General features: G+C 38.8%; 1 protein-coding gene across 5 annotated transcripts; it reads left to right on the forward strand.

Moving 5' to 3' along the window:
* Positions 1 to 6,311: 6,311 nt before the first annotated feature.
* On the forward strand, positions 6,312 to 117,694 carry LOC149828411 (K(+) efflux antiporter 5-like). Of its 5 annotated transcripts, none has more exons than XM_090017561.1 (20): positions 6,312 to 6,626; positions 7,495 to 7,538; positions 53,764 to 53,831; positions 53,936 to 54,020; positions 54,103 to 54,164; positions 54,925 to 55,000; positions 55,132 to 55,206; positions 83,482 to 83,553; positions 83,683 to 83,766; positions 83,897 to 83,965; positions 94,139 to 94,216; positions 94,341 to 94,429; positions 94,604 to 94,700; positions 96,326 to 96,379; positions 100,413 to 100,508; positions 115,309 to 115,497; positions 115,576 to 115,653; positions 116,202 to 116,246; positions 116,329 to 116,421; positions 117,444 to 117,694. In XM_090017561.1, exons 1-20 carry the CDS (start codon positions 6,410 to 6,412, stop codon positions 117,489 to 117,491), a joined length of 1,719 nt encoding a protein of 572 aa, XP_089873687.1. In that variant the 5' UTR covers positions 6,312 to 6,409; the 3' UTR covers positions 117,492 to 117,694. The 5 variants fall into 5 exon arrangements, with proteins under 5 accessions (XP_089873687.1, XP_089873690.1, XP_089873688.1 ...); XM_090017564.1 differs by lacking the exon at positions 117,444 to 117,694 and adding an exon at positions 117,002 to 117,420; XM_090017562.1 differs by lacking the exon at positions 117,444 to 117,694 and adding an exon at positions 117,005 to 117,420.
* Positions 117,695 to 144,179: the final 26,485 nt, after the last annotated feature.

Here is a 144,179-nt window from a genome sequence, read left to right on the forward strand (position 1 = left end):
TGGTCCCCCAAAACTGAATCTCTAAGATGCTCATTCTTTTGATGTGAGATCTCAGATCATATATTATAGTGTTCTTATTCATTATCTTTTTATGAAAAGCCAATTATTAAGTTTTGCAATTTAGCATGCAAAAACAAGACAAAAGTTGCATCTATCCCTGCAAAAGTATTCACGGGACTCCAACCCGTGAAAACACATGGAACAATGCAATATAGTGCAATAAAAATAAATATGATTTTTGTGATGCATTTAAAAGTAAATAAAAAAAGAGCAAATCATAGCTCTAGTCCCACCGAGCCCATGATGATTTATTTCGATCATCGATGTACCCTATGCAAAAATCCTAATGATATGTAATATATACAATAATGTTAACATGTTTCCAAATACACAACCATTTATACTAATTTGATAATGTGCATGAGCCACCATAATTATATGCATATGTTCACCCTTAAGAGTGAAAATCCAAAGCAAGAGATAAGTTAGGCACCTATAAATGACACTATAAGAGAAACATGCAGTGACATTGTCAGAAGTTTGAACACACTTGTTTGATGTGATAAAAAAACTTGCAACAAGGGCGAATAGAACAAAGTCGAGAAAATGCATTCATAACTAAAAATAGAAACTCACAACAGATGATGGTGCATAATGGAAGTTTCAAAATGTTGATGCATTTCAAGAACTGGGTCTGTCTTCTAAATGGACCAAATAATTATATTTCATTAACAAAAACAAAACTATTGAGATTAAGTTATTCTCCTTTCCATCACAAAGTTAAATTGCTTTTCTTTTGTGGGATTGGCAAGTTGAGGATAACCCCTGTGGTATTCAACCAAGACCCTTTGGTAATGACAGTGAGACCTTAACCATCTAGTCATCTCATTCGACCCAAAGTTAAATCCATTGCTTACATGACCAATTTTCCAACCACAAACCTATCATGGCATGAACTCAAGAATTCATCAATGATGGTTTTAAGACACTAGACCATTAACAAAATTTACAAAGGAACTAATTCACCCATCTAAAGTGTTTTATTCAGGTTGGCACAATTTTCTTTAGAAAATCCAAATGACTTACTAGAATGACAAGCTATGGAGAACTAAACTGAAGTCTGCAACTTGAATGTGCATTCAAATCAAGTGCTTATATCACACCAACGAAATCAACAGAGTCAAGGACCGTATGACTGAACCAGCAACTTACCGAAAAAATGCTTCAACACTAGTTGTTTTCCCTACTGTGTCAGTACCTTACCTAAGGCACCTATGAACCTCAAGTCTAATTTCATTTATTAGATGCTTGTGCAAAGCTCTACTCAATTGTTAAGCAATATCGAAAAAAATGCTTCAACACTAGTTGTTTTCCCTACTATGTCAGTACCTTACCTAAGGCACCTATGAACCTCAAGTCTGATTTCATTTAGTAGATGCTTGTGCAAAGCTCAACTCAACTGTTAAGCAATACTTAATCAAGTAGATATAAAAGGTCTACTCAAGAGATAATCCACTACATTGACATCAAACCATGAGATGTTTGGATAACATACTAATAACACATACACAAAACGCTTAGATGAAGATAATTACACCAACATGGACCTGGTTTTTTTTTTATGACATGACCCAGCCGACCCAGTCGGCTGAGTTTGACATATAACTGAATCACCCAGCCGACCCAGTTAGCTGGGTCAAACACACAGCCAAGTCGACCCAATCGGTTGGGCTGACTGCCCAACAGGCTCAGCTGATCGTGGGTCGACTAGAGCCCAACAACATCAAAAACAATAAATTTTTTGTTTTTTCTGTTACCGTGACCCAACCGAACCAGTCGGTTGGGGCTGATTGCTCTAGGGACACAGCCGATTGCAGGTCGGCTGGCCCAACAGTAACCCCAAAATAGTATTTAAAAATATATATATGTGTTTTTTTTCTTTCCTTGTAGATTTTCCCTAAACATGTTCATAAGTATGGACAACATCCATCTATGCATGTGTTTACAGATTTAAAACAACATTATGCATTCTTACACAAATTTTTCCTATTCATAACACTTGGACATGCATCTAATATCATATGCATATATGAAATCACGTAAGCATCAAATTCACTATAAAACAAGTGTTAAAAAACTCACTTAACATGAAATAAAATTCTATTTTTGTTTAGAAAACCCATACACATAAAAAAATTTATATGAAAGGGACCGAAAATACCCATATAAAAGAGGATCTATGGATCCTCACTCATTTATACTTGAGTGAATACATAGATTCACTCCTTAACCATGGATTTAGGTCATGGTAAGCATGAGAATTGAATCGGTATTTGATTTCTCACTTAAGTCAAAAGAAGAGACCCATACCTTTGATAAAAATTGAAAAATAGAGAAGAATAATGGTGGAACAAAGGCTGTTGGAGAAGAGGAACCCTCTTCCTCTCTTTTCTTTTTTTCCTCTTTCTCTTTTTCTTTCTTTCTCTCTCTCTCTCTCTCTCTCTTTAAGTAATGGTTGGGAGAGGGAGTGATGCCCCCCTTTTTCTCCAGCTCTCTCTAAGATCTCTCTCTTGGTTTCCAAATTTTTTGAAACTTTACCAAATGTTAACTTTTTTCACATTTGTTATTTTTTTTAACTCTCCCAACCCTTTTAAAACTCTCTTTAAATAAGTGTAAGGACTCTTTTAAGGAGTTCCACTCAGCCCTAAACCAAAATTCTGAATTAATATTATTTAATTATTTAATTATTTAATTTTTAAATATTAATTAATAAAAATTATCTAAAAACTTCCAAAAATAACCAAATTAACCCTAAAGGCTTCTTAACTATAATAAAACTTAAATTAAGGTTTTATACTGAATTTAAAGCTAGAAAAATGTTGGGATTGGATTTGGATTCAGATCCGAATCTAAGATCCAAACCCATACCAAAAACGAAAATGGATCAAGACTTGGATCCAATCTAGATTTAAGTAGGACCTAAATAGAACCCAATTTCATAAAAATTTGGATCCTAGGCTTTGGATCCAATCTGATCCAACTCTGGATCTATTTCGATAAATTGCTTAATTTTTTGAAAAATATGTTTTTTGGGCAAATCAGGACTTGAATTTAAAAAAACAAAATATTGTTACGCTTAGAATTCTGAGACGCATCCAATGATATATTACACAAATACCAAACTCTGAATTTTGCCTGAAAAAACCTGAATTTTGCTTGAATTTAAAGGTCAAAATTAAAATTCTTTACCATGTTTCGATTGGCTTGCCTCGACCTTGTCGATGAGACCTGGGTCAAGCCCAGACTCAAAGACATTAGTCTAAAAATCGAGCCTCAAATGATTTTTCTCCCAGACTTAGCCAATTTTTTGACAAAAATAAAATTTAACTAAGTATGAAAATATGTGATGTTACACATTTGACATTCAAATAAATGCTCTATGAATAAACTTTGAATTCTAAAAACAACAAGATTTTGTACCAAATGTAACCGTAAAACTATGAATAAACTATATATAACTAAAATAACTAGAATTAAAACTTAAATTATCTACACACGCTCAGGTTGCCCGAGTGGCAGTGGTCTGGGGATAAGGAGAAGGTGATCACCCCTTTGACCTAAGTTCGACTACCATCAGGTATGTAGGTGTCCTTAACTAGCGGGCTTCATAAGGGCTTGAACGTTTGTGGCGCTAAGTGGGGTTTACCTCACAAGGAGGCAGGTCATTAAGTAATCGGGTTCTTGGTGAAGGTTCCTAATAATAAAGAAAAACTTAAATTATATAAGAAAAAAATAATAAATAGAAAAATATAAAATCACCCCTACAACTATGTATGTCTCTCTCTCAAAATGAGGAGGTGATATGGTTTTTCCTTATATTTGTGCTCAAATTTAGAATTGATAACTACCACACCTCCTAGAAGTGGCAGCAACCAATTACTTGAATTGATAGATGCCTTTTTTTCAAATCCATAAATTTTAACTCCCAACTTCCCAATAAACCTTAAATTCTTTGGCCACTTTTCAGAAACAAGAGATATTTAAGTTATGCTAGAAACTTTGCATTCAGACTAAAACACTATTTTCATATGTTGACAAAATGTGGCTTTGAAGATGAAGTTGCCAAAAATATTTTCTTGTGAATGGCCTTGAAAATGAAGTTGCCAAAAACATTTTCTTGTGAATGGTGTTGAAATGTGGTGTTAGGGCTAACCACTTGGCACTATCAATGCTTCCAAACAACAAAGCTTGAGAACACTAGGGTAAACTGTAGCATACCTCTGACTCAAGTCTCTAAAATAGATCTTTGAAGTGCATTTGGATTTGTAGTTGACTATGGGCCTGCTTGGAATCTCAGGGCTGGGATGGGCGTTTATGCAATTGGTGGTCCTGAGGTAAAATCTTGGTCAAACTTCCTTGGGGTCATGTTTGGAATCTCGGCACTGAGATAGGCGTTTATGCATTTGAGATGGGAAGTGGGGCCCTTTCTCGTTTGTATTTACACTAAATCATGAATTTGGCAGCTGCCACTTCTTCAAATGCATAAACTCCATAAAGGTCCATCCCAGCCACAGATTCCAAGCAGCCCTACAGTAAATGTGAATTCATGTGCCACATAGGAAAAGTGGAAGGCATGGTCTCCATCGGTCCAAGATTTCAAATCGAGATTCTTAAATGGTAATTAGAATTACAATGGGGGAAGCCTAGTTTCGTCATTTCCTTGAGAAATTCAAGAGAAAAGTTGAAAGCCAAATTCTCTCATGGAACGAACCTCAAACAAAAAATAAGTCATCTTGAGAATTCTTTCCACCACGTCCAAACACTCACTAGAATTATTTACTCAAAACCCAAGGTGACGTTAGGGTAAGCCCTCCACTGCCTTCGACAGGTGTAAATGTTTGCTTTCTGTTTTTTTTTACACAACTACCACACACCAACTTTCCATAGAAAAGCATCACTAGAGCGACCTGCCAAACAATCATCTCCGTCGCGAGAAATGTTAATCAGCGGTAGAGCATGCAACGATGTACGTAAAAACGACCTCATAAACTTGCTCCTTGTTGTTTGGCTCATCACGCGTGAAAAGAGATCACGCCCCTTGTTTTCAGTTTTGTCCACCCTGATCGTCAGTATAAAAACTAGGAATCATTTTTCATGCAGCCTCCACTACTGCTAACCGTCCATCTCAACATAACATTTTCCGGGATAGGATAGTGCACCGGACTTGAGAAATAGATAGATGGATGTCATGTAGGTTGGCTGCATACCCGGAGAGTTCTACTTGTCTGGCATTAGGAGTTAGTGCATGTCACATTGCTTAGGGATGACAGTGAATCCAGGTGGGGAACAAGGTCTTCACGGATGGCAGTGGACCTAGGCAAAGCGGGCCCCGTCCCACCTCACCCCGTTTGGACCGGGGATGAAGGGTATGGAACGGGGATGGAGGTGAGAACGAAGGTTAAAATCCATCCCCGTTCGAGGATAGAGGCGAGGATCGACATACCCTTTTCCCCGCCCCGCCCAGCCCCGTCCCGTCCCTGCCACTTTTTCCCACCTCATCCCCGCCCCGCCTCATCCCCGTTTGAACCGGGGATGGAGGACATGAAACAGGGATGAAGGCCGGGTGTGTGGAGGTTAAAATCCATCTCCGCTGGGGATGGAGGTTCTAATCTTGAGGCAGGGTGAGGGTGGAGACCTTGTCCCCGGCCTCGCCAGGCTGCCATCCCTATTCACCTATGCTCAATACTCTACATCCCCATATTCAAACAGAGCGTGGCGCGGCGAGACCTCATTTCTCTCTGATCCACTGCCATCTCTAAATCAAGAGGTCGAACCATCGAAAGATATTTTAATTATTTTATTAACGGGAATCGGGAACGGAGCAGGAGAAGGCATAAGTCTATTCCGGCATTGGTTTTGATTTTAACCATAATTCTCGCCTCCATCTCAGTTTCATGTCCTTCATTCTCGTGATTCAAACGGAGCGAGGCAGGGTGGGGTCCCGTTTCCCCGGGTCCAGTAGGTTGGGTGCATATAATTTGAAGCCTAAAAAAAAAAGATAATTTTTGTTTTTTTTTATTTAAGCAGCGGCTCGTTGAACTCCACTACGGTTGACCATCCATCTGACAAGGCACGCCTCTGGAGCAATGCCTGGGACAAACACCGAAGTCTGAAAATTAATCAAAATAACTGAGACAAACACCAAACCATTCTTTCACACATCCAACGGCCCAGAAGAAGACGCCGCACACAGCCACGATACGAACGAAAGCAATCTGCAGGCAAATTCTCCCGTGCAGTTGTGGGGGAGCCCCGGCCCTGCAATCTGACTCGTCCTCCCCTCCCCCCCCCCCCACTGTGGGATCCGCACGTACGTACTTGACTCCCCACCTCGAAGAGAAAGAGGAGAATGGCGGATCGCCGCCTCTTCTTGCTGCTGGCGCTTGCCTGCGGCCACCTGCTGCTTCCTGGCGACGGCAGGAGGGACGACAAGGAGATCCGTGAGAAGTTCTACGGCAGCAATCTCTCTTTGGACGCGAAGCCGCCGGATCCCGGCGAGGGGAGCATCGCCAAGATGTTCGATCGCGTGCTGGAGAAGGAATTCGCCGACAAGGATCAGCCCGAAGGTTCGATGCACACACCTTTCTCCTTCTCGCCTTTCTTCTTCTTTTCGATGGATTAAGTTTGTGCGATCTCGAGTTTGTTCAGTTTCTCCTCTTCTGTTGTTTTTTTCCTGTTCATTTCATCTTCGCCTGTTCGTTTGGCTAATGAGAGTGGAATTTCTCAAGGCAAAGTAGTTCCGCTACGCATTAAAGAAACGGTCTTGATGCGTGCTTTTGACAGACTGATTGTTAGAACTTGTAGATATTGATCTTCGATCCGTGATTTGTGGAGGATTTGCGAGGAATTCTGAAGGAGTGACTTGATCTGCTCAATTGCGAGGAATTGTGTTGGTTTGATTGTATGTTAGGTTCTTCGATCTGGCGTTGCTGGCATTCTTTGTGTTTGTGATGCTCGAATTTTCTTAAAACTTTAGAGGGGACGGTTTTAAATTAGCGATGATGGTTTCTTTTGCAAAAAATTGGCTATGAGCATAAATTAGGATAACATGAAAATGGGCAAGTAGCCAAAGGATACCTTATAAGATGAAACTAATGGTTGATGATTGCCAAAAACATTTCAATCTATTAAACTTTCAGGTCGAGTGTTGTTGTCAGGAACTGTATCATCTTATTCTTTAATCTTATATTGGTAATTGTCGTTTGGGAAAGTCGGTGCAATTTATCTTGTGCTCAATGCGTGTTTCGAGAAGTGATATTAGGATTGCTCCATCTTATGGATTTATTTTGAAATATCTATCCTCGTGATTTTAGCAATCTCAACAGTGGACATAATGAATACAACTTCTGGTTGGAGCTTAGCTAATGCTTACTTTGGCAAATGCTAAGCTGCTGCTTAGAAATTTCTAATGGGTGATGGCTTACATGTGGGCAGGACCCGATGGAACCAGCTTCAACAATACTGTGGCAGATCAACAAGTAGGTGTGACTTTTGTTCTTGATCCCTCTTGACATTGCATAGTTCAATATAATGCAATTGCAAACTTGTTACCGATTTAGATTATTCACTTTGAGCATGTATTCATCTATTGGGTGGGTTCTTGGTGTCCCTCTCAAGTATGGTATTTGCCTACAATTTGAAAAAACAAGGTTCTTCACTATCACCTGTTTGAGAGAAGGCTGAGAGCTTTTGTTGGGCTAATTTATATTATAGCTCATTGTTACTGTTAAGTATTTCAACAAAAAGCCATATGTGGGCAGTTATTATATTCATTATTCAGCCAACATGCATTTTAATAGCCTTGTCTTGGTCGTAATTTGATCTTATTATTTCTTTCTGCATCACTTTATGCTTTTTAGGAAGTAATGCATTATGAGCTGTTTGTTTGTAGTAGTCTTACGTGTGATGTTTGGTTGATTGGGTCAGGGCATCTTAACCAATATCTCTTGCTTCGAATCCCTTGCTTTCCATCTTTGAGAAACAAAAAGAATATAATATATTGTTTCATTATCGGAATTTATTGATGGTCTTCTTCATTTCTTAAATATCTTGTGCAATTAGCTATTTCTTATTTATCAGATATGTGCTTGGCTGTTATTTTTATGCACTTTAAGACTTCAACAGTATATCACATGGTTACCGCTATGGACATGGGGATACTGCCATTTATATGAAATTTTCAATTCGAATAATAGATAAGGGGACATGATATGGAAACCAAAATTTAGTATCCATGTGATATAGTCCAGTTCAATGTCCTTAGCTCTTTCATGCCTATATAGTGGAAATATGTGGATTGTTACTCTCACAGCTCAATTTCTTTCTTGTATCGCTTCTTGGATATGATTCAACACTATTTGATTCTGTGATGGATTAGGAGTTGTCTACCTACTCTGGTACGTGCATCCTTGGATGTGCTAGTTAAAATTTTCATATTTTCCTTGTTCTTTATCAACGCTTGACTTGGACTTGGTTTGGAATCTGAAATAAGAGGTGTCATGAGCAAATGCTGTCTAACAAAGAGGGCTTCTATTTATGCACATGCTAATTCTAATGTTCCATCCATATGCTCTTAATTGCTTGGAAGGGATTGTACGAGGTCACAATTCACCCAACACAATCATCCAGGGTGAACAAGAATTGGGGATTGGATGCGAGTGAAATTCCCGCCAGTGTCTTAATTACTTCGGCATAGTTCTTCCTTGAAGCAAAGATGGCATTAAATACTCCAAGGGACATGAGAAGCAGTACCATTGAATTAGATCATTTGTTTGTTTGCTGAAAATATGTGGTGTCATGCTTATTGTAGGAGCTTTGAAGGGTATTTTGCATATTTCGAACATGTTACAGACAAACTGGAGTTCTCGTAATTCATTCATCTAGTAATTCTGTTCCAACCGAAATGCATGTGAGGTGGCATGTTTGTTGAGGGTTATGGGGTCATGTATGTCATAAAATAAAAATAGTATCTTGCATGTGTTTTATCTATGCAAGAAACTGGGGCTCTTTTGTGAACTTGCCTCAGGATACATGCCTTGCATGATCAAACCAAGGAAAGCTAAAGGAGAAGGTTGAGATTGTCACTGTATATACATAGGGGTATTTTTGTCTTTTGGTATAAGGGTATTATGTTCATTGTATACATTTTTTTTCTATTTTATTTTTATTCTTGTAAATTCTAGAATAGGGAAGGGCTTATAGGTCTTTTGACCATAGAGCTGTTGGGATCTCCCCAACGGCTACATTTCTAGCCGTTGGGGAGGTCCCAACTGTTAAGATATAGTTAATACCAAGGTTACCAAACTAGGAAGCGGAAGCGGGAAACGATACGGGAAGCAGAAGCGAGGCATTTTAAAATTTATAGGAAGCGGGAAGCGAAGTATCAATTTAAAAGCGAAATATTAAAAAAAATGAAGCAATATGATAATTGAATAGGAATCGAACAAGAAACAAATAAAAACTAAAATAAAATTGCTCATTCTTATATTTCATGATTTTTCAGTAAAAGAGCTAAATTTTTGTTAAAATCTAACAATGATGGTTACTAATTTAAAGAAAGTACATGGAAAGTGGGTGAAAGCGTGAGAGAAAATACATGAAAAGGAATGTGAGAAAAGCATATAGGAAGCATAGACCATGTGTGTGGGAAGCATAGAAGAAGCGTGGGGGAATCGAGATTCCCATAAAGTTTTCGAAGCGAGGAGTATCGCGCTTCCGAAGTGAGTTTTCGGGAAGCGAGCTTCCTTCCTACCTAAGAAGCTTCCGGTAACTCTGGTTAATACACACATATATATATATATAACTATGTAAACCGAAATACCTATTAGGGGTATTTTGGTCTTTTCACCAAATAGGCGTCAGCCCCTAATGGGCTGATATTTTATCTTTTTATCTTTTGTATTTTTTGTTTTTTTACTTTTGTTTCTTTCTATGCAAAAGGGGGAGCTCATATGACTGTTGGGTGCAGCCCCAACAATCACATGTTCAGCCCCTTATTCCTCCCATTGTATTATAAATAGCCCTAATGGGCCATGTATTTTTTACAACTCTTTGAGTGCCTTTTATGCAATAACAATTTGTTAAGACCGTTGTGTGGGTGGTTTACTTGATTCAATCAAGTATTCTACTTTATTGAAAGTGTGTTCTTGCATGTGTATCGGATTCAATCCACTTCATTACATGGTATCAGAGCTTTGGTGATCCAAAAGACATTTTTCTAAAAGAAAGATCGTGACGATATCAAGAGGAGGATTGTGGGCTTAGCGGATACAACAAATCAATGATTGTTGCATCGAGAAACATGCTATTTCTCAAACAAGTCTTGTATCTCTACCTTACTTCCATTCTTCCAACTATCTCTTTCTCTACCCTTTCTCTTAGCATTGTAAAGAAATGGAGAATGAGAGATAAATTATAATCTCCATTCCCGTACGCCTAAACGATACCAACTATGTGATGTGAGCATCCATAGTAAAACACAAGATATGGGAAAAAAGGTTATGGGGTTTGGTGGATGGTACCGAAAAAGAGCCCAAGCTCATTCTTACGAAAATTAAAAATGGGAAGGAGGTTGCTCTTCAAGGTGAGGAAATGGGTAAAGCCGTTTCTGACTATGATAAAAAATGAAAAGAGTAGAGGATGGGCCATTCCAAAATAATTGGATGACTCATCAATAGTGTAGATATTCATAAATGCTCTAGCTTAGCAAAATTTGATTTTGCTAGCGATGCTTGGAAATATCTTAAGGACATGTATAGCCTTAAAGATATTGCCCACATATGCAATGTCCAAAATAAAGTAAGAACCATGACTCAAGGAGAGATGAATATCCGAGAATATTACAATGCTCTCTCTCTCTCCTATGGGATGAATTGGCTCTTCTTGAGCCAAAATGACAATGTCCTCAAGATGTAGAACACCGTGAAAACTAAATTAAAACAAAACATTTCTACCCATTTGTGAATGAGCTTAGGCCCGAATTTGAGGGAACAAAATCGACTCTCCTTCATAGATGAGGTGTGCCATCTATAGTCGAAACTCTTGAAGAATTGACTATGGAAGAGAATAGATTAAAGAAGCTATCCGCTTCAAAAGATGAAGAAACCGTACTTGCTATCTCCAAGCCCGGTAATCAGACTAGGAGTTACAAGCCTCCTCACATTGTGAAGAATGAGAATGAGAGAAATCCCAACAACTATGAAAGAAGTGATAAAAGAGGAGATCATGAGTACCAAAAAGGTGGTAAAATCATATGCTATCATTGCTATGAATCAGGACATATCAAGCCTTTTTGTCCCAAAAGAAAGAAGATCACCGTGATGATAAGAAAGTTGCTTCGGTGGAAAGAAATGACGTAGACGACTCCAAATGCATTGGCTCACTGTCTTTAGCTTAATTAATGGAGGCGCTACAACCAATGTTCAAATGTCAAACTTCTTCCTTCTCGGGGGTGACCGTATCCACAAGTGGTGACCCTAGTAAGACTTCTTGGATCTTAGATTCCAGTGCCTAGTTTCATATGACTCCAAATGAGTCAATATTATCCGAATGTCATTCTAACTCAAATAATTCTTATATTTCAACCGCTGACGGAACATCTTTAAAAATCAAAAGTTTTGGAACTTTTAAAAAACAACCAAACTTACACGTACCAAGTATTAAAGTTGTGCCAAAACTAAATTTAAACCTTTTATCAGTTTCACAAATTACGGATTATGGTTGCAAAGTTTTATTTTTTTCTAATGATTGTTTAATATAGGATCTCCAGTCCGGGAAACTGATTGGGCAAGGCTATAGAAGAGGAGATCTTTATGTAATGGACAATCTTGAGTTATCAAAATAATCTTTTTGTAATTTTGTGGAAAAGAAAGATATAAAAAATTGGCACAAAAGACTAGGACATCCTAGTGTGACCAAATTACATTTGTTTCCATTTCTTACTAGTTATAAAGAAAAAAATTTGGTTTGTAAAGATTGCATTCTTGGCAAAATGAAAGCTTTGCCCTTTGAACAAAGACATTTTATACCAAAAAATCCTTTTGAGTTAATACACTCGAATGTGTGGAGACCGTCTCCTGTTTGTAGATGACTATAGTAGACATTCTTGGATCTTTTTTCTTAAGCAAAAATCAAAAGTATTTGAATGCTTTAAAAAATTTTATTTCTACGTAAAGACTCAATTCAAAACCAACATTCAAATTTTTAGATCTGATTCTGGGGGGAATTTGTATCAAAAGAATTCAAAAAATTTCTTGACCTAAATGAGATTATTCATCAAAAATCTTGCCCATACACTCCTCAACAAAGTGGTCTAGCTGAAAGAAAGCATAGACATATTGTTGAAACCACTAGAACACTTCTTATATCAAGAAATGTTCAAAAAATGTTTTAGGCCGAAGCCGCTCTTACGACAGTTTATTTGATAAATAGAATGCCTTAAAAAACTATTGAAAATATATCTCCCATTGAAAAATTGTTTAAAATCTCCCCCGATTATAAAAGGTTGAGAGTCTTTGGATGTAAATGTTTTGTTCTTACCCATAGAATTGACAAACTTTCCCCAAAAGTAATCTCTTGTGTTTTTCTAGGCTATGTTGAAAATCAAAAGGGATATAAATGCTGTGACATGGAAATGAGCAAGTTATATGTTTCACGAAATGTTATATTTTTGGAAAATGAAGATGGTTTTAGCAAAGAAAAAATCCAAGAGAACTATGATTATTCGTTTCTTTTTTATCTTATCAATGAACATGATAGGTGTGAAAACATTAGTAATGAGCATGAGAGTGAAAATGAAGACACTCATGATGTAAGTGAAAATGTAGACAATGGTCTTGATAATATCGACCCACTTCATACTACCATACAAACATACACTCGACAGACCGAAGATCACCCACCATATGCCTTAGAAAGATACTCACAAAATCAAGATGTAGACTCTGCTAGTATTAGAAAATCAATAAGAATTTTCAAGGCCCCTAGTAGATTTGTATCTTATGATTCCTTTGAACCAAGATACCAAGCATGTTTAATGACTATACATTTATATACTGAACCATCATCCTATTATGAAGCCAAAAATCATCAAGAATGTATTAAAGCGATGAATGATGAATTAGAAGCTTTAGAAAAAGCAAAAACTTGAGAAATTCAAACATTACCCAAAGGACGGAAAACTATAGGGTGTAGATGAGTTTACAAAATTAAAACTAAATGAGATGAGATATTGGAAAGATATAAAGCTCGATTAGTAGCTAAAGGATATAGTCAAAAATATGAAATTGACTATGATAAGACCTTTGCCCTAGTTGCTCGAATGACGATTGTCAGAACCCTTATATCTATAGCATCAATTCAAACATGGCCTATCTTTCAAATGGATGTAAAAAATGCCTTTTTGAATGGTAATTTAGATGAAGAGGTTTACACGGATCCTCCACCAGGTTTGAATTTGGCACATGAAAAACTCTTAGGTTACGAAAAGCCTTGTATGGATTAAAACAAGCTCCTAAAGCTTGGTATGATAGATTTAGTAATCTAATGACTCAACTTCATTTTAAGTCTTGTTTTACTGACACTGCATTGTTTGTTAAGTCTTTCAATGTAGGGATGATCATACTACTACTCTACGTGGATGATATGATAATCACAGGAGGTGATAAACTGAGAATAAATCATATCAAAGATGTGCTTAAAGACAACTTTGATATGACAGATCTTGGTTTTTTAAGATATGTTCTTGGTATTGAAGTGACTTACTCACCTCGTGGTTATTTTTTGTCATAGACTAAGTATGCATAAGAGATTATTGAGAGATCAAGACTCTCATATGAGGAACGGGTTGACACTACAGAGGTCATAAATGCAAAAATAAAGAAGGATGATGGAGAACCTCTACAAGAACCAACCCTATTCAGACAAATGATTAGAGCTTTGTCTTACCTTTCTATTACTCATTCTGATATTTCTCATGCTATTCATTCATTCAGTCAATTTCAGCATGCTCCCGCTACAGTACATATGAGTGTTGTAATGAGAATTATTAGATATATTAAGAACTTTGTAAGTCATGGACTGTTTTTGTCATCATCTTCTTCATTAAAAGTCATTGCGTACTCAGATTCTGACTGGGGAGGGGATGTGAATGATAAACGCTCAACTACTGGTTTATGCATTTTTGTAGGTGACTCTCTAATCTCATGGCTATGCAACATGCAATAGAAAGTCTCTCTCCTCAATTGAAGCTGAGTATCGCGCCATGGCAACAACCACGCCAGAGTTAGTGTGGTTCCGACAAATACTGGAGGACTTGGGAATCCACATTAAAGAACCCTCCAAATTATATTGTGATAACAAGAGTGTTGTGTACATTGCAAGCAACCATACGTTCCATGAGAGGACAAAACACATTGAAATAGATTATCACTATGTCGGTGAAGAATTTATGCGAAAGACTATCACATTGCAACTAACAGATTTCTTCACTAAAGCACTTTCGTTACCCATATTTCACTTCCTACTTGGCAAACTCTCGGTTGTTCCACCATGAGTTTGAGGGGGGGTGTTAAGATATAGTTAATGCATATAATAAGCGTCAGCCCCTAATGGGCTGACATTTTATCTTTTTGTCTTTTGTACTTTTGTCTTTTTTTGTTTTTTTACTTTTGCTTCTTTCTATGCAAAAGGGGCAGCTCATATGACTCTTGGAGCTGCCCCAACAGTCACAAATGTGACCGTTGGGTGCAGCCCCAATAGTCACATGTTCAGCCCCTTATTTCTCCCATTGTATTATAAATAGCCCCAATGGGCCATGTATTTTTTACAACTCTTTGTGTGCCTTTTATGCGATAACAATTTGTTAAGACCCTTGTGTGGGTGGTTTCGTTGATTCAATCAAGTATTCTACTTGATTGAAAGTGTGTTCTTGCATATGTATCGGATTCAATCCACTTGATTACACCAACGGCTATCCCTTGTCTTCTTTGTATTATATAAAGGGGTTGAAACCCCACACTATGTATGCTTTTGCTCAAGAGCATTGTCTCAGTACTATTCCACATTTATATGTGAGTTGTGTGCCCTTTAAGTGACTGATTTATGTGGTTTTTGTGTTTATGTAATTGACCCATAAGTGGTCATTGTTATTGTGTATGTCTATAAGTGACATTTGAATCTCTTTTGTATTTTATTACATGATATCAGAGCAAAGGTGCTCTATTGATGTTATTGAGGCATTCAAGAGACTCGGGGGAGATTAAGAAGATTGGGTAGAGCCTCGAGAAGTGTGCCCATAGAAGTGTGGAGCATTGCCAAACTAGGTACCTTATACTCTTTTTGTTATCACCACCTCTTTATCGGCTATTGAAGAAAGAAAAGAAAGAAAATGCTCTATTGAACTATAAGAAAGCTATGAAAGAATGGGAATTAGGACATGCCAATGTACTTTCCTTGTTTATGGGAAGTTCGAGTGAAGACACATGTGAGAACATATTGAAGTTTGAAAGAGCTGATGGAGCTTGGCTCTTTATTAAACAAATTTATACTTAAAATGATGCGGCGTATAAATGGGAGTTGCAAGACAAAATACACACTTGCAAGCAAGGAGAGAAGAGTGTACGAGAGTACTATGAGACTCTAAAAAGGTTGTGGGTTCAAATGGCGAAAATGAAACCTATTTGGAAAACCCCAAATGATGCCCAACAAAGAAAGAAACAAATTGTGAATGAACAATTTTTTCAATTTATGAGCGGTCTACGACCCGAATTTGAGCAAATGAGGAGTAACATCATCCATAGAAAGCAAGAAGAACTTCTACCTATTCTTGAAGTTTTGGCTCAAGTTTGCATGTAAGAAACAAAGTTAAAATCACAAATCGAATAAAAAGAGTTCAAGGATAATATTCTAGTCGTTTCAAGACCGGGTGCTAATTCTCATACATATAAGCCTCCACATTTCTACAAAAATAACTTTGGAAAACTTTGGCCTTTTGAGGGAAAAGGAGATGTAAAGAAGAAAATTGTTTGTTATAATTGTGGAGAACTAAGACATATCAAACCATATTGTTTGAAATTTAAAGCCAAAGAGGAAAGGAAGATCGCTTCGGTTGGAACTTCTCTAGTCAACAAAGAAAACTCAAGCAAATCCATAGGTACATGTCTGTATCTCAATTGATGGAAGCCTTGCAACTTCTCCTTAAAGGTTCCTCCATAACTGGTATTGTCGTTTTCACATCTTCCCCTCTGGTATGACTCCGACTCCTTGGCTCCTAGATTCTAGTGCTTTATTTCATATGACCTATAATGGTTTTATGCTTACCAATCATAATATTTATTTAAGCAGGAAAAATGTTTTCACTGTGGATGAAACCTCTCTTGATGTTAAAGGAATTTGAAATTTTAAAAAATCTTCAAATTTTTGTATTTCAAAAATCAGAATTATTCTAAAACTCAATTTAAACTTACTTTCCGTTTCTCAAATCACCAATCAAGGTTGTAGTGTCTCCTTCACATCTGACCAATGCTCAATACAGGATCTCCAATCAAGAAAGTAGATTGGTTCAAAAGAAACCCTTTTGTCTCAATATACAAAAATTGGATTTGATTTTATGGCATCAAAGACTAGGTCATCCTACTATTGCTAAACTATATATCATTTGGAAAATTTTTGCAATGAAAAAATCCAATGTATTGATTGTACACTTGCAAAGATGAAATCCATTCCTTATCAAGAGAGGACCTTTTTTGCTTCAAAACTTCTTATCTTGAATTAATACATTCTGATATTTGGGGCTTGGACCCAGTAAAGTCTAAAGGTGGATAAGTATATTATGTCATTTTTGTAGATGACTATACTCGTTATACATGGATTTACTTTCCTAGGCACAAAACTAAAGTCTTTGAAAGCTTTAAATGGTTACAAATTTGTTCAAGATAAACATATCCATCCTTCGTTCTGAAGGGGGAGAATACATGTCAAATGATTTCAAAAGTTATTTAGAATCCAATGGAATCTTATACCAAAGGTCTTGTGCAAACACATTCCAACAAAATAGATTAGCTGAACGAAAACATAGACATATAGTAGAAACTTCAAAGACTTTGCTCATCTCCAAAAGTGTTCCAAAACATTTTTGGGTTGAGGCCGCTCTTACTGCAGTTTACCTTATAAATCGACTTTCATCATCAAAACTTCAAAATTTATCTCCATATGAAAAACTTTTTGAAATTTCTCTTGATTATTTTAGACTGAGAACCTTTGGATGTAAGTGTTTTGTGTTAACCAACGAAAATGACAAGTTATCTCCAAGAGCCATCCCTTGTGTATTTCTTGGGTATGGTGAGAGCTTAGTTGTCAAAAGTTGCGCCTAGGCTACCTAGGCGTAGGGCCACCCCCTAGGCTTATGAGTCTAGGCGGTAGGGATCTGTTTTTTACTTAAACTGCCTAGGCTATCCATGCCTAAGCCACATGGACATAGTTGTCATGTTTTTTTTCTCTTTTTTTTCTTTTTTTTTTCTTCTTCCTCCCACCCCAAAAGTTTTCTTTTTTTATTCTTTCATTTTTTTCTTTTTTACCTTATTTTTTTCTTCTTCCTCCTCCTTTCACCCTTCCGCTTAGTTGTCAAAGGCAGAGCGTAGGCGCCGCCTAGGCGACCTAGCCGAGGTAGTCTCTCGGTCTGATGCGCAGTTGCACATATATATATGTTTTATGGGTAATTGTATATAATTATATATATTAACATATCATAAACATATATTATAAATTTACAATATTATGTGTTATATATAATTATATATATATATACATATCTGTGTACTTAATTCATATATAATCTATAAGCATATGAGTTATCTATTTGACTGTTTTTATGTAATATTATAAAATCCAATATTTTTCTTGATAATTAATAAATAAATGATGAATTATCGATGCATTTAGGACTATAATTGTGAATTCTTGATTTCGATTAATTATGAATTTTTGTCTCAAGTTATGAAAAATATTTTAAGAATAACTATAAAATTTAAAATATGTGGATTAAACAATAAAGTAAATTATTTATATATTTTTAGATTATGGATATTGGATTTAGATCTAATTTGGGATGGATTGAATTGGGTATAATTCAGGATATTTGGATCTAATCTCATTGTATTGGACCAATAGTCAGATGCTTTGAACAATGTCATTATTGTTTCGACAAAAATTTTGGCCGATTAGTGGCTTACCTATTAAATCGGATTCAACCTTGACGTTCCTCATTTCGAGGGCATCAAAATCAACTATCTACGTATAATAAACAATGCGGAAACACAAACTACAAAAATAACTCTTAGAAGAGTTTAACAAAGAGCCAAGAATCACATGCACACAATGTGCACAATACACAAACCTACTAAGGGGAAATGCCAAAAAGGCAAATAGAATATTATTAAGAAGCAAAGGAATGAGAAAAAATACATTACAAGAGGGGAGAGCCCCTCAATTAATAGAGGAAAGAAAAGCACTCAAGAGGGAGGCCATTGGGGCTCCCATTGTAGTCGTTGGGGAGCCCCAACGACCATATTAATGATCGTTGGGGACCCCAACGACTAGAATGGTGGGGCCCCCAATGATCCCCAATTACAAAAAATAAAAAAGAGAAAAAAGAATAAAAAAAACAAAAAGACAAAAAACCTAAAAATTAAAAAGTATAGTGAAATTACCAAAATACCCCTATTGGGTATTTTGATATAAATACATAAAGAAGAATATATATATATATATATATATATATATATATATATATATATATATATATATATATATATATATATATATTTAACACCCCTCCTCAAACTTTACGGAGAGAAAACCAACAGTTTGCTAAGGAGAAACAAGAAGAGAGGAGTCGGAAGCGCCTTGGTGAAGAAGTCATCTAACTGATGTTCTGATGTAACAAAAGTCCATGTAATAGTTTACCTGAGGAATTCATCTTGAACATAATGATAGTCCATTTCAATATGCTTGGTGCGGTCATAGAAAGTATGATTGCTTGCAATGTAAATCGCACTCTTGTTGTCACAACGCATCTACGAAGGGGTTGAGATGAGAATCCCCATATCACCAAGAAGACTTCTACAATCTCCATTGTTGTAGACGCCATGTCACGATATTCGGCTTCAGTTCATGACAAAGAAACTTTTTGCTGCTTCTTACACCTCCAAGACATAAGCGAATCTCCTAAGAAAATACAAAAACCAATAATTCAGATTCGATCATTGGGATTACCTTCCCAATCTGCATCAGTATAAGCAGTCAAATCAAAAGAGGAAGAGGAGGATAAGAAAAGTCCCTTTGAGATAGTATTCTTAACATAAACATATTGCACAATTCTCATGACAACAACTATATGAACTGTAGTAGGGGCATGCTGAAACTGGCTTACAGAATGGACAACATGAGCAATATTCGATCGGGTGATAGACAAGTAAGTGATCCAATTAATTGTCGATAAGGAGTAGAATTATCAAGTAAAACACCATCTTCAAGTCTTAATTTGACATTTATAACTTCAGGAGTTTCTACTTTCTTATCATCAGAAATCCCCGACTTAGCACAAATGTACTTTACCGGCTTCATTTGGGATAAAATATATCCTCACGGTGAATAGGCCACCTCAATACTTAGAAAATATCTCAAAAAACCTAAGTCAGACATATCAAAATTTTTCTTTAACATAGATTTAATGTCATTTACTTCCTCTTTGTCACTTCCTGTGATGATCATATCATCAACATAAAGGAGAAGAATTACAATAGAATCACCTGTTTTCTTAACAAAGAAAGCAGTGTCACTATAACATGAAACAAAACCCAAGTTAATTAATATATTACTAAACTTATCATACCGAGCCTTGGGGTCTTATTTAAGACCATACAAGGCTTTCTTAAGTTTCAAAACTTTTCTATTTAAACTCATACCAGGAGGAGGGTTCATATAGACCTCTTGACTAAGATCCTCATTTAAAAAGGCATTTTTAACATCAAGTTAATAAATATGCCATTTTTTGATAGAATCAATTGCAATAAGAGCTCGAACACTTGTCATTCGAGCAACCGTGGCAAACATTTCATCATAATCTACCCCATATTCTTGTGTATAGCCTTTAGCTACCAATCTAGCTTTATATCTTTCTAAAGATCCATCACTTTTCGTTTTTATCTTAAAAACTGATGCAGAGCAGGACCGGGCCGGGCCTATACAGAGTGACCCGGGCGTGGCCAGGGATCTCGACACCAATGAGATGGACGATCAGACCCAGATGATGGATCAGATCACGAGTCTGGTACCACGATGTAGGGACGTGCCCATGCGTACCTATTCCAGGCGAGCAAAGGTATGAAGCGCGCACGTCGACAGCGTTTCAACACATGGGTGATCCAGCACGTCAGCAACATCGATTTAATCTCGGGTCTAGGGACTGGACCCGAGATCCAGATCTATTATGCAGTCTATAAATACCCGGCCTTAGGGTTACGTAGGGGGAAGATTGATTTTTTTTTTTTTGAGTTTTCCTCTGTCATGTTTAGTTTTACAACAGCCTTTTATTTTTTTTGTGACGTTCTTCCCGACCTCTATTTCCATTTCCTAAGTTCCTTTCGTCATTATTCATTGTAATTCGTTATTTTTTTTGTAAACAATTAAGAACGCTGATCTCTCGCTGCATCAAAGTCATATCAGAGCACAACTCCTCCTCGGTCGACGACATGGCGCAAGAAGTGAGAAACGATCCTACGAGCAAGAAGGAACGAGAGGGATCAGATACCGGCAATAAGGATCCCATGATGCAGATGATCGACATGATGACGAAGATCCAGGAAAATATGCTACGTGTAAGCAAGGATGTAGCCGACATGTTAAAGCGTTTGGATGGGATCAAAGGTCGGATTGTGGTCCTCGAGTCGTCAGAGGAAACACACGTGACTTCTATACTGAAAATAGGAGCGCGATTGGGTGACGGTGCAGTTGGACACGCGGATGCCGCTGCGATCGAACCAGTCCAACCGACCTACCATCAATCTGCCGTGCAATTGGATGGCATCGAGATGAGCCTGCACACGGATGCTGGCTGCGCAACCATCTCGCAAATGGTACCTATTCTGAACCCCGTCCCGGTAGCAGCGGTGAGTCAGGTGGTCGGTGCCTCCCAATCGCACCAGGGGGTCGTTGAGGGGCCTCCCAACATCGGTTTGGGTGCGCAGGCCTGGCCTCGAGCCACGGTGAAGGTGCTGCAGGCCAGACATGGTCTGCAGGGCCCGAGCGTGGCACTGGGACAGGCTGCAGGTGCGACTTCGTCAGCCTGAGTCGGGGTTGAACTATCACCCCTCCCGGAGCTCGTGCGTCGGGGCTGAACTATCACCCCTCCCGGAGTTCGTGCGTCGGGGCTGAACTATCACCAACGAGCAGGGGGGTGCGGTCCCTTGTGGATCGGACCGAACCCGACAGGGTCCAGCCCAAAGCAAATTGTAACAGGGCCCAGACCCGGTTCTCAGGGACCACCCTTTGGGTCCCAGGGAGCGGGCCCGAGCCTTGAGCCCCATCACCCGACCTACGCAGTTGGGTCCGGTTTGCGGGTTATCCCGAACTAGATCCAACCCAATAATTTTGAACCTCATGTGAGATCCACTATCGACCTAGTCTTGCATCGGCCCCAGATGGAGCTCTCCAGTTTGATTTTGAGCCGGGTCAAAACCAGACCCATCATGTTATGGATCACGGATTGAGTTCTAGCCAGGCCTTTGTTTCCCACAACTTGATCCATGATCAAACCTATCCCATTCTGGGTCCGACGAAGACTGTAGGTTTAGACCCGATCTAGATCCAATCGGGTGAGGCGTCCCAGTATTTCACAAACCATACCCAATACCCATACCAAACCCCGAACCTGACCCAATCCACTATCCCGTCCCCTATCCGGAACCCTGCCGTATATCCGACCCACTACTTCTACCATAACCCAACCCTTAACCCAAACCCATACTACCCCATTCCTATCAATCCAGACACAGTTAACCGACCAGTCCTTCCCTTGTTGACGGGACCCCCTACTATACCGGTGCCTCAACGTCGGCCGTAGATGGCTCCCACCCAAGGGCGGGCCAGACCGAGACAACTTCAAGCAGTGGCTACACAGATCCCGCAGGGACCAGTGCAACCTGAGCGCCGACCACATGTCAATGGAATCCGTCAGCATCAACCTCTATTCGAGCAATACCGTGACGAGGATGACGCTGCCTTGATGGACGATGAAGCCTTCTAGAACGAGTATCCTGCAGGAATGGTGGAACCTCGTCAGCAAAGAGCGCCAGAGTACCCCTCCACCTACGGGGTGAAGCTGGACCTTCCAAAGTTCACGGGACGATTCAACGCAGAGCAGTTCTTCGACTGGGCCTATGTCGTGCAGTTTTTCTTCGACTACCACTCTGTAGCTGAGCACCGTCGTGTCTCTCTAGCGTCCACTCGATTGAGGGGCCTAGCGCAGACATGGTGGGTTGAGCTACAAAGGTCGAGGGGACGACAGGGGCAAGAGCGTGTGCAGACAATGGAAGAGATGCAGAGATTGATGCAGTCCAAGTTCGTGCCATCGGATCACGCTGAGAGAGCCTACAAGGAGTACCTGACCCTGCGTCAAGGTACCCGTACCGTGGCAGAGTACACTGTTGAGTTCCATCGCCTATCCCTGCGAGTACAGATCGAGAAAACCGCCCGACAACAGGTCACGAGGTATATCTCTGGTCTCCGTCCTGCTATTTCTGATGATTTTATTTGCTCCACAGTCGAGTCATTGGATCAGGCCAGCAGTTATGCCATGAATGTGGAGGAAAAGTTGAAAAGGAGGCAGAAGTACAGAGTTTCCCAGAGCGATCAGACCATTCGACCCAAGTTGAGTTTCCCAACCAGGGGAGCGAGCTCCCCAAGGAAGGAAGACTCAAAGTTTACCCCAAGAGTAGACACCAACAAGCCTGACCAGTCCGGACCCACCTATCATACCAGGTTCAAGTCCAAGCCTAGTGAGTACCATACGTTGTTTTAGGTGTCAAGAGTTAGAACATGTTGCCTCCAAGTGCCCCACCATGACCAAGAACGCCCATTTCATAGAACTCGTGGTCGAGTCATCGTCAGATAATGAGAGTGAGGGCGAGTCCTCGGTTGAGGGGGAGCATGAAAGAGAAGTCGTAGAGTTTGATGGTAACGTCGAGAATTTATTGTCTATTCGTCATGTCCTAACTGTACCCCGAGAGTCGGCCCCCGCAAAATGGTTGCGAAATAACATCTTTAGAATCAGGTGCAATTGTGAGGGCCATGCGTGTGATGTCATCATTGACACTGGAGCTTGTGAAAACATGGTTTCTGAAAACATTGTGTCCACCCTGAATTTGAAAACGAAAAAACTGGCTCAACCATACAAAATGGCATGGTTCAAAAGGGGAAATGAAGTTTCCATCACCCAACGATGTTTAGTCAGATTCTCTATGGGAGAGCATTACCACGATGAAGTGTGGTGTGATGTGACCCCTATGAGTGCTTGTCATATTCTCTTGGGACGTCCCTGGCAGTTTGATCGTAAGACAATTCACGACGGCCGTAGAAACACATACTCATTTATTTTCAAAGGGCATAAAATAATTCTCCTTCCTATCAAGGAGACCGGTTTTTCCACTGTGGATAAGCTCGAGCGAGTTCCCCGGCTCGCAGGCCTATCCTACCGGACTTTCAGGGAGGATGGTTATTGCTATGCCCTGGTGGCCAAACCGACTATAAGTACGTCTCTGCCCGTTCCTGCGGAAATCACGCTCCTTGTCGAGGAGTTCCGTGATATCATGCCAGATGACCTTCCCTATGGCCTACCTTCGATGAGGGTGGTACAACATGCGATAGATTTTGTCCCCGGATCGAGTCTACCAAACCTACCCGCGTATCACATGAACCTGTAAGAGCATGCCAAATTATTGAGACAGGTCCAAGAGCTATTGCAAAAGGGGTTCATTCGTGAGAGTGTAAGCCCTTGCGCAGTACTCGCCCTGCTCACTCCCAAGAAAGATAGGTCTATGCGCATGTGTGTCGATAGTAGGGCAATCAATCGCATCACTGTCAAATACCATTTTCCCATTCCCCGAATGGATGACATGTTTGATATGCTGGCTGGTGCCTCTATTTTTTTGAAAATCGATTTAAAAAGTGGGTACCACCAAATCCATATCCGGGAAGGGGATGAGTGAAAAATGGCATTCAAGACACATGATGGGTTGTACGAGTGGTTAGTCATGCCCTTCGGGTTATCTAATGCTCTAAGTACTTTCATGAACATGATGACCCAAGTGTTGCATCCTTGTATTGGACGATTTGTCATTGTCTATTTTGATGATATTTTGGTTTATAGTTCCTCTCTATCTGATCATTTGAGTCATTTGCGTCAAGTCCTAGAGATTTTGAAGAAAGAGAAACTCTGTGAATGCCAAAAAGTGTGAATTTATGACATCAAGCATGGTGTTTTGGGGTTTTATAGGGTCGTCTGATGGAGTGAAGGTTGATCCTGCCAAAGTCCGAGCTATTGTAGAGTGGCCTACCCCGTGGACTATAGGAGAGATCCGTAGTTTTCATGAGTTGGCCACCTTCTACCGTCGTTTTGTGAGGAATTTTAGCACCCTCATGACCCCTATCACGGAGTGCCTAAAGGGTACTAGTTTCCATTGGACCTCAGACGCGGGCAAAGATTTCACGCTCATCAAAGAGAAAATGACTAGTGCCCCGTCCTAGCCCTTCCTGATTTTAGCACAGTTTTTGAGGTTGAGTGCGATGCCTCTAAAGTGGGGATTGGTGTCGTCCTGAGTCAGAACCGTAGGCCTATTGCGTTCTTTAATGAAAAGCTGACTCAGTCGAGATGCCAATATTCTATTTATGATGTCGAGTTTTATGCCGTTGTACAAGCCCTTCGTTATTGGAGGCACTATCTCATTTATAAGGACTTTGTCTTGTATACGGATCATGAGGCGTTAGTATTTAAACAGTTAAAAGAAGTTGAGTGTGCGACACACCAAGTGGGTCAGTTTCTTGCAAGAGTACACTTTTACGATTCGCCATCAATCAGGTACTCTGAACAAGGTAGCTGACGCACTTAGCAGGAAGAATAGTCTTTTAATGACTATGTCCGTGCAGATCATTGGGTTTGAGCAGTGCAATGAGTTGTACCCAACGGACCCTGATTTTCAGCAGGTCTGGGAGGGGTGTCTCTCCTCTACCAGCAAGGCCGACCCACGGTTCACTATATATAACGGTTACTTTTTTCGCAGTAATCAGTTGTGTGCCAGCATTCTCTCTTAGGCTTCAGTTGATTTCTGAGTTACACGAAGGGGGACTAGTTGGGCATTTTGGACACGATAAGACGTTCGCACTGTTAGATGAACGCTACTTTTGGCCCAAAATGCGTAAAGACGTCAAGTTTGTCCAGAGTTGTCGAGTGGGTCAAGTGTCCAAGGTTCAACGTCAGGATAGCGGTCTGTATACTCCTTTGCCCATCCCTGAGCGGCCTTGGGAACACGTCTCTATGGATTTTATTGTGGATCTTTTCAGGACCTCGCGTCGTTTTGACTCCATCTTAATTGTAGTTGACCGATTTTCCAAAATGACTATCTTTGTCTTGTGTAAGCAAACCACTGACGCCTCTTTAGTAGCCTCGTACTACTTCAAGGATGTGGCCCGTTTTCATGGGTTGCCTCACTCCATCACCTCAGATCGTGACAGTCGCTTTATGAGTCATTTTTGGAAATCGTTGTGGGCCTTATTGAAAACCAAGCTCTAGTTCAGTAGTGCATACCACTCGCAAACTGATGGCCAAACAAAAGTCGTGAACCACACCTTAGGGAACCTACTGAGGAATCTCGTGGGGGATGTTAAGATTAGTCAACTGAATTCTTTTTTATTCTTAAAAGTATCTTTTTGATATTTCATTCATAATAAGGGACCCATATGTAATTTCCTCTTGAGACTAACTTCCTCTATTTAAACTAGAGGAGAGTAGCCCTAAAAATGAAAAATAGTTTTTCTCTCTCTCTCTCTTGTGAGAAATCAGATGTGGGAGTCACCTTACTATCGTAGCAAGAGATAGAGAGAGAGGTAAGAGGGAAGAGAGAAAAAAATGTTGGGCGGCAATGGGATCTTCTCCCCTTTCCATTGATATTTATATGCTGTACAAGTGGTACAATACAGTACAGTGGTACAATACAGTACAGTATGATGTACAAGTGGTACAATACAGTACAGTGGTACAATACAGTACAGTGGTACAATACAGTACATGAAATATATCCATTTACATATACATATTTAACAGCCTCCCTCAAGTTGAGGATGATCTTCAATCATGCTCAACTTGCCCTTAAGTAACCAAAATTGATGACTAACCAATCCTTTGGTGAAGATGTCTGCCACTTGGTCTTCTGATCTGACATACGAAGCCTCAATTTCTTCTGTTTCAATCTTTTGTCTAACAAAATGCTGATCAATCTCAATGTGCTTCGCGCGACAATGATGAATAGGGTTAAAAGAAATATTAATGGCACTTTGATTATCACATAAAAGCAGAGAGGAAGAGATGGGTTCATTCAACTCTTGAAGAAGATGCCGTACCCAAGTGACATCAGCTGTCCCTGCTGCCATTGCCCTGTACTCTGCCTCAGTGCTGGATTTAGCAATGGCCTTTTGTTTCTTACTACTCCAAGTGACAATATTTGGGCCAATGAAAACACAATATCCTGAAACCGACCTACGCTCATCAGGGTCCCCACCCCAATCTGCATCACAATATGTAAGTAAACGGTGTCCTGTAGTGAAGCTTTCATCTTTGTGATAGAGCAATCCATCTCCAATAGTCCCTTTCAGATATCTGAGAATACGCTTAATACATTCCATATGACAATCAGTGGGAGCATGCATAAACTGAGATGCTTGATTTACAGCATAAGCAATGTCAGGTCTTGTAAATGTAAGATATTGCAACATACCAACAATGCGGCGATATAAAGTGGAATCATGATATAATTGGCCTTCTTTTGCACTAAACTTATGATTTAAGACAGATGGGGTGCTGAGAGGTTTACAATTAATCATACCAGTGGTGTGAAGAATGTCAAGAGTATACTTGTGTTGACTTAGAGTGAGTCGATCATCTTGCCTATCGACTTCAACTCCCAAGAAGTATCGCAATGGGCCTAAGTCCTTCATCTTAAATTTGGCCATGAGTAAAGACTTGACCAAGGCAATATGTGCATCATCACTCCCAGTGATAATGATGTCATCAACATATATAAGAACCCAAGTAGTAACATGATCATTCTTATACATAAATAAAGAATGATCAAGTATACTCTTAGAAAAGCCATGCTGCTGAATTTTCATGGAGAAACTCTCAAACCAAGACCGAGATGCATGTTTTAAACCATAAAGAGACCTTCTCAATTTACAAACCCATGTAGCCGCATCATGTTCACTATATCCAGGAGGTTGCTCCATATACACCTCTTCCTTCAAGTCCCCATGTAAGAACGCATTCTTGACATCCAACTGGCTAAGAGACCAACCATGCTGAAGTGTCAAAGTGAGGATCACACGAATGGTGCCAATTTTGACAACAGGGCTAAAAGTTTCCTAATAATCTTGCCCATATTGTTGTGTGAATCCGCGTGCAACAAGGCGAGCTTTATATCTTTCAATGCTACCATCTGGTTTACGCTTGATCTTGTAAACCCATTTGGAACCAACAACATTTCTATCAACAGGTCGAGGAACAATATCCCATGTATGACATTCATGAAGTGCTGCCATTTCTTCGTTCATAGCTTCAACCCAAGCTCGAGAATGGGCTGCCTGATGGAAAGTAGACGGCTCTTTCTCTTTGGCCACATTGGTTAGAAACAACTGAAAGTCAAGAGAAAAATTGTTGTAACTAACCCAACGATGGATAGGATGCCTTTCACGTGTGGATCGTCGAAGAGGGGGAGCCTCGTGAGATGGAGTTGGAGGGGCTCCTCGACGGGCATAAACCAAACCTGAAAACCGTGAAGGTGCATCCTGGATGATGGAGTTGTCTGCTTCAAACTGAATTGGTTCATCAACAACAGGATCTCTGATAGAGTCATATAGCAAAGTATCACAAAGCCATGGATCATAAGTAGTTTGCTCATATACCTGAGAAGTATCACAAGTGCTGAAATGGTCATCATCAAAAACAACATTTCTAGACACCTTAATCTTACCCAAAATAGGATCATAACATCTATATCCTTTATACCCATCGGCATATCCCAGAAATCTGCACTGAACTGCTCTGTCCTGAAACTTGTTACGTAAAGAATGATCCACATGGACATAACAAATGCATCCGAAAGCATGCAAATCATCATAAGAAGGGTGAGAACCGTGAAGCAAATAATGAGGAGACTGATCTCCTAATAATTCCATAGGCAACCTGTTAATGATATGCACTGTAGTGTGAAAGGCCTCAGTCCAAAGAGAGAAAGAAATATCAATATTGTGCATCATACTTAACGCGGTTTCAACAATATGCCGATGCTTACGTTCTGCTACTCCATTCTGTTGTGGAGTGTAAGGACAAGAGGAGTTACGTGTGATGCCATGGTCCTTTAAATATTCACTAAAATCATGAGATATGTATTCTCCACCACCATCACACTGGAAATAAGTGATATTTGAATTGAAAAGGTTCTGAACAAGAGCATGGAATTGTTTGAAAAGTTTGAACACTTCAGATTTAGATTTCATAAAGTAAATCCAAGTGTAACGAGTGAAAGAGTCAAGAAATAACACATAATAACGAGAGCCAGATAGAGATGAAACAGGAGCTGGGCCCCAAACATCAGAGTGAATAATTTCAAATGGCTTGGAAGCTCTTTTATTGATACTTTGAAAGGGAAGTACATGACTCTTGCAGACATTACAACTAGGACACTTATGATCTAATTTGACTTTGGGAATAAAACCCTGAGAAGACAATTTGTCAAGGAACCCTTGACTACAATGACCTAACCGACGATGCCAAGAAACTGGCTTATTACATTGCATAACAGAAGAAGATTGACTCAAATAAGCAGGAAAAGATGGAGTCACGGTAGATGACGTCTTCAAAGTCCCGGGGGCTGCTTCGAAGATGTACATGTTTTCGCGTCGTTCACCCTTAGCGAGCATCTTCTTGGTTCGAAGGTCCTTAAGACAAACAGAAGACGGAGTAAATTCCATGGATGAATTTGTTTCATCAACCAATTTAGAAACAGATAAAATGTTTTTCTTAATGGCAGGAGTGAGTAAGACATTTTTCAATGGTAGTGTAGATTGTGACAAAGAGAGAGATGCATTTCCAGTATGAGAAATAGGGTGGTGGGAACCATCTCCCGTGACAATAGTGCCAGTGCCAATATAAGGAACCATGTTGGAAAGTTTACCTGCATCAGAAGTAACATGTGCGGCTGCTCCAGAATCAATATACCAAACTCCATAATCATTCTGACGCAAATTCATGTTGTTAAATGCAGTCATCAGAATTTGTTGCACATCATGTGGCAACCCTGCACTCTGTCCCTGATCAGTACCCTGATGTGCTCGAAAATTTCCTTGCGGCTGCCCTTGAAACTGTCTAACATTCATCTGTCCAGCTCTTGGTCCTGGCCTCCCTGCCTTGTTGCGATTCTGTGGGTTGTGCCAACAATCTGCTTTCACATGGCCACGCTTGTTGCAATGGAAGCAAGTAGGGACACGGGTACCTCTAGTGGCAGGTGGAGCAGTAGGAGTAGGAAGGAGTCCTCCACGGCCCATATAAGCAGCAGGTGGACGAAATGAGGTAGACCCAGATGTAAACATGACAGGATGAGGATCATCAATAAGATGATCTTGAGTCAAACTAACTTCATACTGTAGGAGTTTGGCCTGTAAATCCTCAAAGCATGGAAGTGTAGAGGCAACCTGTAATGCAGTGCAAAACATACGATATTGGGGCCCAAGGCTTCCCAATACCTGCTGAACAACATCTCTGTCAGAAACAGGATATCCAATAGCGACCAACTGATCAATGATAATTTTGATATCCCCTAGAAATTCAGTAATGGTCTTAGTTCCCTTTCGCATAGATTGGAACTGCCATTTCAGTTGAAGTGCACGTGATTCAGAAACCTGTGAATAAGAGTGAGCAAGATGTCTCCATAGTTCTGCAGCAGTAAAATGGTCAGAGATAGTTTGTAATATACGATCAGATAACGTGGCAGTCAAATAGGCAACCACAGATTGGTCCTTCTGAAACCAAACATCATACGCAGGATTTGGAATAGCAATGCAACTCACCTTCCCATCATTACCAGTTACCTCTTGCGTAATAGTCATAGGTGGGGCGGGTGATCCCCCATCCAGATGCCCGGAAAGACCATGACTTCGGATAAACGGCAGAATTTGGCGTTTCCAAAGTAAGTAGTTATCATGAGTTAATTTGTGAGAAACAAGTTGAGAAAGAAATCCGGGGCTGATTTTAGAATCCATAAGGAAGAAGATCAAGGATGAATCAAACAGCACGACAGAAATTCGTAGGTTGTACGGACAGAACCGTACGGTTGTACAGACAGAACCGTACGGACAGAAATTTTTGAGTTTTGGAAATCACGATTTTTCAGTTAATCGTGCAGAATGTACGATTTATCAGCTATATTGCAAGAAATAGATAAGAAATCACAAGAAGTTTGAGAAAAGAGGCACTTTTGAGAAATGAGGGTTCCCAAATTTGGGGAAAACAGAAATTAGGTTTGATAAAATTGAAAACAGAAATTAGGGTTGATAAAATTGGGGATAACAGAATATGTAAGAAGGAAAAGATGCACGATATGAGGAAATGAAGAAACGACGTCGAAATATAGTGATTCAACGGAGAAACAACAGAGAAAAGATGAAAAAAAAAACACTTTCCTTGAGAACGCCCGAAAACCCACGTCAAGGTCCTTAGGGGCCTTCCAGATGATCGTGATTACCACGCCCTTGGCTCTGATACCATGTGAGAAATCAGATGTGGGAGTCACCTTACTATCGTAGCAAGAGATAGAGAGAGAGGTAAGAGGGAAGAGAGAAAAAAATGTTGGGCGGCAATGGGATCTTCTCCCCTTTCCATTGATATTTATATGCTGTACAAGTGGTACAATACAGTACAGTGGTACAATACAATACAGTATGCTGTACAAGTGGTACAATACAGTACAGTGGTACAATACAGTACATGAAATATATCCATTTACATATACATATTTAACATCTCTCAAACTCTCTCTCTCTCTCTCTTTGCCTTGGTTCCTGCGTATTCAACATGGTATCAGAGCAGGTCTCCCTTCTGGGATGACGCTGCTGATGACGATCACGGTGATCCTGTTGCTGATCACAGATCGTGGAGGATTAGATATATTGAATCGTAAACTGCTCGTGGATTCTGAAGACGTTGCAGTCGCTGATCGTGGAGAAGCTTCTAAAATCGTGTGCTTGTGGCTTGAAGACGCTGCTGCTGGTGGTTGTAGATCGTGAAGAAGGATCGGATGTGTGGATCATGAATTGCTCGTGGATCCTGAAGTCGCTGTGTTGCTGATCGTGGAGCAGCTGATGCAGATCGTAGATCATGTTTGATTATCGTGAAGCATAAGAAGAAGATATTTCAGATCTAAAGACATCGTCTGGATCGGTTAGATCAAATTGATATCTGTGATCAGGTCTAAAATTAGTGATAAATCACTGCGATCAAATTATTGCATTGAAGCTTATATCATTATGTGTTTTTTGATTTGCCTATGGTTTTTATTTTAGGTCCTGGCTGATTCAGATCTGATCACAGATCGACTTATATCGCCATTCCTTTTAATGTTCTGGTTGTTGAGAACGAAAAAATTTATAGGGATTCTTATATAAGTCGTGGACCTGCATACTCCTTTGGATCTGATCGTATGTTTAGGGTGTTGTGAAGCCTCTATCGTCGTTTTTTGTTTAAAGATTCAGATCTGATATTTTCTATTGAAGTCAGATTTCTCAAAATCAAATCATATTCAGATCTGATATTCTTTCTATTGTAGTTGAATTCGTCTGCTGCCAGATATGGAAGTTGTTTGAAGACCCAACAAGGAGATCGCGTGAAGGTTGAAGTCGTGTGAAGGTTGAGAGAAAAACCTAATGATCGTAGAATCAGATCAAGTGGAGATCTGGACTGCTGAAAGTTTTTTTTTGTTTGTCAGACGTTGATTTGGAATTAGGTTTGACGTCAAGTCTGGAAGGAAGCTGTGCAGAGACTTCAAGGTGTTTCGGTAAAGGCCATTAACTGTCGTTGATCTGCGAAGTGTGAAGCAGATCTTTAGTGCTGTCTCTGGTGGTGTCGTGGTATGTTGCCTGTCGTAGTTGTGATATGCATCCTATAGCAGTTTCTTGTTAAGGTTGATGTGATAGATTGGATCTGAATAGTCGTTGTGTTACAGTCGGTGGACGTGAATCTTAAAGTTTATCTGTGAAATTAAAACTAGATATAGTCGGTTTTATAGCTAGTTGTGAATCAGATCTGGATTTTCAGCAAATTGTGTGCGCGTGTGGTTGTACCTGAGTTTTCGAATCAAGCCCATCATTTTATCTTATGGCTCAAGGGCCTAAATCAGGTGAAAATTATTCCAATGACTCTGTAACTCTTAGCAGGGCTGAATATGACGAGCTCCTTGCCTTATGTTCATCCACTTCGAAGCCTGCTGTTGCGGAGGTTGCAGGCTCAGCAGGTGATGGCCTTTCTGGCCAAGGTGGTAGGTGGATCATTGATTCAGGAGCATCCAGACACTTGTGTGGAAATTCGTGTAACTTTTTAAATTTAAAACCTGTCTCAGATAAAAAAAGGGTAGTCCTTGCTGATGGCAACTCTTCCCCAATTGTAGGGCAGGGAAACATGTCTATTTCCCCTACCCTTCAATTGTCAAATGTTCTTCATGCTCCTTCTTTTCCACAGAATCTATTATCTGTCAGTTGAATGACAAAAGAGCTGAATTGTAGGGTAATTTTTGATCCTATGGGTTGTACTTTTCAGGACTTGCTGACGGGGAAGAGGATCAGTGGCGGCTATGAGGAAGGTGGTGTGTATTATCTACATCAACCAGTGGGTTCTGTCTATTCTGCTGTTACTTCTTCCTCAAGTCTTTTATTGTGGCATCATCGTCTGGGTCATCTTCCAGTGCCAAAACTTCGTCGAGTCATTCCTCATATACCTCCTTCAGTTTCTTTTCAATGTGAAACATGTCAATTGGGAAAACATTGCCGAAGCTCTTTTCCCTCTAGTCAAAGTCCATCGAGTCAAAGATTGTTTGATCTTCTTCATGTCGATGTATGGGGTCCGAGTAGGATTTCTAGTAGGACTCAATGTCATTATTTGGTCATTGTTGATGACTTCTCAAGGGTATCGTGGGTGTTCCTGTTAAAAGATCGGTCTCAAGGCCCTGTCATTCTTAAATCCTTGATTGCTGAAATAAAAACTCAAATTGACGTGTGTGTTAGAATTGTTCGCACTGATAATGCTCTTGAGTTCAAATCCAAAGACTTGCTTCAATTCTATTCCGCTAAAGGGATTCAACCTCAATTTACATGTCCTCATACATCCCAACAAAATGGTGTGGCTGAGAGGAAACATAGACAAATTCTCAATGTTGCTCAGTGCCTAATGATTCAATCCAATATGCCTGCGTCATATTGGGGAGATGCAGTTTTGACTGTTGGTTTTCTTATAAACCGCATGCCTCCAAGTTCTGTAGACGACCAGATCCCAATCCAAATTCTCCATCCAAAGGTTCCTCTCTTTCCTATCCCCCCTAAAGTTTTTGGATGTGTGTGCTTTGTGCATAAGCTGGGTCCTGAACGAGATAAACTTGCTTCGCAGTCTATTAAATGTGTTTTCCTTGGGTATCCTAAGAATAAAAAAGGATATCGTTACTATGACCCTATATCCCATAAAGAGTATGTCAGTGCGGATGTTACCTTCTTTGAGTCTATTCCATATTTCTCGAGTACTACTCCAAGGTTACAGGAGAGTCAGGGTGATGTCTTTCCTCTGTTAATTCCTCCTTTTCCTTTAGAGTCATTCACTCCACAGCCTTTGGCTCCATCCTCTGGTGAGTTTCGCTACAGGAACCCTCCTATAGTATATACTCACAGGTTACAACCTACCTCCATGCCCCCATTATCTCCTTCTCCTGAAGTAAGTATCTCTGAGCATACGAAGTTTCTACTCTTGATGATGATCTTCCTATTGCTCTGCGCAAAGGGAAAAGACAGTGCACCCTTCATCCCATTTCTCAGTTTGTTTCTGAAGTTAATCTTTGGGCATCTATGAAGAATTTTATCTCAGCTGTCTACCTCCTCTGTTCCTCAGCTCTATTCGACCTCAAATGGATGCAGGCTATGTGGGATGAGATGGATGCCCTATGCTCTAGGGGCACTTGGGACTTGGTTGATCCTCCTCCTGATGCAAATATTGTTGGCTGCAAATGGGTATATACCATTAAATATAACTTGGATGGGTCAATTGAACGGTATAAAGCCCGGTTGGTTGCAAAAGGCTATACTCAGACTTATGGTGTTGACTTTTTTGAAACTTTTTCCCCAATCGCTTGTCTTGGCGCTATTCGTCTCGTTCTCTCTGTTGCAGTGCACTATGGATAGCCTTTGTCTCAGTTGGATGTCAAGAATGCCTTTTTGTATGGGGATTTACATGAAACAGTCTATATGCAACAACCCCCAGGCTTTGAGGTTCAGGGGGAGTGTCAGAAAGTGTGCAAGTTGAAAAAGGCTATTTATAGCCTGAAGCAAAGCCCTCAGGCATGGTTTAAAAAATTATTTGAGGTAATGTCGGATTTTGGATTTGTCAGGTCAGCCTTAGAGCACTCCTTGTTTATCAAGAAAACTAGTTCTGGAATTGTGGTTATGGTGGTATATGTCGATGACATCATATTAACAGGAAGCGGTGCCCAAGATATTTCTGTAACAAAAGATCATCTTCAGAAACATTTTGTTACTAAAGATCTTGGTTCCCTCCGATATTTTTTGGGTATTGAGGCTGCAAGAAACAAAGAGGGCTTAGTTTTGTCACAAAGAAAGTATGTGTTGGAATTATTAAAAGAGACTGGAATGCTAGGAGCGAAGCCAACTAACATTTCGATGGATCCCAAAACTCATATGTTCGATGAGAAGTCTGAATATTTGGATAGTACCAGTTTTAGATCCTTGGTGGGTAAGTTGTTATATGTGACTGTTACTAGACCTGACATTTTATTAGCCATGAGTAAAATTAGTCAATTCATGGATAAACCTACTAAAGTTCACTGGAATGCAGCTATGATGGTTCTCAGGTACTTAAAGTCATCTCTTGGTAAATGACTGTTGTTTAAACAAAATCCTTTCTTGGACATTGTTCCTTACACTGACGCAGATTATGCGGGGTCTATCGAAGATAGAAAGTCAACAACTGGATTCTGTGTTTTTGTGGGAGGAAATCTCGTTACCTGGAGGAGTAAGAAACAAATTATTGTAGCCAGGTCGAGTGCTGAATCAGAATACTGAGCTATGACTCAGACCGTAGCTGAGATCATGTGGGTAAAATCAGTTTTGACCGAACTTCAGGTGAAAGTATCCCTACCTATGTTGATGGTGTGTGACAATAGGGCTGTTACATATATTGCCAACAACCCAGTTTTTCATGAAAGGACTAAACATATTAAAGTTGACTGTCACTATGTACGTGACTTGGTTCAGGCTGGTTATATTTGCACAGATCATGTATCTTCCGAAGATCAAGTTGCTGATTTCTTTACGAAGGCCCTTGCGAGGCCTAGTTTCTCCTATTGTTGTGACAAGCTGAGCATGATCGATATCTATGCTCCAGCTTGAGGGGGGAGTGTTAAGATTAGTCAACTGAATTCTTTTTTATTCTTAAAAGTGTCTTTTTGATATTTCATTCATAATAAGGGACCCATATGTAATTTCCTCTTGAGACTAACTTCCTCTATTTAAACTAGAGGAGAGTAGCCCTAAAAATGAAAATAGTTTTTCTCTCTCTCTGCCGACCTCTCTCTCTCTGCCTCGGTTCCTACGTATTCAACAGGGGAGAATGTCAAGACATGGGACCTAGTCTTGCCACAAGCCGAGTTCGCCTACAATAGTTTCATCAACCGGTCCATAGGCAAGTCTCCTTTTCAAGTGGTTTATGTGCGTTCACCAACACATGTGGTGGATCTAGCACCCGTGACTAGCCTCCAAGGCCCAGCCCCAGACGCGTTTGATGTTGTTGAGTACATGCGTGATATTCACCGACAGGTTCGAGCCAAACTTGTTGAAAATTACGAAGCTTACAAAGCTTTTGTGGACCAAGGTCGTCGTGATGTTCAGTTTCAAGTAGGTCAGTTAGTATGGGTTTACCTGCATCCTAAGCGTTTCCCAGTGGGTACTTATGGTAAGTTGAGTCTTAAGAAACATGGCCCTTTCAAGATCCTCCGGCGATTGGGTCCGAATGCCTACCTCCTTGAATTGCCCGATGATTGGCACATTTCACCTATCTTTAATTGTCTGATCTATATGCTTACTGTGGTAACAATAAGTCATCAGAGCAGACTTCTTCCCAACCAAGGGAGAATGATGCAGAGCAGGACCGGGCCCATACAGAGTGACCCGGGCGTGGCCAGGGATCTCGACACCAATGGGATGGACGATCGGACCCAGATGATGGATCCGATCGCGAGTCTGATACCACGATGCAGGGACGTGCCCCTGCTTACCTATCCCAGGCGAGCGAAGGTCTGAAGAGCGCACATCGACAATGTTTCAACACATGGGTGGTCCAGCACGTCAGCAACATAGATTTAATCTCGGGTCCAGGGACTGGACTCGAGATCCTGATCCATTATGCGGTCTATAAATACCCGGCCTTAGGGTTACGTAGGGGGAGATTGATTTTTTTTTTTCTGAGTTTTCCTCTGTCATGTTTAGTTTTACAACAGCCTTTCATTTTTTTGTGACGTTCTTCCCCTCCGCTATTTCCATTTCCTAAGTTCCTTTCTTCATTATTCATTGTAATTCGTTATTTTTTTGTGAACAATTAAGAACGCTGATCTCTCGCTGCATCAAAAATCCATCTACATCCTATAGGTTTCTTTCCTTGATGAGGATCTACAATTTCCCAAGTTTGGGCTTTCTTAAGTGCATTAAGTTCATGTTCCATGACTTCATTCCAATGTGCATATTGTTTAGCATCATTGTAATGCGATGGTTCATAAAAAGAGTGAATGGCTAAAAGACAAGTTCTAAAATGCAGTGAAAAAGACTCATAAGATACAAATCTATTTGGTGCTTTAAAAATACAATTTGACCTTCTTTGAGATGATTCTTCCAAAGGCATATTTTGAGAAAATTTATCAAAAGCACATGAATGAGTATTTTCACTTCTTCTAGTATAAACTTGAGTATTATTTGTTATAGACTCATATATATTTTCATTAGATTCATTTTCTTCGTTGACAAAAAATTGATCATTTTGATTTTTAACTTTATTGAGGGGTTCAATATTCTCAATTGAATTTGATTCATCTTGTTGGGGTAGTAATTCCAATAAGAAAGAATAGTCATTGTTTTCTTTTGGCTCATTATTTGCAAACCCATCTTCTTCTTCAAGAAAAGTAACATCTTTTGAGATATAAAGTTTATTATTTGATAGATCAAAACATCGGTATCCCTTTTGTTTTTCACCATACCCTAAAAAGACACACTCAATAGCATTCGGGGAAAGCTTATCATTTTTGTGAGTAAGTACATAACATTTACAACAAAAAATTCTTAGACTTTTGAAATCCGAAAACATGTTATAAAGTTTTTCAAAAGGAGAAACAATTTTTAAAGATGACGAAGGAGTTCTATTAATAAGGTATGTTGAAGTTAAAGTGGCTTCGGCCCAAAAAGACTTTGGAATATTCTTAGAAATTAAAAGAGTTCTAGTTGTTTCTATAATGTGCCTACATTTTCTTTCTGCAATACCATTTTGTTGTGGTGTGTTAGGACAAGACCTTTGATGATAAATTCCATTTTGTCGTAGATAAGTTTGAAATTCATTTGAATTATATTCTCCTTCGGAATCTGATCTTAGAATAGACAAATTACTTAAAAATTGATTTTTGATCATTGCATGGAAATCTTTAAAGGTGGAAAATACTTCAGTTTTTTTACTTAAAAAGAAGATCCATGTATATCTAGTGAAATCGTCCACAATGATTACATAATATGAGAAACCCTCCTTAGACATAATAGGAGAAGGACCCCAAACATCGGAATGAACTAATTCAAACGGCCGTGTAGAGACAAAGCTTCTTTGAGGAAAAGGAATGGCTTTTGATTTACCAAAGATGCAATCTTTACAAGTCATAGTTTTTTTATTACAAGAATTTCCCAAAAAAGAAAAGAGAGACATATTTGAAAAATTCAGATGGCCAAGTCTTTTATGCCAAACATCTACACTTTTGACATTTACAACGTTACAAAATGACTTGAATGGTAGTGAAAAAAAATCCATGAAATATAGATCGCCCCTCCTATGGCCTTGCCCAATCAGCTTCCCTGCTTGGAGATCCTGCACGGTGCAATCCTTAGGTGAGAAAGAGACTTGACATCCTTGATGGGTAATTTGAGAAACAAAAAATAAATTTAAATTAATTTTTGGAACCACCCTTACTTTTGGAACAAAGAAATTTTGAGAATGTCTTAAATCAAAAGTTCCAATGTTTTCAATTTTCAAAAAAGTCCCATTGGCCGTTGAAACATAAGACGTTATGGGAATGGAGTGGACATTAGAAAGGATGTGTTTGTGAGGTGTCATGTGAAAAAAGCACCGGAATCCAAAATCCACATACTTGGAGGAGATGAGGAGGAAGCGATAGCGGCACCCGAAGTAAAGGAACACTTGAAAAGATGTTGAAGTGCCTCCAAAATTCGATTTAGAGTGTCTTTAATGTCTCCTTTATTGTTTTTCACTTCTTTTTTTTCACCAACCGTAGCCACTTTACCTTTAAGCTTAGGACAAACCGGTTTGATATGACCTGGTTCATTACAATAGTGGCAAATGACACCCTTTCTAAAGCCATTATTTTTGGCAAAGTGGGGAGGCCTATAAGGCTTAACATTAGATCCCGGCCTAGTAACAACCAAAATCTCATCACTTTTATGAGTCACGCCAATACGAATTTCCTTTTGGCATACTTTGGCAAGAGCATCTTCAATAGGTAAGTCCTTGCTTATATGAAAAAGAGATGCCCTTACTTTTTCAAATTTCGGTCTAAAACCGTGGAGAAACTGAAAGAAATGTTCTTTCTCAAGTTGCTCTCTTCTTAATTCAACATCTTCCGGAGCCACCCACTTGGGCTCAAGAAGTGCAAGTTCATCCCAAAGGGGAGACAAAGCACTAAAGTAATCTCGGACACTCATGTCCTCTTGTTTAGTAGAACGAATTTTTTCTTGACAAAAAAATTGTCTAGCTAAATCTTTTTGGGTATACATACCCTTAAGGAAGAACCAAGCTTCATTGGCTCTTCTAAATTTAGTAATGTTGGCACAAATTTTTATGTCAATATTGTTCATGAACCACGCCAAAATTTTTGCGTGGTTACTCTCCCAATCTTCTACCTTAGTTTGATACTCATTGATTGCTTTAATGCGATCTTCACCATCAAGAGCCTTTTCGATGCCACCTTCATTCTTGGTGAGCTTTAATGTTGGTTCAAGAGCGGTCCCCATCACAAAGCCCCATAGCTTTTTTCCACGAATGTGATTCTCCATAGCCGACGCCCACATTAAATAATTTGATCTGTTGAGCTTGAAGGAAAGTTCAACTCTTGTGTCGTCCTCCATGATGGCAAAGAGAGGCAGAGATGAGGAAGAACTTAAAAGAATGCTTCCAATATTACAAACAACCTAATTGGCTCTGATACCATGTAATAAACAATGCGAAAACACAAACTACAAAAATAACTCTTAGAAGAGTTTAACAAAGAGCCAAGAATCACATGCACACAATGTGCACAATACACAAACCCACTAAGGGGAAATGCCAAAAAAGCAAATGGAATATTATTAAGAAGCAAAGTAATGAGAAAAGATTCATTACAAGAGGGGAGAGCCTCTCAATTTATAGAGGAAAGAAAAACACTCAAGAGGGGGCCATTGGGGCTCGACCCCTCCCCTAAAATCAGAGGGAGCAAGGGGGGCTCAACCCTGTTAGAATACAGCATTGCATATGCGTATGGATCTGGATCCAGATCCATACGCATATTATATATGTACACATGTTAAATAGGTTTTCATTAATGGCATTATTGTAATATGCATATGTTTTCAATTTATAATGCTTAGGGTTTTGGAGGTCGAGTATTGTAGTGCCGCCCCAGCCTTTTGTGAATTGCTCTCTCTCTCTCTCTCTCCCTCTTATCTCCCGTGAACAAGTCTGATATGGTATCAGAGCCATCTTCATCGTGAGCAGCAACTCCCCTGCGTGATCATCTTCAGATCGTGAGCAGCAACTCCCCTGCGTGATCATATTCAGATCGTGAAAACTTTTCTTCCAGTGTGAACAGCAAATCCAGATCCACGTGATCATCTTCCAGCGTGAACAGCAACCCAGATCCAGTTCTTCCAGCGTGAACAGTTTTCTGAAGCGTGATTCTTCAGCGTCAACAAGTCTTCAACGTGATTCTTCAGCGTGGACTGTGATTCTTGTTCTTTGAAATCTGAAACCTCATCTTCATTCTGAAAGGTGGAACCTTTTCCTTCTCTTTTCTTTCAGCGTGCTCATCTCTATTCTGCATCTCTATTGGTTTTTGATTCTTGTTCTCTGAAATCTGAAATCTCATCTTCATTCTGAAAGGTGGAACCTTTTCCTTCTCTTTTCTTTCAGCGTGCTCATCTCTATTCTGCATCTCTATTGGTTTTGAGACCTGTATTGGTTCCACCCTCCCTGGTCACAAACCGACTGCAGTTATTACAAACCAGTTTTTTTTTTTCTGATTCCACAAGTTTTCTTTCCTCTATTGCTGTTTCCTTAATTACTGTTTCAGTGTTCCTTGTGCAACACTTTTGGTAGTACAGAACTTATTCATTTTGGTAGTACAGAACTTATTCACTGTTTCACATTGCTATGGATTTCTCTTCGTCATCCAATTCGTCATCCGGTCCCTCTGCCAATTTCTTGAGTCAGCTCGTTACAGAAAAACTTACTCATTCTAATTTTTTGACCTGGAAGAGGCAAATCCTTCCTTTTATACGGAGTCAGGATCTCGATGAACATTTGGATGGTTTAGTTCCTATACCACCGCGGCTTATTTTGCAGGAAACCAAGGATGAGAAGGGTGACACAATTACCATTTCCATTAAGAATCCAGAGTATACAGCTTGGAGGAAGCGGGATCAGTCTTTGGTTGCTTATATTACGTCAACACTCTCTCAAGAAGTGTTGGTTACTCTTTCAGATGATTGCACTGCGGCAGATCTATGGAGTAAGCTGTCTCAGACATACTCTCAGATATCAGAAGCCCGAGTTATGTACTTAAAACATGAATTTCAAAGTTTGAAGAAAGGGTCCATGACAGTCATGGAATACATAGGCCGCTTGAAGAGTATTACTGATCAATTGGCTGTTGTTGGAAGTGCTATTGCAGATAAAGATAAAGTTCAACAACTTCTCAATGGATTGGGTCCTGATTTTGACATGTTTACCACAGCTTTATCCTGCCTTCCTCACTTGCCCACTTTTGACGACCTCCAAGCGAAACTTCTCCAGCATGAGATGATTATGAAGCAAAGGGCAGAAGGAAATGAATCAGCTCGTCCTCATTCAGTTTTGGCCATGGACACTTCTGTAGGTTTTGGACGAGGAAATGGAGGGCATCAAGGAGGCAGAGGCCGCAGACGCTTCGGGCAGGGAGGACGTGGTATCTTGCCCACACCTAATATTTCAGGGACTTTTAATACAGGGAATCAGAGGAGAATGCCCACTTGTTTCTTATGTAACAAAAGAGGACATGTGAAAGCTGATTGTTGGTTCAATCTACAGAATAGAGGAAAAATAAACAAAACTGAGAATAAATCAGCTACTGTTGTGGACACAAAAGTGCCATCCACAGATGTGCAACAACTTTTGTTGTCAGCATTGTCACAAATGTCGATCAAGCAAAATGAACAAGGCGAATGGTATGTTGATTCAGGTGCCGCCACACATGTTACGGGTAATGCGGGTAAGTTATCTCACTTATTGCCTTATTTTGAAAAAGGTAGTATAGTTACGGGAGATGGAACTTATCACTGCATTAGTCATACTGGCAATGCACATATCCCTATGTCAAAGTCCTCACTTCACTTGTCCAATGTCCTTCTTGCTCCTAATATTAAAAAGAACATTGTTTCTGTAGCTAAACTTGTTGACGATATGAATTCTTCCGTCGAATTTACTCCCTCTTCTGTTTATGTTAAGGATCTACGAACGAAGGAGACGTTCGCTAAGGGGGAGCGACAAGGAAACATGTACGTCTTCAAGGAGATTCCTTCAGTGTCTTCACCCTCAGTACCAGTCCTCCAGTTGAAGTCGTCCAAGCATTCTTCAGTGTCTTCGCCTTCAGAGTCTTTGTTTTTTCCTTCATTGGAAGTTTTTAATTCATCTCATTGTAATAAGCCAGATATTTGGCATAGTCGTTTGGGACATTGTAGTCGAGGTTTCGTTGAAAATCTTGTATCTGATGGTCTCCTTCCAGAATCTAGTTTATGTTCATTTTCTGATAATAATAATAAATGTTCTTCATGCGAACTCTGCAAAAGCCATGTCCTTCCTTTTCATATTATAAATAAAAGAGCTTCAAAGCCATTTGAGATTATTTGTTCCGATGTTTGGGGATCTGCACCTATTCCTTCTCTTTCTGGTAGTCGCTACTATGTTGTCTTTATTGATTCCTATTCCCGTTATACTTGGATATATTTCTTAAAACACAAGTATGAAGTTTTTCAAATATTTCGGGAGTTCCATTCGATGGTCAAAACAAAGTTTGCTTGTGATATTGTGCATTTACAATGTGATGGTGGAGGAGAGTATTCATCGAACGAATTTCTTGCCTTTCTTCGGGATAAAGGAATAAGTCGACAGGTTTCTTGCCCTCATACTCCTCAACAAAATGGGGTTGCGGAGAGGAAACACAGGCATATTGTTGAGAGTGCGATGAGCATGTTACATGATAGCAATGTGCCCGTTAGTCTCTGGACAGAAGTTTTTCACACATCTGTTCATATCATAAATCGTCTTCCTATGACACTTTTGGATCGGAAATCTCCCTATTATACTTTATTTGGGCAACATCCCTCTTACGATGAGCTGTGTGTTTTTGGTTGTGTATGTTATGTACATATTGATTCATCTCTGCGAAATAAGTTTCAGGATAAGGCTGTCAAGTGCAGATTTGTTGGGTATGCAGATGAATACAAAGGTTATCGATGCTATGAGCCTACTACAAAACGCATTAGGACCTCCAGAAATGTTGTTTTTGACGAACAAAATTTTCAGGTCAATGACTCTGCAGTGTTGCCACCTCGAGAATTAGAAGTATATGATCCATGGATGAGCGCAGAACTCTTTGCTAATACAGGAGAAACATGCCAAACAAATTGCTCTTCCTTTGGCTTGAGTAGGGAATTGAATGACTCACAAATGCATGTTGAATTATCTCCAGTTGAGCCACCCCTAGTAGAACGTTTCTCTGGACAGATATACACTAGACGGAGCAAAAATACAGAGCCGAGGAATGTGGAGGAAAGCATCGCCAATGATTCGGCTCAAAGGCCGTCACGCATTAAGCATCCTATTCAACGATGGGTGAGTTATGAGACCTTCTCCCTTGATTTCCAGTTGTTTATGCCTCAGCTCACAAAACAGGATGAACCCACTTGTTTTAATCAAGCTCTTCAATCCCGTCATTGGACTGAAGCTATGAATGAAGAAATGGAAGCTCTTCATGAATGCCAGACTTGGGAAATAATCCCTCGGCCAGAAGGAAAGAATGTAGTTGGCTCAAAATGGGTTTATAAAATAAAATATAAGCCTGAAGGAAGTATTGATAGATATAAGGCGCGACTTGTTGCTCGAGGATTCACACAATAATATGGTGAAGACTACGACGAAACTTTTAGTCCCGTAGTCAAAATGGGTACTATTCGTATTATCATATCCCTAGCAGTCGATCAAGGTTGGAGCCTTAGCCAGATGGATGTTAAAAATGCATTTTTGCATGGAACTCTAAAGGAAGAAGTATATATGGAGCAACCACCTGGTTATGCCGAGAAGGATCCTATTGCCTGGGTGTGCAAACTAAGGAAATCTCTGTATGGGTTGAAACAGGCCTCCCGTTCCTGGTTTGAAAGTTTCTCTATGCAGATTCAGAGTTATGGTTTTAGAAGATGCTCTCTGGATCACTCTCTCTTTATTTACCAAAAGGCTGACATTGTTATACTTCTTATATATGTTGATGACATTGTGATCACTGGGAGCTCAGATAGTCATGTGCAAGACGTGAAACAGTTTTTAATGAAAACTTTCAAGATGAAAGATTTAGGGAAGTTGCGGTACTTTCTTGGTGTGGAAGTTGACAGACAACAAGACACATTGACTCTCATGCAACAAAAATACACTCTTGATCTTCTGGAAAGAGCCGGGATGACGAATTGCAAACCAGTCAGCACTCCTAGTGTATTACATCAAAGGCTGAGCTCTGAAGATGGTCATCTTTGTGTCAATCCTACAACATATAGAAGTCTCGTGGGGATGTTACAGTACTTGACCTTTACCAGACCTGATATAGTTTATGCTGTCAATCAGGTATCCCAGTTTATGCATGCTCCAACGGAGGGTCATATGGAAGTTGTGAAGCGCATTCTACACTATTTAAAAGGAACTATAGGAGACGGACTTGTTTATCGCAAGAACGATAATCTGCATAGAGGACATGCACTCATCACTTATACAGACACAGATTGGGCATGGGATCCTAATGAAAGACGATCTGTCTCTGGATACTGTGTTTATATTGGGCACAATTCAGTGTCCTGGAGCAGCAAAAAACAAAAAGCAGTGGCACGATCGAGTACAGAGGCTGAATACAGATCGATGGCTGCAGGCACGGCAGAGGTCACATGGATTAGACACTTATTGAGTGATCTTGGGGAGACAATTATTCAATCATTTCTTTTCTGTGACAATCAAAGCGCAATAAATATTGCATGTAATCCTATCCAGCATAGCAGAACAAAGCACATTGAGATTGATCAACATTTCATACGGCAGAAAGTCGAGATGAAGGAGATAGAACTACGTCATGTTCGAACAGAAGATCAAGTGGCAGACCTATTTACCAAGGGACTAACAGGATGTCAATTTTGGCTATTGAAGAGCAAGTTGTACATGCTCCAAAATCACGTACAACTTGAGGGAGGGTGTTAGAATACAACATTGCATATGCGTATGGATCTGGATCCAGATCCATACGCATATTATATATGTACACATGTTAAATAAGTTTTCATTAATGGCATTATTGTAATATGCATATGTTTTCAATTTATAATGCTTAGAGTTTTGGAGGTCGAGTATTGTAGTGCCGCCCCAGCCTTTTGTGAATTGCTCTCTCTCTCTCTCTCTCCCTCTTATCTCCCGTGAACAAGTCTGATAAACCCCTCTCCTGCCGAAAACAGGGAAGCAGGGAGGGGCTCGGTCCCTCTCCTGAAATCAGAGGGAGGAGGGGGGCTCGGCCCCTCCCCTGCCGAAAACAGGGAAGCAGGGAGGGGCTCGGCCCCTCCCTTGAAATCAGAGGGAGCAGGGGGGGCTTGGCCCCTCCCTTGCCGACCCAACAAGAGAGCGAGAGAGAGTGAGGGGGTACAATGTGAGGGAAGATCAGAAGGAAGGGGATGAGGGAGAGGTTACCTGAGAGGAGAGGAGGAGGTGGCTCCGGGCGTTGTTGGGGTTGCGGGTGGGGTTGATGCCGGCGATCGCCGGAGGTCTGCGACGAGGGAGAGGAGGAGGTGGCGCCAGGCTCCCCTGAGGAGAGGAGAGGAGGCGTGCGAGAGAGCATAGCTGTGCGGGAGAGGAGAGGATTAGGGCAAAAAAAATTTGCCCTAATCTTCTTTCGCAGCCCTTTTGATCGGGCAAAAAATTTTTTTTTTACGTCCGAAAATTGGACAAAAATGATCCTGGGTGCGTTGACCACACCTAGGGTTGTGTTGACCGCACCGGGTGCCCACCCGCACTTGCGTCGCGTCGACACGGGTGCGGCACCTCCTTTGCCGAATCCCTGTGACTTAGGGAGAAAGATAAAAAGAAGAAATAAGAAGAAAGAAAAAACCCTTATTTTTTTTGTTAAAACAATGTAGGCAATGTATAACAAAAAAAGAGTTGCAAATAGGCTATGGCAGATTGAAAGAAGAGGACATAAGGTTCAAAGAATAAAAAGACAGGAAGAAAAAGAAGATCCAGAAAAGAGGAAGGATTAAGGTGACTGAACAGAGGTTTAGGATAAAAGAGAAAAAGTATTAATAAGACCCAGAAATGAGGATTTAACAATTAGCAATCATCTTTAAAGAGGATTTGTTCTCATCTTGCTCTGATAGCATGTGAAGTTGTTTTGAGATATGTTATAAAGAAGGGAGAGAGAGTGGCAGGAAAGGGACATTCGATATGCCTAATGGTTGGGGCATCCCATCTATTTTAAAACAATAAATGTTTGTGATTGTGTTGAAGATACCCCTGTACAATTAATATATAACAGATGCATGATGTGTAATACACTTTAACGTCCAGAACACCCTTAACATGATATTTCTATTTCTATCACACACATGTATGTTTGTTTGTCTATCTGTCTATCGAGATTTAACTTTGTTAAATACTTTGATGTCAGTAAGGTTTGTTTTCTATTTTTTCTTTATTTGTTTGCGCCAAAGTAAAAACTCAGTGAAGAAATGGGATGACTGATAGAAGTGGAGATACTTTTATGTGAATTATGATTGGTTCTGGTTATATGAACAAATGCAGATATTTTTTTTGAAAGAGAAAAAAGAATCTGCATTTTTTCATATAACCAGTCTATCATAATTCACATAAAAGTATCTCCACTTCTATCAGATTGGAGTGTCTGATAAGTGAAAAAAGGGTTTTGGTTTATCTCGCTACTACTGATGTTTAGATTATGTTGGTGGGATGAATGAAAAGAGAGATTTTTGTTGTAGTTTCCAACCACCTTGAGGAAGAAAATGTGATGAGAAATCATAAAAATCAGTTCCTGACAGCTGTAGTCTGGAGAAGTATATATAGGATGAGGCAGATTTTGAATGCTTTTAAGATTTGAATATTTTAGTTTATTAACTAAAGAGTTGTCCAGAATATGTTGCATTTGATAACTTATATTTGACCATATTGTATGGTGTTGTCTAATGAGCTTTAAGGTTGGATCTAGTGACCTTTAGGCAAGCATTTAAAACTGCTTATTTCTTGTAGATCACATTAGCTGTCATGTTGGTAATAATACAGATTATAACCACATATCTTGAATCTATATGAATTTTCCTGCATTTCTAACATTAGAATCATCAAGATTGGATGGTAGTTGATAACTTCAAATTTATCCAGATTGCATGATGTTGCTTCAATTCAGCTTTATGGCTGGATCTAGCATTATTTTGGTAATAATTCAGGTTATGACTGCATATCATTCAATCCATATGGATACATGCATTTCTTACATTTCAACCAAACATATATGAAATTCATGTTGTGCACAAGATATTACAGCTACAAACATGTTATGAAATTGCATGATTTTTTTAAACAACTCATTTTTTGAATAAAATGTTGATGGAATTATGCAATCAATCATCCAGATCTGCCTTCTACCATGATTCCTTATATCAGAGTGAGCTACATAGATTGCTACTATTTAGTCAACATATTATGACCGTATCGTTTGGCCCTTCTCATTTACTTCATTAGTAACCTTTGGATTACCTTGTCGAGGATGATACTTTATAAAGCAGCATTCCATGCTTAACTTTTATCATTGCTTCTTCACAACATTCCACTCCTTTTTTGATGTAAGAGATACCAGTTACGAGCTTCCTGAGGCAACCTCTTGACAGTTCTGGGTTAAAAAGGAAGAAAAAAAGACAAAAAGACAAAAAGACAAAAAGAAAAAGAGTCAGGGCATGTGCCTATTTATTGGTGGAACAAATGTTTGATTGTGTCAATTTGATGTTATTCCCGCACTGAAGATAAATGCTCTATTACTGTTGTTAAATATGTATATGTAAATGGATATATTTCATGTACTGTATTGTACCACTGTACTGTATTGTACCACTTGTACAGCATACTGTACTGTATTGTACCACTGTACTGTATTGTACCACTTGTACAGCATATAAATATCAATGGAAAGAGGAGAAGATCCTATTGCCGCCCAACATTTTTTTCTCTCTTCCCTCTTACCTCTCTCTCTATCTCTTGCTACGATAGTAAGGTGACTCCCACATCTGATTTCTCACATGGTATCAGAGCCAAGGGCGTGGTAATCACGATCATCTGGAAGGCCCCTAAGGACCTTGATGTGCGTTCTCAAGGAAAGCGTTTTTTTTTCATCTTTTCTCTGTTGTTTCTCCGTTGAATCACTATATTTCGACATCGTTTCTTCATTTCCTCATATCGTGCATCTTTTCCTTCTTACATATTCTGTTATCCCCAATTTTATCAACCCTAATTTCTGTTTTCAATTTTATCAAACCTAATTTCTGTTTTCCCCAAATTTGTGAACCCTCATTTCTCAAAAGTGCCTCTTTTCTCAAACTTCTTGTGATTTCTTATCTATTTCTTGCAATATAGTTGATAAATCGTACATTCTGCACGATTAACTGAAAAATCGTGATTTCCAAAACTCAAAAATTTCTGTCCGTACGGTTCTGTCCGTACAACCTACGAATTTCTGTCGTGCTGTTTGATTCATCCTTGATCTTCTTCCTTATGGATTCTAAAATCAGCCCCGGATTTCTTTCTCAACTTGTTTCTCACAAATTAACTCATGATAACTACTTACTTTGGAAACGCCAAATTCTGCCGTTTATCCGAAGTCATGGTCTTTCCGGGCATTTGGATGGGGGATCACCCGCCCCACCTATGACTATTACGCAAGAGGTAACTGGTAATGATGGGAAGGTGAGTTGCATTGCTATTCCAAATCCTGCGTATGATGTTTGGTTTCAGAAGGACCAATCTGTGGTTGCCTATTTGACTGCCACGTTATCTGATTGTATATTACAAACTATCTCTGACCATTTTACTGCTGCAGAACTATGGAGACATCTTGCTCACTCTTATTCACAGGTTTCTGAATCACGTGCACTTCAACTGAAATGGCAGTTCCAATCTATGCGAAAGGGAACTAAGACCATTACTGAATTTCTAGGGGATATCAAAATTATCATTGATCAGTTGGCCGCTATTGGATATCCTGTTTCTGACAGAGATGTTGTTCAGCAGGTATTGGGAAGCCTTGGGCCCCAATATCGTATGTTTTGCACTGCATTACAGGTTGCCTCTACACTTCCATGCTTTGAGGATTTACAGGCCAAACTCCTACAGTATGAAGTTAGTTTGACTCAAGATCATCTTATTGATGATCCTCATCCTGTCATGTTTACATCTGGGTCTACCTCATTTCGTCCACCTGCTGCTCATATGGGCCGTGGAGGACTCCTTCCTACTCCTACTGCTCCACCTGCCACTAGAGGTACCCGTGTCCCTACTTGCTTCCATTGCAACAAGCGTGGCCATGTGAAAGCAGATTGTTGGCACAACCCACAGAATCGCAACAAGGCAGGGAGGCCAGGACCAAGAGCTGGACAGATGAATGTTAGACAGTTTCAGGGGCAACCGCAGGGAAATTTTCGAGCACATCAGGGTACTGATCAGGGACAAAGTGCAGGGTTGCCACATGATGTGCAACAAATTCTGATGACTGCATTTAACAACATGAATTTGCGTCAGAATGATGATGGAGTTTGGTATATTGATTCTGGAGCAGCCGCACATGTTACTTCTGATGCAGGTAAACTTTCCAACATGGTTCCTTATATTGGCACTGGCACTATTGTCACGGGAGATGGTTCCCACCACCCTATTTCTCATATTGGAAATGCATCTCTCTCTTTGTCACAATCTACACTACCATTGAAAAATGTCTTACTCACTCCTGCCATTGAGAAAAACATTTTATCTGTTTCTAAATTGGTTGATGAAACAAATTCATCCATGGAATTTACTCCGTCTTCTGTTTGTCTTAAGGACCTTCGAACCAAGAAGATGCTCGCTAAGGGTGAACGACGCGGAAACATATACGTCTTCGAAGCAGCCCTCGGGACTTTGAAGACGTCATCTACCGTGACTCCATCTTTTCCTGCTTATTTGAGTCAGTCTTCTTCTGTTATGCAATGTAATAAGCCAGTTTCTTGGCATCGTCGATTAGGTCATTGTAGTCAAGGGTTCCTTGACAAATTGTCTTCTCAGGGTTTTATTCCCAAAGTCAAATTAGATCATAAGTGTCCTAGTTGTAATGTCTGCAAGAGTCATGTACTTCCCTTTCAAAGTATCAATAAAAGAGCTTCCAAGCCATTTGAAATTATTCACTCTGATGTTTGGGGCCCAACTCCTGTTTCATCTCTATCTGGCTCTCGTTATTATGTGTTATTTCTTGACTCTTTCACTCGTTACACTTGGATTTACTTTATGAAATCTAAATCTGAAGTGTTCAAACTTTTCAAACAATTCCATGCTCTTGTTCAGAACCTTTTCAATTGAAATATCACTTATTTCCAGTGTGATGGTGGTGGAGAATACATATCTCATGATTTTAGTGAATATTTAAAGGACCATGGCATCACACGTAACTCCTCTTGTCCTTACACTCGACAACAGAATGGAGTAGCAGAACGTAAGCATCGGCATATTGTTGAAACCGCGTTAAGTATGATACACAATATTGATATTTCTTTCTCTCTTTGGACTGAGGCCTTTCACACTGCAGTGCATATCATTAACAGGTTGCCTATGGAATTATTAGGAGATCAGTCTCCTTATTATTTGCTTCACGGTTCTCACCCTTCTTATGATGATTTGCATGCTTTCGGATGCATTTGTTATGTCCATGTGGATCATTCTTTACGTAACAAGTTTCAGGACAGAGCAGTTCAGTGCAGATTTCTGGGATATGCCGATGGGTATAAAGGATATAGATGTTATGATCCTATTTTGGGTAAGATTAAGGTGTCTAGAAATGTTGTTTTTGATGATGACCATTTCAGCACTTGTGATACTTCTTAGGTATATGAGCAAACTACTTATGATCCATGGCTTTGTGACACTTTGCTATATGACTCTATCAGAGATCCTGTTGTTGATGAACCAATTCAGTTTGAAGCAGACAACTCCATCATCCAGGATGCACCTTCACGGTTTTCAGGTTTGGTTTATGCCCGTCGAGGAGCCCCTCCAACTCCATCTCACGAGGCTCTCCCTCTTCGACGATCCACCCGTGAAAGGCATCCTATCCATCGTTGGGTTAGTTACAACAATTTTTCTCTTGACTTTCAGTTGTTTCTAACCAATGTGGCCAAAGAGAAAGAGCCGTCTACTTTCCATCAGGCAGCCCATTCTCGAGCTTGGGTTGAAGCTATGAACGAAGAAATGGCAGCACTTCATGAATGTCATACATGGGATATTGTTCCTCGACCTGTTGATAGAAATGTTGTTTGCTCCAAATGGGTTTACAAGATCAAGCGTAAACCAGATGGTAGCATTGAAAGATATAAAGCTCGCCTTGTTGCACGCGGATTCACACAACAATATGGGCAAGATTTTGAGGAAACTTTTAGCCCTGTTGTCAAAATTGGCACCATTCGTGTGATCCTCACTTTGGCACTTCAGCATGGTTGGTCTCTTAGCCAGTTGGATGTCAAGAATGCGTTCCTACATGGGGACTTGAAGGAAGAGGTGTATATGGAGCAACCTCCTGGATATAGTGAACATGATGCGGCTACATGGGTTTGTAAATTGAGAAGGTCTCTTTATGGTTTAAAACAGGCATCTCGGTCTTGGTTTGAGAGTTTCTCCATGGAAATTCAGCAGCATGGCTTTTCTAAGAGTATACTTGATCATTCTTTATTTATGTATAAGAATGATCATGTTACTACTTGGGTTCTTATATATGTTGATGACATCATTATCACTGGGAGTGATGATGCACATATTGCTTTGGTCAAGTCTTTACTCATGGCCAAATTTAAGATGAAGGACTTAGGCCCATTGCGATACTTCTTGGGAGTTGAAGTCGATAGGCAAGATGATCGACTCACTCTAAGTCAACACAAGTATACTCTTGACATTCTTCACACCACTGGTATGATTAATTGTAAACCTCTCAGCACCCCATCTGTCTTAAATCATAAGTTTAGTGCAAAAGAAGGCCAATTATATCATGATTCCACTTTATATCGCCGCATTGTTGGTATGTTGCAATATCTTACATTTACAAGACCTGACATTGCTTATGCTGTAAATCAAGCATCTCAGTTTATGCATGCTCCCACTGATTGTCATATGGAATGTATTAAGCGTATTCTCAGATATCTGAAAGGGACTATTGGAGATGGATTGCTCTATCACAAAGATGAAAGCTTCACTACAGGACACCGTTTACTTACATATTGTGATGCAGATTGGGGTGGGGATCCTGATGAGCGTAGGTCGGTTTCAGGATATTGTGTTTTCATTGGCCCAAATATTGTCACTTGGAGTAGTAAGAAACAAAAGGCCATTGCTAAATCCAGCACTGAGGCAGAGTACAGGGCAATGGCAGCAGGGACAACTGATGTCACTTGGGTACGGCATCTTCTTCAAGAGTTGAATGAACCAATCTCTTCCTCTCTGCTTTTATGTGATAATCAAAGTGCCATTAATATTTCTTTTAACCCTATTCATCATTGTCGCACGAAGCACATTGAGATTGATTAGCATTTTGTTAGACAAAAGATTGAAACAGAAGAAATTGAGGCTTCGTATGTCAGATCAGAAGACCAAGTGGCAGACATCTTCACCAAAGGATTGGTTAGTCATCAATTTTGGTTACTTAAGAGCAAGTTGAGCATGATTGAAGATCATCCTCAATTTGAGGGAGGCTGTTAAATATGTATATGTAAATGGATATATTTCATGTACTGTATTGTACCACTGTACTGTATTGTACCACTTGTACAACATACTGTACTGTATTGTACCACTGTACTGTATTGTACCACTTGTACAACATATAAATATCAATGGAAAGGGGAGAAGATCCTATTGCCGCCCAACATTTTTTTCTCTCTTCCCTCTTACCTCTCTCTCTATCTCTTGCTACGATAGTAAGGTGACTCCCACATCTGATTTCTCACAACTGTTACTGTTGTTATAAGCAGTGAACTTATTTGTCTTATAATTTTTTAATCTTTGACTTTCTTCTTAATATTTTACAGGCTGTATTGGAGACAGTAGCCAGAATTACTCATGAGAAGAGCAAGAAAAATGATACCCCGGAGTCAAAGTGAGGAAAAAATATCTAAGACTGTTATTTTAGATTAAATGTAACATAAAAAATAAATATAACAGTTTTTTTGTGTTACCAATTAGTTTTTTTTTCTTTGTCAGTGGCACTAGGTCATTCCAAATTCAAGATGTTTTTGCCTTGGAGAATGAGGGTTCTGATGAGATGCCCACTTTAATTGATAAAAAGGTTAAGTTTCAACATTTGTTACCTCTTTGTTTTGTGTGTATACTTATGTACATAATCTTATTTTTGGCTCTTATCTGCACAGGACAATGTTTTTATTATTTCCAACAAGAAGTCAAAGTATCCAATTCTTCAAGTGGATCTACGGTATGGTCAACATTTCTTCAGTCTTTGCCCAGTCGTGTGTGTGTGTGTGTGTGTGTGTGAGCATGCATGGGTGTACACACTAGTCTGAATTTGTGCATTGTATGAGAGAGAGGACTGCCACTGGATCTGGGTTAAACCCATTTGGTTTAGATCCAACTGAAGACGAGATTGAGGTTTACCTTTACTATAGCATAACTAAATGAATTATAACTGAAACTGATGTACCTAATAGTCAGATCTGCTTGGCCAATCCCTTGACACTAGATTTGCTTGCTATCTGATTATGGTTTGCTTAAGATAAACACAATCAACAATCATTAAGAAACCTAATAAGGTCATGGAGATAGAGATAACTTTCGGGATATATATGATCTGGCTCTCAGCTTTGGCCCCCAAAACTATAAGGAAATACTAAGCTACCATACCATAATGTTTTCTTCAATTCAATAAAATACCCTCAATCTTTTTTACTTATAAAATAAACTCCATAAATACTGTTAACTAAAAAAGGAAGGAAAGTTTACAATGAGATATATTAAATTGGAAAGAATGATACAGAGAAAAGCTAGCTTTCCTATAAGGAATTAATGTGTGGAAGAGAAATCTATTGCTTGGAAAGGAGCAAAAAATAAAACAAAGATGTCAGATTTTGAGCCTCTCCCAAATCGTTTGGGCTTGTATATATTTATGTGTGTGTATGCATGCATATGCCTCTCTGTGGATATGGATTTTATAACTGTAGCCTAGTGACCTCCTGCAGGTTCATGTCAGACTTGGTGGTTGTAATTGTTTCTGCTACAATTGGTGGAATTACCTTTGCCTGCTTGGGACAACCTGTTAGTATGCTTTTCTTGAATCTGGGAGGATTTATTTGGCTGATACTGTGACTTCAAATTTAGGAGCACAGAATTTCAATTTTAGTTTGCTTTTCATGTTTTGGAACATGATTTATCATTATGGATTTCAGGTGATAACTGGTTATCTCCTAGCAGGTTCTATCATTGGACCTGGAGGATTGAGTTTTGTTAGTGAACTAGTCCAGGTAAGATTGTGTTGAAGTAGTTCTTGGTGTAGTTCTTTTGGGTCATACTTTTGGATTTAGATTTCTAGCCTGGCTTGCCAATTTGATTGCCATACTATTTTGGATTGCTTATAACCTTTTGTTATTCATTTTTTTAATATGATTTTGTCCAGCATATCTTCTCTATAGATCTTGCAGGTCATGATGTAATTTTTCTTTCATCTTTCTGGTTTGAAGTTGGCAAATGACGTCTCTCTTAGAGAGCAGATGCCCTATTACCTGAGCTTGATGATTAGTAGATATTCTCTTGGGATGGGTGGCCTCATCCTCCTTGACGCTATCTGCTTTCTCAATAGTTCTCCACTTGCATATCACAAAATAATTGCTGCTGCTTCTGCACTCAGCATTGTGCCATGGATTCCTTATCTTGTGTGTTTGAGAGTATTTTGACAGTTGTCTTGCATGTTTCAGATTTTATTAGTACTTTATTCAAATGAATTCGTATGTTGGCTGTTCACTAGATTGCCTGTTGTATCATAGGCCTACCTTGTATATGTACAATTGATTTATCTTGTGCTCAGTATTGTTAAAATATATATGTATGCGTGTGTGTGTATATATATATATATATATAATCTGTATTGTATTAGTTTGCCTGACATGGGCATTTTAGTCTTTTCACATGTAATTATAGTTGTTTATTAGAAACAACAATAATTTTCTTTTTCTTCATTTTTCTTATTTTTTCCTCTTTTTTTTGGTTTTTCATGCCATTGGGGGCCCTCCATAGAGTCGTTGGGGCCCTAATGGTCATAAATATGACCTTTGGGAGCTCCCCAACATCTCTATGAAGGGAGCTAGCTTCCAATGGCCTTCCTTTTGTTTTGTTGTATATAAATAGGGGAGGTGTTCCCCCTATTTTTCTCAATGCTTTTAAGCATATTATTAATAAAATCATATTCTTTTACTTGTTGGTATTGCCCTTTGTTGGCACTTTGTATTGTTCCATAGTGGACTTTTGCTTATACACTTTTGTGCTTGTATTGTACCTTTGTAATTGCCCATTGTTGGACTTGTATGTGTTTTTGCACTTTGTTGTAATTCTGCATACTTCATTCCATGGTATTAGAGCCATAGTGCTCTTGGTCTCTTGAAAAGTGATGCAGAGCAGGCGGTACCAGTACCATGTGACCCTGGCACGACCAGGGAACCCGACCCACCATTTGGATTGGACGATCGGATCCAGCAGCAGGATCTGACCCCAGGTGAGTTGACTCGATACAGGAAGATAACGCGCACCTACTCCAGAAAAGGGAAGACCCGGCTCAGCACCGATCCAGTCCCGAAGTAAAGCCTTCTCGGGTCCGGGTCCGGGTTCGGACCCGAGACCCAGATCCAGTGGCCATCTTTAAAAGCGCTGCTTAGGGCTGCGTGAGAGCAGTTTTGGAAGAATAACTACAGTTTTTTTTTTCAGCAACCTTGTTTTTTTTCCTGTCATTCTTTTCTCCTTTTCCCATTACTGTTCGTTGTTTGCCTTTTCCTTCCATTTTTTTATCAGCAACCTGTTCATTGACATTTGGCATTTAATACAAATAAGTTCCAGCATCACCGTCTGGGTGAGTTTTATTGTTTTGGCCTGTTCAGCACACGACTGTACACAGTCGTGCCTTCCCAGCCTCCATTAAGGTCACGCGAGGGTTGGAGATCGCATCAAGAGGTCGTGTCTGTTAAAATGTACTCATCAATTATTGTAATTAGATATATTTTATATATATAAAAGATGATACATATACATATATGGTATATATGTATATGTATCGTCCTAATTATATATATATATATAATATATATTTTTCTATATTATCCGTAGGGGTAGTTTAGTCATTTTATGCATATTCCATTTTGGAATATGATTATATTTTCTCTTTTTATTTTTCCTTTTTTTATTTATAAATTTATTTTTTTTGTGGTTTGCGCCACATTGGAGGACTCCCCAAAGAGTCGTTGGGGGCTCCCAACGACTCCTTTGGGAGCCCCCCTATGTGGCTCCTCAAAGGCTTATAAATAGGGGTTTTCCCCTTTGTATTTTTTACTTTCTTTGAGGAGCTTTTGCTCCATTGTAATGGGTGTTACACCCTTCTTCTCTTCAATAATATTAACTTATGCCTTATAGGCATTTTTGCCCCTTTCGTGGGTTTATGTGTTAACACATTATGGGCTTGTGTTTTCCCCTTTAGTGGGTATATCCGCACTTCATGTGTTAGTTTTGCAACCTCCAGTTCGTTCCACGTTGGAGCTGCAAAACAGAGAGAGGTAGAGGAAGGGAGAGAGAGGTTTGGGGAAAACCGATACCCTGCTGTACATGGGTCGGCTGCTGTGTATTACTTTATGTTAACATGAGATTACAAACAAAATTAGGGTACTAGAATACCCTTTTTACAATAATCAATATTACATAATGCCATTAATGAGGAAGTGGGTGTCACGGGTCTGGATCTTCAGATCCATGACCTGTAACCAGAGAAAACACCAACAAGCGCTTGGTCTCTTTTCACCCTCCCTCAAGTTGTGCATGATCTTGAATCATGAACAACTTGCCTTTTAACGTCCAAAATTTGTCTTTAGTCAATCCTTTTGTAAATATATCCGCCACTTGATCTGTAGTTCTAACAAATTCAGGCTCAATCTCTTTCTCTTCTACCTTTTGTCTCACAAAATGCTGGTCTATTTCAATATGCTTGGCACGACTGTGATGAATTGGATTAAAAGACATACTAATGGCACTCTGGTTGTCACACAAAAGAAGTGAACGAGATATCGATTCTCCTACTTCTGTCAGTAGATGTCTAACCCAAGTAGCCTCAGCAGTGGCGGCTGCCATTGACATGTATTCAGCCTCTGTACTGGATCTGGCAACAGCCTTTTGTTTCTTACTACTCCAAGAAACCAAATTCATCCCAATAAATACACAATAGCCGGATACTGATCTGCGTTCATCTGGATCTCCTGCCCAGTCCGCATCAGAATAAATAGTGATCTCATGTGCACTTTGCCCATTTGTCTTTCGTTTATATATGAGACCATCCCCAACCGTTCCCTTCAGATATCGTAGTATCCGTTTAACTGCTTCCATATGCCCTTCACATGGGGCATGCATAAACTGAGAAACTTGATTCACCGAGTATACTATATCAGGGCGAGTAAAAGTGAGGTATTGTAACATACCCACTATGCTACGGTACTGTGTGGGATTATCAAATGGATCTCCATCTTGAGAGCTAAGCCTTTGATGAAGAACGCTAGGAGTGCTTAAGGGCTTGCAGTCTTTCATACCCGCTTTATTGAGAACATCAATAGTATACTTATGTTGAGTGAGAGTCATTTCTTCAGAGGAACTGTCAACTTCAACTCCAAGAAAGTACCGTAGTTTGCCAAGGTCCTTCATTTTGAACCTCTGATTCAAGAGATGTTTGACTTCTTCAATGTGGTCATTGGAATTGCCAGTAATGATGATATCATCCACATATATCAACAACAGAGTAATTGTGTCTTGGTCCTTAAATATAAATAAGGAGTGGTCAAGAAGAGATTTCTTAAAACCATATTTTTGTATTTCAAGAGAAAAGCTGTCAAACCAAGATCGAGATGCCTGCTTCAATCCATATATCGCCCTTTTTAGTCTGCAGACATATTTTGTAGGATTACCTTCTGCGTAACCAGTGGGTTGTTCCATGTAAACTTCTTCTCTCAAATCTCCATGAAGAAAGGCCTTCTTCACATCAAGTTGGCTAATGGTCCATTGGTGTTCAATAGCTAAAGAAAGTATGACTCGGATTGTCCCCATCCTCACCACTGGACTAAAGGTTTCATCATAGTCCTGTCCTTGCTCCTGTGTAAAACCTTTGGCTACAAGTCTCGCCTTGTATCGCTGTATAGTCTCATCTGGTTTATACTTTATTTTGTACACCCATTTCGAACCAACAACATTTTTGTCAGGTGGTCTTGATACGACATCCCACGTACCACATTCATGTAGAGCTTCCATCTCCTCATTCATAGCTTCAATCCATCTTCTGGAATTTGATGCTTGAGAGAACGTTGTGGGTTCATCTTCTTTATTCAAGGCTGTTAGAAAGAGTTGAAAATCTAATGAGAAATTTTCATAACTGACCCACCTTTCAATTGGATGGCGAGGACGTGTGGATCTTCTAGTATCAACAATGTTGGATGTTGAGGATGTGTCCATGTCTGAATCAACTATAGTGGGTGACTCTCTTTCTCGTCGAGTATAGACAAAGCCTCTATATCTTCCTGGATTCAAAGTTGAGTCTGTATTTTCATGATCAATCATCCCATCAGTAGACATAGGTATCTTATCCTTTTGAGTGCAATTTGAGCAAGCATCACTAGCTTCTGTGAGAAGTTTATAGTTCAACCAAGGATAGTAAGCCTGAACTTCATGTTTTGATTCTGAAGAACTATTACATTGACAATCAAAATTCAATTCATCAAAGATGACATTTCTTGATATTTTGATGCGCTTGCTCACCGGATCATAGCATCTGTACCCTTTATAGTCATCGGCATAACCCACAAACCTGCACTTCAAAGCCTTGTCCTGAAACTTATGTCTCTTTGAACTGTCAACATGAACATAGCATAAGCAGCCAAACACATGCAAATCATAGTAGTTGGGGTGAATACCAAAAAGAGACAAGTAAGGAGACTTGTTTTCCAAAATAGTCATGGGCAATCGATTTATCACATGAACTGCAGAATGAAAAGCCTCTGTCCATAAAGTGATCGGAAGATTACTATCATGCATCATGCTCATCGCACTCTCAACAATATGGCGATGCTTTCTTTCAGCAATCCCATTCTGCTGAGGTGTGTGCGGGCAAGACACCTTTTTCCTTATCCCATTACTTTGAAGAAAGTTAGTAAAGTCAATGGAAGAGAATTCACCTCCTCCGTCACATTGGAAACTTAGGATGTTTTCAGAAAATTGGTTTCTGACAAAGGAATGGAAGTTACGGAACAACTTGAAAGTCTCAGATTTATGTTTCATGAAAAATATCCAGGAATAGCGAGAATAACTGTCAACAAATAAAAGATAGTATCTAGTTCCAAACATAGAAGCAACTGGAGCAGGCCCCCAAACATCAGAACAAATAGTCTCAAAAGGTCTTGAAGCTCTTTTATTGATAGAATGAAATGGTAAAACATGACTCTTACATAAGAGACAACTAGAACATTTGTTGTCATTTACATTTATTCCTAAACTTGACTTGGGAATGAGGTTACTTGAAACAAGCTTCTCAATGAAATTATTGTTGCAGTAACCTAGACGACCACGCCAAAGATTTGGCTTATTGATTTCAGAGACACTAAAAACGCAGGTAGGATTTTCAGAAGACAATGGTGATTGGAGCTTCAAGTTTGGGTCTGCAGAGCGAATATGTGCTGAAGGATCTTCTTGAAAAACATACATATTGCCTTGCCGTTTCCCTCTAGCGAACATCTCCTTCGTGCAGAGATCCTTAACAAGAACAAAAGATGGAGTAAATTCAACTGAGGCTTTGATATCATCAACAAGTTTAGAAACTGAAACAATGTTTTTCTTGATATTAGGGGCATAAAGAACATTTGAAAGATTGATGGAAGATTCAGGTAAGGGTATGATGGAGTTTCCAATATGCGAAACAGAGTGGTGTGATCCATCTCCAGTAACTATACTACTTCTACCAATGTAAGGAACAAGTTTTAGGAGCTTACCTGCATCACCAGTAACATGAGTCGCTGCGCCAGAATCCACGTACCAAGTGCCTTGTTCATTCTGTTTCAGATTCAATTCTGCTTAGGCTGACAATAACAACTCTTTTACTTCTCCGCTAGTCCTTGTATTGTCTGTGCTTCTTTTTGCTTCAGTTTGTGTTGATTTTCCTTTATTTAGGGAATTGAACCAGCAGTTAGCTTTGATATGCCCCCTTTTATTACACAGAAAGCAAGTAGGAATTGACCTCTGTCTTTGTGGGTTGGTATATGAGTTGGGGTTAGGCAATAATCCACGACCTCCATGACCACTTCTACCTTGTGCTCCTTTTCCCTTGATATCATAATTTTCTCGTCCTCGTGCATAAGTAACCCCTGTAGCAAGAACTTCTTGTGCCCCAGTATGCATAAATGATTCTTCAGAAAATCCCTTTAGATTCATCTCATATTGTAAAAATTTTGCACGCAGATCTTCAAAATTGGGCAGCTCAGGTAAACATAACAGAGAAGTGACAATCATATGATAGTCGTGTCCCAATCCACTGAGGGTTTGCTGTACCAAATCTTTATCAGAAACTGTACTTCCAACAACTGCTAACTGATCTGTGATGACCTTCATTTTGTTCAAATATTCCATGATGGTCATGGACTCCTTTCTTAACATTTGAAATTCTCTTTTAAGAAACATAATCCTGGCCTGAGAAACCTGTGAGTATGTCTGAACAAGTCTGTTCCAAAGTTGCATGGCAGTGCAGTCATCTGGAATGGCTACAAGAACCTCTTGTGAGAGTGTTGATGTAATATAAGCAACAAGCGCTTGGTCTCTTTTCATCCAAGCCACAAATTCAGGATTTCTAACATATACGGTAGTAGATTTCCCTTTGCTGTCCCTTTCTTCTTGTGATATGAACTCAGGAGGAACTGGAATGGATCCATCCAGATGTCCAGAAAGATCCTGACTCCTAATGAAAGGTATGATTTGCCTCTTCCAAGTCAAGAAATTACCATTATTTAATTTTTCAGACACAAGTTGGCTGAGGAAACTTGAAGAAAGAACTGACTGGTTAGGAAGAGAATTCATGTTTCACATCTGCTTACACCTGCAGTTCTGTAATTTTTCTTTTTTTTTTTTTTGCAGGAACTAATTCAGATTGCTGATACGAAACAGAAATTTAAAGACAATCAGATTTCTGATTTGTATATGAAAAGGAATATTGGATATGAAAATCCAAAAAAAAATGTGCATATGTATTCCTAATGTCGGCTTGTTAATGGCTGAATGAGGGAATCTGGGCTGAAGCACTCAAGAGATAAAAATAAACAGTGGCGAAACCAAGGTTCGGCCACCACCAACGTAGGAGAAAAGGAAACTGTAGGAAGAAAAATTGAGAAAAGAAGAGGATGAATAAGACGTGAATCCAAAGTTGGCTGGGTGAGAAAAGAAGGGGTGAATAAGACCTGAATCCAAGGAGAACAGAATTAGTTGGGTCAATCGTGATTCCCAGAAACCAAAAAAGAAATCTCAGTTGTCTGGGTCAGTCGTGAACCCAGAAAGAGGCGAGAAACAGGCTGAGACTGACTGGGTCAGTCGTGATTCCAGAAAGAAATAGGAAACAGGTGTAGGATCTTCAGACTTTGAATGAAACTGACTAGGTCAGTCGTGAATCCAAAAAGAAAAGAAAACAAGAACAGCCGTACCTTTTTTTTTTTGATTGATTTTCAGACTTTGGAAGAGGAAATAGAGGAGAAAAGGATCTTCAGACGTGTCTTTTGAATCGATCCCAGTTTCAGCTGAAGTGTGGCTTTGATACCATGTTAGTTTTGCAACCTCCAGTCCATTCCACGTTGGAGCTGCAAAACAGAGAGAGGTAGAGGAAGGGAGAGAGAGGTTTGGGGAAAACCGATACCCTGCTGTACATGGGTCGGCTGCTGTGTATTACTTTATGTTAACATGAGATTACAAACAAAATTAGGGTACTAGAATACCCTTTTTACAATAATCAATATTACATAATGCCATTAATGAGGAAGTGGGTGTCACGGGTCTGGATCTTCAGATCCATGACCCGTAACCAGAGAAAACACCAACAAGCGCTTGGTCTCTTTTCATCATGTGCATGTGTATTGGTTCATTATTGAACCTAATGTATTCAAAGCCGTTTCCTAACATGGTATCAGAGCAAGGTTGGGATCGAAGTGCTCTTTGTTGCATCGGGAAACGTGCTATTCAAGAAATTTTAAAGAAAAATGGTGAAGTCCTCATTTCTCTATTTTGTTTCTTAAAAGTATTCGGTATGCATTATATTTTTTTAAGTATTATGCATTATGAAGAATTAGATATGTTTTGCATATGTGTTCTCTTTGTCATTATGATTTTGGGTTCTTAACATTTCATTGAACTTTTTTCGTATATTATTCTTTTTCGTATGTCTTTTCTTGAAAGTCTTTTATTGGTAAATTCTAAAACCGGTGAACTTGTTTCTCGAATAATTAAATATGTGATTGCTCAAAACATGGTCTAATGGGTCGATAAAATTTTTTTTTATGACCATTGGAATTTTTAAATTTATACCTAATTTTGGTTGTAAGAATACCGTTTATATGAAAAATAAGTCTTTTAAGAAAGTTATGTTAAAAGTAAAATGTTTGTGAGATATGTAGCATTGCTCACATACTCTCATCATAATTGTTGGTTCATATTAAAGGTATGCGTTTATCCACTAAAATGTCCTATATGAGGCTTTTCATAATATCGTGTGATTGACATATATTAACTATGAAAAATTCCTTATTAATTTTTTATTTTCCTACCTAATGAGTTCTTTTCATATGAGCAATATTTGATTAAGAAGGCATTTTATAATACTGGTTGAATTAAGTTTTAAAAATGATCTCATGAAATATGGTTATTTTCTTTACATTCTTCAATTCAATTTTAAGAATGTGTTTTATTATAAAATTTATGGTCTTCATTAATGTTTGTTGCATACCAATTACATTAGGAGTTTGTTATAATCTATTAAGTCATATGTTTTTAATAATATTATGAATTTTTGTTTATAGATTTATGTCATAACGCAATCCTATTATTCTTTTTTGTTGGGATTTTCTCCACTTTAATGAAGTTTTCCCTCTTCCTTTCGTATGTACCCTCTTTTGGGGATTTGGTTTTGTGTTGGATCTCTCTTTGAGAGGCCTTTTGATCATTGTGAATCTTCTTATGAGTATATACTCTTTGAGAAGATTTCATGATTGTTATAAGCTTCTTTTTTAACAATATTGGTTTTTTATGAGATTTTTTAAATATTACCATTTTTATGAATGCTTGGGAGCTCTCTCTCTTTTTTCAATAAGAGTTGTTTATATTGTCTTCTTTAGGGCTTGTGTTTGGTTTGTCCCTTAGTGGACTTGTGAGATTGTTTCTTTTATCGTTGTAAGTGCTTCCGCAATATCTTGTTATATGTTGTCCTAAATTTGTTATTTGCTCATTTTAAGATTATTGTCATTCAACATCTTGTATTGCGTAAAAATGCATCTATTATCATTTGATGTGCATATAATTGCACTTTATATCTATCATAGTTAAAGGCTTGATTTGATTCTTGGATTATTCCAAATCGGTTCTTGCACATGACGTTGCTTAATATTCTATGTTGTGTTTGTGGCATAAATAGGCCTTTTGATATAAATGACTTCTTTTTAAAGATTTGATCATGATTAAGCATAATTCGTGTTTATGCAAAATTATTGTTGCGACTGATTATATTGGACCTTTGATTAGATTTTTTAATCGGTCCTCTTTGTAAAAACTTCTATTTGGAAAATGTTTCCTTAAGTGTTTATTGCCTTTTTGTGGCATTTTTATTTGACCATCACATATTATTTAATGCATCATTTGTTTGGCCTTATTATTGTTATATTAGAGATGTTTGTTAAGGTGAGTTATGTGCACCTTGTGTTATGTCATATTAGGTTGTCAACTTGAAGTTTGACCCTAAAATGACTTGTTATGTGATCTCTAATTATGAGTGTGTCACTCATTTATTTTTTGCCATTGTTCCTATGGATGCTCTTAATTATGTGAAACTGTGATGGATATATGATGGTTGGAACCTTAAATGTTTTAAGGTATATTAAAATCAATGTTTTATTTGTTATATGTTTATCATTACAAGTCTTATTGCCTCAAAAGTCTTCTTCTTTTATAACTCTTATCTAAGTGTCATCATATGTAGACAAGAATTTTATTACACCTTTGTGTGTTGGTAGCCCTTTGTTGGCTTTATTCTCTTGATCTAGTAGCTGAACACACTTGTCTTGAGTTTATTATATGTAGACAACACACATTGATTCACACCATGGTGTGTGATTTTAGTCAATGTTGGCATTTTTGTCCTTGTTCTAGTCGCTGAAATGTATGCCCATGGTTGCCTTCTTTCACTCATTTCAAGTGTCATTTTATGTAGACAAGAGATGTATTGTGTTTTAGCCCATGGTTGACTTGATACTCTTGTTCTAGTAGCTGAACATACTTGATTTTGAATGTCTTTTTACGTAGATAAGAGATGCTTTTGGTCCATGTTGGCGTGTATTCTCTTGTTTTTGTCGTTGATACACTCATTTCAAGTATTATTACATGTAGACAAGAGGTATTTTTACACCTTTGTGTGTGTCTTTTGACCTTTAATGACATTATGGTTATGTTCTTAGCTTATACACTTGATTTGTGAGTTTTGGAGGACTAATGAGGTAATTGCTTGTAGTAGATGAACTATTGTTGAAATTTATGAAATTTCATTCATATTTTGCCTTTTAAAGATACAAGAGAATCATATCATTAATATGCATATTTTTAAAATCATTTTTTTTTTGGCATTTAATCTACATATTAAGTGCTTATGGTTTTGGCCACCTTTGTATTTAATATGCAAAATGAATTTTTATAATTGCAATCATTTGAGTGAGATGTTCCTAAATGTGTAAGGTTCGCTACTAAAATAGAGAAATGTGTAGATTATGCATTGCAAAATGAATAACACCCATTAATTCATACCTCTTTATAAGCTTCTTATGAAGCCTTTTATGAGTGAAATATATTTTTCCACCTCTCTTGTGTGTTTGACCACTTTTGTGGTTTATTTTGCCCATTAGTGGCCTATTGTATATGTGCGTGCTTACTCTTGGAGATTTCGTCTCTCTTGTTTGATACTTCATTATAAGCTTCTTATGGGGTCCCATGGCGGACCATTGCTTTATTCCCCATTGTGGGGTTGTGTTTTGACCATTTTTAGAGCTTGTGAAAACATTATGCATTCTTGTAATTCGTTTCCTCTCTCTCTTTGACATGATATATGATTTTGAAATATTGGTTTTCTAAATTTTCTTTTCATGCTAAAGTAATTATCCTATCATGTGCTTCAAATTACTATGCATAAGTTATATTTTTGCACCATTGTTTTGTGGGTGAGTCATCCGATATGGTTTTGATTAATTCATCTTGTTAAGAATGTTCCATTTGAGTAAAGTGCAAAGATATTTTTTACTTGTTTTTTGTTGTTATTTCACAGGATCTTGGAGATGGGATAAAAAGAAGTACCTTGGATAAATCGGGAAATGGGTTCACCATTAAAAGACAATTGGAGGAAGGCATTTGCAAATTTCAATGGCATCCTTACCGAAGCCTCTTGGAGTCTTGCGACTTTTTTCAATCTTTTCGTTTCCCCACGCAAAGTTTGAGGGGGGGGGGTGTTAAAATGTACTCATCAATTATTGTAATTAGATATATTTTATATATATAAAAGATGATACATATACATATATGATATATATGTATATGTATCGTCCTAATTATATATATAATATATATTTTATATATTAGCCGTAGGGGTAGTTTAGTCATTTTACGCATATTCCATTTTGGAATATGATTGTATTTTCTCTTTTTATTTTTCCTTTTTTTATTTCTAAATTTATCTTTTTTGTGGTTTGCGCCACATTGGAGGACTCCCCAAAGAGTCGTTGGGGAGCCCCTAACGGTCACATTAACGGTCACAAATGTGACCGTTGGGGGCTCCCAACGACTCTTTTGGGAGCCCCCTTTGTGGCTCCTCAAAGGCTTATAAATAGGGGCTTTCCCCTTTGTATTTTTTACTTTCTTTGAGGAACTTTTGCTCCATTGTAATGGGTGTTACACCCTTCTTCTCTTCAATAATATTAACTTATGCCTTATAGGCATTTTTGCCCCTTTCGTGGGTTTATGTGTTAGCACATTATGTGCTTGTGTTTTCCCCTTTAATGGGTATATCCGCACTTCATGTGCATGTGTATTGGTTCATTATTGAACCTAATGTATTGAAAGTCGTTTCCTAACAGTGTCTTCACTGCCCTTATCGCAGCCCTCTGAAGGCTGCATCAACTTGGTATCAGAGCCCATACATCCTCCATCGACAGCCGCATGGCTCAAGAGGCGAGGAGCGATCCGGCACACGACAAGGAACGGGAAGAGGTAGGTACCGAAGACCCTATGATGCGCATGATGGAAATGATGACAAAAATGCAAGAGAATATGCTGCGCATGAACAAAGAAATGGCTGGGATCACCAAGAGGATGGATGGGATTGATTGTCGACTCGTCGCCATAGAATCGACGGTAGGGTCGAACTCGGCGACAACCTAACCAGTGGGTACCACCGTGGGTGATGGCGCAGTGAGCATTGACACGGCTGCAATGATCGCACCCAACTGAGAAGTGCTCCAGCCTGCGATACTGCTGGGGGGCATTGGGGAAGGTTTGCGTGGGACTACCAACCGAGAAGTGCTCCAGCAAGGTACGCCTACGTTGAACCATAGCACGACTATAGCGCATCCGACCCTGGAGCCCATTAGAGAGCCTCCCATCAGCGTCGTGCATACGCAGGTTTGGGACCGACCCCCACCACAGGGGCTGCAGGCCAGACCCGGCCTGTGTGGCCCAAGTTTGCCGCCGGATCCGACTGCGGGCACGCCAACGTCAGTTCGGACCGGGATGGGTCTGTCGACCCTCCTAGTGCCTGCGCACGGGAACACGATTGCAATCCATCCACGGGTTTAGGGGATTGATCCCCTGTGGATGAATTCAGACCCCTCAGGGTCCAGTCAAGAACCAATGTTAAGTGGGTCCGGACCCGATTACCGAGGGCCACCCTTTGGGTTCTTAGGAGCGGGTCCAGGTCTTACAGCCCCATACTCAGCCTACCCAGTTGGGTTTGGTTCGCAGTTTGCTCCGAATCCGACCCAACCCGTGAGTTTTGAACCTCAAAATGGATCCCATACCGACCCAAACTTGTATCGGACCCGGACGGAGCTCCAGTTTGATCTTGAGCCGGGTCAAAACCAGATCCACCCTCATATGGATCGTGGATCAAGTTCAAACCAAGTTTTTTACCCCCACAACTCGATCCACGATCCAACCTATCCAAATCTGGGTTCGACGAATAGTCTAGGATTAGGCCCGACCCATATCCAGTCGGGCAAATCATCTCAGTCCTATCCCAACCCAACCCGATACCCGAACTCCAACCAACCCATTAACCCCTTACCGATCCAAAACCCGATACCTCACCCGATCCGACAACACTGTCATAACCCAAACCCGTATTACCCTGCTCCTACCCATTTGGAACCCGAGAGACACCAGACCCACCCACCTTACCCTGGACCTCCTGTCATCCCGGTGCCCCAGCGCCGGCCGCAGATGGCTCCCGTCCACGGGCAAGCTAGACTGAGGCATAATCAACAGGGAGTGGCGCGACCTGAGCGCCAACCACCCATCAGTGGAGTTCGTCAGCACCAGCATCCAGGCGAGCAGTACCGCACAGAGGGCGATGAAGCAGTATGGGACGACGACGCTTTCTGGAACGACTATCCTGCAGGAATAGTGGAGCACCCCTCCACTTACGAAGTAAAGTTGGATCTTCCGGAGTTTGCGGGACGATTCGACGCGGAGCAGTTCTTCGACTGGTCTTATGCCATGCAATTTTTCTTTGACTACCACACCGTAGCTGAGCACCGTCGTCTCTCTAGCGTCTACTCGGTTGAGAGGGTTAGCACATACATGGTGGGTGGAGCTGCAGCGATCAAGAGAGCGGTAGGGACTAGAGCGTATACAGTCGTGGGAAGAGATGCAGAGATTGATGCAGTCAAAATTCGTGCCTTCAGATCACGCTGAGAGAGCCTACAAGGAGTACCTAACCCTGCGTCAAGGCACTCGGACTGTGGCAGAGTACAATGTGCAGATCGAGGAAACTGCCCGCCAGCAGGTCACGAGGTACATTTCTGGTCTCCATCCCCTGTTATTTCTGATGACTTTAGTTGTATCACGGTTGAGACATTAGATCAGGCCAACAGTTATGCCATGAACGTCGAGGAAAAGTTGAAACGGAGGCAGGAATATAGGACCTCCCGTAGTGAATAGTCCAGTCGACCCAAGTCGAGTTTTCCAACCAGGGGAGCGAGCTCCCCTAGGAAGGACTCAAAGTCTACCCCTAGAGCAGAATTTAGCAAACCTGATCCGTCCGGACCCGCATTCAATACCCGGTCTAAAGCCAAACCTAGTAATTCTACCATCCGTTGTTTTAGGTGTCAGGAGCAAGGGCATGTCGCGTCTAGGTGCCCCACTGTGGGCAAAAACACCCATCTCGTTGAAGGTATTGTGGAGTCAGCACCCGAGAGTGAGAGTGAGTCTTTGGTCGAGGATGAGGATGTAACGCCCCAAAATCGTGGACTTGAAACCTTTTATGAAAAAGGTTGGAAGCTTTGAAATCAATCATTTATCAGAGTTTAAAACAGAAGTTCAGCGGAAGATCAGGTTCAAAACAACAAGTCCCTAGACTTTGGGCACATTACAACCAAAAAGCAGATTCCCCCTTACAAACCGATTTGCAGTTCAAATATATATTTTATTGAAATTAAAGAAGAACCACATTTTGGTAATACAGTTTTAGAAATGCAGAGTTATAATCGAAAGAGATACTTTCAAAGAAACCTTGTACCATCTATCAAAAGAGTCCCTAGGAGCGCAACGTCAGGAAATGGCATTTGCCTTGAATGCATCACATCATCATGTCATCGCAAGCTGTCTCAACCTGTTCACCACCTGCCCATGGAAATGGGTCAGTCACACAACAGACTAGTAGGGGTGCAAATGACAAGAAAGAGCAGAAGCTGCAATAAGTAAGATAAACGCTAGCCCAAGCAAAAACAAGCAAGACTAGCAGATCTAACCAAATGTGTTGTGGAGTAAGCAAAGCTCTAGTAAAACAGACAGCTACGTAAAAGAGCAGGAAGGATCAGAGTGCTTGAATAGACCACTATAGCAATCTCACAAATATAATAGGTGAAGAGTAACTAACTCTATCCACCAGCCAAGCAAAAGCAATTGCAAAAGACAGGTATTCATAACAACATTCGAAATAAATACAAGTATCATTATATGGTTCAGCCTATCGGCCAACAGCTACATTGATCGTGAGGCACAAGCTATTGTATCACAAGCAATTTGTAAGCTACACAGGATAAGCAATCAACTAGTATGAGAAGCTAGTTATCACCAAGCACAGAACTGCGTAAGCAGTTTAACCAACAAGGGTAACGCCTCGACAGGCGTACCTAGCTCAACGAGTAGCGTACCTAACTACCGAGCTAACAAGCTAGCAAGCAATGCACGTCACAATATGCATATCTCAAGATCATGTGCATAAGTTATATCTTGTCTCATTACTGAGCAGGCCGTTGTGGGTACGCACAAGGTAAAACGTAGAAACAGCCGAGATCGATTCGGGGGTCCATTATGCTATGTATTTTATTATACCCCGAATGACTGACTGAGTCCGCTTCCTAAGGGGACGGTCTGTGACCAAGAGAGTAAATCCCCAAAGGCAAACAAAGGCCCAATGGATGCGCATCCGTACTTCTGCAGAAGTGGCCCGAAGGATTTCCCCTAACCTCCGATGACTGGGGAAGGTCGGATCTTTGCCCGAGATTGCCATATATGACTGTCCATCGGAGTTTTGTACCATCCATCCTCTCTCTTGATGAACCGTTCCGAATGAGCACGACGGAGGGTTTCTTAACCGCCGTCCCATTTTCATGCTCTGGTCTTTCAACCCAATCGAGCATCTTGCCTGTGAAGGCGCATGATTATTATTTAGGTGAGTTATACGCGCCATTGCGCGTTCGAGACAAGCACACAATTCACATCTTACTCACAGCAGTACGCATCGTAACTATTCACATATACAATCATGATAAAAAAGGGGGTCAATCCTCAGTGAGGGTAGAAACATCACTCTTGTGATCTCAAACACATGCCATTGCATGTTCGAGGCAGACATAGGCCTCTCATCCTACTCATCGTAGTACGCAACGTACCTGTTCAAAAGTACAACCACGATAAAAGGGGTATGGATCTCTCGCAGGAAATCCCAAAGCTTCTACTTTATAGAAACCCGCAGTGAACTCATTCCAGTTCCAACTGATCGTGCTCGGGTCCTTTAGACAATTGCGAGCAACCTGCCTATTAGGCGAAAGCAACATAACAGGGTTAGCTTAATGTGTCAATACACGCTTAGAGGTTACTGTAGACCTCTCGTTCTGCTCTCGTAGCCCAAACATATCGTATGTGACTAAGGGTACAACTACAAGAGGAGGGACATAGATCCTTCGTAAAAGATCCAACAATACCTTCACGAAGGCACCACAATCATGGTTGAACCAGAAAGCCTAGAAACTAGGTCTCGCATCAAAGGTGAGGTAGCGCCGATCTAGCGATGGCGCAAGTACCTCGCCAGGATTCCCGCCCCTACTCGTGCACAGGCTTCTAAACCAGGCTATCTGAGTCAAATCGAATAGGTGAACTAAGGTTGTAACACACCTATCCCGAATGCACCGATTTGGGAGATCTGACCGCTATCACTTTACAAGCTATACATTCCTGAAAATAGGATCGCACCTAGGACAATGTCTTTTGAGAACTGAAGTGCATAAGTGCGTGCCGTGGCTTGTAAGCCAAGTGAAACGATATACACTATACATTCGAAGTTGCACGCAGGGAGTGCAAGCTGACAAGAGGCAAACGCATGCACATACTAATACAAAGGCAAAACGAGGGACAAGACTCAGTGGGCGAAACCGTACCGCGAGGGTAGAACGCTAAAGCTCCACACGAGGTATGAGATCATACCTCGATCATCGTAACGCACAAGCAGGCAAACACGTAAGCAACTCGTGAGGTAAGAGATCCTATACTGACCACGCGAGTGTAAAGGACGACTCACGAGGCATGGGGTTACACCTCGATAGATCAATAAGCGCAAGTAAGAAAAGGAGCATGCGACAAAGATAGGATACATGCACGAACAAGGCATATGCACGAAGCGCAGCATCAAGGTAAAGACGAATACATACAAAAGGTAAGTGCAAGAGCAATTACGATGACACAGGAAAGTAAAATACGAAGAGTAAAGCAGAAGCAAAGCCATGGCGCATAAAGCGCAGGGCAACAAGTAAAAACAAGAAGTAAAGTGCAAGAACGTAAAGAAGGACCAGGCATCCTGGAGAACAAGGCAAGCATAAGCAAGTAAATGCCAAGGCGCAAAGCGCGGGGCAGCAGGAAAGTAAAGTGCGAGAAAGTAGAGAGGACAAGGATCGCGAAACCGCGTCCTTGAGTTAAAAGACATGGAATGTAAAGATAGGAATGAAAAGCCTAGGCACATATAGCGCGGCGGCGACAGAAAGGAAAGTGCAAGAAAGTAAAGAGGACAAGGATCGCGAAACCGCGTCCTTGAAGGTAAAGACATACGTATATATATTATACGTATACATATATCATCCTCGTTTAATTATCTTTCTTATTTTAGCATTTATCAGTTCATTGTCCTTTCACGCAAGAATCCCCTACCTTAAGGGGCTGCGGTTCCTCGTACGCATGCAGCGTAGGCAAACAAGAGCTCGAGCCACAGAGGGCGAGCTAGATCCTCCGTTCAACCTGGAGAGCTTAGATAGTTAGCATATGCCGAAATAAACAAGCAACACAAGGCAGCAAGGCCTCCTTGCCGGCAGGAGGCAGATGCAGAAACTCTGCATCCTGCAGACAAGGGTGCCAGAGGCAGGGGCCTCAGCCCTGCTTGGCAAAAGCTGCAGAGGCAGGGAGCAGGAGCTCCCTGTCTGCCAGCACAAAGAAAGGCAGGGGAGGGAGCAGAAGCTCCCTGCCACACCTGCCACAACAAGGCAGGGGGGGAGGGACACCCCCTGTCAGAACACGAGACAGGGGCGCAGCCCCCCTGCCGGCAGCAAGAACAAGGCAAGGGGGCAAAGCCCCTTGCCAGAGAACAAAGATGCACACAGGGAAGCAGGGGGGGCTTCGCCCCCTGCTGGCATGATGCAGGAGGCAGGGGGACAGAACCCCCTGCCGAAGAGCAACAGAGGGTGCAGGGGGACTCCGCCCCCTGCAGGGGAAACAACAGGAGAGTAGGGGGCTTCAACTCCTGTTGAGGAAAAACAGAAGGCAGGGGAGGAGCCTCTCCCCCTACCAGAAACAACAAGGGAGCAGGGGGGCTCGCCCCCTGCCAGAAAACAAATGTAGGGGGCCTCGCCCCCTGCAAGCAAACACAAAAAGGAACAGGGGGGAGGGACCCCCTGTCAACAAAACAAATGGCAGGGGGACGGAACCCCCTACCAGCACAACAAGGATGGCAGGGGGAAGCCGAGCCCCCTGCCGACAAAGCAAAAGAGGCAGGGGGCCGATCCCCCTACCGAGAAGCAACGGAGGGCAGGGGGACTCGCCCCCTACCGGGAAACAATCACAAAGGTAGGGGGGGGGGGCGCCCCCTACCGAGAACAAAGAAAGAGTGACAGGGGGTGGAACCCCCTGCCAAGAAGGGTCAACGACAGGGGACTCAACCCCCTGTCGACCATCAGCAAACAGGGAGGCAGGCGGGTTTTAACCCCCTGCCAACAAGTGGTGACGACAGGGGGCTCAGCCCCCCTGTTGATCCACCCTGCACAAAGGAGAACAAAGGGGAGGGTTATACCTCTGAAAAATCGCAGCAAACGGGGCCGTCGGAGGCTGGCGTCGACTGAGGTCACCGAACGGAGGGTGGTGTTGCCGAAGTCGGAAGGCTGTCACCGGCACACGGGGTCCTTGGCACCACCGATGGCCAGACAAGGAGGGGACGAGCGGCGACCGACGGCGAGTCGCCGGCACTCGGCGACTGCAGTGAGGAAAAGCAGAGGGGTGACCGATGGCGACGAACCCTCACTCGAAGGGTGAGAGGCGAAGAGGTGGTGGTCGTGCTTGCAGGATACCGACGCTCGGGGGGTCGTCGGCGGCTCCCACGACACAGGGAACGAAAAGGGGGGGTTCTGCCAGAGCTAAAAGGCCGTCGGTGGCCGGCACAGGGAGCAGAACAAGGGGGATGCTGAGGCTGTCGATTGTCGAAGGTCGCCGGCGCTCGAAGGCCACTGGGTCGCCGGAGCTCAAAGGGGAGGCGAAGAGGGGAGTGCTCGCACCGTCGGGAGGCCGCAGGGAGGATCGCCGGTCGTTAGGGAGGCTGCCGGACGGAATCACTCGCCGGCGTCTCCGATCGCCGGCGGCAGCGTGAGGGGCGGGAGATCGGAGCAGAGGAGAGAGAGAAGGGGCGAGGGTTTTACCCCTCGCCCGAGACACCTGCGTCTTTTTAAAAGACGCAGGTTCTCGAGAGTTCGAGAACCCGGGTCCGGGTTGAGCTCGGGTCCGGCCCGGATCCGGGCCCGACACAGGGGTCAGACCCTGACTCGTGTCCGACACGTGCCGGGCACGTGTCTGACACGAGTCGGACGCGATTTTTTTTTCCACGGGCTTTACAGAGGATGAGAGGTAAGTCGTAGAGTTCGACGGCAACGTCGACAATTTATTATCCATCCGCCATGTCTTGACCGCACCCCGTGAGTCGACCCCTGCAGAATGGCTACGGAACAACATCTTTAGAACCCGATGCGACTGTGAGGGTCACACATGCGATGTTATTATCGACACCGGTGCTTGTGAGAACATGGTGTCCGAGAGCGTTGTGTCTACCTTGAATCTGAGAACCGAGAAACTGTCTCACACCTACAAGATGGCGTGGTTCAAGAAAGGAAACGAGGTTCCCATCACCCAGCGTTGTTTAGTTCGGTTCTCCATGGGGGAGCACTACCACGATGAGGTGTGGTGTGATGTAGCCCCTATGAGTGCGTGTCACATCCTGTTGGGTCGTCCTTGGCAGTTTGATCGCAAGACCATTCATGATGGCCGTAGGAACACATACTCGTTCATATTTAAGAGTCATAAGATAATCCTTCTCCCCATCAAGGAAACGGGGTTTCCCACGGTAGATAAGCCTGAGCGAGTTCCTCGGCTGACAGGACTATCCTACCGGTCTTTCTTGAACCAATGTCAGGAGGATGGTTATTGTTATGCTGTGGTGGCTAAGCCGTCGGTGAGTACGTCGTTACCAGTTCCTACGGACATCAGCCCCCTTATTGAAGAGTTTAGCGACATTATGCCAGATGACCTTCCAAATGGTCTTCCTTCCATGCGTGTCGTGCAACATGCTATTAATTTTGTGCCAGGGTCGAGTCTCCCCAATCTCCCCGCGTATCGTATTAACCCCTCCGAGCATGCTGAGTTGTTGAGGCAGGTCCAGGAGTTACTACAAAAGGGCTTTATTCGTGAAAGTGTGAGCCCTTGCGCGGTACCCGCCCTGCTCACCCCTAAGAAAGATGGGTCCATGCGCATGTGTGTAGATAGTCGAGCCATAAACCGCATCACTGTCAAATACTGGTTTCCCATCCCTCGTTTGGATGATATGTTTGATATGTTGGCTGGTGCTTTTCTCCAAAATCGATTTAAAAAGTGGGTATCACCAAATTCGTATCCGAGAGGGGGATGAGTGGAAGACGGCAATCAAGACACGTGATGGGTTGTACGAGTGGTTAGTCATGTCATTTGGGCTATCTAATGCCCCAAGTACTTTCATGAATATGATGACCCAAGTGCTATGCCCTTGTATAGGGAAGTTTGTTGTGGTCTATCTTGATGATATTTTGATTTATAGTTCATCTTTATCTGATCATTTGAGTCATCTGCCTCAGGTCTTAGAAATTTTAAGGAGAGAAAAATTGTATGTCAATGCAAAAAAGTGTGAGTTCATGACGTCCAGTGTCGTATTCCTAGGCTTTATTGTGTCATCTGATGGAGTTAAGGCATACCCTGCGAAAGTTCGTGCGATTGTGGATTGGCCTATCCCAAAGACTATTGGAGAGATCTATAGTTTTCACGGGTTAGCCACTTTTTACCGACGTTTCGTGAGAAACTTCAACACCCTCATGGCCCCCATCACGAAGTGCCTCAAGGGTACTAATTTTCAGTGGACGCCTGCTGCGGGAAAAGCCTTTACGATCATCAAAGAGAAAATGACCAATGCTCTTGTCTTAGCCCTTCCTGATTTTAGTGCAGTCTTTGAGGTTGAGTGCGATGCCTCCAAGGTGGGAATTGGCACAGTATTGAGTCAGAATCGTAGACCTGTTGCCTTCTTTAGTGAGAAGCTGACTCAGGCCAGGCGCCAGTATTCCACTTACGATGTTGAGTTTTATACCGTGGTACAAGCCCTTCGTTATTGGAGACATTATCTTATTTATAAGGAATTTGTCTTGTACACGGACCATGAGGCATTGAAGTATCTGAATAGTCAAAAGAAGTTGAGTGCTCGTCATGCCAAGTGGGTCAGCTTCTTGCAAGAGTACACCTTCTCGATTCGCCATCAATCTGGTACCCTAAACAAAGTGGCTGACGCTCTTTGTAGGAAGAACAACCTCCTGATGACTATGTCAGTGCAGGTCATTGGGTTCAAACAGTGCAAGGAATTATACCCCACTGACCCTGATTTTCAACAAGTCTGGGAGAGGTGCATCTCTTCAGATCGCTCCATCGACCCCCGTTTTAGTATTCATAATGGTTACCTCTTTCGCGGGAACAAATTATGTGTGCCTGATTTCTCCCTTAGGCTTCAGTTGATTTCTGAATTACATGAAAGAGGGTTAGCAGGGCATTTCGGACATGATAAGACGTTCGCTCTGTTAGATGAACGATACTTTTGGCCCAAAATGCGTAAAGATGTTGTCAAGTTCATTCAAGGGTGTCATGTGTGTCAAGTGTCCAAGGGTCATCGTCAGAATAGTGGTCTGTATACTCCGTTACCCATTCCTGAACGGCCGTGGGAGCACGTATCCATGAATTTTATCATGGGCCTCCCCAGAACGCCACGTCGTTTTGATTCAATTTTAGTCGTTGTTGACCGGTGCTCCAAAATGGCTATTTTTGTCCCGTGTAAGTGAACCGTCGATGCCTCTTTAGTAGCGTCCAATTATTTCAAGAACGTCGCCCGCTTCCATGGTCTACCCCACACAATCAGTTCTGATCGTGACACGCGTTTTATGAGTCACTTTTGGAAATCGTTATGGGCCTTATTGAAGACCAAACTTCAGTTCAGTAGTGCGTACCACCCCCAAACCGATGGCCAAACCGAAGTTGTGAACCGCACCTTAGGAAATTTGTTACGGAGCCTAGTAGGGAAAAATGTTAAAACCTGGGATCTAGTCTTGCCTCAAGCCAAGTTTGCGTATAATAGTTCCATCAATCGGTCCACGGGCAAGTCTTCTTTTCAAGTGGTTTATGGTCGGTCGCCCACTCATGTCGTCGATCTAGCTCCAGTGTCCAGTCTCTCTGACCCCGCCCCCGACGCCTTTGATGCCGTTGAATACATGCGTGATATACATAGGCAAGTTCGGTCCAAACTCATTGAGAGTTACGAAGCGTACAAAGCCTTCGTTGACCAAGGTCGTCGCGACATTCAGTTTCAAGTTGGTCAGTTTGTTTGGGTTTACCTGCGTCCTGAGCGTTTTCCCGTGGGCACTTATAATAAACTGAGCCCTAAGAAATATGGTCCATTCCAGGTCCTACGACGATTAGGTTCGAATGCCTACCTCCTAGAACTGCCTCACGATTGGAACATTTCCCCGATTTTCAATGTGTCTGATCTATATGCTTACTGTGGGGACAACAAGTCGTTAGAGCCGACTTCTTCCCAACCAGGGGAGAATGATGCAGAGCAGGCGGTACCAGTACCATGTGACCCTGGCACGGCCAGAGAACCCGACCCACCATTTGGAATGGACGATCGGATCCAGCAGCAGGATTCGACCCCAGGTGAGTTGACTCGATGCAGGAAGATAACGCGCACCTACTCCAGAAAAGGGAAGACCCGACTCAGCACCGATCCAGTCCCGAAGTGAAGCCTTCTCGGGTTCGGGTCCGGGTTCGGACCCGAGACCCGGATCCAATGGCCATCTTTAAAAGCACTGCTTAGGGTTGCGTGAGAGCAGTTTTGGAAGAATAACTACAGTTTTTTTTTTTTTCAGCAGGCTTGTTTTTTTTCCTCTCATTCTTTTCTCCTTTTCCCATTACTGTTCGTTGTTTGCCTTTTCCTTGGAGATCGCATCAAGAGGTCGTGCCTTCACTGCCCTTATCGCAACCCTCTGAAGGCTACATCAAAAAGTAACCATTGAAAGATCGTGATTCGGGAATCGTGGTTTTTACGGTAACTCAAGTGGAGGGGCTCTTCCGTGTTCTTCCATAATCCCTCTTCCCTCTTCTACTAAGCTAAAATGGAGAATGAGCAAAAGATTGATCTTTCTTTCAAGTTGAATGGTACCAATTACATGATGTGGGCATTCGCCATGGAAAATAACCTCAAAGGCAAGAAGCTTTAGGGATATGTGATGGGCTTTATTCCGAAAGCTCAACTCAAACTCACCAAGTTGGAAGGAGGTCAAGAAAAAACTTTAGAATAAAATGCTCGTATAAAAGCCATTGAAGACCATCAATCCAAGACAGAAGATTGGGAAAGTAAACATGCAAAAATTCTTGCATGGTTTATGAATAATGTTGAGCTCAAAATATGTGCCAACATTGCTAAGTTCCACAAGGCGAATGAAGCATGGTTTTTTATGAAAGGTATGTATACACAAAAAGACCTTGCAAGGCAATTCTTTCTTCAAGAAAAAATGCGTACTATCAAACAAGGGGACATGAGTGTCCGTGATTACTTTATTTCTCTTGATCTCTTATGGGATGAATTATCTCTTCATAAACCCAAGTGGGTCGCTAGTGAAGATGTTAAACTAAGAAGAGAGTAAATGAAAAAAAAGTACTTTTTCAATTCTTACATAGATCCGAGCTTCTTTCTTTGGAAGATGTTGTTACCGAAATATGCCAAGAAGAGACTCATCTTGGTATGATAAAAGGAGGAAATGAAGTGTTAGTCGTGTCCAAACCCGGCAATCATGTAAGGACTTAAAGCCTCCACACTTTGGGAGGCAAAAAAGCTATAATTGTCATCATTGACATGAACCGGGTCATATACGACCCATTATCCCAAGTTATATGACACCCCCAAGAACAAAGTGATTTCTGTTGAAGAAACCACACCAAGGAAGGAAGAATCAATCAAAGGAAGAGATTCATTTTCACTTGCTCAATTATCGGGAGCACTTCAACTGTTGCTCAAATCTCCATCTACGTTGGGTGTCGCGATAGCCTCGTCTTTTTCTTTAGGTATGTCTTCTTGGATCCTTGATTCGGGGGCCTCCTTTCATATGACACTTCATGAGAATGGTCTATCTGATTTATGCACTAACTCAAAAACTTCCTATGTTTCAACTACCGATAGAACATCTTTGCAAATTAAAAGTATTGGAACCTTAAATTCTTCTAAAAGTTTTTTTGTGTTAAAAGTTAGGGTTGTTCCTCAACTAAATTTAAACCTTCTTTCCGTTTCACAAATTTTTTATCATAGATGTGAAATCTCCTTCTTATCTAAGGGTTGCTTCGTGTAGGATATCCGGTCCGGGAAGCAGATTGGGCAAGGCCATAGGTGGGAAGATCTCTACTTCATGAATTATCTAAATCTTCCTTCAAATTTTTTTTGTAATTATGTCCAAGATAAGGATATTGAAACTTGGCATAAAAGACTTGGACACCCAAGCTACTCATGTATTTTCTTTCTTTTGGGGAAAAATTTTATAATGAAAAAGAATTAGTTTGCAAAGATTGTATCTTTGGAAATATGAAATCCATTCCATTTCTTAATATAACTTTTGTCTCTAAGAGACCTTTTGAATTAGTGCATTTGGATATTTGGGGACCTTCTCCTGTCATATCAAGAGGAGGATATTCATATTATGTTACCTTTATCGATGATTTCACTTAGATATGTATGAATCTACTTCCTTAATTTCAAATCCGACATGTTCTCTTTCTTTAAGAAATTCCATATGATTGTCAAAAATCAATTTCAAAGCAAACATTTCTATTTTTATATCCGATTCGGGTGGTGAATACTTATCAAATGAGTTTCAAAATTATCTAGAACAAAACGGGATTTGTCACAAAAAATCATGTCCTAGAACTCCCCAACAAAATGGATTAGCCGAAAGAAAACAATCATATTATAAAAACCACTAGGACACTCTAACATCAACATATATTATAAATTTTTTTTGGGCTGAGGCCACTCTAACATCAACATATTTGATAAATAGAATGGCCTCATCATCTTTACAAAATGCATCTCCTTATGAAAAATTATTTGAAAGAACACCCGATTTCAAGTGGTTGTGAATTTTTGGTTGTAAGTATTTTGTACTCTTACATAAAAGAGATAAATTGTCTCCAAAAGCCATTAAATGTGTATTCATGGGTTATGGAGAAAACCAAAAGGGATGTAGATGTTTTGACTCTAAGAATAACAAACTATATGTTTCTAAAGATGTAAAATTTTTGAAAAATTAAAATGGTTTTGAGAGAACCAAGGAAAACAATGAAGTAGATTATACTTTTCTATTTGATCTCTTGCCACAAGAAGAGTTGACCTCTTGTGATGATTCTTTGAATGATATCAGTGATAATACCTTGAATGATAATAAAAATGGTGATGATAATGTGCATTTCATTGATGAGAATATGGAATCATCTATAAGAAATAATGATATTGTTGATAAACCCATACACATATATACCCGACACACATATATACCCGACGTGAGCAAAGGTATCCAATAAATGCTTTAGAAAAATATTCACAAAATTCATTGTTAGAAGAAACCTCTCTTAGAAGATCCAATCATGTCTCCAACCCAGCTAGTAGGTTTGTATCTTATGGCGCATTGACACCAAAATATAGGTCATGCCTAATAGCTTTACATTCCTATAATGAACCATCACATTATAATGAAGCAAAAAATCTTTCATAATGGGTTGAAGCAAAGAATATAGAACTTAAAGCTCTTGAAAATGCTAAAACTTGAGAAATAACTTCATTACCTATAAGAAAAAAATCAATAGGATGTAGATGGGTTTTTAAGGTTAAAACCAAGAGTGATGGGACTCTAAAATGATATAAAACTAGGTTAGTGGCCAAGGGGTACTCTAAAGAATATGAAATTGATTGTGAAGAAACATTTGCCTCAATAGCTAGAATGACTAGTGTTAGGACACTCATAATCGTTGCATCTATTAAAAAATGACCCCATATACCAACTAGATGTGAAAAATGCTTTTCTAAATGGTAAATTTAATGGGGAGGTATACACGGATCCTCTCTCGAGGTTTTGTATTGAAAAAGATAAAATCCTTAAACTTAAAAGGGCTTTATATGGTTTAAAACAAGCTCCTGAAGATTAGCATGATAAATTTAGTAATGTAATGACTCATCTAGGCTTTCATTCTTGCTATAATGACACTGTTATTTTTGTTAAAAGTATAGGTTCTACGGTTGTTATTCTTCTACTTTATGTAGATGATATGATTATCACTGAAAGTAACAAACAGGGAATTAGTGATATTAAAAATATTTAAAAAAAAAGTTTTGATATGTCTGATTTAGGTTTTTTAAGATATTTTTTAGGTATTGAAGTTGCGTATTTTTCCAAAGGGTACATTATTTCTCAAATAAAACTTGGTGGCGATATTTATACCAAGTTTGACATTACAGATGATAAGAAGATAGAAACCATATAAGTGATTAATGCTAAATTGAGGCTGAAAGATGAGACTCTGCTTGAAGATCCTAGACCTTACCACCAATTAGTTGGGTCGCTCACTTACTTATCTATCACTCGACCATACATAGCTCTTGGAGTTCACTCGGTCAGCCAGTTTCAGCATGCTTCTACCACTGTGCACATGAGTGTTGTCTTGAGAATTGTTAGATACATCAAGAATACTATAACAAAAGGGGTTTTTCTATCTTCATGTTCTTTATTAGATTTATATGCTTATACTAATGCTGATTGAGGTGAAAATCCCAATGATTGAGTCTCAACTACCGGTTTTGTGTATTTTTAGGTGACTATGATTTCATGGAGATGGAAGAAGTAGCAAAAAGTATCATTGTCCTTAACTGAAGTTGAATATCGTGCAATGGCTATGACAACAATTGAGCTTGTGTGTCTTAAAAGTCTTCTCAGTGATATGGGAATAATCATCTCAACACCTTTGAAGATGTGCTGCGACAATAAGAGTTCAATCTACATTGCGAACAACCATACCTTCCATGAGCGAACCAAACATATTGAGATGGATTGTCACTATGTGAGGAACTATTACGTTGTCTATGTCACATTGGAGTACTAGTTGGCGGATTTCTTCACCAAGGCTCTTCTTGCTCCTTGATTTATTTTTCTCTTTAACAAACTTTCAGTCATTTCTCCATAAGTTTGAGGGAGAGTGTTAATATATATATATATATATAATCTGTATTGTATTAGTTTGCCTAACAAGGGCATTTTAGTCTTTTCACATGTAATTATAGTTGTTTATTATAAACAACTATATTTTTTTTTTCAGTTTTCTTATTTTTTCCTCTTTCTCCTTTTTTGTTTTTCATGCTATTGGGGCCTTAATCCATAGAGTCGTTGGGGCCCCAACACTCATAAATATGATCGTTGGGAGCTCCCCAACATCTCTACGAAGGGAGCTAGCTCCCAATGGCCTTCCTTTTGTTTTGTTGTATATAAATAAGGGAGGTGTTCCTCCTATTTTTCTCAATGCTTTTAAACATATTATTAATAAAATCCTATTCTTTTAATTGTTGGTGTTGCCCTTTGTTGGCACTTTGTATTGTCCTATAGTAGACTTTTGCTTATGCAGTTTTGTGCTTGTATTGTGCCTTTATAATTGTCCACTCTTGGACTTGTATGTGCTTTTGCACTTTGTTCTTATAATTCCGCATACATCATTACAAGTATGACTTCATGCACATCCTTGATTGAAGTGAGAAACACGACTCAAAGATAATATAGAGTGCAATTTTTGTGGGTCACACTTGAGGAAGAGGTTATGATTAATAGTTGAGATAAACACTTTGCTGCATTTCTGGAAAGCTTATATTGATTTTATTTTTCTTCTTATAGGTTGAAACTGTGGCCCAGTTTGGTGTTGTCTTTCTCTTATTCGCGTTGGGCCTTGAGTTTTCTTTGACAAAGGCACGTGAAAGATGATCACTTGCTCATTTCATTTAATTTATCTTTTAAATGATTTTGTTCATGAAGCTAATTTCTGTTGGATTGGTACTTTCTAATGAATTAGGCTGCTAACTTTTTATTTTCATGCAGTTAAAAGCCGTTGGGCCTGTTGCAATATTTGGTGGTCTACTCCAGATTGTTATTTTCATGTGCTTATGCACCATGACTGCAGTGGTAAAACTTCAGGAGCCATTTTGACATGACATTGTGTTTGTACTAGAATTTTTCATCAGTAGCTTTTTCAAGATATCTCTTTTCCTGTTGAACTGCTTGAAATCAAAATTGATATGATTGTTTTATGCAGCTATGCAGTGCAAAGTTGTCAGAGGGCATATTTGTTGGTGCTTTTCTGTCCATGTCATCAACAGCTGTGGTAATGGTTTTCATATCCAATTTCTTTCTTATGTTGTCCTAGTACAAACTCCAGGTGCCTTTAGCCATAACCAAGATGTACTTCATGCATCTTATTTTGCGCTGGATGGGTAATGGAGTTTCTTCATGTGAATACTGAAAAGAAAAATCAAATATTATAAGCTGTCCTAGTTGAAATAAACGGAGAACACTAAATCTGAAAACAGCTTCTTTAAATTGAAAAAATATGATCTGCCTTTCTTTTATTTCTTACAGTAAATGAAAAATATGTAGACTGACCTGCTGGGTTTGATTGCAATCAAGACTTCTTTTAAAAAGAAATCCCTTTAAGAATGCGATAGAAAAAATGCAGGCAGTGTCATGAAAAGGCACGGATATCGATGCACTTTGGAATGAACACCAATAACCAAAATATAATATATTTGAATACAAGCTCACCATAGAAGTAAAAATGGAACACAAGAATTATAAAATGAATAAGTTCATTAAGAATGAAATTCAAATAATACGAAGAAATACAAAATTACAAAGAACCTCACTACAAAACATTCAAACACACAAAATCCTAAAAACTACCCATCACTCTCTCACTTTACAAAGCACACACCTTCACATATTTATAGGAGAAGAGAGGGGAAAGAGGGAATAAGAAGGAACCCTTCTAGCCATTGGACCTCTCCAACGACTAGAAATCTATCCATTGGACTTGCCTCCAACGGCTAGATAAAGTTAACCTTAGGTTGACTTAATATATATAATATATATAATATATATATTACATATGAATATATATATATATATACATATATAATAATACAAAAATGGTCAAAAGGTACATTTATTTTTAACATCCCTCCTCAAACTTACAATGAAGTTTGCAAATACAAAAGGAATCCCATTACACAAGATATATGTTCTTCTATAATATAAATTCTTGAAGGGGCTTCTAGATATTCCTTGATATGCTTGAAAGGTCTCTAGAATCATCAATAATGCCAATACTTTGAGAACCTGTAAAATAGAGAAAAATAGCAATCCAATTAGAAATAACTATATATATATATATATATATATATATATATATATAGATATATATATATATATATATATATATATATATATATTATGAAGAGAGGATGACCAAACACACAAACATACAATATATAGAAAATATTTAATAAGGCAATTTAACATTTTTCAAAATCATTTAAAGTAAGAATTAATTTTAAAAAATCATTAATTTCGAGCACGACATTGAAAGACTCACCTCAATAAATAAGTTTTAAGAAATCATAGTTCTTAATTCATAATTGCATATTATAAAAAAAGAGATGCATGCATAAAATATCTCAAAGATAACCTCATAAATCATTAATTACTTAAAACATTCATGAAAATATGCTTCTATCACAAAAAGTTCATTAATGTATAAAAGGTATGAAATATGGATTTTCAAAAAATACCATGAATAAATAACTCACAAAGGCGTATAAATTACTCATAGATAAAGAACAAATCATTTTTACATAGCAAAAGCTACAAGAAATGATTTAAATCATTCAGTAAAGATTTAAGAAAAAAACAAATGCACATATATCAATTAACTATTAAGTTTTAGAAGCAATATTAACCACACAAATAATGCATATATGAGTGAACCATGCAATAGTTTAGAATCAACGAAAAAAGTCACTTATTGACCAATTTTAAGAAAACCTTTAAAGCGATAACAACTTACAAAAATTATAAAGAGATTTAAAATCCCACACATATCAAGAAATGTTTAGACCAAGAAATCTCACAATGGAGATACACACCAACAACTCACAAGTAAAATATAAGAAATCTTTCATTAAAATTTCCTTAGAAAAGCATTAATTAAATTTATGCAAAACACACAAGACAATAAATCATGAAATAAATTTAAAATATCCTTGATCATGCAATTAAAGCATATTTAATGCAAAATGCATAAAAATATTTCAATAACCATTTCCCATACAAGAGCAAATGAGTTTCAAAAATTTATGGAGAGATTTTTAAAAAATCCCACATAACACAATGAATGATATTTGTAAATCTTAATACTAGTTCTATCACGACCACTAGAAGCAATCACCTCACTAGACCTCTAAACCTCAAAAATAAAGTGTATCAGCGACTAAAACAAGAGTATAATCACAATGTTACTAATGGGCTACAAAACACACAAAAAGTGTGAATAACCAACATCTCTTGTTTATATAAAATGACACTTTCAACAAATGTATCAGCTACTAGAGCAAGAGCACAATCACAATGCCATATATGGGCAAAACAAACACACAAAAAGTGTGAATAACCCATGAGTGCACATAACTCACAACATTGAAAAACATCTCTTGTACACATAAAATGACACTAAGAGGCATAATAGGAGAAAACATGAGGTAAGAGAGTTTGTAATGAAAGCAAACTAATATCACCAAGAAGAATAAAAATATCAATTTTAACAATCTTTCGAAACACTATGGTTTAAAAAATAAACAAATAAGTGATACAACATACAAAACCAGAAATCAAACATCCGTCAGTTAGAGTCAAACTATAAGCCGACAATCTAAACTGACAAAAAATCGAGGTACACACAACTCACCCCAACAAATATCTCTGGTTCAACAAAGGCAATCATGGATCCAGAGGCCAATCAACTATCAATTAGATCTATGACATGTGTCAACATGACACTCATAAACTTTGATAATTACAAATTGATAAGATGACTTGAGATGCACACATACCTCACCTCAATAGCTAACTCTGTCCCAACAACAATAAGGCCAAAAGAAATGGTGCATCGTATAAAATTCTATGATGGACAAAACCAATGCCATAAGAAGGCAAAAAATACTCACCGAAATCAATTTCCAAATAAGTGAATTCATATATAAAAATACCAATTTAAAAAAAAACAAGGTTTTAAATCAAATACAATAAAGATAGATGAAAACTTTAGAATGAATATAGTGTAATTGTATGCACAACAAGATGTCAATAGATGCAATTATATGTAACTCAATCATATACATGGTCAATGTAAGCAAGCTATATAAAGAGATAGCTCAATCTAGATTACAAGTCTACTATAAGACCACAATTGACATATAACATTAAAGATGACCAAAACATATATAGAGATTCTCAAAGAACAAATAAATCACTATATATATATGTATATATATAGAGAGAGGTTCAATAGCATGCATAACTATCACCAACCATGAACCCATATATACAAGAAATTTTATCACAATGCAACAAATATAAAATTTCTAAGAAGCATGTAATGAAATATCAATGCACAAAAAACTTCTAAGGGTTACAAAAGTGCACAAAAACTCACACACCTCAAACAAAAAGCAATAACAAACCCACAAAAGGGGCATAAGCACAATAGCCACTTAGGGGCTTAAAGGAACACTCACAATCATAAAAAATATAATCTTTATTCACTAACAAATGCACACAAAATGCATAATACATTCAAAATTATTAAAGCATGCATGATGACAAATCATAATTATCCCATCCAATAGTAATCATATAGACTACTCGTGGCATATACCTAGGAATATATTGCAAGAATTCCTTAAACCAACATTATATACAAGCCATTAACTTGAGCATAATTTTTACTTAATAAGATATATATTTTTTAAAAGAGAAATATCACTTAAACATACATGGAATAATACATTCACATGATGATAGAAGGACCTTATGAAACCATGGAAAATATCTATGTCTATGCGAAAAATTTCTAAGATTCATAATCTTAAGTTCACAAAAATTCAATTAAAATTATTATGGAAACATCATGATACATTAAAAAATCTCAAAGATAAACAATGTGTACATGTATATGGGCACAAGAACAAGCATACACATGTATACACATACATTAAGAGACATACAAGAAATACAACATAAAATTTAAATATTTTGAAAAACATGAAACACATATAAGAAACCACATAATTTTGTAAAATATAATTTTTTAACGTACATATCCATAGTCTAAAACATATACTTCATACATCAAAAGACAATGATTTCTAATTTCAAGAAGAGACATTTTAATATAATCCTTTTTTTTTAAAATACCTACCATACATATAAAACCAAAAGGGCCAAAGATACATACTGAAATGCAAAGTCCTTGAATCCATACCATACAAATCTTATTCAAGACCACGATGCCTTGCTCTGATATCATGTCACGAAAAAGGCATGGATCCCCATGCACTCCAGAATAAATACCAAGAACCAAAATATAATGTATTTGAATACAAGCTCACCAAAGAAGTAAAAATGGAACACAAGAATTATAAAATGAGTAATTTCATTAAGAATGAAATTCAAATAATACAAAGAAGAAATACAAAATTATAAAGAACCTCACTATAAAACACTCAATTGAACACACAAAATCCTAAAAACTACCCATCACTCTCTCATTTTACAAAGCACACACCTTCACATATTTATAGGAGAGAGAACAGAGAGGAAAGATGGAATAAGAAGGAACCCTTCTAGCCATTGAAGAGGGTCCAACGGCTAGAAATCTAGCCATTGGACTAGCCTCCAACAGCTAGATAAATTCAACCTTAGGTTGACTTAATATATCTATTTGTATCTATTATATATATTATATATAAATGTATATATATATATATATATGTATATATATACACATACATAGATAATAATACAAAAAGGTAAAAAGGTACATTTATCTTAACAAGTAGAACTAGTAAAAGGACATTCATTTGGAGTCCATAAGAGTCTGGAAGAAAAAAGGCAACATAGATGTGGTAGTATCTGAAAAGCTGAAGTGCACTGCAATGTCATGTCCTAAATCACATTATTGAAACTGAGCACCAAGATACTAGGCTCTTGGAAAGATTTGACCCAACCTAAGATTGGATAGGTTGATTTTATTTGACCTGGTTTCGATGAATGGTGTAGAGTCAGCTCGTTCTCGGCTGCCATAGACCCAACTCAGCTCATTGCTATGTCATCTGGAGACTGAAGTTGCATATATCATCCCAACTGCAAGTGGATACTATATTACTGTGACATTTTTGTATTAGGTTGTGGGAAGTGCTCCAAGAATCAATCACCAGATCTAATGGTGTATAATGTGGGCAGCTGTAGAATTTGCAGGAGGCATCTTCACTAAGTGGAAGAAAGCAAAGTTTTTTAAGGAATTAAGATTAGAACTGATGTTAAAAGAGGATAAAAAAGATTGCATCTATGTGGTGTTTTTTGTTTTTAATATAGAAAATAACATGTTTGACAATATCACACATGGTGCGAGCAATATGAAGGGGGCACATAATAAAGCAACAAATGAACATTGCCTGTTATGGGATTTACTTGTAAGCTTGGGATGTTACTAAAGTCAAATGCCTTAAGATCAGTGCTGGTATCCACTGGTTAGCTTTGGGTAATTTAAATTTAAATGAACAAGGAGAGTTGATAAGGTACTCTGATTGTGTAACGAGCCCAACTTATACCCATTGAAAAGTGATTTTTTTTTTAAAACAATTGCAGAAACAATACTAGAGACTCGAGGTCTTACAGTCGTAACCATATCCACAATCACAAGAGATCTTACACTACCATCAACGAAACCAAACAACTTTATTAATTAAAACCATAATGTCTAAAAACAATGAACATGAATAAAAACAAGTCCAAAAGTGGACCTTCTGTTCAAAGTAAAAACTGTCAGGCAGTCGTGTAGCCCTCGTAATTCCCCGAAGCAACAGGTCTCATTACTGGGTCTCATAAAAAGTAGGGTGTCAGAATCATAGATCCTGCTTACGAATTCGTCTAATAATTTAAATAAGTAAAAAGAACATAAATTAGATTCAAACAACTTTTTTTTTAAGAAAATATAACACTAATACATAATTTGAATGATCATTCATGCATTTATGAACAATAATCATGTAAACATTATATCACAAGTATGAAAGCAGTAAAGATACATGATCTAATGCCAAACAGTAAATATGCATGGAATCAATGCGCATGCATGAATAACTTATTAAGTTATTATCAGGGTTTTCTTTTGTATGCATGTCTCTATTAAATGCACACACTTTTAGTTTCTCTTTTATTAAAACCCGCGGATACTTAAAAACGGGCACAACAAATTCTCAAGTTCAAGTTAGGTTCTCAGTTGTAGCTTAACACACAATTTATATTTTATTACTAGGTTCCACACTTCGCTTTCGACCGATATTAGGAATTAACATCATCCATCAGAACATTAGAAATCAACATCTAATGTCGATACATTAGGAAAATCAACATCCACTAATGCCACTTTCTTGGTATACCAATAACAACAGCTGTGTCTATACACCACTTCCAGGCAAAGTGGCAGAATCTTCCTAAAATCATGGCCGGGAGGTGAACCACCTAGTTGAGTTCAGGGGCACAAACGCATACAGAGTTTTAGTATCCTAATGGTTCCTCAAAATCGCAGTCCATGATTCCCACACTTTGGAAGGGACATTCAGGAAAAACATTAATTACATTGTTTTCTTTTTTATTTTTTTATCATAAGAATGATTTATTTCACAATACTCAACACACAATAACATTCGTTTCGCAAATCAGCATGCGAAACTCATTCTGGGACCTCAGCCTGTTACAACATGAACAATGCAATTAATTTAAAATTCAATAAACATTAAATTGATTTTTGCGATGCATAAAACCAAACATGGAGCAACACCTGCTCGTGGCCCACACGGCTTACAGTGGTGCTAACCACCGATGCATCTAATGCCAAAAAATCATAATAAGCATGCCACTTATTCAATCATTCAAGAGGCTCTCAAATGCACATTCATACACTAAACAAGAATGTACATGAGTAACAAATTTCATATGCATATGAATGTAGACTTAGAAATACACATCTTATTTGCACATGTTTGTTTCATGTATCTCATTCAAACCTGCACATGCCTATCCTTATGTTTCATCAACTACTTCTACTAGTTCACCCATTAGAATGATGCATATTTATACCATAAACATTCTGCACATACGTGGTGTCGTGCGTGACACTAAGTCATGTAGCAATTCATGATACATGATTATGCAAACAAAAATATGCATGCCTAACTTATAAATACATGCATTCTGGTCATATGTCAACAAACATGATAGAACATATAATATATGAAGCACTTATGCCACTAACATGCGACACATACATACATTTGAACATTCAGAACTCAAGCATAGGTAACACATGTAAAACTGAATAGTAGTATGTACAAAACAGATTTTTTTTATCATGCCTAAGTCTGTCCATTTAGCATGCATAATCTGGATATATAGCTAACATTTTTTTTTGTAATAGAGGTTCAGCCCCAGCCGAACCAGTCGGGCTGGGACTGAACAGTACACTGTTCTGCCCACCGACTGGGTCAGCTGGGACTGAACAGTACCCTGTTCGGTCTTAGCCAAAAACAGAACCCAGTTTTTTTTTTGTATTTCTGCACATAATGCTGCCCAGCCGATCAGCAGGTCGGCTGGGCCTGTTCCACGACATAAACCAGTCCAGCCGAGTCCGACACTTGGACCGTGACGTGTACCAAATCATTTTGGATTTCTGGTCCAAGCATGTCATCAGTGACAGAAGGTCATTTCTGCATTTCCCTGTGACATGGGTTGTTATCAAGGCAACAAAGCAAGCAACTTAGTAATCATGGTCTTTCTTTTTAATCTAACAAATTTCTATCACCATGTTGTAAAAAGTTGTTATGTCTTAAACTTAAATTTTGACTTGAGGCTTCAAAAATTAGTGCTATGGTTAACCAAGATTAAGTGCAATTATCCCATGTGAACTTAATTCAGTAAAATGAATAAATAAGCACTGTATTGACAGTATACGAATCTGCAAGTAGAGAACAGCAGGTCGGCTGGGTTGTAACAGTTTGTGACCCTGCCCAGCCGAACAGTGGGTCGACTGGGCTCACAGAACATGCTCACGGGAAAATAAAAACCCAGCATATGTACATGTTTTTTTTCTTTTAAAAAAACTGTTTTGATAGGGACTCAGCCCCAGCCGAACCAGTCAGCTGGGACTGAACAGTCCCAGTTCTGTCCAGCCGACTGAGTCGGCTGGGGGCTTAGCCAAAAAAAAAATAATAACCCTTGTTATTTCATACTTTTATATTTCAAATATATATATATATATATATATATATATATATATATATATATATATATTCCTCTTCCGACCTGTCCAGATCGGACAACCTTCACGATGGGACAGATCTGTCCCTCGTTGCACTGATCCAGATCTGACCACACGTTTTATGGGACATCTGTCCAGATATATATATATATATATATATTCATGCATATAAACCTAAATCATCATTAAACATGCTATTTACCATGAAAAAGCATTGAAAATCTGAAATACGTATACATAATCATGATTCTACCGTTTTTTTTCATACTCAACTTAGGAGACCAAATGAGATTTTTGGGACTTCTCCAAAAACATCACCTAAATCCAATTTAGGTTCATTTTTCCTATTCATCATCCATCTCTTCCCTAGAGATGCGATCTACTTTGCTTTTAGGGAATTCTTTAGACTTTTCATTCTTGTTGAAAGTGGGCTTATGCGTGGTTTTTGAGTTGGTATTGACATTCCACGAAGTCTTGCACATACCATGAGCTCTTTTTTGCTTTTCTTCTATCACTCGTGCTTGAAGATAGCTCTCTTCAAGTGTAGTAGGGTTTTGAGCCAAGAGCTCATGCCTTATATCATCCTTAAGCCCTCCCACAAAAGAACTTAGTAGAGTGCCTTCGTTCCATTCATTGCATAAAGACTACAAGTCTTCAAATTGTGCTTGATACTCTTGCACATTCCCTATTTGACGCAGTTGTTTCATCTCTACACCATGATTGGTATAGGGTGTAGGACCAAATGGCCCTGCGCGCGTGTCACGCATATCTTGCACGCTGCGGCCAAATGGCCCTGCGTGCACATCAAAGACGCTCTACGCCTTCTGTCTGCGACAGGTACGTTGTGCAGGGAACGACTGGATCTTCTCTGTAGGAGGCGGCATACTTCCCTACGCATCCAGCTCGTGTGGAAGCGAACTCGGTCCAGGGCGTTCACTGTCAGCCGCAGGTGGCACTGCACCCTGCGTAACATGCTGTACACTCGGCTTCTCTTGCACGCAGAGATGGGTCATTAACTCGGCAAACCGATCACTCATTTCTTGTTGGAGGAGCGCCACAGAACGATTATGAATCCTTCACAAAGCATGAACTCGAACCAAAGAATCTCAAGACCCAAAAGAGGCAAAATGCCAAGAAGAATTTCTTGGCTCTGGTACCATGTAATGAAATAGCGAAAAATACAAAAACAATGCCACTAAGGGCTTACAAGATCACAATCACAATATGCACAAGCACAAGTCCACTATAGGACAAAATAAATAGCTAACAAGGGGCAACAACACAAGCACTAAGTGCATATAACACATTAAGGAACTAAATAGAAAAACACAAAATAAATAATATTCATCTTTATTGAGCATAAATGCTTAAGAGAAGTATTATCTATACAAGAGGGGTTCAACCCCTATTTATACACAAAACAGACACTAAGAGAGGCTATTGGGAGCTCCTAAGGAGTCATTGGGAGCTCTCATAAAAATGACCGTTGGGGGGCCCCAACGACTCTTTGGGAGAATGCCCAAAGCGCCCTTGGTCTTTTGGGAGAAGGACCAAGAATAAAATAAAATAAATAAAAAAATAAAAGACTGTACCTAGAGGACAGATTCTATTATAAGGAGAAAAGACCAAAATACCCTTGACAATAACAGAAAATAAAATAGTAAAAAATATACTATATATATATATACATATTTTTTAACATGCATAACATATCCAGTAAAGTGCAATAGTATAACCTATAAAGATTAATAAAAGGAATACAAGAAACACTATAAATTACATCAACTGTAAAAAGGCTTAATATTAGAACTGCTATGCAGAGTACAACAATAAGTGGAAGTTTTCTGAGGATAAGGTACAGTGCTACATAAAATGCTATCCACACTGACACTGTTTTCTGTTCTTCAGGTGCTCAAGTTTTTGGTGGAGCGTAATAGTACCAATGCTGTTCATGGCCAGGTCACAATCGGAACACTTATTTTCCAGGTTAGTTTGAAATTTGTCATTCATTTCTGATTATAAAAATTTTATCTACATGCAAATATGGTTAATTGAAATTTTAGAGTTTCTCAATTGTATTTGCTGGTTTCTTTCTCTGGGCCATTTTCAGGATTGTGTTGTTGGTCTGTTATTTGCTTTGCTTCCAGTTTTAGGTGGCAATGGTGGCCTTATTCAAGGGATTGTATCCATAGCAAAACTGTAAGTTTATTTTTTACTGTGGGTTTTTGTAAAGTTGCAGTCTCTATTCCCATATGATTCAATTCTTTTGAGCCTAGTGTTAAAATTTATTAAGTTTGTAACTTCTGATTGATTATCTGGCTTCTGCCAAATGATCTTGGTTTTGCTAGTGATAGTCTATGGCTACTTCTTCAGGTTGCTTGTGCTGTCCATGTTCCTGACTGCTGCATCCATATTGTGTTGGTCATTTGTTCCCCGTTTCTTGAAGTTAATGAGCCAGTTGTCTTCCCAGGTAATTTTTGTTCTATTTAAATTTTATGTTTGTTTTCCATTGCTCCATTGATGGCTGCACGACATGATTCAAAGGCTGACATAATTAATTGAAAAATCTTTTGCAATTCACATGCATGTTGTTTGGCTCACAAAGTTTTCTTTTGCCTTCTATCTGAAATTATTTGCTACTTCTATAGGAAACTGAGGTTGCCAGATTTCTATGGTGAACTGGACTAAAAGGATGTATAATGGATTAGGCATGAAAGGAGTGCAAAATAGAAAGGGCTAAGCTCAAACAACCGACTTAGCAATTTTTATATAAATTTCAGCAAGTTGAGAATATCTCCTATTTATGTAGTTATGTTCCCTGTACTTGATGACCCTTAGTCTCTGACTTATAATTGTTTGCATCAGCAAAATGGATTGAGTCAACATGTTGGTTATGATGCAAGTTGGGTTCTCCAGGTTTCTCTTCTTATTTTATGAAGGATGCCAACTGCAACTTGTCATCTATGTCAGTGTTTCGCCTTTTCTCTTATACGTATATAGGACAGATGATATCCAACATGTTCTACAATCCTTTCTGGATACTGAATAGGTTCCTCATAGATTCATATACACAGAAAGTAGTGTTCATTTTGTGTTAAACTCATTCATGAACATAGCCTAATCTAAGGTTATGGTGTTGTTTATAACAAATACATGATTGTCTCTTGACTTGAACTTTTCTTAGCATTAGTATATCATGCTTTGCCTCGAAGTTCATTGAGGTGGTTTCCAGTATTAATCTTCAACTGTGGCCCTAGTCAAGAGACCAGATATATTACTTGGATAGATCAACTGAAAGCAGAGACTAATAATTTTGTTTCTTTATCATAGTTAATCATATTTTATATTGAAGTATTTTCAGCATTTGCTTTTGCAATTAGCGATAAATGCAACCATAGTCTCATAATACTTTGAAAATATGACAATGAGAAGTAAAAAATGACTTTTAAAATCAATAAATTTGTAAATATGACTATTTTCTGATCAATTCAGTCAGTATTTTTGAATTTATATTTTTAGTATTATTTGTTCAAGAAATTTCCGACATTTTCGTAGAAAAATCACTTATTTTAAATCCTTCTGAGGCAAATACTTGCTGATATTATCACGAAACCAATATCCATGCCATGGATTGAACAAAGCTTCATTCAGTTGTGAATATCTACTACTTTTGTCCTGGATCACAGGAATGTGAATTAAGAATATATTTTGTTGGTACTTTCTGATAGTTTCAGCAATTGTTTAAATACTCTTCCCCAAAACAGACCCAATCCATCTAAGGGTTCAAATTCATGATGATCTACCAACTGGCTAGGAATATATATTGATTCATCCAGCTTGCTTGGTTCATGAGGATTATGATTGAGTTCAAGTATCCTAGTTGAATTGCTTAGTCTGGGTTGGCTAAATCACCAGGAATTAAGGACCTCACATGACTGGAATCCTAGCCAGTCTGTAATTGTTCCTTGGTTCTTGAGTTCTAGGCTTTAAAAGTTAACCGTGTTGGATTCATGGAATTGCACTTCTTTTATATCTCTTATTTATAATTTAATGGATGAACTTCTAAAGTTTAATGTGGTTTTTGTGTAACTGCAGACAAATGAGCTTTATCAGCTAGCTTCTGTGGCTTTTTGCTTATTATTAGCTTGGGTAAGCTGAAAATGCCACATTTCCTTTTCACTAGCAAGACTAGATTTTGCAAACATCATGCTGAATCTGAATTTTTCCATCAATGCTGAAACCATTTCATTAGAATATATGTTCATCTTACCTTATCCCATCACTGTGATTTAGTTTCTGGTTTAAAATAATATGATAATATTTATTTTCCTGATTTCTAAAGTACTTTTCTTGGCATACAAAATTAAATATAAATTTGTTTTAATCTATTTCCAACTTGAGCATGTTTTGATTTTGTTACACCCCCGGACACATTATTGATAAAAATGTTGACATTATTGATAAAAATGTTGACATTATTGATAAAATGTTCTCAAAGAGCCATAGATATTTTAATAACATACATAATTATGAACCCACATATGATCGCATTAAACAAGAGATTTTTCTCACAATGCAATGAAAATACAATATCCAAGATGCATGATATAAAATATCAATACTCAAGAAAGAAACCACTTAAGATAAGCACAAAAAAAAGATTTGAGTATATGATAACAAGTCATGCTTATGCTATTCAATAAAGACTATTTGAGGTGAGGTATATACCTAAAGATGCCTTAATCCATCACAAGTCATTTGAAAATAGTCTTAATTGAACAATGTCACTCAAACATACATGAAATAACACATTCGCATGATAATAGAAAAACCTTATGAGAACATAGAAAACACGTCTATATTAAAAAATGATCACACAATACATATTTTTAATCTTTATGCTCGACCACATCACAAAAAAAAAGAAAAGAAATCCAAAAGATAGTCCACACATATGTTAAGAGACATTAGAAAACAAAATTTAGTATTTTGCAAAAACATGAAACACAAGATTTTAAGAAACCACATATTTTGCAAAATATAAATTTTCACTACACATCACATATTTCAAAAGCATTTAATTTTATCATAACCCTTTTACAAACACTTACCATACATATGAAAATAGAAAAACCAAAGATACATACTGGAATACAAAATTCTTAAACTCATACCATCCATTAATGCGAATCTTTCTCAAGACCTCAAACCTTGCTTTGATACCATGTCACGAAATGGTACGGTTCCCAATGCACTCCAGAATACGTCTCATGAGCCAAGAATACAATGTAGTTAAACACTCATTTACAATGGAAATACCCATAGAACACAAGACTTAAAAATAAACAATTTCATTAAGTATGAAATTTAAATAATATAAAAGAAATGAAAAATTACAAAAGAGCCTCACTACAATACTCAAAACCCACAAATCTACCCATCACTCTCTCACTTTACAATGCACACACACACCCTTATTTATAGCAAGGTTTTAAAACCCGTGACTCGGAACTCGACTCGTTCTTTATTGACCCATGACTCGGTGGGTCAACTCGGTGACTCGGACCGGGTTTTGTTAACTTTTGATTTTAAAAGAAAAACAATATATAATTTGTCTCAAACCATGTTTTTCAGTAAACATATAGTCTAAAGAGTTGACACAATAAAAAATTGCAAGTTCAGAGTAGAAAAAGTATAAACTTCTTCATAACAAGGTCACATGGAAAGATCAAGTTACATGAAGAAGCTGATGAACCATAATACAACTACAGCAAAAGATAAATAGAAATAAAAAGGACATTAATGAATACCTTAAATTCAAAGGTGATTAGCTTAATGAGCCAAAGCATGCTGCTCATATTTGACTCAGGTTTAGCTAGATGAATATTGATTGTCCCCAGTTGGAAGAAATGGTTAGAAGAGGCAGGACAAAGGAGGGACCGAGCAATTTTCATTTGCATGTCTTTGGTATTCAATGAAGGCCCCATGTAACTGAGTCTAGAAACATACTTAAACTCAAGTTTCTAAATAGAATGGTTTAGGAATTTCAGCTAAACTTCTCCAGAAGACACCCTAGCTTTTGTTAGCTTTCCTTTCTAGTGATCTCACCTCATTGAGAACAACAACACATCATCTTGCATAAAAAACCAGATTGAATTAGTTGCAACAAGGTAAAAAAACAATAAGAGAATGAATCACCAGAAGAAATTCCAATTATGACCAAGGGAAATGCTGTCACATGGATACATGTACAAGCATACTGTACAAGATCAACACAACTGGTATGATATGGGTGTTTCTGTCAAAAAATAAGGATGCCAGGGTATAGATTGTTATGCACAGGTGTGGGTGCAGGTATATTTAAGATTGCAAAAAAGGAAATTCACAAGAATATGAAGATACAAAATTTCAAACTTTGTACAAGAATATATTTGTAGATAGTACATACAATGAAGGATATGATATGAGTGCATAAAGTGAGAGGTGTATTTAAGATTGCAAATAGAGAAATTCACAAGAATATGAAGATAAGCAAATACAAACTTTGTACAAAAATGTATTTTTATATACAATGAAGGATATGATATGTGTTCATAAAACAACACTCAAAGGCACCCAACACCAGAACAGAGTTACCGGAAGCGCCTAGGCAAAAGGGGAAGCGCGCTTCCCCGAAGTCGCGCTTCCGAAGCGTGAGGGGAAGCGTCCCCCTTTTTTGGGAAGCGCGCTTCCCTTTTATGAGAAGCGCGTCCCCCTTTTATGGGAAACGCGCTTCCCATAAATGGGAAGCGCGCTTCCCCCACGCTTCCCCTACGCTTCCCCCACGCTTCCCCTTCGCTTCCCCATTTTTTTCGCTTCCCCTCGCTTCTGGTTCGCTTCCTAGGTCGCTTCCGGTTCGCTTCCTAGGTCGTTTCCGAGACGGTTCGGAATTTTCTTCTAAGTGGTTCCATGCTTCCCCGCTTCCTAAATTTTTGAAAGTGCCTCGCTTCCCGCTCCCGCTTCCCGTATCGCTTCCTGCTCCCGCTTCCTCGACTGGTAACTCTGCACCAGAACATGAAGTACAAGCAACGATACGTGTATGCTTCACTTTTTTGTTAGATCTTTGAATCATTTTTTTTGCCAATATGTTTAATCAACACATAAAGATTGATAGATTATTGTATCTTTGAATTGGTTTGTCTTGTAATTTATTATTTATTATTGAACTGTTATTTTGAAATACCCAAAAAATCAAATTTCAAATATCCCAGAACTCGGCCGAGTCAGACCGAGTCAAGGCCGAGTCAAGGCAAGCCGAGTTTACCCTGCCGGGTTGACTCGCTGGAGGGCCGAGCCGAGCCGAGTCAGCCAAGTTGACTCGGCGAGTTTTAAAACCTTGATTTATAGGGAAGAAGGAGAGAAAAGGAAAAGAAGGGGAGAACCCTTCTAGCCGTTGGAGAGGATCCAACGACTAGAAATATAACCGTTGGACCCTCTCCAACAGTTATATAAAATCTACATTGGTTGACTTAGTCAACCCAAGTTGACTATTATATATAATATATATTATATAAATAACAATTTATATATATATATATATATATAATATATATAAATATATATATATATATAATATATATAAATATATATATATATATACATATAAGATTACATTCATCTTAACATCCAGTGCAGTGATAAACTTGGCCTCAGTCTTGAGTTGGGGTCATTTGTTGCTGGTGTTATGTTACTCTCTGCATCTACACCCCTACCAGTACCTATGTGACATAGGATTCCACAACTCCAGCACCCTCTAACACGCGCCTCACAAAAAGAGCCCATATGGAATCAAATACAGTGAGGAGCTGGCTTTAGGGTCTGGCTTTGGAACAAAGAGGATCTAACCCAAACAAATGAAACATTTAGGATACCCTGTTCATTCATTCTTAATACTTTTTTTATCTGTCCTACCCAAAAAAAGCCTAATCACTGCATTACATGCTCAGACTTTTTCTTTTTGCATGGTTTTGTTAATACAAGTCAATCCACATTCTCTTTATTTATAGTGCTTTCTGTTTCAAATGGATCTCAATGTGAATTGTCATGCTGCTTTTCATGTTTAGAGCATGACATTGTAACCAAAGCATCTTATTTATCGTTGGATCTAGCTGTTCATGACTTTTTATTTTTTGTATGATTCCAGTGCAGTGATAAACTTGGCCTCAGTCTTGAGTTGGGGTCATTTGTTGCTGGTGTTATGATATCAACCACCGATTTTGCTCAGCATACACTAGATCAGGTAGGACCTTATTACCAGTAGAATGTGCAGAACATTCATAATATTGAATGGGTATGTCTATTCCATTTCACCTATAGTCTGTATGATAGACAACATGTTTGATCCCTGCATTTTGAGGTTGATTATTTTTGTCTGCCAAGTAACAAACCTTATCATAAAAACTTAAGCAATTTGATGTCATTCTTTTTCCTCTGTGTTTTATTTCTTTATAGTTGGAATATCTTGTTTGGAAGAAATAGTGAACCATCTTGTGTCTTCTAATGTTATTGGCAACATTATTGTGATCACCTTCCTTGTCATGAAGTCAATGTTATAAAAATGAAACTATATTGCATTGTACAATTCATTGTATACATTTGGACTAAGCATTAGATAGAGAAAAAATACACGTTTTTTTATAAATTATATCTACTAGACTAAGTATCCTGCTGAGGGCGGCAAACTAAATGTTGATAAATGGGGAAACTTACATCAACACATCTTTCTATTTGATGGCCATATGAATGTTCCATTTGTAATAAGATTTTTCGACATCTTCAAATTATCTGTCTTGTTAGTTTGTTGGATGATGACATTTTTCCAGTTCTAAGAAGCAGCGGTGAGACATCAACCATGTGACATAGCCATCACAAGTGAGGTGGAGTGGCTGAACTATGTTTTGTTATTGGATATTATCATGAATTTCTTGCATTTGAAACCACTGATTAGGAATTGCTTGCCTTTGTTAGTATGGATTAATGTTGCAATTTGCTTGGTTCTTTATTGCCTTAGGATTTCCAATCCATATCTTCCGAATGAAACCTCTTTAGTTGCAGCTGAATTTTTCATGAGAGAGAGAGTTCAGAATTCTCAAAACTTTGGATAAGATGCAGTCCTCCACTATACTTGAAAGACGTGCAGTGGTCCTTTTTGTGTTAAAAGAAAAACTATCATTTGTAATCTCTTAGCTTATCTCATATGTAATACATCTCTCGTATGTAATCTTTTTTTGTGTTTAGTTACATAGTCTAGTTAGGGTTAGGATAGTTTCTTTTTTTTAGTTTCTTTTTAGACTTAATGCTTTTTGACCAAAGTCAAAAAGCACAAAGAAGAGTGAGCCGTTGGACTTCCAACGACTCTCAATAGAGCCGTTGGGAGCCCAACGACTCCCTCTTCCCTCTCATTTTCTTGTATTATAAATAGAGGATTCTCCCCTCTTATTTTGTATTCTTGGGTGTGGGTTTCTCCCACTTGAATGAAAGTTTTTTCTTCTTTTTGCTTTACACACTCTTTTTGAGTTTGGTGTATGAACCCTAGTGGTTCTTGTGAGTGTATGCTATTTGTGAACCTTTGTGGTTCTTTTGTGAGATTGGTTGTGAGCATCATTTGAAGATCCAATTGTGGACTTCATTTTCTTACATGGTATCAAAGCCATTGGAGTGATCAAGCTAAGGTTTCTCGGTGCATTGGGAAACATGTCATTCGAAATTCTTTTTGAAAGAAAGAGGTGGAGTTCTTTACAAGTGGTGATCGTGTGAAAGCTTGGGAGATTGGAGGAATTCTTGTGCACATCATCCGTGGTGGAGTAACATTGCCTTTGGTCCTCTCTTTTCCCATCTCCTTTCTTTACTCTTCTCCTTGTCATTTCTTTTCTCAGTACTTGTAAAATGGATGACAACAATAATGTCACCGTTAAGCCCATCAAACTAAACGACTCAAACTATGTTACATGAGCTTCTATCATGAAGCCTCTTATATGGGGAAAGGGCTTGTGGGGGGATTAGTTGATAAGACCGATTTGGAACCTACACTAATCCTCACAAAGATAGAGGGAGAGATAGAAATCCCTCTCACGGAAGTGGAAAAAATTAAAGCTATTGCCACTTATAAAAAAAAATGGAAAGAACGGGACATGCCAAGATTATGTCTTGGCTCATATCTAGTGTAGACATTAAGAAATGCTCAAGCCTTGCAAAATTTGAGCATGCCAATGATGCTTGGGATTATCTTAAGATAATGTATTTTCTTAAAAATATTGCACATATGTGTAACTTCCAAATCAAAGGTAGAAATATGGTTCAAGGAGACAAGAGTATTAGAGAATACTATAATGGCTTATCGGAGTTATGGGAAGAGTTGACACTTCTTGAACCGAAGTGACATTACCCACACGATATAGAACTCCGCCAAAACCAAATAAATGCTGAGCACTTTTTTCAATTTATTAATGGATTAAGACCGGAGTTCGAATCTACTAAGTCCATTCTTTTTCATCGAGGGAAGATGTCTTCGATAGAAGATATCATAGAAGAGTTAAGTATGAAAGAAAATATGCTAAAGAGTAGAATCACCAAGTGTGATGATGACTCGGTTCTTACCGTATCTAGACCAGAAAATCATGTTCGAATATATAAACCCCAAACTCTGGAAGGACAAATGATGAAAGGCAAGGAAATGAATTCGAGAAAAGGAAAATTATTTGTTATTATTGCCGTGAACCAGGACATGTGAAAACTCATTATCCAAAATTGAAAAGACTTTATGAGAAAAAGGTTGCCTTTGTCGAACCTCCATAAGAATCAAATAAATCTTCCATTGGAAGTATATCTTTAGCTCAATTGATGGAGGCACTTCAACCACTACTCAAGGGAACATCTTCATCAGCTGGAGCCATAGTTTCTTCCGTTAGCACTTCTGATCCAGGTAAATCTCCTTGGCTTCTTGATTCAGGTGTCTCCTTTTACATGACACCAAATATATCTGAATGCCATAACTCAAATGAGTCAAATGTTTTTACCGCTGATGGGACATCACTTGAAATAAAAGGAATAGGGAATTTTGAAAATAATTTCAAAGACTCAAAAGGTTTTTACATTCCAAAAATTAGATATATCCCTAAGTTAAACCTCAATCTCTTATCTGTTTCTCAATTATCTAACCATGAATATAACATTTCCTTCTCTTGTCGTGGTTGTCGAGTGCAGGATCACCAGTCAGGAAAGCTGATTGGGGAAGGCCATAGAGAGGCCTATATTACATGGATTTTTTGGAAATTCCCAAGAATGATTTATGTTGTAATGTTCAAAAAATGGACTTGGATCTATGGCACAAGAGACTTGGCCATCCTAGTATATCCAAGATTCAGTTTTTTCCAAAGATGAAACATTTTTGTAATTTTTGAGCCCCTTAAATGTGAAGAATTCATTCTTGGAAAAATGAAGAAATTACCCTTTCAAGAAAGAAATTTTGTCTCTTCTCGACCAATTGAGTTAGTTCATTCGGATGTATGGGGCCCTGCACCTGTCATATCCGAATGAGGTTTTACATATTATGTCATCTTCATAGATGACTTTACAAGGCATACTTAGATTTATTTTCTCAAACATAAGTCTAAGGTTTTCTTACACTTTCAAATATTTTACAACTTAGTTAAAAATCAGTTTAAAAATGATATTTTCATTTTTTGCAGTGATTCAGGGGGAGAGTACTTATCAAAAGAATTTAAAGACTATTTGAATTTATATGGAATTACACATCAAAGGTCATGTCTTTATACTCCACAATAAAATGGTTAAACAGAAAGAAAGCATAGACATATTATACAAACAACAAGAACTCTACTCATTACTCACAAAGTACCAATTTTTTTTTGGCCGAAGCTACTCTAACTGTAGTCTATCTCATTAATAGAATGCCATCATCTTCACTAAACAATATATCTCCTATTGAAAAACTTTTCAAACAAATCCCAGATTATTCGAGACTAAGGGTATTTGGGTGTAAATGCTTTGTTTTTTTTAACAAAAATGATAAACTCTCTCCTTGTGCTATTCCGTGTGCATTTCTTGGCTACACAAACCATAAAAAAAGGTTATAGATATTTTAATCTCAAAACTAGAAAGTTATGTGTCAAGGAATGTATCTTTTCTTGAAAAGAAAGTTTTTTTGAAGTCAAGAACTCTGAAGAAATAGATGAGTACTCTTTCCTATTGGACTTAGCTCCAAAGATCAATGAAGACGATATTGATCTAGAAGATCAAAATGACATAGTAAGTACTGGATCATCTCATGATAATCAAGGTTGTATTCAATACTCCAGACGGGACAACTCTGAATAACCTTGTGCTCTAGAAAAATATACTAAAGCACAAGATCAAATAGTAACAAGGAGATCATCTAGAGTGTCAAAAGTTCCCAGAAAATTTGTATCCTATGAGTCTTTCTCACCAAAACATCAAGCTTACATCGCTTTAATACACTCCTACACAGAACCTTCTAATTATGATACAATAAAAGAACACCCTGAATGGGTCGAAGCTATGACAATAGAGTTAAATGCCTTAGAAAAGGCAAATACGTGGTCTATTCAAGATATTCCACCAGGTAAAAAGCTCATAGGATGCCAATGGGTATACAAAGTTAAGACCAAGAGTGACGGTACTCTTGAGAGGTTTAAAGCCCGACTAGTTGCCAAAGGCGATTATCAAGAATATGGAATAGATCATGAAGAAACCTTCGCACCAGTCGCCAGAATGACCACAGTTAGGATCTTAATTGCTCTTGCATCTGTAAAGAAATGACATATATACCAGATGGATGTCAAGAATGCTTTTCTCAATGGAAGCCTAGCTGAGGAAGTATATATGAAACCACCTCCTGGCATTAAGATCCCTCAAGGGAAAGCTCTTCGTTTATATAAAGCGTTGTATGGTCTTAAGTAAGCCCCAAAGGCATGGTATGACAAATTCAATCAAGTTATGCTTGATTTTGATTTTCAATCTTGTCTTACTAACACAACCTTGTTTGTTAAGAATTCTGATGCAGGTATTATTATTATTTTTCTCTATGTGGACGAAATGATCATCATAGGAAGTGATAAACAAGGAGTTAACAATCTAAAAAAAAAAATTCAAAACACATTTTGAAATGAGTGATTTGGGATTCTTAAAATTTTTCCTTGGTATAGAAGTTGCTTATTCCTCTAGAAGTTATTTGTTAACTCAGTCTAAATTTGCCCTGGATATTATTGATAGGTTTAGTATCTCTGATGAAAAACATGTTGACACTCCTGAAGTGGTGAACGTTAAAATAAAGATTGATGAGGGAGATCCACTGAAAAATCCTACACCTTACAGACAACTTGTCAGGGGCGCTGTGTTATCTCTCTATTACCAGACCCGACATTGTGCATGTTGTCTACACCGCAAGTCAATTCTTGCATGCGCCTACTACTGTTCATATGGGAGCTGTTTTACGCATTATTAGATACATTAAAACTTTCATCTTTAGAGGACTTTTTTTATCTGCTTCTTGTTAAAATTAATTGCTTGTATTGATGCAGATTAGAAAGGTGATCCTAATCGACACTCAACTGCTGATTTTTGTGTGTTTCTAGGTGAATCTTTGATTTCATGGAGGTGCAAGAAGCAATAAAAAATCTCTCTTTCATCAATAGAAGTAGAGTACAGAGCCATGACTACAATCACCATAGAAGTAGTTTCGCTAAGGCGATTGCTTTAAGACATGGGAGTTATATGTACAGGAGCATCACAGTTGTGCTGCGACAACAAAAGTTCTATTTACATTGCCAGCAACCGAACATTCCATGAACGGACTAAGCATATCGAGATGGATTGTTACTACGTACGAGAAGAATTCTTACGCGGCACCATTGATCTTCCATGTCTCCTCAGAATATCAACTGGTAGATTTCTTTACCAAACCTCTTGCTGTTCCTCGATTTCACTTTCTCTTAGACAAACTTTCTGTTATTCAACCGTAAGTTCGAGGGAGAGTGTTAAAAGAAAAACTATCATTTGCAATCTCATAGCTTATCTCATATGTAATACATCCTTCGTATGTAATCTTTTTTTGTGTTTAGTTACATAGTCTAGTTAGGGTTAGGATAGTTTCTTTTTAGACTTTTTAGCCTTTGTGCTTTTTGATCAAAGTCAAAAAGCATAAAGTGCTTTTTGACCAAAGTCAAAAAGCACAAAGAAGAGTGAGTTGTTGGGAGCCCAATGACTCCCTCTTCCCTCTCATTTTCTTGTATTATAAATAGAGGATTCTCCCCTCTTATTTTATATTCTTGGGTGTGGGTTTCTCCCACTTGAATGAAAGTTTTTTCTTCTTTTTGCTTTGCACACTCTTTTTGAGTTTGGTGTATGAACCCTAGTGGTTCTTGTGAGTGTATGCTATTTGTGAACTTTCGTGGTTCTTTTGTGAGATTGGTTGTGAGCTTCATTTGAAGATCCAATTGTGGACTTCATTTTCTTACAGTTTGCAATAGTTCCAGAATTCTCAAAACGCATTTGATAAGATGCAAACTTCCACTATACTTCAAAGACCTTCAGTGGTCCTTGTTTGCAATAGTTCTATTTGCAAAGAGTAAAGTACATACAAGTAATTACTGAAAATTATGAAATTTGGTCATAAGTGGATTTTTTGGGTTGTGGGGTTGCTTCATGCAACCTTGATGTCTCCATTAATGGGGAGAATGGGGAACCTTTCAAACTGAAGAGAGGCCTAAGGCAGGAGGACCACCCTCTCTCTCCTTTGTTTTTTATAGTGGCCATGGAGGCGTTGTCAGTTATGATCAATTCAACGGAGGAAGCGTGTAAGTTTCATGGTTGCCAAGTCTCCAACACTATTTCTTTAACACATTTGCTTTTTGCGGATGACTTATTAGTGTTTGGAGAGGCTACCGAGAAAAATATGTGGACATTGTGGGTGATTTTAAGGTGCTTTGGGGAAATCTCGGGGTTTAAAATGAATGGAGGTAAGAGCCATGTTTTGGTTCTTAATGATACTACCGGTTTGTTGCAAAGAAGGGCATCATTTATTTTTTACTGTGATATTGGTTACCTTTGTCCTACTTAGGCCTTCCCATTCATTTGGGGGTTTCTCGTGAAATGCATTGGAGTAAGGTGGAAGATCATGTTCGGGCAAGAACACAATCTTGTGCAGCGCACCTTTTATCTAGGGCGGGCTGATTAAATTTGGTTCATTATAATATCTCTACTATGGTTTTACATTTCTTACAAATTTTTAAAATGCCAAAAAAAGTGGAAAAGAGGTTGGTAAGTATGTTTCAAAAATTTATCTGGGGAGGCAACTTGGAAGGAAGTTTCGGGTCCTTGGTGGGTTGGACGGTAATCTCTCAGCCATTGGAGTATGGTGGGGTGGGTTTATGCAATCTCCACCGTTTTAATATGGCTTTCCTTGTAAAATGGTTGTGGTTGATTTGCAAGAAGGAAGGAAAGTTGTCTACAATATTTTCTGAAAAATATGAATTATCGGATTGGCCTTGGAACTGGATGGCGAATCACAAATGGAATGGGGGCTCAGGTATTTGGAAGGGGTGGACTGTGGTGGTGAATGAGTTTTGTCAATTCCTAAGGGTATGTATCGGTGATGGTAAGCATACTTTCTTCTTGCAGGACAAGTGGCAGGGTGAACAATGTATTTGGGAAGAGTTTCCCGAATTATATCGTGCTGCTCGAAGGAAATTTTGTAGGGTTCATGACATTTGGATGCCTACTTCGAGCGAATGGGACATTGTTTTGAGAAGAAACCCATACGACATGGCATTTACGCAATGGACTGCCCTCATGGTTGATTTAACTTCGATTTCCTTGACACAAAAAGCGGATGACATTTTTTGGATGCTGTCTTCCGATGGTCAGTATTCGGAAGCTTCACTCTACATGGCGTTGTGTAGCCCTTCAGCATGATGATTGTCGAAAAACTCACTTTGGGGGTGTAAATTTTTCTTTCGGTTCCCGTATTGAGAAAGAGAAGAGAAATAGAGAGGGAGAGAAAAGGGAGAGAGCGACTTCGGCTGTCGTGACCTAAACTTAGGTATTTAAGTTTAAGTTACATTAAGGTATGGGTCCGGGTCTGGTGTATCCAGACCCGATAAATGAAAAACAAAAAATTACATTACATGTTACATGGGTTGGGTACATGGATCGGGTCAGATCCTATGCACCTTTTTCACCCCCCCTCAAGTTGATCATGGTTTTGGACCATGAACAACTTGCTTTTTAGCATCCAAAAGCGATCCTTGGTTAACCCTTTTGTAAATATGTCTGCAACCTGTCTTTCAGTACTGACAAACTCAGGTTCAATCTCTTTTTCTTCAACCTTCTGTCTCATAAAGTGTTGGTCGATCTAAATGTGTTTGGCACGACTGTGATATACTGGATTGAATGACATATTGATAGCACTTTGATTGTCGCAGAACAAGGCAGTGTGGGAGATCTTTTCTCCTACTTCAGTTAGAAGATGCCTGATCCATGTGACTTCGGCAGTGGCAGCAGCCATGGATCTATATTCAGCCTCGGTGCTTGATCTAGCGATAGCTTTTTGTTTTCTACTGCTCCAAGCGACTAAATTTCTTCCAATGAAGGCACAATATCCTGATGTAGATCTTCTTTCGTCGGGATCTCCTGCCCAGTCTGCATCACAATATACATCAATTTCGTGCTCGTTTTGGCCATGGGACTGTGGTAAATATATCAATCCATCCCCAATAGTCCCTTTCAGATATCTAAGGATCCTCTTGACCGCTTCCATATGTCCAGTACGTGGCGCATGCATAAATTGAGACACTTGATTGACTGAATAAACAATATCAGGTCTAGTGAATGTGAGGTATTGTAACATTTCTATTATGCTGCGATACCTGGTGGGGTCATCACACAGGTCTCCATCATGAGCGCTAAGTTTTTGATGAAGTACACTCGGAGTTCCTAGAGGTTTGCAGTCTTTCATGCCTGTCTTGCTGAGAACATCTACGGTATACTTGTGTTGAGTGAGTGTCAATCCATGAGCTTGGTTGTCAACTTCTACACCAAGGAAATAGCGTAGAACTCCAAGGTCTTTCATTTTGAACCTTTGACCTAATAAGTCTTTTATTTCTTGAATGTGGTCTATAGAGTTTCCTGTGATGATAATATCATCGACATAAATTAATAATAGAGTGGTCACAGACTGGCTTTTAAAGATAAATAATAAGTGGTCCAACATGGAACGTGAAAATCCATGTTTCTGAATTTCAGATGAGAAGCTATCAAACCAAGAGCGAGAGGCTTGCTTCAGGCCGTAGATGACTCTTTTTAACATGCATACATGGGTTTTACAATTTTGTTCTTGATATCCAGGGGGTTGTTCCATGTATACCTCCTCCTTTAAATCCCTATGTAAGAATGCATTTTTTACATCAAGCTGACTCAACTTCCATCCATGTTCAACAGCCAGGGAAATGATAATTCGAATCGTTCCCATTCTTACAACCGGACTAAAAGTCTCATCATAGTCTTGCCCTGCTTCTTGAGTGAATCCTTTTGCTACAAGCCTTGCTTTATATCGTTCAATAGTTTCATCTGGCTTGTACTTGATTTTGTAGACCCATTTGCATCCAACAACATTTTTGTCAGGTGGTCTGGGAACAACTTCCCATGTTCCACATTCAAGCAAGGCTTGCATTTCATCATTCATGGCTTCTACCCATTTCATAGAAGTTGCTGCCTGATAATACATGATGGGCTCTTCATCCTTATTGATGGCAGTTAAAAACAATTGAAAGTCCAAGGAGAAGTTGTTATAGCTAACCCACCTGTCAATAGGATGCCGTATGCGGTTTGATTTTCTGACTGCGAGGGTATGAGAAGGAGTAGGATTGGCGGCTGAGACCTGATCTAAAAGACTTGATGTTGTCGGTCTCTGTCTGGAATAGACAATGCATTTGTATCTGCCCGGTACTTCCTCTGCATTCTGTGACCCCGACGTCCCAGTGTTCTCAAAAACCTCTTCTTCTTGTCGCACGCAATCTGAGGAACATGTTTCATTGGAGCCAGCAAAAAGTTCTGAGCTTAGCCAAGGATGGTAAATTTCAGTTGGCATACTCGTTGTGTTAGCTCCGTGATCAAAATTTTGTTCATCAAAGACAACATTTCTTGAGGTTCTGATACGTTTGTTGTTGGGATCATAACACCTATACCCTTTGTAGTCATCTGCATATCCTACAAATCTGCACTTTTGGGCTTTGTCTTGAAACTTGTTTCTCAGGGACTGATCGATATGCACATAGCAAACACATCCAAAAACACGCAGATCATAATAACTAGGATCTATGTCACATGGGTGCGGGTGCGGGTGCGACACGGGTGCGGCGCAATTTCAAAAATTTTGGACACGGGGACTCGGCTATATATATATTAAAATATATATATATATATATAAGACTCGGTCAAAGTTGTGCCCATTAGGGGACAGGTGATGAGTTGTAAAGGCATTCTGTACACTTTCTTCATACAGGAATAATTCACTTTTGGGCACTTTCTTCATACACTGTAATAATTCACTTTCTTCATACAGGAAAAAACCACAAAAACTTGAGTTGTGCCCATTCTGTACTTAAAACTTGAAAGTGTACAGGTTTTTTAGTTGTGATGGGTTTTTTTCCTTACAGCTGTAGCCCAGAAAATTTTAAAAAAAAAAAATTCAAAAAAAATTTTTTTTTTTCCAAAAAATGGACCAAAATGACCCTGGGTGCGTTGACCGCACCCAGGGTCGAGTTGACCGAGTCCGAGCCGCACCCATGTCCGCACCCGTGTCGGTGCGTGTCGACGCGGGTGCGGCGACCTTGGAGCCGAGTCCGTGTGACATAGACTAGGATAAGTTCCAAAAAGACAGTGATAAGGAGACTTATTTTGCAGAATAACCATAGGCAGTCTGTTTATCACATGCACGGCAGAATTGAAGGCTTTTGTCCATAAGTTGATGGGAAGATTGCTGTCATGAAGCATACTCATGGCACTTTCAACGATATGCCTGTGTTTTCGTTCAGCAATTCTATTTTGTTGAGGGGTGTGAGGACAGGACACCCTTCTTCCTATTCCATTACTTTGAAGAAAAGAGATAAAATCACGGGATGAGAATTCCCCACCTCCATCACATTGGAAAAATTGAATGGACTCAGAAAATTGATTTTTCACAAGTGAAAGAAAATTTTGAAACAAAGAGAAGACTTCCGACTTATTTTTTATGAAATATATCCAAGTGTATCGAGTATAGCTATCAACAAAGATTAGATAGTATTTGCTCCCAGATCCAGAAACAACTGGGGCTGGTCCCCATACATCAGAACAGATGATCTCAAAAGGTTTTGAAGCTCTCTTATTAATGGAATGAAAAGGTAATACATGACTCTTGCAGGAAAGACAACTGGAACATTTGTGACTGTTCTCATCCCTATTTAGACTTTCTTTTGGAATGAGATTATTAGATACAAGTTTCTCAATGAAATGACCCCCACAATGTCCTAATCGACTATGTCATAAGAATGGCTTATTACATTCAGAAATACTAAAAACATTAATGAACACAACTCTAATGAAGGCTCTGAATTCAGGTGGACAGGGCGGACAGCATGACAAGGAGCTTCTTCAAAGACATACATATTGCCTCGTCTCTTTCCTTCAGCGAATGTTTCCCTCGTGCGAAGGTCCTTGACCTGCACAGAGAAGGGAGTGAATTCAACTGAAGCATTATTATCATCAATAAGTTTGGAGACAGAGACAATATTTTTCTTAATGTCAGGAGCATGAAGAACGTCAGAAAGAGTAAGAGTGGAATGTGACATGGGAATGACAGTTTTTCCAACATGAGAAACAGGATGGTGGGACCCATCTCCAGTGACAATCTTACTTTTTCCAAAATAAAGAATGAGATTAGAAATCTTACTTGCATCACCTGTTACATGAGTCGCTGCCCCTGAGTCGACAAACCAGGTGCCTTCATCGCTCTGCTTCAATTTCAACTCTGACAAGGCAGATATCAACATATCTTTAATCTCTCCACTGCTTGAGAACTTCTTTTTGTTTTCTGTCTGTGGACCCTTTCCTTTATTCTCTGGATTATGCCAACAATTTGCCTTGATATGCCCCTTTTTATTACAAAGGAAGCAGGTAGGAATGGATCTTGACCCCTGCGCATGAGCTAACATATTTGGAGTGGGAAGTAAACCACGCCCTCCGTGTCCACTTCGCCCTTGTCCTCCTCGTCCGCGTCCTCTACCATAAGACACCCCTGTGGCAAAAACTTCTTGAGAATTTGTGTGAACGTGAGATTCCTCAGAGAACCCTTTCAGAGTCATCTCATACTGAATTAATTTTGCTCGCAACTCATCAAAGGTAGGTAGAGCAGGGAGACATAATAGGGAAGTGACTATCATGTTGTAGTCGGATCCCAATCCACTCAGAGTCTGTTGTACCATATCGCTGTCATTCACCGCGCATCCTATAACTGCAAGTTGATCTGTGATAGTCTTCATCTTGTTCAGATATTCCATGATGGTCATGGAATCTTTTCTCAACATCTGGAATTCCCTCTTGAGAAAAACCATTCTCGCTTGCGAAACTTGTGAATATGTTTGAACCAATTTTTCCCAAAGTTGCAGAGCAGTACAATTGTCGAGGATGGCAACAAGGACCTCTTGGGACAAGGTGGAAGTGATGTAAGCAACCACTGATTGATCTTTCCTTTCCCAGTTGAGGTACTCAACATTCTTGACATACACAATTGAACTTACTCCTTTGTCGTCTTTTTCTTCTCTCGTAACAAATTCGAGTGGGACGGGAGTGGTTCCATCAAGGTGACCTAAGAGACCTTGACTCCTTATAAAAGGAATAATTTGCCTCTTCCAAATCAAGAAGTTTTAGGTAGTTAACTTTTCAGAAACGAGTTGAGTGAGAAAACTTGAGGAAAGGTTGGATGAAGAGGAATGAAGATCCACGAAAAGGGTTTTAACAAGAAAGGGAACCCCCTTTTTGAGTATTGACAAATTGCTCAGTCTGTAGTCAGAGTGGTTTGCTAATGGCCTTTTTTTTTCGGCTGTAGTAACTCAAAGATAGACCGATCAGAAACTGTCAGAAGAAAGCACTGAGTTTTCAATGTGAATCCCACTTGTAACAGTCAAAACAAGAATGATACGAAAAAAAATTAGGGTAAAGAAATGAACAGATTTTCTGTCCCACAGCAGGCTGAACAGCAAAAAGAAATTTTGTTGGATCCTGCGTGAACAGATTAGGGATTCACGTGAGATGTGAATCCACTGAATGAAGAAATCGCAGAAATGAAATACATGTGAGATTAGGGATTTACGTGGGATTCACTGCGTGAAAAAAAATGGGAAAACAAAAAGGGGAAAACGAGAGGTGGATATTGAAATCGTGATAAAAAATCAAGATTCACGTGAAATGTGAACTGATTAGGGATTCACTGCGTGAAAAAAATGAGAAAACAGAAAGGGGAAAACGAGAGGTAGATATTGAAATCGTGATAAAAAAAATCAAGATTCACGTGAGATGTGAACTGATTAGGGATTCACGTGAATCCTGCGTGACGTGAACTGATTAGGGATTCACGTGAGATGTGAATCCACTAAAGAAAGAGATCGTGGAAATGAAATCCACGTGATATTAGGGATTCACAGCGTGGAAAAGGTGGGAAAACAGAAAGAGAAACGAGAAGTGGAGATTGGAATCATGGTAAAAGAAAAAACTGAAGGAGATGAAGAAAAGAGTAGGCGAAACCTCAAACCTTGATTTTCGGCACCTTCGGAATCCACTTCCACCCTTAGTTGGAACCTGGCTCTGATACCATGTAAATTTTTCTTTCGGTTCCTGTATTGAGAAAGAGAAGAGAAATAGAGAGGGAGAGAAAAGGGAGAGAGCGACTTCGGCTGTCACGATTTCAATATGAAATCGTGACCTAAACTTAGGTATTTAAGTTTAAGTTACATTAAGGTATGGGTCCGGGTCTGGTGTATCCAGACCCGATAAATGAAAAACAAAAAATTACATTACATGTTACATGGGTTGGGTACATGGATCGGGTCAGATCCTATGCACCTTTTTCAGGGGGGTGGGTTACCTATGTGTGGTTCGTTGTTGGGCTGGCTAATTGTACAAGGAAAGCTGAAAATGGAAACCAAGCTACAACAACTAGGATTTCTCTTGGCTAGTCGATGTTCTTTATGCTTTTGCTGTAAGGAATCGATTAAGCATCTATTCTGGGACTGCTGTTATGTCAGGTTTATGATGCAGCATGCTTGGGGTGATCTGAACATGAACTTGGATGCGGTAGAATTTTTTAGACAGGTATTGATTGCTAGTCATCTCAACTATAAAGGATCAAAATGGAAGTTCTTATGGCTCACCTGGGTGTTAATGGCATGATAATTAATCTGGTCTGAATACAATCAGCGTATTTTCAGGGATTCGAAAAGAAGTCCTGATTGTCTTCTGACTCAGTTGAAGAGGGAGCTATTGTATAGGGTTCACAGGAAATGGCCGAATCAGGACTTTCATTGGATTGGTTCTAATGGACTCCCTAGGTTATGATCTTTACATTCTGTGATGTTTTTGTTTTTCTGTTTATCCTTTCTGTATTTCGAATTGAAGGGTATGATACCTCATCAGTCCTTCAATTTCTGTACTTTGATTACTGCTGATTTAATATTTTTTTTCTCAAAAAAAAAAAAAAATCTTGTTGGTTTCAATATTACCAATTCTATTATGATTGGTTTGAATGCACATTTCTGTGCATATGAGGATGCACATTGAAACTCTGTATAATGTGAATTTAATTGCCATAAGCACTTGTACTTCGATTTGGTTCTGCATTGTTAACAATGTGTTTGTGCCCTACTTTGGATTTTTTGGTTAACCTACTTCTTGAGCACAAAGTGAATACTTTATTTCTGTTTTTTTTACTGAATGTACTGTGATTGACAATTCTCACATTTGTTTTGCAGGTGGAGCCCATTCGTAACCTATTTGCGGCACTTTTTCTTGCTAGCATTGGAATGCTTATACATGTCCAATTTCTGTGGAGCCATGTAGATATTTTGCTTGCATCTGTCATTCTGGTTGTTATAATAAAAACAGTAGTGATTAGTGTGGTGACCAGGGCCTTTGGCTATGGAATGAGGTCTTCTTTCCTGGTAAGAAATTTTCTTTGTGATTCGGGTTTTTTTAGTTTCACCTGCTATTTCTGATTGCTGCTGGCTTGGATGCTATAGGTAGGCGTTTCTCTTGCACAAATTGGAGAATTCGCGTTTGTCCTTTTAAGTCGTGCCTCAAATCTTCATCTTATTGAGGTAGTCTCTCTACAAGGCTTATCATATCTTTTCTTGTCTCCCTCAAATACAAAATTCATCTTCTTTCCCTACATACATTGTTGCAATTAATTGTTTAGTGATCCTTCTAATATGTGCAATTATCTTAAAGTACCGAAATACAAATTTTACTATCAACTTCTAGGCCTATCATCTTGCATGGTTATCCTTGCTAGGGTATCTTTAGTGGATAATGAATTCCCCATCCTTGAAAAAATATTAAGAAATTTTTCTTTAAGAACAACTACATGCCTTTTGACCATATGTTATGATATTATAGATTGAGGTTTAGAAGATTGCAAAAAGAATTAGCGAGTCTCCTCACATATACGTATATATATTTCACTCTTAGCACGATTAGATTGGTGTGTCCTTATAACTTAGCATTGCTTGCTTGCTTTTTACCCTCAACGGGTAAAGAGGTGGGAAGCACCTACTTTCATTCCTTGCTATGTAAACTGCTAACATAACGAGTGTATCCTCTTCTTTCATTATCATTGAGTACTGTTTCTTGTTTGTGTAACATTTAGGGAAAGATGTATCTTCTTCTTTTGGGAACTACAGCCCTTAGCCTGGTAATCTCTCATGAAACTACCATCCTTCCTGCATAGCTTAGTGGCCTTTGTAGTCCTTAAGAATAATTGTGGATTTTTCCAGGTAACAACTCCTTTCATGTTCAAACTGATTCCCGCATGGATGCATCTGGGAGTACTCATGCATTGGTTTCCTTCGGAAAGTACACAGAATGAGGTGTGCAAATTTATTTGGCAATTGTTTAATGGCAGATTCATTTATTTGGCCTTTATGTGATGAATGATCACCCTTTCCTTATTACAGTTATGAAAGTTAATAATGATTCGACTGTTTTCATGTAGTCATGCATTTTAAGCTTGAAGACTGAACGGTAGCAATGACCATATGTAGTAGTCATATGATTTGTTTTTCCAATATTTTGAGAATATTCTAGAAATACCTTCACATTCTAGGCTTTTCTGTTTGTATTTTTTGTATGATAAACAAGGTGGTTCTGTTTGTGTATTTTTGGCTAAGTGGCATTTTTTTCAGAACAAGGAAAAAAAAAGGATTCAGAGCCTCTTTTGTTATCTTTTTTGTCATTAAATTATTTCTAGGACTTTCTTGTTCTTATGTAGAATATGTCTGCGCACTTTTATGTCTCTTGAGAATTTTTGTTGCAAATATGTTGCTGGTGGACTTTTTTTTATCTCTTTTCAATATTGTCTCATGGAAGTATGGGGTCACCAATTCCTTCATGCAAAACTTGGTCTCGTCTGAAATAGAATTTGTTTTTGGATTGTTTTTCTTGGTGCAGTAGAGAGCTTCCTTGACTGAAGCACACAACAGGTTGTTGTGACCAAGATATGAATGGTTTTGCTAGCTTCATTGTTGTCTTCTCTAATTTTTTTATCTTATATTCGGAGCATCTCTGGCATATGCGTATCTGGATCGCCTGACAACTTCCTATACCAAGTATAACACTATCTGTTCCAAGGATGAATTCAGGAATCTTCTGTACAGTTTCCTCATCATAATTTTTATGTAACCAATGAAGTTTTTGTAAGAGAATAAATGCATGAGTTCATTTCATAGGATTTAGATAAGTTCAGTGACTTTCTTCTCAGTGGCTTGTTGCAAACCCATAATTTTTACTTGATCCAGAATATGTGATGTATACAGGATGCTTTTGCTCGTTTGTCATTAATTAATGAATACATGAAAATATTTTTGATCCATTGAGTTTATTTGTTCTCCAGGGTTCCTTTAGGTCTTTGATGTGGACATCTTGTGCTGGTTTTAGTTGATGGTTCCATGCTTCAAATTGCATACTATATCGAAGGGGATTGAATTAGAGTCCAAAATATAGGAAGTTCCTGTAGTCGACTCTATGTCACAGAGCCGAATAGCCGTTCTCGTGGAGAGCCCTAAGAGCGCTTTAAGAGAACACACCATTGTCAGCTCTGTAGCACACAATTTGTGAATAAGCTCAATCTAGGAAGTTTATTCATATGATTGTTGCCGCTGACACTTTTTATTCATTCAGGTAGACTCGACTGAATTCACCATGTTCTTTCTTTCACTTTTTTTTTTCTTTCAATGATAAGCAAACTGGGGTTGGGCAGACCCCTACCTGTATATTGAAAATATCAACAGAAAAATTTACAAATCCTGAATGGCAGGATTCCAATCTGGAGGCTTATCATGCCATATCCGGTCACAAGAAGAATGGCCAACGTGGCCCAAAAAACATGCCATCTCATTGTTATCTTTATACACAAAATTAATCTGGCATAGCAAAAAAGATAGTAAGTATTGTATCAGATGGGGGTGAACCTGTACAGGACTGCCTCTCCCTTCTAACTGAAGGTTCACTAACTGAGCAATGTGGCGCCTGGAGACTTCTATCTGAAACTGGGTATGCCTTGGAATGAGATTGAGGATCTTCACCCAGCACTCCCACTCTATCATGCATCAATGAGCTCCCAAAAACCCATCCTACGTGATAGAAGCCTCCATTGTGGTCTTGGGCTGTAAATCCTATCCTCCATTTTCCTATTGACAAACTGTACAAATTAACTTTTACCAATCCATCCGGGGGTCGAGTACATTGTTTGAAGAATCATCAGGCTTTGGCTATTGGATGAGGGCTCTTCCTTGAGAATGTGAAGCCGAACAGTCTGAATGCAGTCCGATTGAATGACCTTTCTATTCCTTTTAAAATTACCAAACATTATGTTGTTCCTTAAGTACCATACCCTCCAAACCATAATCTGAAAAACTAAGACTCATGCTGTCTCCACCTATCTCGAAAGAGCCGAGTGCCCCATTGAGAAAATTCTTCTACTGTTTGAGCTGGTATCCTACGCATCCCAAACAGCTTCACAATAGTTGTCCAGATAGGTCTGTTCTGAGGGAAGGAAAAGAATAGGTGTGACTAGCTCTCAGGATCCTTGCAGCAAAAGACACATACACTCGGTATTTGGAAACCTATCTGTTGAAGTCTCTCCTACTGCAAAGTAGAACGTGATGGCTGCTCTGGGAAGATGGAGCTTGTACCAAACATATTTAGTTAGATTAAATTGCTGACCTCTATCTCTACATATGCCTCACACTGCTTTAGAGCTGAATGCACTTGAGCTAATCCATTCAATGCGATCCTGTTCACCCCTCCCGAGGAGCGACAACTGATTGAGAAGATTGGCACTGAGCTCAGAAATGGGATTGAGAAGCTTGCAGCATTCTTTGACAGAAGGATCCATCATTTCTAATACACAACTATTGAACAATGTCCTCTAGACAGTTGGTTCTTTGGTTGAAGAAACCGACAATAACAAAGGAGGATTGGCAAGCCAAGGATCTACCCAAAATTTAAATTGTTTCTCCTGACCTAGGGTCCACTTACATCCCTGCTCTAAGGTTGCTGCACCCTTCTTTACAGTTTTCAATGCATAAGAGACATGAAATTGAGGTTTACTAACCCAAAGAGAGTCTCTATCAAGATATTTGACCTGCATCAGCTTGACCCAAGGAGAGTGCTCATTCTGTAAAATCGCCCATGCAAGTTTAGTAAGGCTTGCTAAGTCGATTTCAGTTAGCTGCCGAATTCCTAGTCTGCCTTCGCTACGAGGTTTACAAAGATTCTCCCATCTACGATGGTGTATGTGGCGTTTGTGGTCTGCATCATACCATAAGAACTGTCTAATAATGTGCTCCAACTTGTTCACCATGGATTCGAAAAGAAGAAAGCAACATATCCAATGTGAATAGGCTGTCAAAGTAGTTTTAATGAGAATAACTCTTCCATCCATTGAGACATGCCGACCATCCCCAGGACCACAATTTAGCTTGAAACTTGGCAACTAAGGAATTTCACATTCTAGCTTTTAAGGATCCTGTGAATGAAGGGAACTCCAGATATTTGATAGGAAGTGAGCTCTGAACCCCAACCACAGAGTGACTGAACTTACAGAATTCGTGAATGTGGCAGATTAAAAGGAAAGAATGCCAATTTTTTTACTAATCTTCATGCCAGAATAACTCTTGAATTCCTTGCCAATTTTTTTTTTACTAATCTTCATGCCAGAATAACTCTTGAATTCCTTGATCACTTGCGCAAACTTCAGTATTGAACATTTGACATCTTGGATAAAGAACAAAGCGTCGTCTGCAAAGGAGTGGCTCCATGATGTGCTTTTGATTCTGTAGGGTTTGATGTTGCCTATCTCCTCTTCTAGAGCCAGTCATCTCCATAAGTGTTCCATCATCATAAATAGGGTCAGCCTGCCTAAGGCCCCTACTGCATCCAAACTGAGGCCCAGGCTCTCCATTGGTTATCGTTGCCAACATTAGAGTGGTACCACAAACCATAACTAAATGGGTCCATTCTTGGCTAAATCCAAAAAACCTTAGCATCTCTTCTAGGAATTCCCAGTCTACCTGGTCGTCTGTCTTAAAGGAGATGCTAGACTTGTTGGAGGCATCCGAATCAATCAAATCGTGTGCTTTCAGGACACTCTCTTGAATTGTATGCCCCTTGAGGAAAGCCCTTTGGTTGTGGGAGATTATACGTCTTGCACTCTATTCATCATGATCTTTGACAAGACTTTATAGAAGAAGTTATATAGGCTTATAGGTCTGAACCAGAGTTATCGGAAGCTTCTTAGATAGGTGGGAAGAAACTTACTTTGGAAACGCAATACTCCTCGCTTCCGAAACTTGATGAGAACCTCGATTCCCCCATGCTTCTCCTATGTTTTTCATATGTTTCATTTATTCGTATTATATGTTCTCTTACTCAACTTTTCATGCTTTTTTTGTGTTATCTTGACTCTTCTCACTCACTTCCATGTGGTTTCGCTAAATTGGTAGTCATTATTTTTAGATTTTTTTAATAATTTAATTCTTACACTAAAAAATCACGAAATTTAATATTAGTCACTTTTATTTTAGTTTTTTTTTTGTGTTTTATTTTGATTCTCATTCAATTCTTATATTTGTTTTTTATTCCTCGCTTCTCGCTTCCTATATATTGTAAAATGCATCGCTTCTCGCTTATGCTTCCCGTATCGTTTCCCGCTTCAGCTTCCTAGTCTGGCAACCTTGGTCTGAACTGCGACAACCTACAAGCACCCTATACTTTGAGAATCAAGGCCACATTGGTATTATTTAAACTGCGAACAATGGGATGATTTTTGGAGGTCTTTGACAGCCCTACATACATCGTTCCCTACAATCTCCCAATAAGTCTGAAAGAAGAAGACAAGGAATACATCCGGCTCAGGGGCACTCGATCCATCAAGCTCATGCACTGCCGTTTTGATCTCCTCATTGGTAACCAAGTGTAATAGTGATTCATTTTCTTCCCTTGACACTTGGGGGGTCAGCCACACCAGGGAAATGGTGAGGAGTAGAGGGAATATTGCAAAATAGAGACCGAAAGTAAGCCTTAGCTTGTTATTGGATCTTTGATTGTGTAATAGCATAGAACCCATCCTCTCTGTTGTATCTTCTTTGGTTATGCTGGCTCACTAAGGAATATAAATATGAAATATTGAAGTCCCCCCTTCAACGAGCCATTTGCAATGCCACTTCTGCATCCACTTGTTGCAAGAGTTGTTCATCTTTAAGATGGATCTCTTTTTAAACAGCTCCAACATGCCTTGTGTCTACATTTTGAATATCAACTAGTTGTTGAGGGATTTCCTTCAGTCTCTTTGGGTCCCCTATCACTGATTTTCTTCACCTCATGAATCAGTGTTTAGTTTCGTTGAACCTCCCTACGAGTCTAAGCATTGGAGTTTAACCTGGAATATGAGAGCCATGCCTTTTGAACTAATTCTCTACTGCATATCACCTGCGACCAAAAGTTGGAAAATTCGAAGGAAGTCATGTGCTTATGGAGTGGGGAGGTACTCAAGTGAAGTCCATTAATGGTCTGAAACCAACTTAAGGATGAAGTCAAGCTGGGTGTTAGGAAAGAGAGCAAGCCATTCAGAATTTGCAAAAGCCTTGTCTATTTTGTTAGTTCGAAAATCCTTGCCTGCTTGATTGTCGTGACAAGTGTAATGAATGGTTTCCTTGGATATTTCCAACAGATCACAGAAATATATCATATTGTTGAACTCCTTTATTCCAAAATTGAAATTGTTGGGCCTCTATCTCTTTGTGGTTGAGCGAATTGTGTTCTAAATCTCCAAGAATAGCCCAAGGGGCGTCCATCCCTTCACGTGCACGACACTGAATGGGGAAATTGGAAGCATTTACCCGTGACCATAACTTATTCATCTCCAACTTTCACCGCAGTCATCATGGATTGCGTAGTAACATGAAGCACCTGAAGTCGAACTCTAGATGAGTCCCACATGCACACATCTTTTTGGTTGGGGATACTTCAAAATTCCCCTTAATAGTGTATTGAGGAAACTTCTTTTAGACTTTAGGTAATGCTTCCATCCAGACTGGTCACCAAAAAAAAAAAATGCGATATCAAGAAGAATCCATCACATTTCTTCTGCAATACGACAAGGAACCCAGCTTCGACCAAGCCCCCTCACATTCTATGCAACAATCTTCATCAGGTAGGTTGAAACCAAAGTTGCCAAACTAGAAAGCGGAAGCGAGAAACGATACGGAAAGCAGAAGCGAGAAGCGAGGCATCTTAAAATTTATACAAAGCAAAAAGCGAAGTTTCAATTTAAAAACAAAACATGAATAAAAAAATGAAGCAATATAGAATCAAACAAGAAACAAATAAAAACTAAAATAAAATTGATCATTCTTATATTTCATGAATTTTCTGTAAAAGAGTTAAATTATGAATTTTCTGTAAAAGAGTTAAATTTTTGTTAAAATCTAACAATGATTGTTACTAATTTAAAGAAAATACATGGAAAGTGAGTGAAAGCCTGAGAAAAAATACATGAAAAAGATGAAAAAAAATGTGAGAAAAGAATATAGTATGCATAGACCATGTGCATGAGAAACATAGAAGTGTGGGGGAATCAAACTTCTCATGAAATTTTAAAAGCCAGCAGTATCGCGCTTTCGAAGTGAGTTTCCGATCCCACCTACCTAAGAAGCTTCGGATAACTCTGGTTGAAACCCCTAGGCATCCTACCGATGAAGTCCCGACTCCATCTGCCCTCTCTCAACTGAGCTTACTCTACTCCTAGGCTAGGAGTCTTCTTGACAGTTGCTGAAGCTGGGTTAAAGAGTTTGAGATGTCTCTTAGAGGGAGGGATGGAATAAGAGGCTTGTGGACTCTAGAGCTCGTCTTGTTAGAGCAAGGTTTTCGGCCTCTATTCTCTTTATTCTCTAAACCCCTCAATTGGAAAAGTTGAGCCTTAGGAAAAGAAATTGGGTGTCACCTGATTCAAACTTGGAAGGTTCCCTCTCAAGAGGCTTCTTGGTTGAGAATTCAAAGCCTGGAGGGGGTTCTACTACTTCCATGCTTGACTGATTTGTGAAGATCTTAGAGGAGTGAGCTATGGCTGGATGAGATTTGGGTTCAAGGACAGAGGAAAAAAGTAGGTCCTGATTCAGGATCTTGGTGGGAGAGGGCTGCGAAACACAGAAGAATTTAGTAGTGGTTATGAAGCTTAGTTGGGATGACGATTTGATCGTCTGGTTCCTCCTCCAAGGAATCTGTAGATGAATAGGTTTCGGCTTGGTGATGGGCACTGGAGACCACTGATGCCCATGAGTGGTTATAGAGCTTAGCCTCGTTTAAAGGTGGGGATTCCTCAACTACCATCTCAGACCCTTTATAATTCCTTCCCCCCATCATCAACATTAATGGGAATCCCTCTTGAGTGGGAAGGGGGTTCCAGTTCCATGAGAGATGCCAAAGGATTTGTGGGTCAGGGGAGATGCAGTGGGGTATGATCCTGGCTGGAATCACCACCTTTCTTTCAGTTTATTGCAGCATTCCCCAACTTTCTTTTGTTTTCTTGCCCAAAAACTTTGGTTTTCTCTCGAGTATTTTACGTTGTTTGTTGGGCCCTTTCCATTTATCTCCCTATCTTATTGAGGTTGAAGAAAATGACTTGTACTCGGCTATGCTTTAGGTGGCCTCGAGGCATACTGGTCTGTCTGTTGTTTTGCCCATCTCAACACACATTAACATGATGAAAATGGGTCAGGTGAAATATGTTCACCGTTTCTCATGGAGAACAGATTCACTCATCGGGGCCCCAATCATATAAATAGGGCTGGGAAACAAGCTAAGCTGCTCATGGCTTAACCCATCTTGGAAAGAGCTTGTATGAACTCATAAAATAGGATCGACAAGCTGAATATGAATAACTGATAATCGGCTCGGCTCGGTTCGGCTTAACTTTATAAGCTAGTTATGTAGTAAGAAAATATATTTTACCTGTTTTTTTAAATCCTCTTTCTTCCAGCTCTACACAATGTATTTTTTCAATAAACAAGCTAGCTCAAACTCTGTCTGATTATGTGCTCGAACTTGGCTTGGCTCACCACATGAATGAGTCAAGTTTGAACACTTCAAGCTCCTCCGGTTCAGCTCGTTTACCAGCCCTACATTTAACACCACATAGCCCCTCGGCCCGATGACACAACCATGCCTTGTTCTCATGGAGGCATTTTGCGAATTTGCATCACTAGGTCTAAGGACCTGACCAATGAAAAAGAAAATGGTGCAAAAGAATCTCTTAAGGAATACAAGCATGTCCCGCAGCCCTTTTGATTCTGAAATGCACACAAAGGAGTGTGTGATATATATATATATATATATATATATATATATATATATATATATATATATATATATCAAATGTGCCGGACAACTTTTTTGGTGTTTCTTTGCTCTCACATCTAACACCACAATTGTGATGTACATGTTTAATTCCGTGGGAATCAACTTTTGAATGGTTGACATGTATAAAGGTTTTTTTAGTGATCCAAAAAAAATGATCATAAATGCATAGATTTTTCTTGACTGTCAAAACATTTTGTTTGTCTAAAAACAGAGTCAATTCTTACTAAATCAAGCACGTTGAACACATCCATGAGGTTATATAGAGCCAAAACAACTCATATGGCGAGATACCAACTCTATTATATGTGCAACCGATTGTAGCGCGTGCAAACACACACATATATATATAATGTTAAGAGTCTACCGCAAGCGAACAAGGGATTTTAGGGTATTTTTTACAAATCTAACCCCATACATGTGTTCAGCATGGTTGATTTACTAGAAAACAATACTTGGATCCTGCTTTTTTTATGAAAAATATGAATTTTCAGTTTGACTATATATTTAAATTTTAGACGGTCGTTTGAAACCTTATAAAAACCTACTCACATGTCAGAATTGGATGTTCTAAGAGTTCATTTCTATAAAATAAAGCATGTAAAATACGTAGATATAGTCAAAATACATAAATATAGTCAGATTTGAGAATATATATATATATATATATATATATATATATAGAGAGAGAGAGAGAGAGCATAGCTGCTTGATCAATAGGTGCTTGTGCACCTACTTGATCATGCTGGCCGCCCAATGCAAAAACAAAAAAAATCCCATCAAAAATGGGTCAAAACATGCTCAAAACGCTCCTAAGGGGCATTAGTGGTGCTCAGAAAGTGCCACTAAATGTTCAAAAGGATGAGTGCATCATTATAATTTCGTAATGATGTGCGCATCCCTGACCCTTTACCGGCACTCAAAAAGTGTGCAAAAACTCATTTTGAATGCTGTTTTTTTTTTGTTTTTTTGCGTTGGCCGTCCATTAAGCCGGTGATGGATGGCCAACATGATCAAGTAGGTGCTCAAGCACCTATTGATCAGTGGTAGGTGCTTAATGAAATATGCTTAATGATACTGCTTAATGGGTTTTTATGCCCTTTTGGTATTTTTTCGCAGTTCTGACCCTATAAATGTGTTGGTCATGGTCGATTTACGAGGAATCCACACCGGAACCATGTATTTTCCATGAAAAAAAATGATATTTAGAGCCTCAAATATTTACAAAGATTTTGGACCGTTGATTTTTTTTAACCTTACTAAAACACACCCATGTATGTGTCAGAATCGAACACTTCAAGAGCTGATCCTATAAAATCAAGTACATAGATCACATCTATATGGTACAGTCAGAATTTAGAAATAAAACGAAAAAAACTGAAAATATATTAAGCACATATAATTAAACATATTTCATTAAGCACCTACCCATTACTCTCTCTCTCTCTCTCTCTCTCTCTCTCTCTCTATATATATATATATATATATATATATATATATATATATAAAGCAAATTAAAGGGGTGAAATGAAAGATGGGGAACACCTTTGCTTTTCTTGATTTTTAGCAATCAGTCCACAAAGTTCAATGTTACAGGCACCAGGCATGTGACGCGCACGAGATGCAAGTTGGGTCAAAGTGCATGGTTTGTGTGTGTGTGTGTGTGTGTTTGGAGAGATGCCTCTCGTGCGCGTCACATGTCGTGGTCCGCACCCAACTGTCCTCTACTGAATCCAAGGAGAGCCAGGCATGTGCGGTGGTCATTGGCCAAGCACCACCAAAGGGAATATCCCTTATTTTCACCGTAAACTGCTTAGCGTTTCATTTTCTTTTGTATTCTTGTACCACTTCACAAAACGAGAACTTTGGACACATAACAACAAACAAAGAATCAACTCTCTGACACGAGATAGCTCGGCCAACCAGCCTAGTCCTGTCCTCAGACAACGTGGGCTCGAGAATCGGTGCATATTCCGGTCAAGTTAGCAGGGTGTGGCTGCACACTATGGTAATCTTTTTTTCTTATTTTTTTTATTTACAGGTTGTAAAGTTCACTCTCTTATTTGTTTGAGACTTGGTCTTACTCCATATGCATATAATGGTAGATGCCTTTCACTTGAATAATGGGACTTGACTGATTATTAAACTGAGATTCTTAGGTCATTTTAAAATGCTTTTATGGGTGGATCTAGGAATTTGGAACTAAATACTATATTTGTGGCATTGGATGCCTTTTCATTATCTTAAATACATGACATGCGCCCCCTCCCACATTCAGTTTGCCTTCAAATTTTTTTTTTTTAAAAGATCCTTCAAAGGAATTTCTAACATGCCATTGTCCAAGTTATTTGGTTCATTGGATCTCTTCTTGTAAGGCTACATTGTTTGTTTCTTCCTTTTGGATAGTCAAGCAGGGGTTAGGCAGACACCGACCAGGTATAAAGATCCAAAAACAGATTCAAATGCAAGAGGAAGAAGGAAACCAATCAGGGGTTTAGAGCTCAGCATTTAGGGATAAAATTACATGCTTTTGAAATCCTTCTAATAATAAAAGATTCAAGGAGTTTAGGTTTTATTTGGGAGTCTTGCATCAGGATGAAAACACCATTTCCATGTATTGCCAAAATGTGGTGTTGAGGACTGAGTTGCCCAAAAAATCCTCTTGCAAATGGTGTTGAAATGTACTGCCAACTTTTGACAACACCATTGTTTCTTCTAAACAGCAGACAGCATTGAGAAAACTGCAACACACCTCCAATTCAAGGCTCCCAAACAGAGCCTTAGAGTGGTCTCAGCCCTCCGTATCTCTATTAAGGGCATGAATAACATTTAGGCTACATGATTCCACCACTACTAGTTGAAGATTATTAGATAAGAGTAGCGAGAATTTTCGTCCAATAGTCATAAATAGGAGCAGGTCTAAATTTCAAGACACCCACAACCATAGCCTACGGTTTGAGTGAGTAAGGTTGGTTGTCTTAGATTTTTGGTGTTTCACAAATTTTGTCAAAACTGGACTTTCAAATCAGTCGATTTAATGCCACATTAGGTGTAAACTCACTCGATATTTAACGTAGAATTTTCACTGTTTTCTAGTTTCATAATTTTTCTTTTTTGAAAATACAGTGAAAGGTTGTTTTTATATTAAAATTATCTTTTTAATGCGAGTTTTCAAAGTAGAATTCAAAACTCCCAAGACAATTCGCACATTTATGCAAAACATAAGAGTCATTCATTTCACAAAATGCATTTTATACAAAATGTTTATCATTATTTACATCTTTGTACAAGGTTCCAAAAAACAACAGTAGGCCCGCGTCCTTGAATGTCCACGAGTTGCCCACATGTCCTTCGCTGCCTCATGTATCTACCATTGGGCACTTGAACAAATGAATGGGTAAGACAACACACGTCTTAGTGTGATCCAACTACTCAACAGGAGCATCACAAGGTAGTAGCACAAGATCGAGTCAGTTTGAAAAGTCATTTTGCCAAAAATCTATTTTTCAGACAAGAAGAGTCGACCCTTAATTCATCGGTGTCAACCTTCAAAAGAACTCACACTGTGAAAGAGACTTAGGAGGAGTCGAACATGTTGAACCAAAGGTTAACCCTCAACTAAGTTAAGTCTCTCTAAAAGTACAAGGAGGAGTCGACCCTCAGAACATGCATAACTCAAAGTCGAAAGAGGAGTCAACTCTCCCAATCTAAGAGTCGACTCTCGACTCAATAAAAACCACCAATACATGCAAAGAAAGAGTCGACCCACCCAAACAGAAGGGTTGACCCTCATTGCAAAATGTAACATCAAACCAAAATATTCATAAGGCTAATCCATATCGAAGATTACGTCATATTTGGACATCTCAGGAAGAATAAGATTTATTGGGAACACTTGTCCCTCAATCACTACCTCAATACTCGAAAGGTACTCAATACAGTTTGACTTCCCTCGCAAAGGACAAAGGAGTGACTACCTCGTGACACATGTCTAACTCTCTCGTCAGTAGACAAAGGATTTTTGCAAAATCAAAAGACACGAAGGACCAGAGTCAAACAACACACGCACAAAGAAATCTGCAATAGATAAAATACCTTCTATAACTTTGTTGCTTGGGCCCGCCTCCTCTATGGTGGCCATATATACTCATTCAACTAGCCTCCTCTGCTGCTGGTTCGTTCTACGAAAGTGGCTGGTGTTGTGGTTGTGGCTGCCAGTGTTGTCATCCCTAAAGTCGTGATAGTGTTATCCTCTTTGGGCACTCCTTAATAAAGTGTCCTAATTCTCCACACCCTAAGCACACTCCAGTCTCCATTGGACATGAACGACCATTGTGTTGTCTACGACACCTCTGACATACCTCGGTTGTGGTTTGCCTTTGTCTGTGACCTCCTCTTTGAGCATATGGCCTCTTATATGATCCTACTCTACCTTTGTTCTTCAGGATTGGCCTCCTGCCATCCCCTTCTGATATTGATGCCTCTAAATGCTTTTGGGATTTCATCAAGGAAATCCAATATTCTTCTATGATGGTGGTTACTTCAATGGCCACACTCAACATCTAGGGACCACAAGTCAACACCTTGGTCTTGAGACCATCTGTCAATCCTTGCTTGAATTTTATCGCTCGAGCACATTCGGTCGTATAGGCGTTCAGACAATAATGCTTAAGATGTTGAAATCTGCTTGTGTATTCGGACAATGTCATCTCATTATGTCGTAGATCTAAAAACTCTTGCATTTTATGTTCTCGAACATGCATTGAAAAATATGCATCAAAAAATGCCTCATTGAAATTCTCCCAGACAATCACTGCTGCTCCCGCGAACCAGACCTCTCGGGTGGTCTCCCACCACCTCTCAACATTATTCTTGAGTCTATATGACCCAAAGAGAGTCCTTTTTTCCTCAGAGATGTCAAGCATCTTAAAAATATGTTCAGTCTCTCTAACCCAATACTCTATCTTTTTGGGGATTGACCTCTCCATGAATGCAGGCGGATGTAAATCCATAAAACGTCGATACAATACTTTCTGTGGTTATGCTTGTTGCGCCTGAACAATCTGGGTCAACTTATAAAGAGCCCCCATCATGAAATCTCTTTATTTAGTCTAATGCTAAGGTTGTCGAGCCCTCTGTTGACTCCAATACAGAAATATGCAAGACACAGATCAATAAAAAGGAAAGAACTAGGTATAAATTCTCAACTAAGCTAGATTTTTCTGCAACCAAATCAAATTACATACATAAAAATTACAGGTTAACTATCTCAGGTCAAACATAAACCTCACTCAAAGATAGCAGAACACAAGGCTCATACTTCTAGACTGGATCTGGACTAATTCTCGACTGATCTGATACCAAAAATGTAAACCCTCAAAATATTTAACTTAAAATTTTTACTTTTTTCCTTTTCCTTATTTTTTCTTTTTTGAAAACACAGAAGATGTTCTTATTTTAAAACTACCTTTTTAATGTAGGTACCAAACCAGAATAAAAAAATCTCAAGACAATTCACACATTTATGCAAAATATATGAGTAATTCATTTCACAAAATACATTTTATATAAAATATTTATTATTTACATCTATGCACAAGATTCTAAAAAACAACAGAAGCAATCCTAAGTCTACATCCCTAAATGTCCACGAGCTGGGGTGCTTGAAAATAGTAACAATTGAAGGGGCGAGACAACACACATCTTAGTGTGATCCAACTACTTGGCATAAGCATTACAAGGTAGTAACACAAGACCAAGTTAGTTTAAAAAGTCACTTCGCCAAAAATCCATTTCCCAACCAAGAAGAATCAACCCTTAATTGATCAGTGTAGACCTTTAGAAGAACTCACACTACGAAGGAGACTCAGGAGGAGTTGAACATGCTAAACCAGGGGTTAACCCTCAACCAAGTTAAGTCTCTCTAAAAGTACAAGGAGTCAATTCTTTCAATGTAGGAGTCAACCCTCAGAACATACATAACCCAAAGTCGAAAGAGGAGTCAACTCTCCCAATCTAAGAGTTGACTCTCGACGCAACATAACCACCAACAAATGCAAAGAAAGAGTCAACCCACCCAAACACAAGGGTCGATTCTAAGAGCGGAACATAATTCCAAAACCAAAGAGGAGTCAACTCTCCTAACTTAGAGTCGACCCTCAGGTTGCCTACATGCACAAATATTTTATTAAATATTTGTTGTTGAATTATATAGCATGCACCACATACATTTTTTGTTACGATTCTACTTACAACCAAGAGGGAACCACTCCCTCGATATTATGGGCAGAGTCTGGGACCCTTCGTCAAGGCATCTCTCTCTTTGAGACCCACAGTTCGGGACCTTATCCATATTTCTTTAGTACACTAATAGGCATACTGTAGCAGCTCCACCTCCACCTCAAGTATAGGAGTCTAGTACCCCTTAAGCCCCATGGTGGGGAATGGATTCCTTAGATCCAAATGAGAGGAGCTCACTCAACTGTCTCAAAAATTCTTTCACGAGGTTGATGTGTGCTTGTTTACATCTGATAAGCTAGATCAAGCCATAAGAAAACCTGTCGAGCAAATGTAACCCTTCGTGACAATATCTTATTTTTAATGAGTTTCTTATGCATCACATAACCTTACAATATACACTATATACACATATCTCTTTCTTTTCCCTTGGTACTGCCATCCTAACAATTCCCATAATTGGAAATTGTGGAACACCACATCCTAATGCATCCCACAACAAGCAATATGCATTCAAGCACAAAATGGGTCCCTCTTGGACCATCCAAATCATATTAATGCCTCATTGTACAAAGATTGCTAAAAAACAATAATATGGGCACCACAAGTCCATATATAATTATTTAATACTTGATTCACCGAATCCCACACTTAACAGCCCAAACTTGAAGTCAAAACACTAAGAAAACCACATTTGTGTGCCTCAAGAGTCAACTCTTTCGAGCCCAAGGGTTGACTCGTTTGTTCAGGAGTCAACTCTCAATACTCAAAAGTCGACTCATGCATGCAGAGGTCGACTCATCTGTACATAAGGGTCGACCCTTTGTTCCCAAAAACACCTAACAAAGTTCAGAAAATGATGACCATTGATCTGCAGGAGTCAACCCTTAAGGACAAAGCAAAAAGCATGACCATGAAAGAGTTGACTCCTGACCAGCATGAGTCGACCCTAAACAGAGCCAAACTGAAAATCTCAAATTTTAACATAAAAATATTCAACGAAAATTTATGGATTCTTGGATAAAATACAAGACACAATTCTCACATGAATTTCTACGGGAAAACATGATTAAGATTACACTTAATGCTATACCCACTTAAAACACACATGTAGGTTTTTAGAAATACCATTTTCTAACATGCATAAGTCATGGGTATATAAAATTTTCACACAAACTAAAATCTAAACATGGGTTTTCAACTTCATAAAATCAGGTAGTGATTGAGCAATAGGTGTTCCTAGCAAATCTTATTCTTTTTTAGATGTCCAAATACGACCTAATTCTTGATATGGATTGGCCTTAAGAATATTTTGTGAGTTTGAAATGTTGTAAACAAAATGTTTTGATGAGTCAAGAAAAATTGATGCATTTATGATCATTTTTTTTATCACTAAAAAAACTTATATACATGTCAAATTATGACCATTCAAAAGTTGATTCCCACTAAATTAAACATGTACATCACATTTGTAGTGTTAGATGTGAGAGCAAAGAAACACCAAAAAAGTTGTCTCGCACATTTGCTATATATATATATATATATATATATATATATATATATATATATATATATATATATATATATATATATATATATGCACACACGTCTTTGTATGTATTTCATAATCAAAAGGGCTGCGAGACATGCTCATATTCCTTAAGAGATTCTTTTGCACTATTTTCTAACATGCATCAATCATGGGTATATAAAATTTTCACACAACTAAAATCTAAACATGGGTTTTCAACTTCATAAAATCAAGTAGCATTTTTAATAGAAACCTCTCATGATGCACACATCAAATCACTTTTCAAACTCCTCAAGATTTGCCTAAACTAGCATGATTTTTAAGCAAAACTTTATCTACAATCTTACATGCTCCTATTGTTTCACGGAGTAAGAAGAACACACCTTGTTTGTTGCAAGAAACCCCAAAAATCCACTAATAACAATTTCTCACTTGTCCAACACCCATGAAATGAAATTATTATACAAGAGCCCCCAAAACCGATTCTATAGTGTGCAACCCCTCCTCCTCCACTGCAATGTGATGAGTGGGAGGGAAAGGGTGCTAAACCTGAGGGAGGAGGTGCAAGTTGGTGAGGGAGATGAGAGGAAGAACAATGAGATGAGAGAGAGCAAGAAGAGAGAAAAAAGAGAAAGAAAGATTAGATTAGGTTTTAATAAAAAGTTATTTAATTCTAATCATAGCTTTCTTTTAACACATGCCAATGCAATCAAGTCAGTGGGGGCTGAGCTGTTCATTTTAATGACAGCTGCCCGTGCCAAAGTTACTAAAATATTGTTTTTTCAACTTAAATTGGCTCTTATATCCCTCCCTCTACCCATTTTAACCCTTTTTGTTATCATATTTACTAAACTGTCACTACCCAATAAAACCAAGCTCTTTTAAGTAAATCTCTAACATTTCCCTTGACAATTAATCCTCCACCTTTTCTCATATTTTTTGGTACATCCTTTGTTCAAAAATTGCGATTCTGCCTCGGGATCAAATTGGATCCGATCCAAACCCGATTTTGATGATCTCAATATCCATCTCTCTCAAAATCTAGTATAAGATAATATTAAATCATGAATTACATGTAAAAATTCACATTATTATATTAAGATATAAAAATACAGATTACAGAAGAACAAGACGTTATATTAGGTGCTAACTGGATCATAAGAGTGGCTTCAAGTTTCAACGTCCTTTGTAACTTACTGCATTGCTCTGTTGTTTTTTGGGTGATCCCTCATCACCCTTTCCCTCCTGTTTTTCTTCGACTGCAACTTAAAAATGATTGATTCAATAAATCAATAAAGTTTTATTTTTTTTCTCTAAAAGAAAAGTTTCAACGTCCTTTGTGTGCTAGTCCAAACAATGAGAGAGGATCACCTATTATGGTAACACGGCAGAAGCGCCTTGGATATCATTCATCTTAAAAGTGAACACCATTCCAAACAATGAACAAGCTCATTGTGAGCTATTCATTTTAAACCATTTTGTTGCCGTTTATCCTAAATACAAACTACATAGAAAAAAAGAATGGGGCCTATCCAAGTGATGGGCATCCCATTGATATAGGTTTCAGATGATGTTTATCTTGATATCAATGACATCCAGAGGTGCTCTTAGGGTTCGGTTTGGGAGAAGGGTATCCGAGTTGGGAGGGTGTCCGAGATGGTTACATAATGTGGCAGGGTCTAAACGGATTTAGAGTGTGTTTGAGAAAGGAAAGTGAAGGGAAGCGTAAATGTAGGTTGGTTAGCTCCAATTCCAAAAACCAAAAATTTCGAGAAGGTACTTACAACTTCTTGAATCATAAGGATTCCAGTGAGTTCCTAAATTTTTTACCCCATTTACCTCATAAAATCTAATATTCACCTATTTTATCTCATTATTAACTGCAATAATGATGCAGTTAAGAGGCTAACAACTAGGGGTGGCCAACGAGCCGACGTAGCCTGCTAATGGATCAGGCCAACCCGCCCGGTCAAAGCCTGACCTATAAATTTATAGGTTAGGCCAACAGCCTGGTTTGTGCCAACCCATTGGGAAAACCTCAGCTCACAGCCCAGCCATTATGCCCATGGGCTTAATGGGGTCAAGACGGGCTTATTATATTATATATAATATATATTATATATAGGTCAACCCGAGCCATGGCCCAATCTGTTTCTGTTCGATTCAAGTCAAATTTGAACTTAATTTATGAGCTCACACCTGACCCATGACGAGCTGAGTCAGGCTGCCCAACTCATTGCCCACCTCTACTTACAATTACTCACCTACAACCAAACATGGTGAGGAATCAGGAGGAGTTGAAGGTCTGAGTATTTGAAAGAATTATGTTTTCAAACAAAAGGGAATCTGCAATTCTTTTAAAATCCATTTCTAGTTTTTCTATTTCCTGAGACTCCTTGCAATTCCCTCCAACATTGATTCCCAAACAGAGCCTACGTTTCCTCCAACAATCTCTATAAATTTACTACTCATTTAATTATTATCCAACCTATATGGTCAGCATCGTTAACGGACAGTGTGTTTCCTGTTCTTTTTTCTGCTGGGTTTTGTGTAACAGATTGATTATTGGCGTGAGCCAAGTAGCAGTGCAGCTCATGTGTGTGTTGGATGAGCTTCCCTCGTGCTCATGCCGCATCCTTACATCTTTAGATATATGAGAGGCTCTTGAGAAGATCTACTCCGCCATTGAGATCGCTAGCCGTAGGTTTATCTCATTAAGACCAATGTAAATGAGCCAACTTGATTAAGCAAGCGAGCTCCATTAAGCCCAATTAAGCTCTGTTCATAAGTATATAATACATAGGCGTGTTGCATTAAAGACACAAGTAATTCCTTCGTCAGCTTTGGGCATCAAGCAGAGCTTGAGCCGAGCTTGATCGTTTTACTTTCTAGATGAGCTAACTTGAACTTACCCAACTCAAATCGGGACTGTAAGGGGGGGTGTTTGATTCTGCGAGCGGGATGCCGGTCGCGTGGGACTCATGCACACCCATGCACTCAAGTAAACTAGGGACGTGCAGACGAGCAGGACACTGCATTCCGTGTGGATGCATTTTGACTCCCCCCTGGTACAGGCGAGGACACGACAGTGTAAATAAACCTTTGAAAAAAAATAAAAACGTCCTTATTCAAGGCTATTTGCGGACAGGTCAGGACATTGTGTCTTTGTCCTCCTTGTCCGTAAATCAAATGCCCCCTAAGGGCATGTTTGATGGCTAGTCCATGAAATTATGGAACAGAAGAATGGAGCAAACAACACACTGTTTTGTTCGTTCCGTAACAACTATTCCAAGTCCAACGTTTGTTTTGACCGTCCCCCCCCCCGGCGGCTGTGTTCCAAAGTCCAAAGTTTGTTACGGATAGCATGGACAAGCCATCAAACTAAAAAAAAAATGTTTAAAGAAAATAAAAAAAAATCAAAAGGGGAAGAAGAAGAATACCCTAATCAAGATTTTAATAAAAAAGAAGAAAAAAGAAAATAAAAAAACAAAAAAATAAAAAAGGCAAAGAAGAAGAATACCTTAATAAAGATTTTAATCAAGAAGAAGAAAATCAAAGAAAATAAAAAAGGGAGAGAGACCTTAATCGGATTTTAATTGAAATTAACTTAATCAATGAAAACCCTAAATAATGAAAATCGAGAAGAAGAAGAAAAATGAAAAAAGAACGAAGAAGGGGGAGAGACAGAGAGAGGAGACCGAAGAAGGGGAAGAAAAATTTTATTATAAAACTAAAAGAACCCTGGTGACAACATTAATCAGTGGCTAATAATTTCCCCAAGAAGCATGAAAATGTGTGACGTGAAAATCAGTCATGTGATCCTAATCCAAAATCAAAACTTCCCCTGAGCCAGGAATACCATTGCACTTAGGCAAGTTAGTAGACATTCAAGATATCCACTTCCTTCCGCCTGGGCTTTCGTAGCTTTCTCAAGTTTTGGGGCACCAACTTGATTGGATGTAGAGAGTTAGATGACATAGAGGGAACCCTGGTGATAACGATGACTGCTGGTCTCATAGGTTCTGACAGCATCAAAGAAGGAATTTTAACTTCATTTACTACAGATTGAGGAAGCCATGGCCAAGGATTTCCAATCTTCACTTCTCGAGTGATATTCATTAATGCACCCTAGTGTATTAGGCTGACAATTACCAAATACCCGTATGAAACTCATTTAGGAGACCATAAACAAACAGTAGTGTCAAATGTTTTTTTTTTTCCTTAAGGGCAAGCTGGGTTTAGGCAGAACCCTACCAGTCATACAACTATACCATTGGGTTTTGAACCTGCAACCTCCCAACACATGGTGATGTGCACTAGCTGCTCCTACCAGACAAGCGGTAGTATTGTCAAATGTTTAAGAGACTTAGCTCAGTTACTTGAGAAATGCCTATCATCTTACATAGAAGCAAGCTTGTTTCTATTATATTATAAAGGGAAATTTTCAAATACCACTCAAATGTTTCGGCCTAATTCATCGCCGCAGCAAACGTTTCAGACATTGCAAATGCCCATCAAAGTTTTTACTTGGGTTAATCAAATGACCCCAATCATAAACTACCATTGGGTCGTGTAGGGCTGTCAACTAAATGTATTTAGCAAAAAATTTATTGCCTACAATGATACTTGAACCAATGGCCTCTCTAACATAAACCACTACACCATAAAGCTTGCTTGCTGTTGATTATCTTATGAAAAAACATTATATATTTAGATTGTGATAAGTCAATCAACCCAACAATTACTGGACCCACTAAAACCTGATCATACATATGTGACTACATGCTTAATTTTATAGGAATAAACTCTTGAATCTTACGATTATGACACATGGTTAGGTTTTTATAAAATTTAAAAATCAATGGTCTGCAATTTTAAAAAATAGTCAATGCTTAAAATTCATGTTTTTTATTAAAAAACATTATCCAAGTGTCATTTTTAGCAAATCAACCATGTCAAACACATCTGCATGGTCAGATTTGCAAAAAAACAACCTGAAACCCCTATTTACTGGTGATAGGCTTGCAATAGGCTCAAAAAGTGTTAGGTAACTACCACTTTTCTCAAATCTATATAAGCCCAAAATTAAGTGGATTAAGTTGTCAGGTTTAAATAAAAATCTTAAAACTCACATAGTTACTATCATAACAATAGTTAATTGATATTGATTAATTAGTACAACTTTTGTCAACTATATATAACCACATTGGCTTTTGGGTCAGATGAAAATGCATTTAGTTTGTGTTCAGATATTTATCGGATCAACTATTGAGGAACCAAACAAACTCAATTGTGTTATAGTAGGCCAAGTAATTGTTGGATTGATTGGCTTATCACAATCTAAATATATAATTATTTTTTAGAAAATAATCAACAACAATCTTCATGGTGTAGTGGTCAGAGTTGTGGTTTATGTTAGGGAGGTCAATAATTATTTTGCTAAAGCCCTACATGTTTTATTTTCCTAGTTATAGGGGTAAAATGGTAACTGCATAGTATGAGCTAGGTTATCCCGATAACAAATTGGGATCATTTGATTAACCCAAGTAAAAACTTTGGTGGGCATTTACAAAGTCTGAAACATTTGGTGTGCATATGAATTAGGCTAAAATGTTTAGGGGGTATTTGAAAATTTTCGTATCATAAATGAGTATCAAGCTTGTTTCTATTGTCATTTTTGCATAAAAATAATAATTTCATTTAATAAAGACACTACTGTTATTAAAACTTTTCAATATTATAATTTATAAAAAAATTATTATGCAATAATTATTGATTAAATATATATGATAAACTACTTTAATTTGTAGGAATCTTTATGATGTTGTAATGCATAGTATCAACTTTTTACTATCAATGTTTATCATAAACTCGTATCAATATTTTTTATAGATTATCAATATGACCACATGCTTGTCAGATTCTCAAAACAAATGTAAAGTTCACCATTTTGTTTTTCTCATCTCTTGTAAAACCAGAAATCAAGGATCATCTCCATGGATTCAATGGTTCATTATAATAGATCTTCGGGATAATATGCTTTTCCCAATCCCCTCTCATCTAAGTCGTATATAAGTGAAGCTAAAGAATGAATTGAAGGCTCCTCTACACCACCCACAATATTATGTTAAAGAAGGTGCCACATCACACACATCATTGAGAAGGTGTGGTGAGACTATAACTTAGGCAAGTTCTTGTATTCAGAAAGTATGTCGAGGAGTCATCTGTAGAAGTTAGTGATTGATCTATTATAACTTGAAACCATACCCCAAGAGAGTTTTCTCTCGGTCTGGGACTGCTCCTAGGAGATGACTTAGTTAGCCACTTGGGAAACTAATATGAGACAGTTAATTAGAAAGGTGATCTTGTCATTGAGCCAGTGAATCAGGAAGGTAATCCTGTCATTTAGGAAGGTGTACATCACACACGACATTGAGGAGGTATGATGAACCTGTAACTCTGGCAGGTTTTTGTATTTAGGAAGTATGCTCAAAAGTCTTCTGCGGAAGTTAGTGATAGATCTATTATGGCTTGAAACCAAACCCCAAGAGAGCTTTCTCTCGGTCTGGCACCGCTCTTGGGGGATGACTTTGTCACTTGGGAAATTAATATGAGCCAGTTAATCAGAAAGGTGATCCTATCATTAAGCCAATGAATCAGAAAGATGATCATGTTATTCAGGAAGGTGTCCAAGCAGTGCAGAGGCCAAGAGAAACAGGTACTGCAGTACAACAATCAAGAGAGGCAAGTAAACATCACCTGAAAAAAGTCATTGTATAGACTGGGAACTATGAAGAAAACAAAGGACCAAAATGACAACAGCAGGGTGGCACACCCGACATGGTTAGTCATGTTGGCTTTCAAAAAAGGCCTAGCCATGTAGTCTCTCAAGAAGTCTCCAAATCTAAAGAATCTAGAAATATGGCTAAGATGGATTTACTATTCAATTAAAAAACAACACTATGAAGAGAATATACCTACCTACCTTTAAAATCCTTGTAATGTATTAAAATCTCTCTCTTCAAAAATCGTGTAAGAAAGAAGAAAAAGAAAGTGAGAGAGACAAAAAAATGTGTGAGAGATGAAGAAAAAGAGAGAGAAGAAAAGTAATTTTATGGATGTAGGGACATATTGTCGAACCACATAAATTCTGTGTGCCTTTGTGGTGTGATTATATGCCTTCAGACTCTCTCGTTATTTTTACATGGTAGCAGAGTAGGTAAGATTATCTTTGTAAAATCGTCCCATTCTTATTGCTTATGTATTGCTCCATCGCTGGCTCAAGCTTGTCCTCTAGCCTTGCTTTGTCTCCTAGTCCTACCATCCAGTGAAATGCTCTTTCATGCCTTGTTTTCATCAAGCTTGATCGAACAAACTATTTGCTATGGTATTCGCAGATAAAATCAATGATGTAGAGTTAAGACCTAATCAAATATGTTGATGGGCCTCACCTACCTCCAAATAAGGTTATCATTCAAGGTGAATAATTGTCCCCTAATCTTGACTTCTTTTCATGGAAAAGGGTTGATCAATTAGCCCGCCTTTGAATAAAGGGTACATGTCTGAGCATGTTCTTTGCCAATTAATTATGTTATATACTGCTCGAAAAAGCCTTGTTTGCACTGAAACGTTCATATTCGTCCCAATCAAAATTAAGAGAACTCCAAAATATTAAGAAAGATGACAAATCCATTGTGGAATATGATAATCATGTGAAATTTATTGTGGATTCTCTGAGTGCAATTGGTGAAGAAATTAAAGATGATCATTTTGTTCTTTTTGCTTTTAATGGTCTTCTTGCCAGATATAAAAGTTTTATTACCAGGGTATCAGCTTTTCAAGATAAGCTACCTTCCTTTGTTGAAATATTTGACATGAGTTGTTTATGCATAAGCATCCACACCAAGTTCAATCAACCTCTACTACCTTCTTCTCTCAAATAGGCAAAGGTCACAAAAATAATTTTCATGGTTGTAGGGGAAGAGATTGTGGATCAGGCAGAGGCTTTCAAAATAATTCCCAATCTAAGAAACCATTTTTTTAATCAAGGCTCTAACTCCAATCAAAATGGGCACGAGTGCATGGTCTGGTAGTTTTGTGGGCATAAAATTACACTGCCCATCAATGTTATGACATACTCAAGGCTTTCGTGGCTATGACTCTAAGCTCTTCTCAAGAAGATGTCCGGTATCCCGACACTAGAGCAACAAATCATATGACTGTGAAAGATCATGACATGACTGATAAGAAAGAATCCATAATTATAAAAAATGGTGCAAGTTTACCTATACCAAATCTGGTAACATCTCTCTTAACTTAGATTCTCGGTAAAAGGCATATCTACCAACACTTGGAACTGTCGGTTGAAACATCCAGGAAAGAAAGTGTTGGATACACTTAAGAAAAACAATATTTTATGTTTTGATTTAGACAAACTATCTAGCCTCTACTCTACTTGCAAGGTTGCTAGAATGCATAAATTTTTCTTTGATCATGTTGCATTTCATGCTTCAAGGCTTCTTGAATTAATTCATGTTGATTTATGGGGACCTTCTCCATGTTTATCTAGAAAAGGTTTTAAATATTATCTATTTTTGGTTGATGATTATTCAAGATTTTCTTTTATTTTTTTGTTACCTAGAAATTTTGAGACTCAAAAATGCTTTGAAAATTTCAAAAACATTGTTGAAAAACAACTTGAGCATAAGATAAAAATTTTCCAAAGTGATGGGGGTGATAAGTTTTTTAGTAAAAGTTTCTTTGATCTCTTGATAGCATGTGGTATTAAAAGGTGGTTGTCATGTCGGCATACAACACAACAAAATGGAGTTGTTGAAAGAAAGCATAGGCATGTGGTTGAAACAGGTATGAGTCTAATGATGTATGCTTCTATGAACATGAACTTTTAGGTTGATATTTTTCTTATTGGTGGTTCACATCATAAATAGATTGTGAAGTGTTGCTTTAAATGATAAGTCTCTCTTTGAAATGGTATTTAAAAGAATCCCATATTGTGATTACTTTAAAGTTTTTGGTTTCACATGTTATCCTCATCTTGTTCCCTATAACCAGTCAAAACTCTCTCCCAAGTCAATGCCATGTGTTTTCATTGGTTATGAATCCTCTCATAAGGGATATATTTGTTATGAACCCATATCCAAACGAGTTTTTATTTCTCATCATGTTATTTTTTATAAAAAAGGATTTTTTTATGCAGGAACTCAAGAATCCACTACAACTATAAAAGTGAACTCTTGGATCAACAACCAAAATTTCAAGGTGTATTTTTTGTCTGCATCACCCATAAACCAGACTATATACCTCCACCATCATTCCCATGAACCTACGCCCTTGTCCCATGGTCGTCCAAATCAAATTGAACCCACTAACCATGTTGAAATACATGAGTCATTATATGAGCTTGAATCTAATCAGCAATCCACCCAAACTGAGTCCTATGAAATCACTACTGAACCTATTTTAGACGTCCCCACTTCCAATAATGGAATCAATCTTGAAGTTGATCTCTCTTCTTAATTTTTCTTACGAAGATGGCACTAGAAAACCTTGTTTCCATCCTATTCCTCAAGCTCTTATTAGTTAATTAACTCAAGATGAGACAAAACTTGTGACCATAAACAAGCTTTTCAAGATCTTAAGTGGGTTAAATCCATGCAAGATGAGATGGGGGCTCTTTACAAAAATCATACATGGGTTTTAGTGCCACCAAAAGAACAACAAAATATTGGTGAATGTAAATAAATTTACTATTTCAAGTGTCATGCTGGTGGAACTATTGCAAGGTACAAGGTTAGACTTGTGGCTAAAGGATATAATCAACAAGAAGGTATTGCCGATTTTGAAACTTTCAGCCCTGTGATCAAGCCAACAACTATTAGAGTTGTTTTGTCCATCGCCTCTGGTCAAGAATGACAAATTTGTTGGTTAGATGTTAATGTGTTTCTGCATGGTCTCTTAAAAGAAGATGTTTATATGGCTCAACCACCTAGATTTGAAAATAAAGAGTTTCCATATCATGTTTGTAAACTGACAAAAGCTTTCTATAGTCTTAAACAAGCTCCCTAAGCTTAGTTTGAGAGGCTCCAAAATTATTTGATTATTTTAGATTTTTTGGAATCCAAGGCGGATTCATCTCTATTCATTACACGGACCAATGACATGGTTATGTTTGTTCTTGTATATGTGGTTGACATTATTGTTACAAACAATTCTCACAGGGATGTCCCAGATCTTATTGATAGGTTTGGTAAAGAGTTTTACATAAAAGATCTTGGAAAGCATCCTTTCTTCTTAGGAATTAAAGTTCATAAAGTTTTATTGGTTTATTGCTCTCACAAAGAAAATACATTTATGATATACTAACCAAAACTCAAATGAATGAATTCAAGTCGATGGTCATGCATGTTTCTCTCAACATGAGTCTATCTAAATTCGATGGTGAAATCATAACTGATGGGACTCTTTTTTGAAGTGTTGTCAGGGTACTTCAATGTGCTACTCTTACAAGACCAGATATTGCGTATGTCATTAATAAAGCTTGACAATTCATGCATAAATCCACTTTACATCACTAGAACCATGTAAAAAGAATTTTGTGATATTTAAAAGGGATAATTAATTTTGCTCTGCAATTCATTAAGTCCAACTTAATTTTATTTGCTTATTCAGATGCAAATTGGTATGGTTATCCTGATGATTGAAAATCCACCGGTGGATATGTATCTTATTTAGGTCCTAACACTAATAAGAAGCACATTGTAGCCTGTTGAAGCTAAGTATAAACCTTTGACAAATGCTCTATTTGAGCTCATGTGGTTGAAAAGTCTCTTAATGGAGTTAGGAAGACATCAACTTTCTATTCCAACAATGTGGTGCAACAACCTTGGAGCTACTTATCTTGATGTTAATCCTATGTTTTTGCCCATACAAAACACATTGAAATTGACTACCACTTTATATGGGAAAAAGTAGTCAAGCAGGATATTGCTTTCAAATTTAGTCCTTCTCAAGATATTTTTACTAAATCTATTGCAGGTCCCAAGTTTTGCAAACTTTGAGGCAAGCTCAATCTCCACAAATTAGAGATTGGCTTGAGGAGGTGTGTTAAGGGAAGTGCCACATCACACACGTTGGCATTGAGGAGGTGTGTTGAGCATATAACTGAGGTAGATTCTTGTATTTAGGAAGGTGGTAATGAGCTAGTTAATTAGGAAGGTGATCATGTCATTGAGTAAGTGAATTAGGAAGTTGATCCTATCATTCAAGAAAGTGTTCGAGAAAAATAAACATGTATTGCAGTACAACAATCAAGAGGGGAAAGTAAACATCACCTGCAAGGAAAATCCATTCTATAGAATGGTAACTATGAAGAAAACAAAGGACCAAAATGGGAATAATAGGGTGGCAAACCCACATGGTTGATCATGTTGGTTTTCAAGGAAAGCCTAGCCATGCAGTATCTCAAGAAAAGTCTCCAAATCTAAAGAATCTGGAAACATGGCTAAGATGGATTTAGTATACAATTAGAAAAGTGCACTCTGAAGAGAATATACCAGCCTACCTTGTAAATCCTTGTAATGTTTTAAATGCTCTCTCTACCAAAATCCAGTAAGAGAGAAGAAAAAGAAAGTGAGAGAGAAACAAAAAGCATGTAAGAGAGAAAGAAAATAAAGAAGAGTAGTTTTGTGTGAACATAGGCACATATTGTTGAACCATGTAAATTCTGTATCTTTGTGGTTTGATCGAGTGTCTTCAGACTCTCTTAATGTTTTTACATATTATACCATGATTTTTTACTACCTAGTCCTCCTTATCTTCTCAGATCTTGATCTTGGATCTCCTATGTTTGAATAATCCTCTTGAATGTCACAATCTGCTCACCAGTCTCTATCTCCTCCTCCACTAGCTCATGGAATGTCCATTCTT

This window comes from Nuphar pumila, chromosome 9 (assembly GCF_984573655.1).
Source record: "Nuphar pumila chromosome 9, dmNupPumi1.hap1.1, whole genome shotgun sequence".
Taxonomy (NCBI): Eukaryota; Viridiplantae; Streptophyta; class Magnoliopsida; order Nymphaeales; family Nymphaeaceae; genus Nuphar; species Nuphar pumila.

Excerpts from the sequence above, each read along its gene's own strand:
- LOC149828411 (XM_090017560.1), top strand. The coding sequence starts at position 6,410 with ATGGCGGATCGCCGCCTCTTCTTGCTGCTGGCGCTTGCCTGCGGCCAC. Across the intron at positions 83,966-94,138 it reads CCATGTCATCAACAGCTGTG|GTGCTCAAGTTTTTGGTGGA; the intron begins GTAATGGTTTTC and ends TCTGTTCTTCAG. Across the intron at positions 100,509-115,308 it reads CTCAGCATACACTAGATCAG|GTGGAGCCCATTCGTAACCT; the intron begins GTAGGACCTTAT and ends TTTGTTTTGCAG.